The following is a 144,179-nucleotide window of genomic DNA, read 5'->3' on the forward strand; positions in this document are numbered from 1 at the left end:
CACCATTTTATCTAAATAATTGAGTAAAACACTTTCTAAATGTCAGAAGTAATCCGACGTTGTGTAGTTTGTGTGCGCCACCACATTAGTTTTTTTGCGTCAACCAAAGATCAGAAGAGGAGACAAGATGAGTTTGATCTGTTTTCAGTATGCATGTTGAAGGGTGTGTCTCATCTACGATCATTCACACTTCCAGAAGTTTACTCGAAAGATGAGTCAACCATTCCTTCCCTTCATTTTGATATAACATTTTTGCTTTGATTGACGTTCACGTGACACCCAGAATGCGTAGTATAATGTCAACAAACACGGCGCCACACATAGCTGACAAATAGCTTAGGATTAGCTCATTGCAATTGGTACAACCTTAAAGTATTTTGTATTGTCACCAGTACTTGAAAGCATGTGAATAAAACTGTAAATACATTATGCTACATACATAGATACTGTTTGCTACAGTAGAAACGACAACACAATATACCGAAAATAAGGCACTTACTTTGATAGGAACGCACACATGTGAAGTTATTATTTGTAAGGAAAACAACAATGAAGGCAATGCAAGTGCTAGCCAGAAAATGTGCCAGGAGGAAACATTTGTGCAAGGCTGTGCACATGTCTGCACACTTGATCTGTCAAAACACTGGGCAAGTGGGAGGACAGTGTGCAACACATCTCATCTGGAGGACACTTTGATCCAATAGCGGACAAGCATAAAGATGGTGGCCCCCATGTACTTACCACAAATGCCTCCATTTGCTAAGTTCGCTGTGTAATAGTGCTTTTCATTAACTTGTTTTTGTATGTATCTGCATTAGCACAGTAAATGTGATCCTTATTCTAGCTCCAAGAAAGCGGCAATTTGGAAAAACAAAAAAGTATATTGTGCTGATTCATTGGCATATTGAACCGTAGTTTAAAATCTTTGTAGGTAGTACTTAAACAATGAGGTCATATCTGAATTCCTCCATATTTATGCACCTTCGTCATTCTGATCAGAGTAGCCTTATTGTTTGATTTTGTGATTTTTTTTTTTGCGTGATTAAAAACATATAAAATTACTTACATCTAAAATCTGCTTGTCCTGCAATTCGTTTTACTTGCCCCGGACCCCTGAGCAGTGTAACGCCCTAACTCTGATGTGTCTACATGTGTCTTTCACATGCTGTGCGTGTGCATGTGAGTTTCATTCTCAGTGCCCACTGATGGGTTATGACATCTCCTCTAATGTAAATGGTGCATCCATTAACACGCCCTGATCAAAGTGCCAACCTCCAGGGTGCCTTATAACTGACACTCATACACTGATATTATATGGTCATGTATTATCAACTCGATATGGAAGCCACAACTTCTAAGGCACCCTGGTGTGGGTGTGTATGTTTTTTATCTGAAGACTTGCCTGGGAGGACTGGTGGGGTTCTTATCACAGAAAGTGTTTTTGCTAATGCGATAAGAGCAGAAAGTCTCTTGCTCCTTCTCTCTCGCTCTCTAATATTGAGCCAATAAATTTAATTAAAATTTAAATTCCCTCACCCTCCCTCTCACTCTGCTCAAGGGGCCTGAGGCCAGGGCGTCACCCAGAGGAGGATGACATAGTGCCTGAGCTGACCCGCCTAGTCTACCCCCGAGAGAGACCTGACTGGGATGAGACCATCAGCGCCATGGTGAGATGGAGACACACACACATTTACATACTACATAAACGCACACACAGAGACAAACACGTGCACACAAACCCATTACAACACGTGTGTGTGTGTGTGTGTGTATAATCAGCTCTGGAAAAAATTAAGATCACTGCAAAATTATCAGATTCTCTGGTTTTACTATTTATTGGTATGTGTTCTGGTAAGATGAAAATGTTTGTTTTAGAATCACAGATTATCCACCAAATTTCACAGTGGGGGTGAGACACTGTGGCTTGTAGGCTTCTCCAGGTCTCGCAACCACTGTGAAATTTGGTGGAGGATAGGTGATAATCTGGGGGTGCTTCAGCATGGCTGTAATCGGGTAGATTTGTCTTTGTGAAGGACGCATGAATCAAGCCACGTACAAGGTTGTCCTTGAAGAATACTTGCTTTCTTCTGCTCTGACAATGTTCCCCGACCCTGAGTGAGGATTGGTTTTTCCAGCAGGACAATGCTCCATGCCACACAGCCAGGTCAATCAAGGTGTGGATGGAGGACCACCAGATCAAGACCCTGTCACGGCCAGCCCAGTCTCCAGACCTGAACCCTATTGAAAAGCTCTGGAATGTGACCAAGAGGAAGATGGATGGTCACTAGCCATCAAACAAAGCTGAGCTGCTTGAATTTTTGTGCCAGGAGTGGCATATTCACCCAACATCAATGTGAAAGACTGGTGGAGAGCATACCAAGACACATGAAAGCTGTGAGGTCTGACAACACTGCACATTTTTGACCAGACCAAATAAATGCTCTAAATAACAATATTTTAATTTGCAATTTGGGAAAAATGTTGTCAGTAGTTTATAGAATGAAACAAAAATGTTCATTTTACCCAAACACAGACCTATAAATAGTAAAACCAGAGAAACGGATCATTTTGCTGTGTGTTTGGACACAGCTACTCATTCAAGGGTTTTTCTTTATTTTTACTATTTTCTACATTGTAGAATAGTAGTTAAGACATCACAACTATGAAATAGCACATATGGAATCATGTAGGAACCAAAAAAGTGTTAAACAAATCAAAATATATTTTAGATTCTTCAAAGTATCCACCCTTTGCCTTGATGACAACTTTGCACACTCTTGGCAGTCTCTCAACCAGCTGCATGAGACATTATTTTCCAAGAGTCTTGAAGGAGTTCCTGCATATGCTGAGCACTTGTTGGCTGCTCTTCCTTCACTCTGCGGACCAACTCATCCCAAACCATCTCAATTGGGTTGAGTTGGGGTGATTGTGGAGGCCAGGTCATCTGGTGCAGAACTCCATCACTCTCCTCCTTGGTCAAATAGCCCTTACACAGTCTGGAGGTGTGTTTGGGTTCATTTTTCTGTTGAAAAACAAATGATAGGCCCAATAGGGCAAAACAGATGGGATGGTGTTTTGCTGCAGAATGCTGGGTTAGCCATGCTGGTTAACTGCGCCTTGAATTCTAAATAAATCACTGACAGTGTCATCAGCAAAGCACCATCACACCACCACCTCCATGCTTCACAGTGGGAACCACACATGTGGAGATAATCCGTTCACCTACTCTGCGTCTCACAAAGACATGGCGGTTGGAACCAAAATTCTCAATTTTGGACTCATCAGACCAAAGAAAATGTTTGTTGTTCTAATGTCCATGCTCTTCACAGATGAAAGCAGGTTCACACTGAGCACGTGACAGACGTGACAGAGTCTGGAGACGCCGTGGAGAATGTTCTGCTGCCTGCAACATCCTCTAGCATAACCGGTTTGGCGGTGGGTCAGTCATGGTGTGGGGTGGCATTTCTTTGGGGGGCCGCACAGCCCTCCATGTGCTCGCCAGAGGTAGCCTGACTGCCATTAGGTACCGAGATGAGATCCTCAGACCCCTTGTGAGACCATATGCTGGTGCGGTTGGCCCTGGGTTCCTCCTAATGCAAGACAATGCTAGACCTCATGTGGCTGGAGTGTGTCAGCAGTTCCTGCAAGAGGAAGGCATTGATGCTATGGACTGGCCCGCCCGTTCCCCAGACATGAATCCAATTGAGCACATCTGGGACATCATGTCTCGCTCCATCCACCACCACAGACTGTCCAGGAGTTGGCGGATGCTTTAGTCCAGGTCTGGGAGGAGATCCCTCAGGAGACCATCCGCCACCTCATCAGGAGCATGCCCAGGCATTGTAGGGAGGTCATACAGGCACGTGGAGGCCACACACACTACTGAGCCTCATTTTGACTTGTTTTAAGCCTGTAGTGTGGTTTTCCACTTTAATTTTGAGTGTGACTCCAAATCCAGACCTCCATGGGTTGATAAATTTGATTTCCATTTATAATTTTCATGTGATTTTGTTGTCAGCACATTCAACTATGTAAAGAAAAAAGTATTTAATAAGAATATTTCATTCATTCAGATCTAGGATATGTTATTTTAGTGTTCCCTTTATTTTTTTGAGCAGTAATATATATATATATATGCACACAGTGCTTTTGGAAAGTATTCAGACCCCTTGTCTTTTTCCCCATTTCCTTACGTAACAGCCTTGTTCAAAAATGTATTACATCCCCCTCTCAATCTACACACAATATCCAATAATGACAAAGCAAAAAAGGGTTTTTAGAAATTTTTGCAAAGTTATATAAAAAAAAGCTGAAATATTACATTTACATAAGTATTCAGACCCTTTACTCAGTACTTTGTTGAAGCACCTTTAGCAGCGATTGGGTATGACGCTACAAGCTTGGCACACCTGTAATTGGGGAGTTTCTCCCATTCTTCTCTGCAGATCATCTTAAACTCTGTCAGGTTGGATGGGGAGCATTGCTGCACATCTATTTTCAGGTCTCTCCTGAGATGTTTGATTGGGATCAAGTCCGGGCTCTGGCTGGGCCACTCAAGGACATTCAGAGACTTGTCCCGAAGACACTCCTGCGTTGTGTTGGCTGTGTGCTTAAGGTCGTTGACCTGTTGGAAGGTGAACCTTCTCCCCAGTCTAATGTCCTGAGCGCTCTGGAGCAGGTTTTCAACAAGGATCTCTCTGTACTTTGCTCCGTTCATCTTTCCCTTGATTCTGACTAGGGATGAAACAGTTAACGTTTTCACGATAAACCACATCAAAATTCCTGACGGTTTGTATTACCGTTTCAATTTGTAATTATTAAAACCGTGTTTGATTACCGCGGTTTGAAAAACTCACGGTAAATACTGTCCAGTATCAACCAAAGTTAGCAACAGTCTGACGGAGACGCAGCATGGGTTTTGTTTTGTGTGAAAACACTTCTAAGATGACCAAATCTGAAGTGTGGTCATATTTTTGTTTTACAAGAGTGCTGAGAGAAACTTAATCAAAGATGGTCACCCTGTTTACAGAACATGCACAAAAAACGCTACGAAAGGGGACATCACTTGAGTCGTCTTCGTGACCACCACTTTATAGCGAGTGCAAGGTAAGTTAACTTTTAGCTCAATGCATGATGCGGGGACTTCGGAATGGGGGGAAATGTAATGGTTTGTCTGTCTAACTTGCTAATAGCTTGTCAATGATGTGAACTGAAGCTTGCAGTGTTACCTACTCTTGTAAAAACACTACACATTGTTCTGCTGCTGTATGCGTTGTGTGTCTGCAGACTCTATTCGCCCATTGATAGGCTGGACAATAGAACAAGTCAAATTCACCCAAGGCTGAAAAACAGCAAAATACCATTGGCTAAGCTGGAACACTAGCGCAATCCCGTAGCAAATGAATGGAATCAAACGTTCGCTGAGCCTTCCATTTCGTCTAAATGGCACAAAAAAATGTATCCCTTTTTTTACCACTACAATCTGTTAGTCGGACGAAGCTGGCGAAAAAATCCCAACTTGTGTAGAAAGTTACATCCGCACCTTGATGGTGTCAACTGTGCTTATGTCTGCGTAATGAGAAAGTACGGAAAACATGAAAACTTCTGACTATTTCTGGTCTAGTGATCAATGACAAACGAGCTTGCTGCCCAGACTTACATAATTACAAAGAGGAGATTCTCCTGATTTTTAAAATTATGCCCGACTTGAATATACACATTGTGAAATATTTTGCGAAATAGACCGGCATGCCTCTCCATAGGAAACAATGGGGTGAGCTCAGCGTTCAAAGGGCAAAAAGTATTTTGGTCCAATCATTTGATGACAACCAAAATCGCTGCCCAGACTTACATAATTATAAAGAGTAGATTATAATGATTAAAATGCCGTCCGACTTGAAAAAATCAAAACATACATATTGGAGATATTTGACGAAATAGACAGACATGCCTATATTCCCCCAAAGGAAACAATGGGACGGCCTCAGAGTTCCATGAGTCATTTTTGTTGTTTACATTTGAACTATAAACAACGTGAGCAGGTCTCATTGCCAACAATAACGAAGCAGGCATTGCAACGTAGAACAATAAGCTGGCAATAGAACTTTCAGAAGGCGAGTTGGTGCCATGGTGCTCAATAGAACTAATAGGAGCTGATAGGTTGAAAAATGCCCTAAAATAAGGCCTATTTTTTTTTTTCCGCGATTACTTCAAAACGACGGCAAGCAGCTGGGGAATATGGTCATATTTTGAAACTGGGCAGATGCAATGAACTAGTTTTTATCAGAAAAAAGTTCTTAAAAATGTAATGTATCCAGCCTACCATTGCACACGATAACATGTTATGTAGTTTAGTCACTCAACCAACATATTTTGTTCATTTAAAATCCGGCAGTCAACTTGCTTGTAAAAGTGTTCCAACCGGCGAAACACTATAGACTCCTATACATTTATGTCAATTGTTGGGCTCATTGCAATTACTATCACTGTCTTATTATGACTCATTTGTATTTATGTAAATTGTGCATGGGGTCATTGCATATAATCAAATGCAACACAGAATATAGACTGTGAGTGAGTGAATGATGATAATATTTTTTAATGTAACACCGCCAATACATTTGCTATTCCCTTGTTTACAGAGTGGGTGTGCAGCAGGCAAACCCAGTGATGCTATTGGTCCCTCATCTACAGTTGTGACAGACACTCGAGCAAGCATTTAAAAAGACAGGCTGCTTATGCACCCACATCAAAAAAAGCTCAAGACCTCATGGCAGCCCTTTCATATAACATTGCAAAGGACATAATGCCATTTCAAATTGTTGAGAGTCCTGGCTTTCTGAGGCTGATGAAGGTTGCCATGCCTCACTACAAAGTGCCATCACAAACATTATTTTCCAAGACTGAAATCCCAAACCTGTACAACCAGGTTAAAGCTTATGTTGGAAAATGTTTGGTTCAAGGTACATGGTTTGCTGCAACTACTGACCTCTGGACCAGTGAAAGCGTGGGTGGTCAACCATACATCAGCTTCACTATCCATTACCTCACCCCAGACTGGCAACTGGAATCAAACTGCCTGGAAACTGTTCTTCCCAGAAGATCACTCGGCTCACAACATCAGAGAGTTTGAGAATATGCTGGAAGAGTGGGGATCAACGAGAAAGACCTGGTCTGCATAACAGACAACGCAACCAACATGATCAAGGCGTTTGAAAAGTTCCCAGATCTGTGGCTTGGATGCTTTGGCCATAATTTGAACCTGGCCATCTCAAAGGCTCTGAAAATTCAGAGAGTTGACACAGCAGTCAAGGTCTGCCGTCATCTGGTCCAAGGCTTCTCACGGAACATGCCACAGAAGGCTCTGATCCATGATGTTGTGACCCAATGGGGATCGACACAAGATCCTTGAGAGTTTCCTTAGCCAACAGCAGCCAGTCTGTGTGACACTGGCTGGAGAAAGAGGATCATGGCATCTGATGCCGACATAAGTGTCATGGAGCAACTGTGCCAGCTCCTTGTACCTCTAAGCAAGTTTACAGATGTACTTGCCTCAGAGACACAAGTGACACTGTCAGCCATCAAGCCTGTCCTGGAACACAACACCTGTGATGTTCAGGTGGATAAGGATACAGAGCCATCCCTGACCAAGGGGATGAAAAGGGTAATGAGAGAAGACCTTATCAACAGATACACAGAGAAGGCAAAGAGTCATGCACATGGCTTGTTTCATTGACCCCTGCTTTAAAATGAGCTTTTCAGATGAGCTTGAGGCTGCAAAAGTTGACATAAAATGTTCATACTGTTTCTTCTCTAATCCTGACTAGTCTCCCAGTCTCTGCCGCTGAAAAACATCCCCACAGCATGATGCTTCCACCACCATGCTTCACCGTAGGGATGGTGCCAGGTTTCTCCCAGATGTGATGCTTGACCAAAGAGTGCAACTTGGTTTCATTAGACCCAGAGAATCTTGTTTCTCATGGTCTGAGAGTCCTTTAGGTGCCTTTTTGGCAAACTCCAAGTGGGCTGTCATGTGCCTTTTACTGAGGTGTGGCTTCCGTCTGGCCACTCTATCTTAAAGGCCTGATTGGTGGAGTGCTGCAGAGATGGTTGTCCTTCTGGAAGATTCTCCCATCTCCACAGAGGAATTCTGGCGCTCCTTCATAGTGACCATCGGGTTCTTGGTCACCTGCCTGACCAAGGCCCTTCTCCCCGATTGCTCAGTTTGGCCCGGGCGGTGTCTTGGTGGTTCCAGACTTCTTCCATTTAAGAAGGATGGAGGCTACTGTGTTCTTGGGGACCTTCAATGCTGCATACATTTTTTTGGTGTCCTTCCCCAGATCTGTGCCTTGACACAATCTTGTCTCGGAGCTCTCGGACAATTCCTTTGACCTCATGGTTTGGTTTTTGCTCTGACGTGCACTGTCAACCGTGGGATTTTAAATAGACAGGTGTGTGCCTTTCCAAATCATGTCCAATCATTGACATTTTGAAAATTAAAAGAGAGCCTCGCACTCTAGGAGCTCAGATGCAATCATTTAAATGCCAACGTTTCGACAGCCAAGCTGTCTTCATCAGGGTTTAATAATAATAAATAATAATTATACCCTGATGAAGACAGCTTGGCTGTTGAAACGTTGGTAATTAAATTATTGCATCTGAGCTCCTAGAGTGTGCGGCCTCTCTTTTATTTTCAAGTTTTCTACTCCGCTAGCCAGCACCTCGTCTTAATAGGTGTGCGTTTCTTTTTCTTTTTCTTCTAAATCATTGAAATATACCACAAGTGGACTCCAATAAAGTTGTAGAAACATCTCAAGGATGATCAATGGAAACAGGATGCACCTGAGCTCAATTTCGAGTCTCATAGCAAAGGGTCTGAATACTTATGTAAATACGTTTTTTTTAAATATATACATTTGCAAAAAATGGTAAAATACTGTTAACGCGTTGACATTATGGGGTGTTGTGTGTAGATTGAGGAGGAATAATATTGATTTAATCAATTTTAAAATAAGGCTGTAACGTAAGACAATGTGGAAAAGGTAAAGGGGTCTGAATACTTCCGATTGCACTGTATGCACATACAGTATATAGCTTCCATGACACACACACACAACGCATCAATACATCCTAGCTTAGAGCGATCCCAACAATATCAACGCTAATCAAACATTAACCTCTTAAATAACAAGGCTCCCCCTTTTTTTGGTGTATCAACTATAACAATCAGACATCAGTGAGTTCAACAATGAACAAGAACCTGAAAGACGAACAAAACCAGAAAAATGAGTTATGACAGCATAAAAGAACGTGACAATGACACTTATTCAGAAAATAATAATGTGTTATAATATTGGACCGTAGACAAGCTCTTCTTATTATTTAGTCATTTCAAAGGCTCGTTGACTCTGGAAAGTCTTATCTCAGTCTCCTTAAATTAACTGTCTTAACTGTTAGGGAAATGTCATTATATGAAACTGAAATGCTGGAACAACATCCAGTCTTGGCTCCCATTCATGAAATTATGATTTTGTCTCTCTTGTACATCATGTAAAGTAACTTTAAATGTAGTGGGGATGTATCAGCACTTAATATCATGTACATTAATTATATATGTTGGCTAAACTTAAGAAGAATTGTAATGAAGACATTGTATTGTTTAAACCAACCACTTAAATCAGATTTATTCAATATTAATCTAATTATTATTATATTAATAAATTAATGTAATCCTTGTCATATTCAAACACTCCATTTTTTTGTGTAATTATCTCAATGTATAATATACCAAAGTCTCCATTAATCATATGGTACCTAAACTCATTCAGTTATTTCAACACCATCCAAGCCCAGCTTATTTTTTCTCTCCAGCTGAGCTGCATTCAGCAGCATCAGTGGTGCTATCTGAAATGGGGCTGTCTCCATGGTAACATGACATGTCCCCCCACCACTCGCAATTTGGAACCACAAAAATTTGATACAGTGGAGAAGACACACTGGGTCCCTAATGGCGCCATATTCCCTATATAGTGCTCTACTTTTGACGAACCCTATGGGCCCTGGTCAAAAGTAGTACACTACAAAGAGAATGGGGTGAACTTTCATCTCGTTCCAGCTAATTAATATTGATCACTTTTGAAACATTAAAGGCGTGGCATGTCTGCTGTTTGTTAGATGTTTTATTATGTTATTATGAAGGGAGCAGCTTTTAAAAGGGGCCTAGATGTGTGAATAAATTACACGCAATAAATCTCTCTTGTGGGTTGGGGACATTGTCTTGATTTATTGTATTCCTTATTATTTTTCAATTTCTTTTTTTTCTTTCTCTAAATTGCTGGTAAGTGCCCATAAGTAAGCATTTCACTGTTAGTCTACAACTGTTGTTTACAAAAGCATGTGACAAATTTGATTTGATAAAAAAATGCTAAGCTAGTTAGCGTTAGCTGTTACAATGTGCCCAAATGGCAGGAGCCGACATGCGTGGCAGGCAGTGGTGTGCTGCAATTCAGAGGATGAATCGATAAATAAGTCTGCCAAGCTCTCAACGTGCCACAACGATTGACTGAGGGCACATTGTTAACAGAACATTGGTTTGGTCTTATTGCAAAAGAGAATGTGTTTTCAGTGGTTAAATGAAAGTACAATTTATAAAAAATAGACCTACATGAATAAATGTACATGCTGCAAGTTATTGACTAAGTCATTTACCAGTAGTTAGTCAATAAATATATGTGGATAATGCCTAAATGCAATACATAAGCAGAATCCTTCCCATTCATCGTCACTTAATTCGACATAGGTGACTGCATAATATCCAACAACCCAGGTGAAATTTGGCAACACCTGCACTGTATTCCTTTATTTAGCAAGTCTTGATGAGCCCTCGCCTTCTTCAAGACACAGTTGAATATTTTATAGGTACAGCTGAACCTCTGAGAATGTATTAGCTAGACTTGATAAGCCTCTCCCCTTCGGGAAGCACTGAAGAGGTTGCTACCAGGGTTTGTCTGCTCCGAGTAGTTCTTAATAGCCTGCCTTTCACTCTGTTTTTGCTTAAGCAGAATAATTTTCGATGCCAAACAGTAATAACATTGGAGTCGGCTAAAGCAGAAAGAATAGAAAGAGACTGGCACACAGGCTAAGCGATTCTACATTCCCGTTCACAGCTACTGCAGGCCTGACATGATGCTATCTGTACACCGGCCCACCTGGCTCCTGCCTCTGACCTCATTGCCAATCATGCTTATCTGCTTATCGCCTTCCCGGTTTTTGTCTGCAACCAGCTAGAAAGAGACCAAACTTTCTCTTCTCTCTCAATGGGCTTTATTGGCTTGGGAAACATATGTTTACATTGCCACAGCAAGTAAAATAGATAAACAAAAGTTAAATAAAAAATGAACAGTAAACGGTACACAAAATAATAATGTCATTATGTCTTTATACAGTGTTGTAATGATGTGCAAATAGTTCAACTATAAAAGGAAAAATAAATAAATATGGGTTGTATTTACAATGGGGTTTGTTCTTCACTGATTGCCCTTGTGGCAACAGGTCACAAATCTTGCTGCTGTGATTGCACACTGATATTTCACCCAGTAGATATGGGAGTTTATAAAAATTGGATTTGGTTTTTAATTCTTTGTGGGTCTTTGTAATCTGAGGGAAATATGTGTCTCTAATGTGGTGATACATCGGGCAGGAGGTTAGGAAGTGCAGCTCAGTTTCCACCTTGTTTTGTGGGCAGTGTGCACATAGTCTGTCTTCTCTTTAGAGCCATGTCTGCCAGCGGCAGCCTTTCTCAGTGGCAAGGCCATGTTCACTAAGTCTGTATATTGTCAAAGCTTTCCTTAATTTTTGGACTGTGTCAGTGGTCAGGTATTCTGCCACTGTATACTCTCTGTTTGGGGCCAAATAGCATTCTAGTTTGCTCCTGTTTTTTTGTTAATTCTTTCCAATGTGTCAAGTTATCTTTTTGTTTTCTCATGATTTGGTTTGGTCTAATTGTGTTGCTATCCTGGGGCTCTGTGGGGTCTGTTTGTGTTTGTGAACACAGCCCCAGGACCAGCTTGCTTAGGAGACTCTTCTCCAGATTAATCTCTCTGTAGGTGATGGCTTTGTTATGGAAGGTTTGGGAATCGCTTACTTTTAGGTGGTTGTAGAATTGAATGGCTCTTTGCTGGATTTTGTGCTCTAGGGCTAGATTTGAATTTGTATTTGTGGTCCTGGCAACTGGACCTTTTTGGAACACCATTATTTACTGTCAGGGCCCAGGTCTGACAGAATCTGTGCAGAAGATCTAGGTGCTGCTGTAGTCCCTCCTTGGTTGGGGACAGAAGCACCAGATCATCAGCCAACATTGGACATTTAACTTCAGATTCTAGTAGGTTGATGCCAGGTGCTTCAGACTGTTCTAGTGCTCTTGCCAATGTGTTGACATAGTTGAAGTCAGAAGTTTACATACACCTTAGCCAAATACATTGAAACTCAGTTTTTCACAATTCCTGACATTTAATCCCAGTAAAAATGTCTTCGGGACCTATGCTAACTCACATGTCTTAGATCAGTTAGGATCCCCACTTTATTTTAGTTGAGAGAATATTTTATTTCTTTCGTCACATTCCCAGTGGGTCAGAAGTTTACATACACTCAATTAGTATTTGTTAGGATTGCCGTTAAATTGTTTGACTTGGGTCAAGCATTTCGGGTAGCCTTCCACAAGCTTCCCACAATAAGTTGGGTGAATTTTGGCCCATTCCTCCTGACAGAGCTGGTGTAACTGAGTCAGGTTTGTAGGCTTCCTTGCTCACACACGCTTTTTCAGTTCTGCCCACAAATTTTCTATAGGATAGGTCAGGGCTTTGTGATGGCCACTCCAATACCTTGACTGTGTTGTCCTTGAGCCATTATGCCACAACTTTGGAAGTATGCTTGGGGTCATTGTCCATTTGGAAGACCCATTTGTGACCAAGCTTGAACTTCCTGACTGATGTCTTGAGATGTTGCTTCAATATATCCACATATTTTCCTCCTGATGCCATCTACAGTGCCTTGCGAAAGTATTCGGCTCCCTTGAACTTTGCGACCTTTGCCACATTTCAGGCTTCAAACATAAAGATATAAAACTGTGTTTTTTTGTGAAGAATCAACAACAAGTGGGACACAATCATGAAGTGGAACGACATTTATTGGATATTTCAAACTTTTTTAACAAATCAAAAACTGAAAAATTGGGCGTGCAAAATTATTCAGCCCCCTTAAGTTAATACTTTGTAGCGCAACCTTTTGCTGCGAATACAGCTGTAAGTCGCTTGGGGTATGTCTCTATCAGTTTTGCACATCGAGAGACTGACATTTTTTCCCATTCCTCCTTGCAAAACAGCTCGAGCTCAGTGAGGTTGGATGGAGAGCATTTGTGAACAGCATTTTTCAGTTCTTTCCACAGATTCTCGATTGGATTCAGGTCTGGACTTTGACTTGGCCATTCTAACACCTGGATATGTTTATTTTTGAACCATTCCATTGTAGATTTTGCTTTATGTTTTGGATCATTGTCTTGTTGGAAGACAAATCTCCGTCCCAGTCTCAGGTCTTTTGCAGACTCCATCAGGTTTTCTTCCAGAATGGTCCTGTATTTGGCTCCATCCATCTTCCCATCAATTCTAACCATCTTCCCTGTCCCTGCTGAAGAAAAGCAGGCCCAAACCATGATGCTGCCACCACCATGTTTGACAGTGGGGATGGTGTGTTCAGTGTGATGAGCTGTGTTGCTTTTACGCCAAACATAACGTTTTGCATTGTTGCCAAAAAGTTCAATTTTGGTTTCATCTGACCAGAGCACCTTCTTCCACATGTTTGGTGTGTCTCCCAGGTGGCTTGTGGCAAACTTTAAACAACACTTTTTATGGATATCTTTAAGAAATGGCTTTCTTCTTGCCACTCTTCCATAAAGGCCAGATTTGTGCAATATAAGACTGATTGTTGTCCTATGGACAGAGTCTCCCACCTCAGCTGTAGATCTCTGCAGTTCATCCAGAGTGATCATGGGCCTCTTGCCTGCATCTCTGATCAGTCTTCTCCTTGTATGAGCTGAAAGTTTAGAGGGACGGCCAGGTCTTGGTAGATTTGCAGTGGTCTGATACTCCTTCCATTTCAATATTATCGCTTGCACAGTGCTCCTTGGGATGTTTGAAGCTTGGGAAATCTTTTTGTATCCAAATCCGGCTTTAAACTTCTTCACAACAGTATCTCGGACCTGCCTGGTGTGTTCCTTGTTCTTCATGATGCTCTCTGCGCTTTTAACGGACCTCTGAGACTATCACAGTGCAGGTGCATTTATACTGAGACTTGATTACACACAGGTGGATTGTATTTATCATCATTAGTCATTTAGGTCAACATTGGATCATTCAGAGATCCTCACTGAACTTCTGGAGAGAGTTTGCTGCACTGAAAGTAAAGGGGCTGAATAATTTTGCACGCCCAATTTTTCAGTTTTTGATTTGTTAAAAAGGTTTGAAATATCCAATAAATGTTGTTCCACTTCATGATTGTGTCCCACTTGTTGTTGATTCTTCACAAAAAAATACAGTTTTATCTTTATGTTTGAAGCCTGAACTTTTTTATAGCGGTTTTGGAGCAGTGGCTTCTTCCTTGCTGAGCAGCCTTTCAGGTTATGTCGATATAGGACTCGTTTTACTGAGGATATAGATACTTTTGTAACTGTTTCCTCCAGCATCTTCACATGGTCCTTTGCTGTTGTTGTGGGATTGATTTGCACTTTTTGCACCAAAGTACGTTCATCTCTAGGAGACAGAACGCATCTCCTTCCTGAGCGGTATGACGTCTGCGTGGTCCCATGGTGTTTATACTTGCGTACTATTGTTTGTACAGATGAACGTGGTACCTTCAGGCATTTGGAAATTGCTCCCAAGGATGAACCGGACCTGTGGAGGTCTACACTTTTTTTCCCTGAGGACTTGGCTGATTTCTTTTGATTTTCTCATGATGTCAAGCAAAGAGGCACTGAGTTTGAAGGTAGGCCTTGAAATACATCCACAGGTACACCTCCAATTGACTAAAATGATGTCAATTAGCCTAACAGAAGCTTCTAAAGCCATGACACAATTTTCTGGAATATTCCAAGCTGTTTAAAGGCACAGTCAACTTAGTGTATGTAAATGTCTGACCTACTGGAGTTGTGATGCAGTGAATTATAAGTGAAATCATCTGTAAAAAATTGTTGAAAAATGACTTGTCATGCACAAAGTATGCCAAAACTAGAGTTTGTTAACAAGAAATTTGTGGAGTGGTTGAAAAACGGGTTTTAATGACTCCAACCTAAGTGTATGTATACTTCGATTTCAACTGTATATATGTTGAAGAGGGTGGGGCTTAAGTTACATCTCTGTCTCAGCCCACGGCCCTGTGGAAATAAATGTTTTTTGCCCATTTTAACCGCACACTATGTGTACATGGATTTTATAATGTTGTATGTTTTCCCCCCAACACCACTTTTCAAGAATTTGTATAGCAGACCCTTGTGCCAAATTGAGTCAAAAGCTTTTTTGAAATCATCAAAGCATGAGATGACTTTGCCTTTGTTTGTCACTCGTGAGGCATCATGTTTTTGCTGTTAGTTCTACTGCCAAAAAGATTGGAGAAGTGGTTAACTCTCACATTTCTGATTTGGATAGATAACTCTTGGTGTTTGTTTAGTGTGTTCCAATTTTCCCGGAAATTGTTAGATTCTATGGATTCACAATTACGTTGAGCTAATACACTTTTTTTCTGTAGTGTATTTCTTTATTGTTTTAGTGATTCACCCTTTATTTTATTTTTTTATTTAACTAGGCAAGTTACAGTGGGTTAACTGCCTTTTTCAGGGGCAGAACGACTGATTTTTACCTTATCAGTTCGGGGATTCTATCTAGCAACCTTTCGGTTACTGGCCCAGCACTCTAACCACTAGCCTACCTGAAGGTGTTGATGCAGGTTTTCTAGGTCTTTATGATTTTGTTTGGATAGATTTAAGAAAAAAAAAAATAATAATAATAATTATTAGGTTTTTGCATTCTCCATCAAACCAATTGTCATTGTTTTTCATCTTCTTGTCCGCTTGACATTTTTAGATTTGATAGGGGAGCCGAAAGGTCAAATATACTGTTTAGGCTTTCTACTGCAAGGTTAACACCTTCACTATTACAGTGAAATGTTTTGCCCAGGAAGTTGTCTTAAAGGGATTTAATGTTTTGTTGCCTAATTGTTTTTTTTGGTAGGTTTCTACACTACTATCCTTCCATCTATAGCATGTCTTAATATTGTGCAGTTCTTTTGGCTTTGATGACTCATGATTAAGTATTGCTCTGTTCAGGTAGACAGATTTTGCTGTGATCTGATAGGGGTGTCAGTGGTCTGATTGTGAACTCGCTGAGAGACTCTGGGTTGAGGTCAGTGATAAAGTTGTCTACAGTACTACTGCCAAGGGTTAAGCTGTAGGTGTACCTACCATAGGAGTCCCCTTGAAGCCTACCATTGACTATGTGCAGACCCAGTGTGCGACAGAGCTGCGACCCATTTTTGGTGGTTGTTTTGTCATAGTTGTGTCCTGGGGGGCATATTTGGGAGGGAATACTGTCACCTCCAGGTATGTGTTTGTCCCCATATGTGCTGAGAGTGTCAGGTTCCTGTCCAGTTCTGGCATTTAGGTTGCCACAGACTAATACGTCCCAGGGCCTGGAAATGGTTGATCTCCCCTTCTAGGATGGAGAAGCTGTCATTGTTAAAGTGGGGGGATACAGGTAGCACACATGAGGACATTTTTCTCTGTTGAGATAATTTCCTTCTTAATTCTATACAGATTTAAAATGTTCCTTTTTTGACTAATGTAATAGTGAGTTGGGTCTCTTCCCTGTTTCACACCTGGTAGTTTGGTGGATGGGACTACCAGCTCTCTGTAACCTAGAGAGCAACCAGTGGTCTCTATACCATGTTTCTTGTAGGATGACAATGTCTGTATTTCCAATTTCTTTTAAGTATGGGTTCCTGCTCTTTAGGTCTCTCTCTCTCTGTTAGCTTGGTGTTTCTCTTTTCCCTTGTTGACTTTAGCCACACAGGATGACTTGCTGTAATGTTGTCAAGTGCATTTTAATCTCACTTGGTCACAGATTAGACTCTGTCAGGGGTCAGACTTTACCATGTTGGGTCAAACGTAGCTAGTAGGGGCCTGGAGTGGTCTTGCCTTTGGTAGGTTTGAATCCAACCGACTGCCCTTCTAATACACTCTCCTAACTTTTCTCCCACTCTTTCACTGTCTCTATCCAATTAACATGAAAAATACAAAAATATTAAGTAGCTACTTTGACAACAGTCACTACATCCTGGAATTGTTTCTTTGAACAAATTTGTTTTGGTTTGCACTGTCCCTAGGTTTCTCTCGCATGCAGGTCAACTCATATGGAGTTGTTTGTCAGAGGTGAAGTCACAGGTCATGTATTGACGAGTGTGTCTGTTTCCTTTCCAACATGCAGGCGCGGAGTGCCGAGGTCCCCGAGCTGAGCGCCGAGCCCCTCTTGCGCTCCTGCAGCAGCACGGCCAGCATGAAGGTCAAGAACGTCAAGAAGTGAGTGGACCATCTGACCGAGTAGACTTACCCTGCTATGGGCCTTCTGATACCGCCTTAACTCCTCACATCTGCTACACATCTCTCTCTATCGATCATCCTTTTTCTCTCCATTTTGTTCTCTCTCTTTCGGCTCCCACCCTGTTCTCTCTTGCAACCTTTTTCTCTCTTCAGCTATCGCTCTACATCTCTTTCTGTCTCTTCCTCACTCTTGTTATCTGTGTCCCTCACACATGTCCCTTTCTCAGTCTCTCTCTCCCGCTCTCCTTCAATTTTGCCCTTTCTACTGGATTTGATCTATATTTGCCCTCTTTCTCCTCCCCTCTCTTGTACTCTGTTTTCTTCTTCACCACCCTCCCTCTTCCTTTACTCTCTTCATTATCTATCAGACCCCTAGGCCTAAGGCCTTCATCCTAACCACAGTCCGTCTCTGTATTTCAGACTGTCCTTCACCAAAGGCCACTTCCCCATGCTGGCTGAGTGCGCCCACTTCCACTACGAGAATGTGGACTTTGGCACAATCCAGGTAATCAGACACTTAGCAGAGCACTGTGGTGCTGCTATGTTTTCCTAAAATGTTGGACCGTCTGGTGTGCTGTGGTGGTAGATAAGGTTCCAACCTTATGATACACTATATTGATATTGCAATGAAAACGGTGGTGTTGTTTCGAGTGTATATCCCAGTCTTAGTCTTTTCTGATGACATAGTTCATGAAGACAGTGGTCATTTGACTCCACCTCTTTGTTTAATGTGGTGTATGCTAGAGGTCGACCGATTATGATTTTTCAACACCAAGACCGATTTATTGGAGGACCAAAAAAAGCATATACCGATTAATCGGCCAATTTTTATTTATATATATATATATTATATATTTGTAATAATGACAATTACAACAACACTGAATGAACCCTTTTATTGTAACTTAATATAATCTATTTAGTCTCAAATAAATAATGATACATGCTCAATTTGTTGTAAATAATGCAAAAACACAGTGTTGGAGACGAAAGTAAAAGTGCAATATGTGACATGTAAAAAAAGCTAACATTTAAGTTCCTTGCTCAGAACATATGAAAGCTGGTGGTTCAATATTCCCAGTTCTTCAATATTCCCAGTTTTGAAGTTTGAGGTTGTAGTTATTATATGAATTATGTTGCGTCGGCTATTTCTCGCTATACCATTTGTATTTCATATACCTTAGACTATTGGATGTTCTAATAGGCACATTAGTATTGCCAGCCTAATCTCAGGAATTGATAGGCTTGAAGTCATAAACAGCGCTGTGCTTCAAGCATTGCTAAGAGCTGCTGGCAAACACAGTAAAGTTTGAATGAATGCTTATGAGCCTGCTGCTGCCCACCACCGCTCAGTCAGACTGCTCTATCAAATATCAAATCATAGACTTAATTATAATATAATAATAATGTAATTTCAAACACAAAACATTTATTTCAGTGAAATATGGAACCGTTCCGTATTTTATCTAACGGGTGGCATCCATAAGTCTAAATATTGCTGTTACATTGCACAACCTTCAATGTTATGTCATAATTATGTAAAATTCGGGCAAATTAGTTTCAACGAGCCAGTCGGCCCAAACTGTTGCATATACCCTGACTCTGCCTGCAATGAACGCAAGAGAAGTGACACAATTTCCCTAGTTAATATTGCCTGCTAACATGCATTTATTTGAACTAAATATGCAGGTTTAAAAAAATATACTTCTGTGTATTAATTTTAAGAAAGGCATTGATGTTTATGGTTAGGTACATTCGTGCAACGATTGTGCTTTTGTTAAATCATCACCCGTTTGGCGAAGTAGGCTGTGGTATGATGATAAATTAACAGGCACCGCATTGATTATATGCAATGTGGGACAAGCTAGTTAACCTAGTAATATCATCAACTATGTGTAGTTAACTAGTGATTATGTGAAGCTTGATAGTTTTTTTATAAGATAAGTTTAATGCTAGCTAGATAGCAACTTACCTTGGCTCCTTGCTGCACTCGTGTAACAGGTGGTCAGCCTGCCATGCAGTTTCCTCGTGGAATGCAATGTAATCGGCCATAATAGGCGTCCAAGAATGCCGATTACCGACTGTTATGAAAAATTAGGGCCGATTTCAAGTTATCGGTCGACCTCTAGTGTATGCTGGTGGAATAGGCTATATGTGGTGAGGATGCTATTATTATTTTTAGCTATGTTGTCTCTTCTTGTCAGCACAGCTAGACCCTGTGTTAATAGTTGGCAAGTTAGCCTGTTTTTTTCTGGTGGGCTTTACTAAGCATTTCTCCTTAGAAAATCTGATATTGGTTTCTGTTGACTCTGTGCAAAAATATTCAGCATCCATTCTAAACTGAGAATAGGAGGGAAGCAACACGAGCAGCGAGTAATACAAATCTTCTAACCTAATCCAATGCCTTTATATCAAAATGTTTTCGCAAATTAAACACCAAATCTGCATGGTTAGCATGAGAGGTATTTCCACCAGTCACGTCTGCACTATTACCCAATCTATATTACATCATAAATCCGCTATACATAATGCCTAATTCCCACCTCTGCTGACTCCTACCTCTATTGAGTGCATCTCCATATGGTGAAAGGAGAGGTGTATTATCCGCCCAGTGCAGGCGGAGGCGAAACACACACAGAAGGTGCTGCAATAACACCGGGGAGCCCAGAGCTCCACTGTTGTGGTGTTGCTTGCTCGATAATGGAACACACACACTAAAATCACGATACACACACAAACAGATCATGATTCACTCACACACACAGGAATCACGATGCATACACCCACAGACGGATAATGATACACAGACAGATCTGCAAGCACTGGAAGAGGACAAGAACCATCTGAATCCTGTTATAGTGTTTCAGAAGTAGCTTGGTAACTTATCCCCTCTGATTGGTATGTGATGATGAATGTTGATGTAATACTTCTCCACGTCCAGTAGAGGTCAGCATTGTCTCACTTGTTAGCACAGGAGAGATACTCCAGGAATATACTGTAGCATCGTGGTGGGCAGAATCCTGCATTGACTCTCCACTCTCCCTCTCCACCAGGAGCTCCACCAACCAGCACAATCTCACAGTGGTAATACAAAAATAATTTTTTTGTAGAGAGAGAGAGAGAGGTTGAGAGAGAGAGGTTGAGAGAGAGAGAGGTTGAGAGAGAGAGGTTGAGAGAGAGAGAGGTTGAGAGAGAGAGGTTGAGAGAGCGAGAGAGGTTGAGAGAGCGAGAGAGGTTGAGAGAGCGAGAGAGGTTGAGAGAGCGAGAGAGGTTGAGAGAGCGAGAGAGGTTGAGAGAGCGAGAGATGTTGAGAGAGCGAGAGAGGTTGAGAGAGCGAGAGAGGTTGAGAGAGCGAGAGAGGTTGAGAGAGCGAGAGAGGTTGAGAGAGAGCGAGAGAGGTTGAGAGAGAGCGAGAGAGGTTGAGAGAGGGAGAGGTTGAGAGAGCGAGAGAGGTTGAGAGAGCGAGAGAGGTTGAGAGAGCGAGAGAGGTTGAGAGAGCGAGAGAGGTTGAGAGAGCGAGAGAGGTTGAGAGTGAGAGAGCGAGAGAGGTTGAGAGAGCAAGAGAGGTTGCTAGAGCGAGAGAGGTTGAGAGAGAGGTTGAGAGAGAGGTTGAGAGAGAGGTTGAGAGAGAGGTTGAGAGAGAGGTTGAGAGAGCGAGAGAGGTTGAGAGAGCGAGAGAGGTTGAGAGAGCGAGAGAGGTTGAGAGAGCGAGAGAGGTTGAGAGAGAGCGAGAGAGGTTGAGAGAGCGAGAGAGGTTGAGAGAGCGAGAGAGGTTGAGAGAGGTTGAGAGAGCGAGAGAGGTTGAGAGAGCGAGAGAGGTTGAGAGAGCGAGAGAGGTTGAGAGAGCGAGAGAGGTTGAGAGAGAGAGCGAGAGAGGTTGAGAGAGAGAGCGAGAGAGGTTGAGGTTGAGAGAGCGAGAGAGGTTGAGAGTGAGAGAGCGAGAGAGGTTGAGAGAGCGAGAGAGGTTGAGAGAGCGAGAGAGGTTGAGAGAGCGAGAGGGGTTGAGAGAGCGAGAGGGGTTGAGAGAGCGAGAGGGGTTGAGAGAGCGAGAGGGGTTGAGAGAGCGAGAGGGGTTGAGAGAGCGAGAGGGGTTGAGAGAGCGAGAGGGGTTGAGAGAGCGAGAGAGGTTGAGAGAGGTTGAGAGAGGTTGACAGAGAGAGAGAGAGGTTGAGAGAGAGAGAGAGGTTGAGAGAGAGAGAGAGGTTGAGAGAGGTTGAGAGAGAGAGAGAGGTTGAGAGAGGTTGAGAGAGGTTGAGAGAGGTTGAGAGAGAGAGAGAGAGGTTGAGAGAGAGAGAGAGAGGTTGAGAGGTTGAGAGAGAGAGAGAGAGAGAGAGAGAGGTTGAGAGAGAGGTTGAGAGAGAGGTTGAGAGAGAGGTTGAGAGAGAGGTTGAGAGAGAGATTGAGAGAGAGATTGAGAGAGAGGTTGAGAGGTTGAGAGGTTGAGAGAGAGAGAGAGAGAGGTTGAGAGAGAGAGGTTGAGAGAGCGAGAGAGGTTGAGAGAGCGAGAGAGGTTGAGAGAGCGAGAGAGGTTGAGAGAGCGAGAGAGGTTGAGAGTGAGAGAGCGAGAGAGGTTGAGAGAGCAAGAGAGGTTGCTAGAGCGAGAGAGGTTGAGAGAGAGAGAGAGAGAGAGGTTGAGAGAGAGGTTGAGAGAGAGGTTGAGAGAGAGGTTGAGAGAGAGGTTGAGAGAGAGGTTGAGAGAGAGGTTGAGAGAGAGGTTGAGAGAGAGAGAGAGAGAGAGGTTGAGAGAGGTTGAGAGAGAGAGGTTGAGAGAGAGAGAGGTTGAGAGAGGGAGAGGTTGAGAGAGGGAGAGGTTGAGAGAGCGAGAGAGGTTGAGAGAGCGAGAGAGGTTGAGAGAGCGAGAGAGGTTGAGAGAGCGAGAGAGGTTGAGAGTGAGAGAGCGAGAGAGGTATGAGAGGAAGAGAGGTTGCTAGAGCGAGAGAGGTTGAGAGAGGTTGAGAGAGAGGTTGAGAGAGAGGTTGAGAGAGAGGTTGAGAGAGAGGTTGAGAGAGAGGTTGAGAGAGAGAGAGAGAGAGAGAGGTTGAGAGAGAGGTTGAGAGAGAGGTTGGGAGAGAGAGGTTGGGAGAGAGGTTGAGAGAGAGGTTGAGAGAGAGGTTGAGAGAGGTTGAGAGAGAGGTTGAGAGAGAGAGAGAGAGAGAGAGGTTGAGAGAGAGAGAGAGAGGTTGGGAGAGAGAGGTTGAGAGAGAGAGAGAGGTTGAGAGAGAGAGGTTGAGAGAGAGAGGTTGAGAGAGAGAGGGAGAGGTTGAGAGAGCGAGAGAGGTTGAGAGAGCGAGAGAGGTTGAGAGAGCGAGAGGTTGAGAGAGCGAGAGCGAGAGAGGTTGAGAGTGAGAGCGAGAGAGGTTGAGAGTGAGAGCGAGAGAGGTTGAGAAAGCGAGAGAGGTTGAGAGAGCGAGAGAGGTTGAGAGAGCGAGAGGGGTTGAGAGAGCGAGAGGGGTTGAGAGAGCTGTAGGGGTTGAGAGAGCGAGAGGGGTTGACAGAGAGAGAGAGGTTGAGAGAGCGAGAGAGGTTGACAGAGAGAGGTTGACAGAGAGAGATAGAGGTTGAGAGAGAGAGGTTGAGAGAGAGAGAGGTTGAGAGAGAGAGAGAGAGAGGTTGAGAGAGAGAGAGAGAGAGGTTGAGAGAGAGAGAGAGGTTGAGAGAGAGAGAGAGAGAGGTTGAGAGAGAGAGAGAGAGAGGTTGAGAGAGAGAGAGAGAGAGGTTGAGAGAGAGAGAGAGGTTGAGAGAGAGAGGTTGAGAGAGAGAGGTTGAGAGAGAGAGAGGTTGAGAGAGAGAGAGGTTGAGAGAGAGAGAGGTTGAGAGAGAGGTTGAGAGAGGTTGACAGAGAGAGAGAGAGAGGTTGAGAGAGAGAGAGAGAGAGAGAGGTTGAGAGAGAGAGAGGTTGAGAGAGAGAGAGGTTGAGAGAGAGAGAGGTTGAGAGAGAGAGAGAGAGAGAGGTTGAGAGAGAGAGAGAGAGAGAGAGTTGAGAGAGAGAGAGTTTGAGAGAGGTTGACAGAGAGAGAGAGAGGTTGAGAGAGGTTGACAGAGAGAGAGAGAGGTTGAGAGAGAGAGAGAGGTTGAGAGAGAGAGAGGTTGAGAGAGAGAGAGGTTGAGAGAGGTTGAGAGAGAGAGAGGTTGAGAGAGAGAGAGTTTGAGAGAGAGTTTGAGAGAGAGGTTGAGAGAGAGAGAGGTTGAGAGAGGTTGACAGAGAGAGAGAGAGAGAGGTTGAGAGAGGTTGACAGAGAGAGAGAGAGAGAGGTTGAGAGAGAGAGGTTGAGATAGAGGTTGAGAGAGAGAGGTTGAGAGAGAGGTTGAGAGAGAGAGGTTGAGAGAGAGAGGTTGAGAGAGAGAGAGGTTGAGAGAGAGAGAGGTTGAGAGAGAGAGAGGTTGAGAGAGAGAGAGGTTGAGAGAGAGAGAGGTTGAGAGAGAGAGAGGTTGAGAGAGAGAGGGGTTGAGAGAGAGAGGGGTTGAGAGAGAGAGGGGTTGAGAGAGAGAGGGGTTGAGAGAGAGAGGGGTTGAGAGAGAGAGGGGTTGAGAGAGAGAGGGGTTGAGAGAGAGTGAGGTTGAGAGAGAGGGGTTGAGAGAGAGAGGGGGAGAGGTTGAGAGAGAGGTCGCTAGAGAGAGAGGAGAGAGAGAGTTCCGGAGATTCAAATTGAGCAGTAGCTGCTGAAAAAAATGAGCTCCTACAAATATTGAAATTTACATGGTTTTTAGAGTGAAGTACATCGAAAGAAAACTGCAAGACTGAATAGGAGATAAAACAAGCAACACGCAAAGAAGATAGGCTTTGAAAAAGTAACTATTTTTCATAAAATTGTAGTTATTTTAGCTAGCTGAATTGTTTACCAGTTGCTAAGCAGTTGCTAGGGACTCTCCTGGAAGAAGCTAGCTAGCTAACAAAGAATAACAAAGAATATCTAGGTAACAGAAGAAAAGAAAGACAAAATAAGGACAGAAGAAAAAGGACATCAAAGTGAAACAGTCCTCTAAAGACACAAGAGACAATAATACAAGAAGCGTTGCTATGAAAATTGTTTACCCACCAGACATCCAAACAGAGAAAGCTAAGAAAAGTTTCAAAGGTTTGTTGATGGGACAGAACCATGAATGCCCGTTTGCAGATCTTACCAGTTGCAAAACAAGAGCAAATGTCATTTTTAATACCTAAAGAGGGCACATATGGAAAAGGCTTATTTGCAGAGACCATCTGAGCACATCATGAAAGGAGCTAGAACAAAGAGATAGGTACATTGACCAGCAGCGAGTCATCATGTCTTCTGCATCTAGAGAACATGTCCACCAGCTTGGTACAACACAAGCAGAACCTGAGACCAGCATGGCCTCCACCACACAGCCTGATGACACTGCACCAGCCTACCAGTCTGCTCTAGCCCAGATCAGCCAACCAGCGTCCCAGTCTGCTCTAGCCCATGTCAACCTACCTGCTTCCCAGTCTGCTCCAGCACAGTCTGCTCCAGTCCAGGTCAGAATACCAGCCTCTCAGTCTGCTCCTGCCCAGGTCAGAATACCAGCCTCCCAGTCTGTTCCAGTCCAGGTCAGAATACCAGCCTCTCAGTCTGCTCCACCCAGACAATCACCCACAACTGCAATCCTTATTGATTCAAATGGGAAGTTCTTAGTCCAGGAAAGATTATCACTAGACACCAGGTGTATACGTTCTGGTGTCCTACAACTGACAGTGCAATACAGCTACTCAGTCAGACCAGGATTGACACCCCCGACAACATCATCCACACTGGCACTAACAACCTTCATGACAAAGTTGAAAATGTACCTGGGGCAGTGAGAAGAGTGGCAGAACGGGCGCAGGCTATGTTCCCAACAACCAGTATAGTTGTGTCCACCCTCCTACCAAGAAAATACTTCCCAGGAAAGTTGATCGACAAAATAAATCAACAGATCACTGTGGACTGTGCTTCACTGCTCAACGTCAGAACTGCTCACCACCCCACTCTGACATGTCAACACTTATACGATAATGTACATCTTGATCAGGACAGTATCAGAACCTTTGCCAAGGACCTAAAAGATGCAACACTTGGCAGGGATCCACACACCCATCACCCCAGCAACAGAGGTCTCCCGCCCCACGTTCTGAAACAACAGTACCTCCACCATCCCCAGCAGAAAAGAGCCAGACGTGGCTTCGACGGAGCACAGCTCTACTAGACCGGGCCCAACACAGCACAGATTTACCAGACCAGACCCGCCTCAGGACAGCACGACTAGACCCGTCCGTCCCATCACAACACAGCTCTACTAGACCAGGCCCATCACAACACAGCTCTACTAGACCAGGCCCATCACAACACAGCTCTACTGGACCTGGCCCATCACAACACAGCTCTGGCCACTACTCCAGGGTCGGACAGAACACTGTCCTTCAGAGAAGTACACCACATGATGCAGTCCACACCATGTATCATTCAGATCATCAGCCTACATATGCTGAGGTAACCTCTGGCAAAAGACACCTAGAACAATCAGAGATTGGAGAGGTGCGCCAACTACTGCAACTAATATGCAGACTACTGAGCTAGACAGACCCTTTAACACACACACACACACACACAGGGTTGCAGATTGCATTGTACTTATTTTTTGTGCAATCTTATTCCATTCTTATTAATTTGTTTACAACTATTCTTAATTTTATTGGCACCGGTATTATAATTGTGTGTGTGTGTGTGTGTGTGTGTACATATACAGAATTATTATTATTTTATTTTTCAATGTACAAACCAGTGAATATCACTTATTATAAATGAGATCATTAACTATCAGCTCTTGGAGTATCCAGGGCCTATACTCTTCACATTTTGGTTATAAAACAACAAATCCAGAATTGATTAAAAACATCAATAAAGGTTAAAAAAAAAATCAAGGGACAGGACATCCTAATCCTGCTGGAAACATGGTGTTGTGGAGACATAGATACTCAGTTTCCCTCAGGCTATAGAGAAAGTTTACTACCATCAATCAAACATAAAAATGTTAAACGGGGCCGAGACTCAGGTGGAATCATCATTTGGCATAAGTAGGACTTAGCACTGAATTAAATTAAAAAAGGTACCAGTCATTTGGCTAAAACTGAACAAAGGTACAATCTATTGTGACACTGATGTATACATATGTGCAGCTTATGCTCCTCCTTCAGATTCATCAGTTTTTTTGACAATCTCCATATAGAAATCATTACATTTCAGGCAGAGGGTAAAGTGCTTCTTTGTGGAGATTTCAATGCAAGAACAGGTTCTGAGCCTGACTACACTGATGCGGGAGGTAACCACCACATATTTGGACACCCCTCCTTATACGGTAGCCCTATTATAAATAATAGAAACAGTCCTGACCAAATACTGAACAAAAATGGGAAGGAGTTAGTGCATCTCTGTCGAGCCTTAGGCCTGTACATGCTTAATGGTAGAATCAGAGGGGACTCTAGGTCAGTTTACGTACTGCTCAGCTCTTGGGACAAGTGTAGTCGATTATGCCATCACTGACATTGACCCCTCCATTAGTGCATTCACTGTCAGACCACAGACACCATTGTCAGATCACAGTCAGATCAACGTGTTTCTGAATAAATTAACCGGCAATGTTAATAAAAAAAACAGCCCAATAAACTCTACAACATAAACCAATCGTACAGATGGGCTCCAAACAGTGCAGAGAGATTCATTGAAACTGTCACGCCCTGGTCTTAGTCTTTTGTGTTTTCTTTATTATTTTGGTCAGGCCAGGGTGTGACATGGGTTATTTATGTGGTGTGTTTTGTCTAGGGGTTTTTTGTAGGTTATGGGATTGTGGTGTAGTATAGTTGTCTAGGAAAGTCTATGGTTGCCTGGAGTGGTTCTCAATCAGAGGCAGGTGTTTATTGTTGTCTCTGATTGGGAACCATATTTTGGCAGCCATATTCTTTGAGTGTTTCGTGGGTGATTGTTCCTGTCTCTGTGTTTGTTTGCTCCAGATAGGACTGTTTTGGTTTTTCACGTTATGTTTAGTGTTTTTGTATTGTTCGGTATTATCTTTATTAAAGATGTATCAAGATAACCATGCTGCAGTTTGGTCCTCCTCTCCTTCACCGGAGGAAAACCTTAACAGAAACGTTGAACTCAAATGAAATTATGAACTCTATATAGTTTGTCAATAACTCACAGTACCAAAACAATAAAGATGGTGTCAATTCGGCTATACAAAACATCAACTGCATATTCCAAAAAACAGCATCGAAAGCAAATTTGAGAAAACCAAAGAAATGTAACATAAGAAACAAAAAAATGTTTCTGACAAATGGTTTGATAATGAATGTAAAACAATTAGAAAACACCTAAGACAAATGTCAAATGAAAAACATTGTCACGCCCTGACCTGAGAGAGCCTTTTTTATGTCTCTATTTTGGTTTGGTCAGGGTGTGATTTGGGTGGGCATTCTATGTTTTGTTTTCTATGTTTCCTTATTCCTATGTTTTGGCCAGGTATGGTTCTCAATCAGGGACAGCTGTCTAGCGTTGTCTCTGATTGGGAATCATACTTAGGTAGCCCTTTTTCCCTCCTTTCAGTGTGGGTAGTTGACTTTTGTTAGTGGCACTATAAGCTTCACGGTTATTTCTTCGTTTGTTGTTTTGTTGGCAACATTTTAAATAAAAGGAAAATGTACGCTTACCACGCTGCACTTTGGTCCACTTTCGACGGCCGTGACAAACAAAGCAGCAAAACAACCCAGAGCTACGATATGAATACTCTGAAACAGTATAAACAAACACTGAAACGCAAGAAATTGAATTATACCAACAAGACACTTGATGAAATTGAAAATGCAATTTACCAAAATCAGTTCTGGGATGTGGAACAATTTAAGCACAACAAAACCACAAGAATTAGCCATACAAGTTACAACTTATTTTGATAATATATACAAAAACATCCCACAAAGACTTACAACAGAACCAATTAGAAATTCAAGAAAAATTGAACATCCTTGAATCAGTCATTAAAGACAAACAAAATCCATTAGATTACCCAATAACCCAACAAGAACTAAATGAAAAGCTCAAATCTATTAAATCAAAGAAGGTTTGTGGTCTAGACAACATCAGAAATGAAATGCTGAAAAACAGCACACCTGAGTTGCAAAATGCTGTGCTTAAATTGTTCAACATGGTTTTATCTTCTGGCTGCTTCCCTGATGTCTGGAACCAGGGGCTCATCTCCCCTATCCACAAAAGTGGAGACAAATCAGACCCCAATAATTACAGGGGAATTTGAGTAAGAATTAACTTGAAAGGTTTTCTGTAGCATTTTGAATTCAAGAATTCCAACCTTTCTTCAAGAAAAAAAATGAAATAAGTAAATGTCAAATACTGACCATATATACATACACCTTATACACACTAATTAATAAACACGCCCACCAAAAAAAAGAGGGCAAAATCTTTGCTTGCTTTATTGACTTTAAGAAAGCATTTGATTCTATTTGGCACGAAGGGCTATTCTACAAAATTCTCCTAAGTGGGCTTGGTGGTAAGGTGTATGACTTAATAAATGTATGTACACAGAAAAAAATAAAAACCAAAGAACATAATTATTTTCACAATGTCGAGGTGTGAGACAAGACTGCAGTTTGAGTCCAAATCTTTTCAACATTTATATCAATGATTCAGCAGACATGTTGGACCATTGTCCAGTCCCAGGACTCACACTATTTGACACAGAGGTGAAATACCTGCTATATGCTGATGACTTGGTACTTCTATCACCAACCAAAGAAGGTCTTCAAAAGAACATTAATATTCTAGAGCAATATAGCTATAATGAACGAAAATCAGGATCCCCCCCCCCCCCCCAAAAAAAAAAAAAAAAGATGTCAGAAACACATATAAATTCACCCTGAACAACACCATAATTGAACACACTAAAAATTACACCTACCAAGGTCTGACCATATCTGCATCGGGAAACTTTAATATGGCAGTGAATGCACTCAAAGAAATAGCCTGCAGAGCATTGTATGCAATAAAAATTTAATAATTCAAAATCCACATCCCAAAATATTTGACAGTGTAATCCTACCAATAGCTCTTTACAGAAGTGAGGTTTGGGGGCCACTCAATAAACTGGACTTTAAAATGTGGGACAAACATCCAATTGAAGCCCTACATGCAGAATTCTGTTGGAAAATCCAGAGAAATACACCAACTAATGCATGTAGGGCAGAATTGGGCCGCTTCCCAGTAATAATGAAAATACAGAAAATATCATAAAATCAAGTCCAAATTCGAGTCTGCCATTTAAAGCACTTCAAACCCAAGAGCTGAGCCCAGAAACTAGCTTTCTGTCAGCTGGTGTTGGACCTAACCAACTAAGCTGACACCAGCACTGCTTCAAAATAAAGAATTCCAATAAACAAAATCATGAACCAATCAAAGGACTCATATTTACAACATTGGAAAAACGAAACAGAACACCAAAGCTGACTAAATTGCTATCTGACCCTAAAAAGAGAATATGAATTGGCTGATTATCTCTACATTGTCAGAGATACGAAGCAGAGACAGATCCTTACCAAGTACAGGCTGAGTGACCACCGATTGGCAATAGAAACCGGCAGACATAAAAAGACATGGCTATCCAAAGAGGAGCGTGTATGGGGTCACTGCATGACAGGGGAGGTAGAGACAGAGATGCACTTTCTCCTTAACTGTGATAAATATTCCTCACAAAGAGATTCATTATTCACAGAAATGACTACATTTATTCCAAATTTGAACTTATTAAACCCAGAGGCAAAACTAAAAATACTCATGGGCGAAGGAGCAATGGCTCCTCTTGCAGCCAAATATGTATTTACCTGCCATAGCCTGAGGGACCCTGAATAATAACATCTGCATAGTAAACAGTAACTTACTTATTATTACTATTATTGTTATTACTATTATTATTAGTGGTATGGGTGGTAATGGTAATGATAACAGTTTAGTGATGGTGGTGGTAGTAGTAGTGGTAATGATGATAGTTCTAGTAGTGATGTAATGGTGAAGATGACCGTTATTTTGTTATAAGATGACCGTTATTTTGTTATAAGGTAGTTATAGTTTCATTTTCCATATTTATATTTTTATATTTATTACATTACATTCTACTATTGACTTACCATTTTATTGTTGTTATTTTTGTAATTAATTTTGTATTATTATTTACTGCCATTTTATATTATTATTTGTGTATATATTTTATTTATGTATATTGTAAACATTGTTGCTTTGGCAATATTGACACAAGGTTGGTTTGATTTTCCTCAGGTTTTCGCCTGCAATATCAGTTCTGTTATACTCACAGACAATATTTTGACAGTTTTGGAAACTTTAGAGTGTTTTCTATCCCAATCTGACAATTGTATGCATATTCTAGTTTCTGGGCCTGACAAATAGGCAGTTTCAAATGGGTACGTTTTTTTGCCAAAAACGAAAAATCCTGCCCCCTACACTCATGAAGTTAAATGCAGAGTTTTATTGAATAGTTATTGAAAGTAGAAAGCGAAAATGTTTTGCAAATAATGTGATTCCACCTGACAACGGTTGTTGTAGTTCAGCCAAGAGTTTTTTGGTCATTGTCACTGTCTGTTAAAGATTCTATCGAGAGAGAGAGGTCGGGAATGGGATACACTGCTCCCAGTCCCAGCTTCCTAGATGTGAAGATCTAATAGGGTCAAACTGAACGGTAAATCGCTATTATCACCTAATCATCGGACAGTGAAGGAGGAGCTCTAATAGGAGCTCTAATAGGTTCTAATAGGTTCAAACTGAACGGTGAATCGCTATTCTCACCTAATTATCGGACAGTGGAGGAGCAAGCTTCATAGAAAGCCAGCCATTTCGGCCTCCTGAGTGGTACAGCGGTCTAAGGTTCAATCCAGGGCTGTATCACAACCAGCCGTGATCTGAAGTCCCATAGGGTGGCGCACAATTAGACCAGCGTCGTCCGGGTTAGGGGAGGGTTTGGCCGGGGGGGCTTTACTTGGCTCATCGCGCTCTAGTGACTCCTTGTGGGGGGCCGGGCGCCTGCAGGCTGACCCCCAGTCGTCAGTTGAACAGTGTTTCCTCCGACACATTGGTGCCAATGGCTTCCGAGACTTGGGTGAGTCTATGACTGGGCCGTACGCACTACCCTCAGTAGTGCCTTACGATCGGATGCAGAGCAGTTGCCATACCAAGTGTTGATGCAACCAGTTAGGAGGCTCTCGATGGAGCAGCTGTATAACTTTTTGAGGATCTGGGGACCCATGCAAAATCTTTTCAGTCTCTTGAGGGGGGGAAAGTGTGGTTGTGTCCTCTTCATGACTGTCTTGGTGTGTTTGGACCGTGATAGCTTGTTGGTGATGTGGACACCAAGGAACTTGAAACGCTCGACTCGCTCCACTACATCCCGTTGATGTTAATGAGGCCTGTTCTACCCTCCTTTTCCTATAGTCCACAATCCGCTCCTTTTTCTTGCTCCACACTGCCAGGTCTCTAACCTCCTCCCTATAGGCTGTCTCATCATTGTCTGTGATCATGCCTACCACTGTTGTGTCATCAGCAAACTTTATGATTTTGTTGGAGTAGTGCTTTGCCACGCAGTTGTGGGTGAACAGGGAGTACAGGAGGGGACTAAGCACGCACACCATAGGGGCCCCAGTGTTCAGGATCAGCGTGGCAGAGGTTGTTGCCTACCCTTACCAGCTGAGGGAGGCCCGTCAGGAAATCCAGGATCCAGTTGCAGAGGGAGGTGTTTAGTCCCAGGGTCCTTAGTTTAGTGATGAGCTTTGTGGGCACTATGGTTTTGAACATGGGAAATTAACCTAAACCACTTGTACTTGTCAGCTATAGTTTACTTTTATTTTGTATCACTCAAATATCCAACTAATAGTATCCAATATTGACATATCGTGAGGCTACCCTCCCGTATCTCCCTCAACATGATCAGTTGATGTTTACTGGTCATGAAAGCATGCAGTTACTTGTTGTAAATGCCTAAAGCTGATGATAGAGCTAAGTGTTGCATTTGTTTTGCATGGAATAATCCAAAATGTATAGTTCTGACTATGCTTTTCAAGAGGTTGACTTATATTACAACCAAATTGTTAAATCTGCAATATGTAACTTTTTTGGGCTACCTGACCAAATTCACATAGAAATGTGTGTTTTAGATCTGTCATTCTCATTGAAAGTCTACGAAGCAGTAGATGTGTTCTATGTGCGTTATTTCTATGCTTTCTGTTAAGTTTTGTTCTTGCGTCTTCGGTTTTGTACACCAGCTTCAAACAGCTGAAATTACAATATTTTTGGTTGATATGGAAAATATATTTCACAGCGGTTTAGATGGTATAATGATTCTGTACACTATACTTGCTTGTTTTGTCACGTTAACTGAAATTAGTCAACTATTTTTAGCAACCAGGAAATGGTGGAGCAATTTCTGCGTAGTGCATCTTTAACAATCACTTAAAAAGCACACAGTTGTCAATGGTTTTAGCGGAGCTGAGGGTCTCCTTGTCCCAGTACATGGTCTACAACTTGGGACGTCCACACTCCAACTGTGCCCATGCGAAACTCCCCCCTACTGTACAGTGCACTTAGCTTAGCATTGCTGCAAAGCTTAATCTAATGTAGGCTACCTAGAACTGGCACACTTACTGTGTAACCAACGGTTATGAATGAAGACCGTCATGAAAATAAAATAACCGTCAACTGTTATTTTATTGATTTATTTTTTCACAAACAGCTGACTGAAGGCGGGACAGCCGGGTGTTTGTGCAGTTGATTCCGTTTCTGCGGTAACATGGGCTAGGGTGTCCAATCAAAAACTAATATTTTGACCAATTTGTTCAATAATTTGTTGTGTAGAAAACCAATGGTGCAAATCTCATGTTTTTACACTTGTAGGATGTCCTAAATTATGGTGACTAAATCAATAGAGACCAGGGGGAGAAAAAGTACAAAATTAGGAAAATTGCACACAGCATCACGTCAGCTAGGCTGAATGTGGTGCGAGAATGATGGCTACCTGACAGGCTCACTTTCCTGTTGAGCTCATCATCTTCCTTCTCGAATACGCAGGACATAAAACAATATAGAGGAAAGATGGATATTGATTTTGAGACATGACATGTGGTATTTTCATATTTAAGTATACACTTTTCAGATAATGCTAAATTATTTTTTCAAAGATTTCTCACAAACAAGCATATCTCTGTGAAATGTCAACAGAGCACTGAGCTTTTATTTTCAAGGCCTTTACATTTAATTCAGCTCTTGTCATGCTAATTTAGCTTATTTGCAACCCGCGGAAATAATTTTGAAGGTGTCCACCACAACATGTAAAATCCTCAAGTTTTGGCAAAAAAGCTGCACCGCTCTGTTAAAATAGAGCTCAGTGATTATTATCTGATGTATTAGGTTACGATACACTCGTAACGTTTACACTTGTGGGAATTGGCCTATATGGATAGGGCTAAATTGAAATGTTTCTTACAGAAGAAATATGAAAAGCATATGCATAACCATTGTAGCAATTGAAAGGGAACAGTTTCGAGATTATGGGAAAATTATTAGACCAAAGGTCACCTGACATGAGACTGAATCCTAACATTACACTGTTGATTTTGTGAATTTTATATTTACTGTACTGTTCGCCACATTTGATGGGTACACGTCCTGCTTTTTACTTTCTGCTTTGCTCCTATGGGTACACTTGCAATGGCCGCCAGGCCATCCATTATGCCATCATTGAAAAGAACGGGGATGCCCGTTCTGTTCATTCTATTTCTATGGCAGCACATAGTTTTGCTATTCTAACGGTTATTACGGAGACCGCAGTCATTTGCAGTGTGTGAATACTGGGGAAACTAGGAAAGTACCATGCTGCAAAAGAGTCAGCATAGCACTATGCTGCTGGAGAGTTCCGTGCATAACAGGGCAGTGGCACCATATTGACGAGCTGCTCGGAGCTTCGGTGTAAATTATTTTTTAGCCCCAATGAATGCTTGCCCGCCTGCCCTGTCAATGTAGTCTACTCTTAGTGACGTCACAGCAGCAGAAACAGTCCTAGTGTTTTCAGTGCTATCTTGACATGCTGTGTGCGTGTGTATGCCAGAGGAGTCTTGTAGGAGCTATAGGAGGACATGCTCATTGTAATGACTGGAATGGAGTAAAAAGAACTGAGTCAAATGTTTTTCCATATGTTGGATGTGTTTGATTCCTTTCCATTAATTCCATTCCAGCCATTACAATGAGTCCATCCTCCTATAGTGACTTCCACCAGCCTCTGACATACGCATGTCTTTGTGTACCTGCACATCTGTGTGCCTATGTTTGTGTCATTGCGTGACACTGTGCTTGTGTGTGCAGTAACAGCGTGTACAGTGAGTAAGTCAACTGCTATGTTATTTGTTTCATAAGCAGCTTTGCAATTTTTCACACTCCACTCCCGATCCTTAATCTCTTCCACTTACTGCTGCGATCTCCATCCAGTCCATACAGGCTGGCATTTGTGCTCCTAAGTTGAAAAATGTATGCGCATATAAAGAGATGTAGGAGTACAGTTACAACAACAAAAAATGATGCCGGTAGCATAGTATTTGAAAAGTTTGGTCTAGAAACAAGCCGTTTTCCTTGTAGTAATGGTGCAACAGGACTGTCACGAATCTGTCCTCAGTCTATTCTCTATTGCATTTAAGAGACTACGGTACAGCAAAGTAATTATTACAATTATTATCTGGGTGATTTCTTTTATAGGGGGCTGGTGCTCCCAAATTACAATTCCAGGTAGCACAGCAAAATATTTTGGAGCATATTCTACCAAAATTGTAGCACTGTAGAGCCCTGAAACAGTAGCTTACCTTCCAGTTGGTCATATTGAATATATCTTTCAATGTTTCTCTCTGTTTGTTCTGAAGCACTGCAGTGTAGCCCCAAAGGTGAACAGCACTTGAAAGCCTCCTTTTCTACAGCCTGACAAAAATACCAGCATGTGAAGTTTGTTGTGTGGGAGGGACACTCCAAATACCTCATCTACCTCTGCAGTCCCCCACTTCTCTCTGGCAAACAAACAAAAAGTTGCTTATGCTTCTTCGTACCGAATCCCTGCATTATTTGAAACGCCTGCAATTCCCTTAGGTCAATGGCAGCAGTTTGTTTGTTCGTACTTGGTGCAGTGTAAGAGACTGTACAGCTGTACAAATAACTCATCCAAAGAGCTTTGACTTCTGAAACATGGCAGAAAGCTAACACAATATGATGCCCCGTTACCTTATTAATTCAGCCACTTACTTAGATTAACTGGCAAGGTAAACGTAGGGTCGCATTAATTACCTGCAAGTAGGTAAACCTGCAAAATCGGCAGTGTATCAAATACTTGTTCTCCCCACTGTATATGGGAAAATACATGTTCTAAAATTTCTAGCAGTCGATTGGTCGAAAGAACATGGTTGCAAAATCTCTTAATTTATAACAAATGTAAATGGACATTGACAGTCAAGTGTAAAGGTTGCATAATTCAAGCTTTTTTTGGGATTGATCACAGGCTGGTGTGTGTCTGTCCTCTCAACTCTGCTTATTATTTGGGATAGGGAGATTCCCACTGAGGGGTCTGCACTGTGCTGTTAATCCTCTGCCCCTCCACAGGCCAGAAGAGAAATGGAAAAAGGAAAGAAAAAGATTGAAAGACTGCACATGCTGGAGAAAAGAACTGCTCTCCTGCAAGGGCATCCCCCTCCTCCCCACCACATCTACACACCCCTCCCCTCTGTTTCTTTTGGCTCTCTCCAACCCTCTTGCTTTGTCCTGGGGACTGTACCAATGGGGGAGGGGGCGAGTGAGGAAAAGAGGAGAGTGAGAAAGCATGTGGTTGAAAGACGGACAGAGCGGATTAGCGCAGGGCAGGAAAAAGAAAGGAAAGAAAACCGCTTTTTCGTCAACTACTACTTCTGCCTGACAAATTGAGTGTAAAATATGCTCTGGGGAAGGGCTAACCAAGTAGTAAGAACAGAGGGAGAGAAGGGAACCTAGAGAACGTCACTGGGATGAGAGATGGCGAGAGAGAAAACAAAACAGATGGGATGAAAAACACACAGGTCCCGACGTGGAATCTTCCAAACCCAACAAACCACTGCTCTACAGCTGCTGCTGGTGCTACCACTGCCTTCCTCCTCTCTCTCTGAATCCCACACAGGGAGGGGTTGCACTCCACACACACGGGACAACAAACAGAGAGAGAGAGAGAGAGAGAGAGAGTGTATGTGAGCTTGCAAGGAGACGGTGCTGTATCTGTATCCTGGAGAGTGGATTTGTTCTCGGACGCGAGGGGAACAGAGGCTTGCGGGACTGGGGAACCTGCCACTTTGAGACAGACACACACACACACACACACACACACACTGTGAGACATGGATACTCCAGGCTAAAGGGGAGGAGGGACTCAGTGTGTGTATGTGTTCAGTAGGGGGGCTCTCTTTCTGCGTTCAGCCCCCGGCAGGCACCGTGAAGGGCAACAAACAAAAGGCCGTATGACCAAAGCAGTGGCAACGGGACTCTAATGCTGTGAGTACTGACTGAGAGGACCTCTCTCCCTTTTCCTCTTTATATCTTTCTTTCTCGTCTATCTCGCCTTTCTCAGTGACAGTGTGTCAGTGAAAGCTTTTTTTAGGCTAAAATATAGCAGGTGGGTTAGCTTTGAGCTTATTCTTCAGAGACTACAGAGCTAGAAGGCCGTAATAGCTGCTCACCCACATCTGCACACACACACACACACACACATTCTCTCTCTCTCTGTAGCAAGGCCACCGTGGATGGTCTTCTGTCACTGTGGTGGATTTAGTCTTAATGGACAAGTCAGTATTTCACTGCTAGACATGTACTGGCTGGGTGTTGGAATTAGTCACTTTTTTTTACGGAGCAGAACATGTTGTTTTTAACGTGTGGTTCAGCAGCAGGGATCCCAGCTGAACAATAGACTGGTTGCTGTGTCGCTCCCGGTTCACTGAACTGTCATTGAGCGCCATCGGTAATGAGGTGTGTGTGTGTGTGTGTGTGTGTGTGTGTGAGAGAGAGACACACACAGTCTGTTTGACAGTGTATGTGTGTGCAAGTGCATTTGTACATGTAGCCTACCATTTCCATTTGTGTGTGTGTGAGACAAATTGTGTTTGTATGTGTACTATGTGCATGACAGCTTGAGTTGGTATGTACCACCACCCAACACTCACCCTTTCTCTGTTCAGAAGTCCAAACTCTTAACACCTTCCAGCAGTAACAGGGAAAGTATGTTTTGCTCAACTCAAATGTCCGTCTCTTTGGGATTGCATTTGGGGTTTGTTTTCATTACCCCTGCACTGAGAAAAGCCTTGCTGTTGGTATATAGAACTAGCTGTATCATTGTCCTGAGCCCAGCCGAGCTCTCTAGCTAGTCATGCTGCAGGAGGCAGCATTATTGAACTCTGCTTGCAGAGAACGAAGAACTAGGTCATGTTCTCTCCTACTAACATGCATTTTTTTGGACGAGCCCACAGAAACTAGACGGGGATTACCGTTAGCTGTTTTCCAGCATCTCTCTTACATTAAGTCAACTTTAATGAGACCCAAAAAACTCTTCCATGTGTGTTTCTGTCTCTCTCCCTCATCCCCGAACATTGTTTGATCAGCACACTTTCTAAGCTCTTAAAGAACAAACAACTTTCTCCTCTGTAGCTCTTTGTCAAGCTTGGAGCTCACTCAAGGTTCTTTGTCTGTAGAACTAATTGAGCAAACGTACCACTTCAGTTTGGATATTTTAGACCCCAGGGTTGAGAAAAAGAGTTGGAGCGGTAACTAACGAAAGTGAAAACACAGAACACAGATGAAGAAATAGGGAGAGAGAGTTGATATGAGAAGAGTGGAAGCTAACAAAAGTGAAAACACTGAAGAAGGAGAGAGGGAGGAAGTGAAAGAGCGGAGTCGCTGCAAACAGTAGGCTGTGCCAAGCCGTCTGGAGTTACAGTGGTACTTAAACCAAGCCTGCTATTTTGCGTCCCACACGTAGCCTTGACAATTGTTTTGTACAGACAGTAAACCTGCTGGCTCCATAGATGGAGGTGAAAAGGCCCTCACAACCACCTACTGACGTATCATGTGGAACTGACAAGATGCTATTTCTGTAGTTATTTAATTCCAAAACTCAGAGGCTAATGCCAAGGACACTAATGAAGCTCTTCAAAATGTAGACCCTAGATGTGTGTGGTTGTTTTTTGCAATTTTTCAAGGATGACTCTCCATCCACGCACTGTGAAATTGACTGTTTGACAGAGCCATGTCATTTCCCCATGATTCGAGTCCCTTGTCTGAATGCTGGGTCACATTTGAGTAAGCTCCTGTTGCTAGTGTGTCTAATATAGAGGCCTTTTCCATGATGTGTCTGTTTTGAAGTGGGCTAACAGTGTGGATCGAGGTGCATATTGAACCTGGCCTCGTTTTTCGATCTTGTGACCTGTTTGAAATTATTTATGTCTGTTTGTCAAGCTTAGCCAGCCCACATCATGACCGTCACCACTTTAGTGGGTTGACCTAGTGGCTATTGGCTGTATGCAATCTATACTATCCATATCCACAGCAGTTCAGCTGCAGTAGAGGAGGCCCCTCAGCCCTCAACACTGTCAAAGTGGCATAATTGGAATTGTATCACACATATTCAAGGGTAAATTTAACCAAGTGGCAGCCCCAGATTCAAATAAAGCGCACCACTGTTTATCCTATAAATCAACAGCACAAATTTCTGCTCTGAATGGTAAAGGCAGCTTACTACTGATCGGTGTTCTGTTCTGTTGTTCTGTACCATGTTGGGTTTGGTCCTGCACCAGTCCCACTACACCTGGATTAGTGTATTAACAACTTCTATGCTAACCTGGCTGGAGCTGAGCTGTCTATTGTCTAAAGCGGCTGCTGTGTCTACCACTCCATAGCAATGGGGGAATCTGAAGGGTCTAGGTTTGTTTTGCTCATTGTTACACAAAGACCCCACCAAACCCAGTGTGTGTGTGTGTGTGTGTTTAACTGTGTAAACATGCAATACCATTATTTTTCACTCGCTCTCGGAGGTCAGTGCTTGGACGCATTGCCCAGCTCGTTTCATAATGACATGTCAATCACAGGGATGGATTGGGTGCGGATCGGGTTCTGGTGCCTGGAGGATACGGAGCAGACCTCTTCAAGCACAAAGGACAGCGGGGGCCATTCAGTTTGATTGTGTTCATGTGTGTATCTGTAATCTGTGTGTATGCAATGATGGGGTTAAACACAGACTGTTGTGCTGTGTATGTCTGTGGTCTGTACACTGTGTATGAAGGAACACACAAACCATACAATTCACTGCATAGTCTAGCAATCAATGGTGGATTGTTAAACATGGTCTCTGCAATAGCAACATTGTGTTAAATCCCCTCTGTGTGTTAACCTCTGTGTGTTACATCTTTATATGCTTGTCCTTCCTAAAGGAATTAGTAGCTTTCAATTAGGAAGAAAACAATGGCTTGTTTGGTCACTAATTGGCATTGAAGTAATGGAACTATTTTATTGTGCTTGCAGCGTAGCTAAGCAATAGATGTTGTCAGTGTTGTAAGGTGTCACATGCCAAAGCAATGGCTTGAGAAAGTGAGGCCACTGGCTTTTGTTCACTACTTAGCTTTCTCAGCTATAAATTATGCGAAAATGTCATGCAACTCTGTGGAATGTTCCATGAAATTAGAAGAAAATTCCATGCATTCGACAAAAACGTGTTAGGCCTACAATGTGAATGTATGACACTTGGCCTACAGCATAAAATTATTGCAAATAACTTATGGTAAAGTAGGCCTACTACTGTATGTATCAATAAGTTTGTCAGGTCCAGTGCGCAAATAAAATAAAATGTGTTATTTGTCACATGATTCATAAACCGGTGTAGACTAACGGTGAAATGCTTTTCCAACAATGCAGATTTAAAGATAAAAATATGATTTATGATTTTCAATACCGTAAAAAAAATTATGTATGCTGCGCCACTAAGTTAAGAATATCTAAGAAATATCAAATATATATATCCAGCTCAGGGCTCCAGCTATGCATTTGGTTTGCTAACTTGCTAGTGGCTAGATGTCAAGATCAAGCTTCTTGGTTACAGCAGAGACATTCAATCCCCTCCTGTTGACTAAATTGTTTTGTGCTTGATATTACATTTTTAAAAGTATTATATATTTATGTTTACATAGAGTCCCTTGTGTGTACTTCCAGGAATATTGTATACCCCAGTATGTTACAGAAATGGTACGAAAATCTGCATAACGCCTAACCCTAAGGCCATATACAGGGAGCACCAGTACTGAGTTGATATGCAGGGGTAAGAGGTAATTGAGGTAGCCATGTACAGTGCATTCGGAAAGTATTCAGACCCCTTCCCTTTCTACACATTTTGTTTGGTTACAGCCTTATTCTAAAATGTATAAAATATTTTTTTCCCCCTCATCAATCTACACACACTACCATTCAGACCCTTTGCTATGAGACTTGAAATTGAGCTCAGGTGCATTCTGTTTCTATTGGACATGATTTGGAAGGGCACACACCTGTCTATATAAGGTCCCACAGTTGACAGGTCATGTCAGAGTAAAAACCAAGCCAGGAATTGTCCCCAGAGCTCGGAGACAGGATTGTGTCAAGACACAGATCTCGGGCAGGGTACCCAAAAATGTCTGCAGCATTGAAGGTCCCCAAGAACACAGTAGCCTCCATCATTCTTTAATGAAGTAGTTTGGAACCAACGAGACTCTTCCTAGAGCTGGCCACCCGTCCAAACTGAACAATCGGGGAGAAGGGCCTTGGTCAGGGAGGTGACCAAGAACCCGATGGTCACTCTGACAGAGCTCTAGCGTTCCTCTGTGAAGATGGGAGAACATTCCAGAAGGACTACCATCTCTGCAGCACTCTACCAATCAGGCCTTTGTGGTAGAGTGGCCAGACGGAAGCCACTCCTCAGTAAAAGGCGCATGATAGCCAGCTTGGAGTTTTCCAAAAGGCACCTATAGAACTCTCAGGACATGAGAATCAAGATTCTCTGGTCTGATGGCTTCGGGACAAGTCTCTGCATGTCCTTGAGTGGCCCAGCCAGACCCTGGACTTGAACCTGATTTGAAAATCTCTGGAGAGACCTGAATATAGCTGTGCAGCGATGCTCCCCATCCAACCAGAGCTTGAGAGGATCTGCCAAGAAGAATGGGAGAAACTCCCCCAAATACATGGTGTGCCAAGCTTGTAGCGTCATACCCAAGAATACTCAAGGCTGTAATCTCTGCCAAAGGTGCTTCAACAAAGTACTAAGTAAAGGGTCTGAATACTTATGTAAATTTGTTGTTTCTCTTTTGTTTTTATAAATATGCAAACCTTTCTAAACACCTGTTTTTGCTTTCATTATGTGTGTAGATGGATGAGGGAAAAAAACATTTAATACATTTTAGAATAAGAATGTAACATAACAAAATGTGGAAGAATGCATGTGCACACAGTATGCATGTGTGCACATGTTATGTGTGTGTGTGGCCGTATGTAGTGTCTGTGCGTGTAAGTGTTTTGGAGTGTCGTGTCTTTACTATCATTCAATTGAAGACTTAGTTTTTATCAAAGATTTCAGTATTAATATTACGCGATTAAACTGAATAATCATGTAACTGTAATTAACTATGAAGTCGGGACACCAAGGAAAGTATTCAGATTACAAAGTTATAATTTCCCAATATAACCCTTCAGGTATTTTCATATCTGATCAATAGTCTTCTGATTAATAATTTATTCCCTTTTTGAGTTTTCCTTCATTAAACAGTCCAAAATCACATTGTGAAATTGTATAAACAGTATCATACTCACTCATTCATCTTATACAACAATTAGATGTAAACCTCATATCTGGGGCTATTATACAAACAGCGTTATGGTCATGTGGCCACACAGTCTCCCATGAGCTTCCCAAGTTGTGACAAACGGACCAGTTCGTAGCTGGATTCTTCACCGATCTTTTACACTTTCTCCAGAACATGAAATTTGTTTGTACCTCAAGTTCTGTAAGGTGGAAGGATTTCCTTTGTCTCCATGAAAAACTACTCTCTATAACTGTGTGTCCATGAGGTCTTCTCAGGAATTTACGACCTTTGACCACAGCAGCCTATTTGAAGGAGGAAAGGGGGGAGGCAGGGAGAGGGGGATGAGGTTCCTATACTCAGAGGCCAACGTCATGACAGGAGTGTCTGTGTAAGTATGTGTGAGTGTGTGGGTAGAGTCCAGTGTCTATGCATAGATTCAGTGCAAGAGCATTAGTGCAAAAAAGGGTCAATGCAGGTAGTCCGGGGAGTTATTTGATTAGCTATTTAGCAGTCTTATGGCTTTGGGATGGAAGCTTTTCAGGATCCTGTTGGTTCCAGACTTGAGGCACTGGTACTGCTTGCTGTGCGATAGCAGAGAAAACAGCCTATTGCGTGGGTGGTTGAGGTCTTTGACCATTTTTTGGGCTTTCTGTTGAGACCGTCTGGTATAGAGGTGAGGGATGGCAGGGAACTCGGCCCCAGTGATGTACTAAGCCGTACTCACCACCCGCTGTAGCGCCTTGCGGTCGGATGCCTTGCAGTTGTTGTACCAAGCGGTGACGCAGACAATCAAGATGCTCTCAATAGTGCAGCTGTAGAACTTTTGAGGGCCAAATATTTTCAGCCTTCTGACGGGGAAGAGCTAATGTCATGCCCTCTTCACAATTTTATGGGTGTGTGTGTGGATCATGTTAAATTTCTTAGCGATATGGACACAGAGGAACTTGAAGCTCTCGACCCGCTACACTACAGCCCCATCGATGTGGATGGGGGACGTGCTCGCCCCTCCGTTTCCTGTAGTCCATGATCAACTGCTTAGTCTTGCTTACGATGAGGGAGAGGTTGTTGTCCTGGCACCACACTGCCACGTCTCTGATCTCCTCCCTATAGGCTGCCTCATCGTCATCAGTGATCAGTCCTACCACCGTCGTGTCATCGGCAAACTTGATGGTGTTGGAGTTGTGCGCAGCCACGCAGTTGTGGGTGAACAGGAGGGGACTAATCACACACCCCTGTGGGTCCCCCGTATTGATGGTAAGTGTGGCGGCTGTGTTGTTGCCTACCCTCACCGCCTGGGGGCAGCCTGTCAGGTAGTCCAGTTGCAGAGGGAAGTGTTTAGTCCAATGGTCCGCAGATTGGTGATTAGCTTGGAGGGGACGGTTGTGTTGAATGCTGAGCTGTGGTCAATGAACAGCATTCTTACATACAGTTCAAGTCGGAAGGTTACATACACCTTTGACAAATACATTTAAACTCAATTTTTCACAATTCCTGACATTTAATCCTAGTATAAATTCCCTGTCTTAGGTCAGTTAGGATCACCACTTTATTTTAAGAATGTAAAATGTTAGGATAATAATAGAGTGATTTATTTCAGCCTTTATTTCTTTCATCACATTCCTAGTGGGTCAGAAGTTAGTATTTGGTAGCATTGCCTTTAAATTGTTTAACTTGGGTCAAACGTTTCGAGTAGCCTTCCACAAGCTTCCCACAATAAGTTGGGTGAATTTTGGCCCATTCCTTCTGACAGAGCTAGTGTACCTGAGTCAGGTTTGTAGGCCTCCTTGCTCGCACACGCTTTACCAGTTCTGCCCACAAATGTTCTATAGGATTGAGGTCAGGGCTTTGTGATGGCCACTCCAATACCTTGACTTTATTGTCCTTAAGCCATTTTGCCACAACTTTGTAAGTATGCTTGGGGTCATTGTCAATTTGGAAGACCCATTTGCGACCAAGCTTGAACTTCCTGACTGATGTCTTGAGATGTTGCTTCAATATATCCACATATTTTCCTACCTCATGATGCCATCTATTTTGTGAAGTGCACCAGACCCTCCTGCAGCAAAGCACTCCCACAACATGATGGTGCCACCCCCGTGGTGCCATCCCCGCTTCACGTTGGGATGGTGCTCTTCGGCTTGGTAGCCTCCCCTTTTTTCCTCAAAACATAACGATGGTCATTATGGCCATACAGTTCTATTTTTTGTTTCATCAGACCAGAGGACACTTCTCCAAAAAGTATGATCTTTGTCCCCATGTGCAGTTTCAAACCGTAGTCTGACTTTTTTTATGGGTTATGTCGATATCGGACTCGTTTTACAGTGGATATAGATACTTTTGTACCTGTTTCATCCAGCATCTTCACAAGGTCCTTTGCTGTTCTGGGATTGTTTTGCACTTTTCGCATCAAAGTACGCTCATCTCTAGGAGACAGAACGTGTCTCCTTCCTGAGCGGTATGACGGCTGCGGGGTCCCATGGTGTTTATACTTGCGTGCTATTGTTTGTACAGATGAACATGGCACCTTCAGGCATTTCGAAATTGCTCCCAAGGATGAACCAGACTTTTGGAGGTCTACAATTTTTTTTCTGAGGTCTTGGCTGATTTCTTTTGATTTTCCCATGATGTCAAGCAAAGAGGCACTGAGACCTTGAAAGACCTTGAAATACATCCACAGGTACACCTCCAATTGACTCAAATGACGTCAATTAGCCTATCAGAAGCTTCTAAAGCCATCATTTTCTGGAGTTTTCCAAGCTGTTTAAAGGCACAGTCAACTTAGTGTATGTAAACTTCTGACCCACTGGAATTGTGATACAGTGAATTATAAGTTAAATAATCTGTCAGTAAACAACAACAAAAAATTACTTGTCATGCACAAAGTAGATGTCCTAACCAACTTGCCAAAACTATAGTTTGTTAACAAGAAATTTGTGGAGTGGTTGAAAAACGAGTTTTAAAGACTCCAACCTAAGTGTTTGTAAACTTCCGACTTCAACTGTAGGTTTTCCTTTTGTCCAGGTGGGTAAAGGGCAGTGTGGAGTACAATCGAGATTGATTCATCTGTTTGGGCGCTATGCGAATTGGAGTGGGTCCATGGTGTCTGGAATGATGGTGTTGATGTGAGAATGACCGGCTTTTCGAAGCATTTCATGGCTGTAGATGTGAGTGCTATTGGGCGATAGTAATTTAGGCAGGTTACCTTGTGTTCTTGGGATACGGGGACAATGGTGGTCTGCATGAAACGAGTTGGTATTACCAGTGTTTTCCATTAGCGCTGGCTAATCAGCCGGTTATGGGCTCATTTTCAGCTGGTTACGTTTTCCACTTCATATTAAATAGTATACTTTTCATTTAAGTTTCAATTTGATAGTCCATCGAGCCCTCTCCCTCTAGAATGAACTATATGCATCTTCTAGGGATCTATTGAGAGGATAGGCGCCTGTCAGTCACAAAGTGAGGGATGACAGGGAAATGCAGCAGAGAAGAAGAGGCCAAGTGAGAGGTTTCACTCTGTACAAAATTAACCCAGTGCTTTTTTGTGGGATTATTTTGGACCTAGCTTGTCACCTTCCTTCTGCCTTTAAGACGACTCCCATTGTTAGGGCGGTGACAAGCATCTCATCATTATATACAGATCTCTGGTTGCAGTAGAATTTCTTTACACGGAGGGAATTTGCACATCCCATGTAATGTAAGTGGTAATGATGAGTCGAAATCCACAACCTAATTTTTGTTTTCTGACACTTTTATTTTCCGTGTTTCACATAGCCAGCCACACGGAATCGTGGCGCATAGAAGGCTATTTACTGCATGTTGATAACTTAACAGCAAGTGTTGACTAGTTTATAAATGGTGTTGAACTGACTGAATTAAGTTCATATCCTATATCCCTTTGCCATTAATAAATTATATGGCATTGTATCGCATCGGGACAAGTAAACCAAAGGATTTCCTAGGTTTCCTTTCCTAAGATGTAAGGGCTTGCCAAACAGTGACACTAAAGTGAGTGACTCTCGTCAGTCAGTGTAGCCTTCTGAATATGTGAGAGAGCCGTTCATTTGGCTTCCTAATTTGCATAGGCTACTGGTATGTCGCTGCTTTTTTTGCGGTTATCTGCAAATAAATTATGAGAACATTCGGTGAAGATGGTGGAGCATCATTGCAGTAACAATAGGTAGCTGAGAGCCTCATTCTGGTCCAAATATGATAATTAATTTGTTTTACAAACTCTACTTTCGCTGCAAAACCACAGCTAAACAACAGCTAGAGTAACTACACCCAAAAATCTAAATTTCTCAGATTTTTCACAAACCTTAAAAAGGGTCTCGTTGTGGCATTGTTGTGGGCTTAGAACATCCAATGTAATGTTTCTATTTAAAAAGTGTGATTTTGAGAGAGAACTTTAAAGAACTGGGGCAAACGGAAACCTGGAAAAACCAAACCTTTAATTTATTTTTCAAGATAATTGTAACGAGTTTCGTCTTCATACGAAGGAGAGTCGGACCAAAATGCAGCGTGTGGTTTACGATCCATGTTTATTAATAATACGAAACACGAATCTCCAATACAATACTACAAAACAAAACGTAACGAAAACCTAAACAGCCTATCTGGTGAAAAAACACATAGACAGGAACAATCACCCACAACCACACAGTGAAACCCAGGCTACCTAAATATGGTTCCCAATCAGAGACAATGACGAACACCTGCCTCTGATTGAGAACCATATCAGGCCGAACATAGAACTAGACAAACTAGACATGTAACATAGAATGCCCACTCAGATCACACCCTGACCAACCACAACATAGAAATATACAAAGTAAACTATGGTCAGGGTGTGACAGTACCCCCCCCCCCAAGGTGCGGACTCCGGCCGCAAAACCTGAACCTATAGGGGAGGGTCTGGGTGGGCATCTGTCCGCGGTGGCGGCTCTGGCGCTGGACGTGGACCCCACTCTATGACAGTTTTAATCCCCCTCCTAAACGTCCCTAAATAGGTTACCCACCACAATGATAACATGGGACAGAGGGACAGCTCGGGACAGAGGTAACTCGGGACAGATAGGTAGCTCAGCACTGAGAGGAAGCTCAGCACTGAGAAGAAGCTCAGCACTGAGAGGAAGCCCAGGCAGGTAGTAGAAACTACCAGAACCTGGCTGGCTGGCGGTTTCAGCAGATCCTGGTCGACTAGCAGATCTGGAAGAATCTGGTCGACTGGCGGATCTGGGAGAATCTGGTCGACTGGCGGATCTGGGAGAATCTGGTCGACTGGCGGATCTGGGAGAATCTGGTCGACTGGCGGATCTGGGAGAATCTGGTCGACTGGCGGATCTGGGAGAATCTGGTCGACTGGCGGATCTGGGAGAATCTGGTCGACTGGCGGATCTGGGAGAATCTGGTCGACTGGCAGATCTGGGAGAATCTGGACGACTGGCAGATCTGAGAGAGTCTGGACGACTGGCAGATCTGGAAGAGTCTGGACGACTGCCAGATCTGGAAGAGTCTGGTCGACTGGCAGATCTGGAAGAGTCTGGTTGACTGGCAGATCTGGAAGAGTCTGGTCGACTGGCAGATCTGGAAGAGTCTGGACGACTGGCAGATCTGGAAGAGTCTGGTCGACTGGCAGATCTGGAAGAGTCTGGACGACTGGCAGATCTGGAAGAGTCTGGACGACTGGCAGATCTGGAAGAGTCTGGACGACTGGCAGATCTGGAAGAGTCTGGACGACTGGCAGATCTGGAAGAGTCTGGTCGACTGGCAGCTCTGTCTGCTCCATGCTGACTGGCTGCTCCATGCTGACTGGCAGCTCTGGCTGCTCCATGCTGACTGGCTGCTCCATGCTGACTGGCAGCTCTGGCTGCTCCATGCTGACTGGCTGCTCTGGCTGCTCCATGCTGACTGGCTGCTCTGGCTGCTCCATGCTGACTGGCTGCTCCATGCTGACTGGCTGCTCCATGCTGACTGGCGGCCCTGGCTGCTCCATGCTGACTGGCGGCCCTGGCTGCTCCATGCTGACTGGCGGCCCTGGCTGCTCCATGCTGACTGGCGGCCCTGGCTGCTCCATGCTAACTGGCAGCTCTGGCGGCTCCTTGCAGACTGGCAGCTCTGGCGGCTCCTTGCAGACTGGCAGCTTTGGCGGCATCCTGCAGACAGGCAGCTCTGGCGGCTCCTTGCAGACTGGCAGCTCCATGCAGACTGGCAGCTCTATGCAGACTGGCAGCTCCATGCAGACTGGCAGCTCCTTGCAGACTGGCAGCTCCTTGCTAACTGGCAGCTCTAAGCTAACTGGCAGCTCTATGCTAACTGGCAGCTCTATGCTAACTGGCAGTTCTGAACAGGCGGAAGACTCCGGCAGCGCTGTAGAGGCGGAAAGCTCTGACAACGCTAAACAGGCGGGAGACTCCGACAGCGCTGGAGAGGAGGAGGGCTCCGACAGCGCTGGACAGGCGAGGCGCACTGTAGGCCTGATGCGTGGTACTGGCACTGGTGGTACTGGGCCAAGGACACGCACAGGAAGCCTGGTGCGGGGAGCTGCTACCGGAGGGCTGGGGTGTGGAGGTGGTACTGGAAAAACCGGACCGTGCAGGCGCACTGGAGCTCTTGAGCACCGAGCCTGCCCAACCTTACCTGGTTGAATGCTCACGGTCGCCCTGCCAGTGCGGCGAGGTGGAATAGCCCGCACTGGGCTATGCAGGCGAACCGGAGACACCGAGCGCAAGGCTGGTGCCATGTAAGCCGGCCCAAGGAGACGCACTGGGGACCAGCTGCGTAGAGCCGGCTTCATGGCATTAGGCTCGACGCTCAATCTAGCCCGGCAGACACACGGAGCTGGAATATACCGCACCGGGCTATGCACCCGCACTGGAGACACCGTGCGCACCACTGCATAACACGGTGCCTGTCCGGTCTCTCTAGCCCCCCGGTAAGCACAGGGAGTCTGCTCAGGTCTCCTACCTGGCATAGCCATACTCCCTGTTAGCCCCCCCCCAAGAAATTTTTGGGGCTGCCTCTCAGGCTTCCATCCGCTACGTCGTGCTGCCTCCTCGTATCTGCGCCTCTCAGCTTTCGCCGCCTCCAGTTCTTCTTTGGGGCGGCGATATTCTCCTGGCTGAGCCCAGGGTCCTCTTCCTTCTAATTCGTCCTCCCATGTCCATACCTCCTCTTTGGGCTGCTCCTGTTGTTTCTTCTCCCGCTGCACCTTAGTGCGGCTACACTCCCCTGGTTTAGCCCAGGGTCCTCTCCCGTCGAGGATTTCCTCCCATGTCCAGAAATCCTTATTGCGCTTCTCCTCGCGCTGCTCCTGCCTGTTGACACGCTGCTTGGTCCGTTGGTGGTGGGTGATTCTGTAACGAGTTTCGTCTTCATACGAAGGAGAGTCGGACCAAAATGCAGCGTGTGGTTTACGATCCATGTTTATTAATAATACGAAACACGAATCTCCAATACAATACTACAAAACAAAACGTAACGAAAACCTAAACAGCCTATCTGGTGAAAAAACACATAGACAGGAACAATCACCCACAACCACACAGTGAAACCCAGGCTACCTAAATATGGTTCCCAATCAGAGACAATGACGAACACCTGCCTCTGATTGAGAACCATATCAGGCCGAACATAGAACTAGACAAACTAGACATGTAACATAGAATGCCCACTCAGATCACACCCTGACCAACCACAACATAGAAATATACAAAGTAAACTATGGTCAGGGTGTGACAATAATGTGGGCTATTTACGTCATTTTTTTCTTCATTTTTTATCAAATACATAATTTGAAGAACAAACATTGTGGCAATTAATATTTTGCAGTTAAACTGTAAGTAAGACTTTAATCTCAAGAGACGACGGGTTAAAATGTAAACTATCTTGAGATGGCAGTCTTATTTACAGTGTTTAAATTGGTTTGTTCTCTTTCTTAGAAAATAGTCATAGTCATATAGGCCTAGACCTAGACAATATCCAAAACAACAGTACACTGAATTCATACATTTTCAGTTATTTAAATTGCCTTTTTATACAATACCATTTTGCACTAATTCTTTTGACTCATCACATATGCTGCTGCTACTACTTATTGTCTACCCTGTTGGGACTTTTCCCCTGCCTGTATGTGCATGTCTGCCTCAGTTGCCTCGTGCCCCTGCACATCGACTCAGCGCTGGTGCCCTGTCTATATAGTCAAGTTATAGTTACTCATTGTGTTGTCCTCGTTATTTGTTATTTTTTTATCTGCAATGTTGGGAGGGGCCGTAAGTAATTTCACTTAGTCTACACCTATTGTTTATGAAGCATGTGACAAATAACATGATTTTATTTGAATATCAGAACAATATGTCATGACTTTCCTGTGAGGATCCAAATAGATCAGATCAGATTTGCAATGAATAACTTCAACCAGACCCCATCTCACCTGCAAAGGGGGGAGAGTTGAACTTGTGAGGGTTAACACATCCTGTCGTAAATCAAGAGGAAAAGATTCAAGTCTCCCTCGCCAATGTTCACCAGAGGAATGTCCTTTGTTTCAAGAGACTTTTCCCACTGAAACACTAACATGTTCAAAAGCGAATACTGGAACAATACAATAATATTATAATATATAACATAGAACGTTGATAATGGTCAGAGGCGAACTATAGAACGAATGTAATTTTGTTTATTTTGTGATGCCATTAAAAATGTTATAAAGGAAATACTGTAATGTGGAAAGGATCCCCACTACATGTGTGAAGTGTCCATCCTATGCATTGTGCATGTAATATGAAAAATGATGGGGGATGAGGGATGGGATTTTAGGAGCCATAAGAGATAATTGTTTTACATAAAATTTGCAGAGTGATAAGTCACGCCCCTGAGTGAGGTCAGACCGTGTCAGCCTAACGGAACCGCCCTTTCGATGAAACTGTATAAATTGATGGGTTAAGAATTAACATATCAGACCAGAAAAGCATGAAGCTGCAGCTGCATGCTTAAAGTGGTTTGAACTCTGAATCTCAACATGAGGCAGAGACGTTAAACTCACCTCCTGGACAATCACTGGTATGGCTGATTAGCTGTCCTAAGTAAAGTATCTTAGAAAGCGAATTTAGGTGGGACCATTCTACTACTCTGCTCAAACCATCGTATTACGCTACAATCATCACTCTACTAGGTACCATCAACCTGGCTGGCTAGCCTATCTTCGAATAAGCATCTTCAGGAGGGAATGGGTGGAAAATAAACTCTGTTGTTCTGTTCAGGACTACACGACAAGTCACCAAATACCGGACAACAGTATGAGACTTGAGTGGCGGTTTGTGTGCCACAGGGTGGCGGTTCATGTGCAAAGTATATGATTACTGTAAGTGAGAGTAGTTTCTAAATGTACCGAAGTATTATGTCTGTCCCTCTCTGCCCCCCTCTCCATCTCTTTTGTAACAAGCAGCCATGTTTTGCCATTCCGCTAGCGATCTGTTTTTAACGTATTAAGTGTGTATGTTTATCCTGTGTTAACATTTAATTAACTAGTAAATAACTGATTAAACCAATTTGTGTAGTACTGAATCATAAGTAAGGCTCGGGTTTTTGTAGATGCAAGGAGGTTACGACTGTTCAGAATGAAGATATGATACGAGGTTATGATTAATAAGTTGACTGTTTATAGGCGTGATAGGTAAAGACCTTTTTAGAGTTTAATTCGGGAGATGTTAACTCTTTAAAGAACCGCTCCCTTGGTGCCCCACATCCTAATGAGTTAATTGTTACATGATTAATTGAATTGGGTAACAATTAAACATAGTTGATTAGATAAATAACAGTCTTCAGATTAATGTTAAAGTCAAGTCACAAATATTTTCTAATCTGGGAGGTAATCTTGATAAAGTATTCAATAATTTCGCTGTGTATTTCAAATGGAATCAAGGCATTAAATAAAGGTTAAATATAAAAAATACATTTGAATGTACCGGTGGCCATCAAAATAGAGCTCCTTTGGAGCTCAGACGCACCTGGCTGGCTACTTTTTCTATTTGGCTGGCTGCTCTATATACTGGTATTCCGTCTGGCCCCGCAGCCTTGCGAATGTTAATCAGTTTAAAGGACTTACTCACATCGGGCTTAGTCATCCGGAACAGCTAATGCTCTCATGGATGTTTCAGTGTTGCGAGCATAGAAGGCATTTAGGTTGTCTGGTAGGTTTGTGTCGCATGGCATCTCGTAGCCGGGTTTCCCTTTGTAATCCGTGATAGTTTGCCAGCCCTGCCACATCTGTCGAGCATCAGAGCCTGCATAGTAGGATTCTCAGTCCTGTGTTGACGCTTTGCCTGTTTGATGGCTCGTCAGAGGTTGTAGCGGGATTTCTTATAAGCGTCCAAATTGGTGTCCCACTCCTTGAAAGCGGAAGCTCTATCCTTTAGCTTAATGCGGATGTAGCCTGTAATCCATTACTTCTGCTTGGGGTATATACATACATTCACTGTGGGGACAACGTCGTTGATGCACTTATTGAAGCCGGTGACTGATGTGGTAAACTCGATGTTATCCGATGAATCCCGGAACATATTCCAGTCTGTGCTAGAGAAATAATCTTGTAGCTTAGTATCCGCTTCATCCTACCACTTCCATATTGAGCTTGGAAGCAGGAGGATAGAGTTTTGGTCAGATTTGCCAAAGGGAGGGTGAGGGAGAGCCTTGTATGCGTTCCTGTGTGTGGAGAAAAGGTGATCTAGAGTTTTGTCACCCCTAGTTGCACAGGTGACATTCTGGTAAAAATGAGGTAAAACAGATTTCAGTTTCCCTGCATTAAAATCACCATGCGTGAGAAACACTACCTCTGAATGTGCATTTTCTTGTTTGCTCATGGACTTATACAGCTCATTGAGTAGGGTCTTAGTGCCAGCATCGGTTTGTGGTGTTAAATAGATAACTCTCTTGACAAATAGTATGACATGCAGCATATGAGGTATTCTAATTTGGGCAAGCAAAAACTTGAGACTTCCTTAACATTAGAGGTCGTACACCAGCTGTTGTTAAAGAGACACACCCCTCCGCCCTTCATCTTACTCGAGTCTGCCGTCCGGTCTTGACAATATGTTCACAGCCAGATCAGGGTCGTATTCACTAGGAACCAAACAGAAGCGAACGGACCAAAATGGGGAGGGACTATCTGAACTTGTCCAATAAGAAATGCTTGTTTTCGGCTGCAAAAAGTTTTGCTACAGTGTGCGCTAGCACATACCTCTGCAGTTCAGACATCATTTGCCACTAACTTCATGAATAGGGTGCATAAATCATCACACACCTTTTCAAAACGTTTTAACCCTTCTACTCAAAAATAAGTGATATTAGATATCTGCAACCTGTTAAACGTTACGATCTTGTAGCTAGAAAGTAGCAACTAATGTTAACTGTTCAACCCACTAACTTCATGACAGCTTGCTAATGGTGCAGGGTGCATTGTCTAGTATGCACCTGTAATAAGAAGTTATGCACACTGTATATGTAATCACTATGTTGATAGGTTAATTTCAGTCAATAATTTGGAATAAATAGGTCCAAGTAGCCTATCCAGCCAGTGCATTTGTGGCACTTCATGTATGTCAGTTGCGGACGGCTGGCTTGGGACAACCTCTTTCAGGTATTACGTTCATCTTCTCTGTGTCCTACAGCAGGAGAAGTCGAGAGAAGCGCGAGAAGGGACAAAAAGGATTGGGGTTAAAATGTACAGGGCTCGTATTTCCAAAGCGTAGGAGTGCTGATCTAGGATATGTTCCCACCTGTTCGTATAATCATATTCATTATGATCTAAAATGGACTCCTACTTTCAGAAGCTTTGTGAATAGGAGCACTGGGCTGTGTTTAATTGTCAGGGGCTGTGAAGGATGGTGTTCTAGCTTGAAAGAAGGGGGGTTAGAGAAAGGTTAAAGGATTATTTAAACAGAATTTTCTGTCATTTGTCCACATCTACGCCCTTCTGCCATTTGACCCAAAACACCAAGAGCTACCATATGCGTCTCATACTTTCTCATTCCCTCTTTCCCTTTCTCTCTGTATTCCAGTTGTCCCTCGCGGATGAACAGAGTGAAGTGACACGGAATGGCTTTGAGTTCAAGGAGCTGCAGTATTTGATCAAGATCTACTGCCAGGTATGACCGAGTAATCATCTGGGTGCTGTGCTATGCTGCGGTGTCCTCAATCAGTGCTTTCTCATATAGAGTACCAGTCAAAAGTTTGGACACACCTACTCATTTTTATTTGTTTTTAGTTGTACTATTTTCTACATTGTAGAATTATACTGAAGACATCAAAACTATGAAATAACATATATGGAATCATGTAGTAACCCAAAAAGTGTTAAACAAATGAACATATATTTTACACTGTTCAGAGGACACTGTGAATCAGGCCTTCCTGGTCGAATTGCTGCAAAGAAACCACGACTTAAGGACACCAATAATAAGAAGATACTTGCTTGTGCCATGAAACACGAGCAATGGACATTAGACCGGTGGAAGTCTGTCCTTTGGTCTGATGAGTCCAAATTTGAGACTTTTGGTTCCAACAGTCGTGTCTTTCTGAGATGCAGAGTAGGTGAACAGATGATCTCCCCATGTGTGGTTCCCACTGAAGCATGGAGGAGCAGGTGTGGGGGTGCTTTGCTGGTGACACTGTCAAGGATTTATTTAGAATTCAAGGCACGCTTAACCAGCATGGCTACCATCATTTGTTTTTCAACAAGACAATGACCCAACACACCTCCAGGCTGTGTAAGGGCTATTTGACCAAGAAGGAGACTGGTGGAGTGCTGCATCAGATGACCTGGGCTCCACATTCACCAGACCTCAATCCAATTGAGATTGTTTGGGATGAGTTGGACTGCTGAGTGAAGGAATTGCAGCAAACAAGTGCTCAGCATATGTGGGAACTCCTTCAAGACTGTTGGAAAAGCATTCCAGGTGAAGCTGGTTGAGAAGAATGCCAGAGTGTGCAAAGCTGTCATTAAGGCAAGGGTTGCTACTTTTGATTGAACACTTTTTTGGTTACTACATGATTTCATATGTGTTATTTCATAGTTTTGATGTCTTCACTATTATTCTACAATGTAGAAAATAGTACAAATAAAGAAAAACCCTTGAATGTCTAGGTGTGTCCAAACGTTTGGTACACACACACATACTCTATCTCACATTTACATACACACGCACTCTCACTTGCATGCACACTCTCACAAATACACACAGTCACATGGAAAGCCTCTGTCTTTGGAATCTTGTCACACACCAAATGAATGTCCAATGTGTTAGCTAGTAGGTGATTGGCTCATTTTCAGTCATTTCTGAAAACCCATTTGGTCATGATTAAAATTGTGGGAACAGTGAAGCTGAAACAACCAAACAACTAAATAGAAGGGTCTCGTGGGAAAGGAGAGTGACACTGAAATCACACCAATTGGCCTCATCCATGATGCTCATGAGGTGTTGAGTAGCAACAAAACACACAACTTGGAGAAGATATCTGGCATACCATCCGTGCCTCCAAATCTTTTCCTCAACTTGGCAGTTACGCTACCCTCTCATCAGAGACCTAGCGAGGCAAGTCATGTGTGCCCGGTGCTGACCGAGGGCATGTACCAAATGGAAACCTATTCCCTATATAGTGCACTGCTTTTCACCTGGGCCCATAGGGCTCTGGTCAAAAGTAGTGCACTATATAGGGAATAGGGTGCCATTTGGGACATTGCCTGAGGCTTACATCACAACTGTATTTGCCTGTCACTTTTTGATTCAGCACCCTCTTCTTCAGATTATAAAAAGCCTTGCTTTGTCATGTGCCAGCCGGCCTCTGATGTATTTACCCCAAAGATGTATCATCAGTTAAATTAACGTATGGAGTTATCGACTTGTCGTGTTGTACTCCAGAAATAGCTTCGGCAAATTGATCACTTCATCAATGGATTCCAAAATTAGCTATCCAGGGCAGGCCAGCACAGTTTAAGCGGGTGAGCTAGATATGGTGGACGATTTAGGAGCTGTTCCATTCTGTCGAGCATGATGCCTGTTGGATTTACTCGCAATACCAATAAAACATGCAAAGTTATTACCCCGCTGCATTTACATGCTCTTAGGTTGGAGTCATTAAATCTCATTTTTCAACCACTCCACAAATTTCTTGTTAACAAACTATAGTTTTGGCCAGTTGGTTAGGACATCTACTTTGTGCATGGCACAAGTAATTTTTCCAAAAATGGTTTACTGACAGATTATTTCACTGTATCACAATTCCAGTGGGTCAGAAGTTTACATACACTAAGTTGACTGTGCCTTTAAACAACTCGAAAAATTCCAGAAAATAATGTCATGGCTTGAGAAGCTTCTGATAGGCTAACTGACATCATTTGAGTCAATTGGAGGTGTACCTGTGGATGTATTTCAAACTCAGTGCCTCTTTGCTTGACATCATGGGAAAATCAAAAGAAATCAGCCAAGACCTTAGAAAAACAATTGCAGACCTCCACAAGTCTGGTTGATCCTTGGGAGCAATTTCCAGACGCCTGAGACGTGTTCTGTCTCCTAGAGATTAGTGTACTTTGGTGCAAAAAGTGCAAATCAATCCCAGAACAACAACAAAGGACCTTGTGAAGATTCTGGAGAAAACGGGTACAAAAGTATCTATAGTGGGGCAAAAAAGTATTTAGTCAGCCACCAATTGTGCAAGTTCTCCCACTTAAAAAGATGAGAGAGGCCTGTAATTTTCATCATAGGTACACTTCAACTATGACAGACAAAATGAGAAAAAAAATCCAGAAAATCACATTGTAGGATTTTTAATGAATTTATTTGCAAATTATGGTGGAAAATAAGTATTTGGTCACCTACAAACAAGCAAGATTTCTGGCTCATATCCCCTGTGTTTTGAAACGTCCTCTCTCTCTCTTTACTTTCCCACTCTTGCTATTTTTGCTCCGCAGAGCCGAAGCTGGATTGTGAAGCGCAGCTATGAGGATTTCCGTGTCCTGGACAAGCACCTGCACCTTTGCATCTATGACCGCCGCTTCTCGCAGCTGCCTGAGCTGCCTCGATTCGACAGTCTGAGGGATCGTGAGGAGGTAAGATACCCGGTCTTTCTCAGTACAGCCAATGTGCCCCACCCCACCCAACACCCCTATATCCCCATTCAAATGGTCTCCCCCAGTCTCCCACTTTGAATACCGCCTCAAAGCTCACGACTTTAAGGACTATGTTATCTTTCCCCTTCAAGATTATGGTGTTCAGACAGAAGCAAGAGACAAAGGACGGGTGACTTGAGAACAGTTTTGCGTCCATGTCCGTCCTAGAGTGAAATACCTGCACAATGTCAATGCTGTATTTGCTTGTTTTACAAACTCGTGTTCGTTGCAGGCTGATTCATGGGCTATTTAGTGTCCATTTGTGCCGAGGTTTTTTTTTCACTTTTTTTTCTTTCTGTCTAATGGCCTGGTGTTTAGAGGAAGCAGCTGTATAGTCTGTTTTATGTTTTTAGAAAAACTCTCCATCCTGCTGGGCTGCGATAGGAACTCTCACTCGCTCTCTCTGTTTACAGTTGTTTTCCCAGAGAAAGCCCTCTTGAACTGTGGCACATTTTCACAGCTAAATTGATGGGCTTTGAAGTATGGAGTGGCTGTTAATGCTTACCCATATGATCATCCAGTCCTTCAGTAAATGGAAAAAGGCCCTGGTACTCATGCTCTCTGCCCCTAAAAAGAGACTCCCACAAAGGTAGGCTGACTAGGCTTCACAGTCACCACTTTGCTCCTGCGTCCCAAATGACACCCTATTCCCTACATAGTGCACTACTTTTGACCAGATTTGGGCCCTGCTCAAAATTAGTGCACAACATGTTTATAGGGCATAGGGTGCCATTTGAGACACAACCTCTCTCTCCAGCTGTCCAAAGTGTAATGTGAAACACTGGGCTGCGCGTTGACTAATCTCAGGAGGTCAGATTACTACGCCCACAGTGAAAGCACAGGTCCTTCTGTAGTGGGATGTTCAGTGCTAAAAACTACTGGTAAAACAGGTTATTAGGGTTTTCACAAAAAAAGGCTGTGGAAATACCTCAGTCGTGATTGGAGGAACGAGATGTCGGACCTTTCAGTTTAATCCGTGTCCGTGGCTGCTGGGACAAGTAATAGCAGAGAGTTGGCGTACAGTAATTTCAGACAGCAGTCATTTGATTGTAGCCTTCAGGCATTTAATACACATAGGTCCTTATAGGATTAATTGGGGTAGGGGAAAATTGGCTTGAATTAAAATGTCACTAACCGTATTGTCGAGAGGCTGTTTTGCTGACCCCTCTTTGAAGCGCATATTTTGGTACCTAGCTACTGCAGGTATTTGGATAGTGTTAGCCTAGCTAGTATGCTAACCAACATATGGCTTGCGCATTCCAATACTTGATTGTCACTGTTTTGTAGGCCAGTACTTGGGGAGCTAGATTGCCTGTTTGAAATGAGCTGACATTACCTTATACAATATCTTCCATGACTCGTTAAGTCTAAACGAATTTAGAGAAAATCTGTACAAATTTGGTAAGAATATTCAGCGAAATCAGGAAACTCACTGCTAATCAACCAATCAGTCTCCCTATTGATTCAGTTAGCCAGCCATCCTGTGCTTGGCTTTACTGTTGTGGTACCACATGTTATCTAGTCTTTGTCTTTCTGGAGAGTCTTAGCCCTCTTGGTCTATGTTTTCTTGGTCATGTTGACAAGAAGGAGAGGGGCTGAAGAGAGGGCCTGGTGGAGTCCCAAATGGTACCCTATTTCCAACATGGTGCACTACTTCTGACCAGAGCCCTATGAGCCCTGGTCAAAAGTAGTGCCTTATATAGGGACTAGGGTGCCATTTGGGGCACATACCCTGTCTGGCACTCAGAGGGGAAGGCTCACTTTTGGATTAGTGCGCTGAATAGGACAAGTCTTGTGGGAAGCGCCAGGGTATTCATCACCCAACAGTAACCAACAAATGGAGCCCCAATAAGGAAAGCATCCAGGTCATCAAAGAAAAGCTTTCCTTTCCTTATCCTTTATAGCCTTTAAGCCCAAAGCAGACCTGGCCATGCAAGGCCCTCCTCTGCTGCTCTGTACAGAAAGCCTTCTATACCAGATGCTTACTTACCTTCCAAATCAAGTGCTTAGTATTGTAGCACTGTTGCTACTGTTTTCATAACTTGAATGTCAGGGCTTTATTTTCAGCAGATTTTGTTCTTTTTCTTTTTTCAGTCAGCGGCCTGCTTTGTCATTGAGTCTAAATATGGCGTCAGTTTCAACGTACTCTCCCTCCCTGTGACGAATGAGGGTTGACTAGAGACTAATTTGATTTAACCAGAGATCCTTGTCAGCTTCGTCTTTATTGAACTCCCTCAAGGTGACATATGTCCTTCATTTAAATATTTGGACAGATCTGATAGCTCATTAGCCATTGTTTTGTCTGGTTGTGCCACAGTGAAGTCTCTAATGAAAAACATTTTTTAAACCTCTGACATGCTTTGTCACTGTACACGTCTTGCCATCTTTCACATATAGAATTGCCTTTTTTTCACCATTTCCTCGTGGCCAGATTTGTCCTGGCTGTGGGTAAAGTTGGGGCTGATCTGGTTATAAATGTTTACACATCTTGTGGAAAGAAAACAAACGCTCCGAGGCTATGGTCCTTTTAAAACCAGGGCTAAGCTGTCTGTGTCATGTACATGTGTAGTCAGCTTGCACCCCATTAGGCCCCTTCCTCTGGGCTATAACACTCGGCCTCTGTGTATGTGTGTTGGTGGACCCTGTTCTGATTGGGTACGCACAGTGCCAGCTCATGTACTGGAATCAATGTGGCAGGCAGCGGGCTGGACCCTCCCGGAGAGGGTCAGGAAAGGGTTTGGCTCCACGTCTGGCCTGGCCCCATGCCCACCACCTCAATGGTCTGCTCTGCTCTTTTTGTCTCTGACTCACTCTGCACTTCTCTGCTCTTCTCTCCTCTTCTCTCCTCTAACCTATTCTCTTCATCTCCAACCTCTCTTCTCCTCCCCTAACCTTTCCTCTTTTCTCCTATCCTTTAACGTATCCCTTCTCTAATCTCACCTACTCCTCTCCTCTCTTCTCTTTGGAGCTCAGCTCTCTAACCTCTCCTCTCCTTCTGCTCTAACCTTTCTCCTCTCCCCTTCTCTAACCTCTCCCTCTTCCCCGCTCCTCTCCCCTTCTCTAACCTCTCCCTCTTCCCCGCTCCTCTCCCCTTCTCTAACCTCTCCCTCTTCCCCGCTCCTCTCCCCTTCTCTAACCTCTCCCTCTTCCCCGCTCCTCTCCCCTTCTCTAACCTCTCCATCTTCCCCTCTCCTCTCCTCTCCCCTTCTCTAACCTCTCCATCTTCCCCTCTCCTCTCCAAACGGCCTCCAGTGGAGCGTTTGATTTCCTCTGGTAGGCACTCACCACTCAGTCTTTCTTTTTGTTCTCGCTTTCTCTCATCTATAGTGCATTACTCAAGAAGTTGCCAATGAAAAACTAGAAACAACCGTCCTTTCAATATCATTAGGATTGGCTACATTATGAGCTCAGTCAAACATGTCTTTCTGGCCTATGCTCAAGTCAGACACACACCAGGGCTCCAGACTGCGATAATTTAGTTGTATTTTGTGACCCTTTTACTTGGCTGTTGCAAGTCGTGTTTAATTGGTCGCTTCGGTGTGAGCTACACATTCTACATGGTCACTTCACTCCAAATGTCCTATTTTTTTAGGAGGATCTAACCATGATTTGGTCAAACAATAAAGTGCATTTTCTTCGTGATCATGGCTCTAGTGTGGCCATTTTGATCGCATGTGCTCCTAAATATTTAGCTGTGCAAAATGTTTTTTTTGCCCAGATAATAATTGTTGTAAAGATTATGCTTTGCTGTATCGCTATTTCTGAGTATCCTAGAGAAAAAAGTGAGCGCTGATCCGTGACTGTGGTGGTTACACCATTACTACAGAGAGAACTGGTTATCTCTAGCCCAAACTGTTCAAAAGTAGTGCTACATTTCTTCCCTTCTATTGTGCATTGGCTCTGCAGCTGGTTGCATCTTCATTGGCGGGCTGTATTTTACGTTCATTAACCATGTCATGAGCCGTTCTTAAACTACTTGTGGGCCATTAACACCTTGTTAAGTCATGTTACCTCATTAGCTAGCAAGTTAACAACCTTGTAACTTTGCCAGTATATCCTTTCTAGCGCAGGCGTTTCGCTAGCGGAACCCCTCGAACACCTCGACTCGCTGAAAAGGCAGCGAGTGAAATTCAAAAATATTTTTTCGAAATATGTAACTTTCACACATTAACAAGTCCAATACAGCAAATAAAAGATCAACTTCTTGTTATTAATCTACCCATCGTGTCCGAATTAAAAAACAACAACATATGATTATGTTAGATCACTGCCAAGTCAAAAAAACACAGCCATTTTTCCAGCCAAAGATAGGAGTCACAAAAAGCTGAAATATAGATAAAATGAATCACTAACCTTTAATGATCTTCATCAGATGACACACATAGGACATCATGTTACAAAATACATGTATGTTTTGTTCGATAATGTGCATATTTATATCCAAAAATCTCAGTTTACATTGGCGCGTTACGTGCAGTAATGACTTGATTCCAAAACATCCGGCAATTTTGCAGAAATATTCATAATAAGCATTGATAAAAGATACAAGTGTTATTCACAAAATGAAAGATAGACTTCTCCTTAATGCAACCGCTGTGTCAGATTTTTTTTTAAACTTTACGGATAAAGCATAATCTGAGAACGGCGCTCAGAGCCCAATCCAGCCAGAGAAATATCCGCCATTTTGGAGTCAACAGAAGTTAGAAATAACACTATAAATATAACTTTACCTTTGATGATCTTCATCAGAAGGCACTCCCAGGAATCCCAGTTCGACAATAAATGACTGATTTGTTCCATAAAGTCCATCATTTATATCCAAATAGCCACTTGTTAGCGTGTCCAGCCCAGTAATCCATCTTCATGAGGCGTGAGCACTTCGTCCAGACAAAAACTCTAAAAGTTCCGTTACAGGTCGTAGAAACAAGTCAAACGATGTATGGAATCAATCTTTAGGATGTTTTTAACACAAAACATCAATAATGTTCCAACCAGAGAATTCCTATGTCTGAAGAAAAGCACTGGAACGAGAGCTAACTCTGTCGGGAGCGTGCGTCACGAGCCTGAGACACTGCCAGACCACTGACTCAAACAGGTCTCATGAGCCCCTCCTTTATAGTAGAATCCTCATTCAAGTTTCTAAAGACGGTTGACATCTAGTGGAAGCCGTAGGAAGTGCAACTTGAATCCATAGACACTGTGTATTCGGTAGGCCAAGCTTTGAAAAACTACAAGCCTCAGATGTCCCACTTCCGGGTTGGATTTTTCTCAGGTTTTTGCCTGCCATATGAGTTCTGTTATACTCACAGACATAATTCAAACAGTTTTAGAAACTCCAGAGTGTTTTCTATCCAATACTAATAATACTATGCATATATTAGCATCTGGGGCAGTGTAGGAGGCAGTTCACTCTGGGCACGCTATTCATCCAAAAGTGAAAATGCTGTGTTAATCAAAAGTGTTAATCTGCAAAATTGTAATTATTCGCCTCATGCCTTTTGCACACAATGTATATATCTCTTTTTTTTCTTTTTTTTCTACTGTGTTATTGACTTGTTAATTGTTTACTCCATTGTTAATTGTTTACTTAATTGTAACTCTGTGTTGTCTGTTCACACTGCTATGCTTTATCTTGGCCAGGTCGCAGTTGTAAATGAGAACTTGTTCTAAACTAGCCTACCTGGTGAAATAAATAAAAATAAATGACCGATTTGCATGTTGTCACTCAGAACGTCACTGACATTCTTAAAGAGGCAGTGTACAATTTTCAATGCAATGCATCTCAATAGGAAACAGTGCTTTTTACACCATGTAGAAACCTAATATTGCTTTGTAATTTCAATGACAGCTATTTGTATCAACATTTTAGCTTTTATAATAAATGCATGCATTTACAGGGTTACATATTAGTTGACAGAGCACAACATTTGCTTCAAAAGTAGTAGGTTGTAATTCATGTAGGTTGTATCTCAATCAATTTAAAAAATCTTATTTTCTGGTGCTCCTCCATTTTATGTGGTGCTCCTAACTTTTTTAAGTTGAGCGCACCAGTGCTACCAACACATTTTTTTATTCATTCAGAGCCTTAATTATGATTCCTGTAATTAAAGTCTCTGCCCTGCCCCGTGACTGTTTCGCTGTGGCCTGCTTCTATGATGAGCGAGACTCACTCCCTCTCCCCCTGCATTCCAGGAGAAAATAAAGTATTCTGATTGTAGGCTATAACATTTCAAAATCCAATTGCGGGAAAAACACAGCTGTTGTCACTGTTGAAGAGAGGAGGTTCTAAGCTTTCTGTAGACATACATGTTCTCTCTCTAGCAACTATTTTACAACCATGATATTTGTTATGGCTTTTAAATACAGAGCGTGTGAAATGCACATCAGCCATTGCGAGAGCACAGGCTACAACTGCAACGTTTTTTTGAGACATTACATTTACTGTTAGATTAATACTTGGCTACCAGCAATGCTGTGGTAGCCATGCTGGTTAAGTGTGCCTTGAATTTAAAAAAAAATCTCTTAGTGTCACCAGCAAAGCACCATCACACCTTCTCCTCCATGCTTCATGGTGGGAACCACACATGCAGAGATCATCCGTTCATCTACTCTGCACGGCGGTTGGAACCAAAAATACAAAATTTGGACTCATCAGACCAAAGGACAGATTTCCACCTGTCTGTCCATTGCTTGTGTTTCTTGGCCCAAGCAAGTATCTTCTTCTTATTGGTGTCCTATAGTAGTGGTTTCTTTGAACATGAAGGCCTGATTTACGCATTATCCTCGGAACAGTTGATGTTGACATGTGTCTGTTACTATAATTCATTTGGGCTGCAATTTCTGAGGCTGGTAACTCTAATGAACTTATCCTCTGCAGCAGAGGTAACTCTGGATCTTTCTTTCCTGTGGTGGTCCTCATGAGAGCCCGTTTCATCATAGCGCTTGATGGTTTTTGCGACTGTACTGTTTTAAAGTAATGTTGGACTGTCATTTCTCTTTGCTTATTTGAGCTGTTCTTGCCATAATATGGACTTGGTCTTTTACCAAATAGGGCTATCTTCTGTATACCAACCCTACCTTGGCACAACACAACTGATTGGCTCAAACACATTAAGAAGGAAAGAAATTCCACAAATTAACTTTTAACAAGGCACACCTGTTAATTGAAATGCATTCCAGGTGACTTCCTCATGAATCTGGTTGAGAGAATGCCAAGATTGTGCAAAGCTGTCATAAAGGCAAAGAAAGGGTGGCTACTTTGAAGAATATAAAATATATTTTCTTGTGTTTAACACTTTTGGTTACTACATGGTTCCACATGTGTTATTCCATGGTTTTGATGCCTTCACTATTATTCTGCAATGTAGAAAACAGCCCAAATAAAGAATAACTCTTGAATGAGTAGGTGTGTCCAAACTTTTGACTGGTACTGTACACTACCTTTTTAGTAGCTGTAGGTCATTCAACACTGTGTGGAACTAGTATTTTATGTAAGTATTTTACCCATTGTCTGTTCCTGGTTTCCTCTCTCACAGGCAGTTTCCCAGATGCTGATGGCTTACCTCTCCCGCTTCTCAGCGATCGCTGACAACAAGATCAACTGTGGGCCCGCCCTCACGTGGATGGAGGTGAGCTTCTGTCTGGGTTTATGTCTCTGTGTCTCATGCTGTCTGTCTGTCTGTCTTGTCTGTGTCTGTTTGTCTATCAATCTCCCACACACACTAGACCAGAGCTCTCCAAACATGTTCCTGGAGAGCTACTGTCCTCTAGGTTTACACTTCAACCCTAAATTATTAATTAGCAACTGATTCTAATAATTAGCTTGTTGATAAGCTGAATCAGGTCAGTTAAAACTGGGTTTGGAGTGTGAACCTACAGGAGGGTAGCTCTCCAGGAACACGGTTGGAGAGCCATGCTCTACACAAATACACCACACATAACACATACTGTAGTTTCCCATTTTCTTACATGCACACATGCTTACTGCTCCTCTCTTTCCTTATTCACTCACACGTAATTAAGTGATAATGCCCGAGAAGCCGGTGTTTGGGTTAATTGGCATGAGTGTTAGGCCTGAGACGGGGTACCAACGTATTCAAATAATGATTTATATATTTTCATTAAAAACGTTATTTTGTTGGATTTATTCATACTATTTCATCCTTCCACAAGATATAGGTCTGACACAAATCTAGGGTTGCTATCCAAGCCGTCTACCCAAGTTCTGTATCTATGGACACTACCCAGTCATTTGTTCTAAATGTTATATTTCCATACTGGCGGGCAACATTCTTCTCCCTTGCTTACTAGCTAGCCAATTATGGCTAACTTACAGTTACGTCAAACATTTTAGTCAGAATAACAACAAAGTAGCTGCAATTTTGCATTTGTTAAAGCTGTTTTCTAGTGACATTTATTTGGATACATCCTTAACAATGAGCTAATGATGCGCTATTTCAGGACAATGTTGTTCAGAGGCGCTAGCCAATGACACAGCTAACACAATTACTTCAAACTGAAGCTGGAAAGACTGCAAACTACAGTAGCTGCACTTCGTTTCATTTGACCTGTTTTCTATTGACATTTCTTTGTATATATATATATATATCCATAAAAATTATGCTGATTCTTCATGATCTTTGACTGGCTGAGAAAATCTCCCTCCGTCTGTTTTATCCTGACTCCTGACATCTACACGTTCACTACTATGAGACAGCTGGAGATCGAATTTCAATACTGAAACAATGTTGCAAATGTCAGAGACAGAAAGCAAGGTTTATACAAATCTCCGCATTTGAAAACCAATTGCTAGTCTAAAAGAAATGGGATATATTGTCTAGATTCTTTTTACAGTGGAGATCAAGTTTATAACTTGCCTGGCTGGGCTGATGAGACAGTGGATTGCGCAGTGAGATGGAACAGAGTAAATAGGCATTTAAACGTCATAGCTTTAGCTGGTGGTAACGTGTGGAATAGACACTGGCTGGAATGCAGTTTTAACCAATCAGCGTCCAGGATTAGCCCCACCCGTTGTATAATAGAACAGTAACTCACCAACCCAGTGTAATGTCTGCAGTGACAGACAGTAAATATGACACTAACTTGATTGTGTGTGTGTGTTCCAGGTTGATAACAAGGGCAACCACTTACTGGTCCACGAGGAGTCCTCCATCAATGTACCCGCCATTGCCGCCGCCCATGTCATCAAACGCTACATCGCGCAGGCCGCCGACGAGCTCTCCTTCGAGGTGACTGCCAAGTACAGGGAGAGCTGAACCGCATTTAAACACGTGCACATACAAATGCGTGTACACACACTCACATGGACATATGTACAGATACAAATGGGAATGTCATGGATAAATGGCTGTGCTTGGATGCAGTGATAAATAATCATACGTATTTTATGAGCACGTTGTTCTTTGCTGTATGACAGGTAATCTGCATCATATTTACTATTCTACAGATGCCCCAATACATTGTTGTTCCTAGGGAGTTGTTTCTCCATTACTCTTTTCACACACTACTTTTCACACATCTGATTGAACATGCAATTCTTCTGTACAAATACTCTCTGATGCAGTTAGTGGTTCCCAAACGTTTCTTAGCAAATAATACCCACCACCTCTATATGTAGGATGATGTTTCCCCTCAGATGTATTCACAGCATGACTAGTGAGTCCCTTCTTTAGCAATGACTAATCCAGCTATCCCTCTCTTCTCCTCTCTTCCCCTTTCTCTCTCCCTCCAATCTCTCTCCCTCCCCTGACAGGTTGGGGACATTGTGTCAGTGATTGACATGCCCCCCAAAGAGGACACCACATGGTGGAGGGGCAAGCACGGCTTTCAGGTTTGTGACCCAGAAGCACATACACACACAGACAAACAATTACTGTGTTGCAGTTTAGAACCTGGGGTGTTTATAAGTTGCGCACAGATGGCTTGGCATCCACTCATCTTCTGTCTACTGAGCTACTGTAGACTCCACAAGGCCAGGATATTTATTGTGCTTTGGTGTCTATCAATTTCTCTTTTCAGTCACATTTGGTTTGGCCTTTTAGCTAATTCTACTATATTTATCCATATACAAAAGACCAAATCAGCTCATTGTTCATTTGGGTTAAACATTTCTCTATGGACTATCTCATCAGTTAAAGACAGACATACTCATTGTATCATACAAAATGGGTACACAGAGTGGTTGTTCTCGATCGTGATGTGATTATATTAGCCTAGCTACGTTTTCCAGTATTCCATTTAAAGTGATCAATAGTCTTTCTTTGAGCACAATAAAGCCTGATATTGTGTTGTCTGTTGATCTAATCCAGCTGAACTTCCTGTGCCCTTAGCATTGACCCTTAGCAGTGTTCTGGTCATAGCTGACCCATAACATTGCCGCTTGCTGCCCCGGGGGAAAAATACTGATACAGGCCAGCTGGGAGGGCAGCCATGTTGGATGGGCCTTCACAACATGTTGTTATTAAACGCTGCAGAAGGACAATTAGGAACTTGGGAAGCTGTTAGGCTAAAGACTATTGGAGGCGGTTGTTGCCTGTTGCTTTGTTGTACTGTAGGGGTGCATATGCTGAGTTTTAAAGAGAGGGAACATTATTTGTGTGTGATTTTGGAATATCAAGTAGATGAAGATTCCTTGGTTTTGTCAAAGGTATTATCTGTCTATTTTTTCATTATTATGAATCATGGCACTCATTCCTACCAAGAATCATGGTCTGGTGCATACCATGATGTTTGGTCTTCAACAATGATGTCATAACTAGGTTATTACACACAATGTTGGTCCTTGAAACCAATCTGGATTTTGGGGAAATGCATGTCATTGTATGTCAATGCTCCACTAGATGGTGGAGCATTGATTGGATTGTGTATCTGCTCGCACAAAGCAAATGTCAATGTCCTCCCTGCTATCTCCACCGGAGGGCAGTCAGTCACCCTACAGGCAGTCTGAGTCAGTCTGTGGCTTAAGGTCAGGTATTCAGCTCACGTCTTTCTGTATGACACAACACATCAGCCTGCCTGCAGAGCCTCAAGGAGAGAGAGAGAGGGGGGAGATATATATATGTATGTATGTATGTATGTATATATATATATATATAGAGAGAGGGGGGGGGGGGGGGGGAAGGAGTAAGAAAGCTGGAGGGTCCAAAGAGAAAGAGGGAGAGAGAAAATCCAACCATGGAAAGGGTGAGCTTCTTTCGTTGAGTGCTCAGCATGCGTCACATCTTTATATAGCATAGTACTGTTTGTAAGTTGCAAGACAGCTGGACCTTGGATCCCTATGATAGTCACATTCAACCCTCTTATCAGTCACATTTACTACAAGATGGAAGCCATTTATTTTGCAAAGCGTGTAGGTTACATACTCCTAAGCAAATAGACGCTTCTTTAAAAGTGTCTTAGTGTAGTCTGGTCTCTGATTTGTTAGGTATCGCACACGTTAAGATTTGTAAATCAGAGATGGGACTAGATGATTAGTCAATAATGACAGAAGGGTTTTTGTCAAATTGCTCTGCTGGGAATGGCTTTGGTTTGGCAGTTTCCCACGTCTTCATTAAAGCACGCAAAAATATTTATATCATGTCTTCCTCCAAACTCATTAAGTGAAGCCTAGAGATTTATATTATTCTATTATACAGCCTAGAGATTTATATTATTCTATTATACAGCCTAGAGATTTATATTATTCTATTATACAGCCTAGAGATTTATATTATTCTATTATACAGCCTAGAGATTTATATTATTCTATTATACAGCCTAGAGATTTATATTATTCTATTATACAGCCTAGAGATTTATATTATTCTATTATACAGCCTAGAGATTTATATTATTCTATTATACAGCCTAGAGATTTATATTATTCTATTATACAGCCTAGAGATTTATATTATTCTATTATACAGCCTAGAGATTTATATTATTCTATTATACAGCCTAGAGATTTATATTATTCTATTATACAGCCTAGAGATTTATATTATTCTATTATACAGCATAGAGATTTATATTATTCTATTATACAGCCTAGAGATTTATATTATTCTATTATACAGCCTAGAGATTTATATTATTCTATTATACAGCCTAGAGATTTATATTATTCTATTATACAGCCTAGAGATTTCTTAACACTCACAAAGACTTGAGGAAGACAGTTTAGCCTGGAGCAGGGATGGGCGTTAGAAATAATTTTACTATTCTAATAATATCATGCATTTTTCCAGATATTCGAAATACATGGTTTATTTTTTCATTTTTGTAATTTTTTTACATATGTTTTTAACCTGAGCATTACAGGGGACGGTATGTGTGAGCTCTGCTGCTGCATGGGAGGGGAAGGTATGTGTGAGATGGAAACGGACGAGATAGAGTAGCTAGCTCGTCAGACTTGATACACTAGCTAACTTGTAGCAGCCACAGTGTTATTTATCATCCCATTTGACTGTGCCCTTCTTGACTGGAATAAGTTGGAGTAGACTAGAAAAGTAAGCTAGCTACCCTGGCTAATTGAGTCTACATTTTGCTGCGATTTTGGTTGCTTGTTGTAGCCCACTCCTTCTCATTTCGCTAATGTTTAATTTCGTAATTTTTATTCCATCTTGCATTGTATTAGTGATCCGTCATTTCACTTGCTACACATGGATTCTGACTGTGGTGCCGCTTTCCTTGGCCGACAAAACAAGCTACGTGTATATGAAGCCTATTTCATGAGGCGCACATCATATAAACTACATTCAAAAGTGTGTTGTTTGATTACATTGTAGCGACCCGCACAGACAGCTGTGTGTTATGTGTTAGGCTATTAGTGAGTTGTGTTGTATTTACCAGTGTTTGCGGAGTCCGACATGGCAATCAACCTGCTATCTGCCAATCACGGGAATGCCTGGAATGTTCTGATGCCGGGCATTCTGGTGGTTGGCGGAGTGGCGTGGAGGGGGGTTGGGCAGGGGGATGAAGCATTGGAAGTTAAGACCAGGTTTAGCCATTGTTCTCTCTCTTACCTCTGGCCTTCACAAGAGAAGGTCACGGTTGGTTTGTGGGGTATCCTTCATTTATTTGGCGTGGGCTACGGCCAAACAGTAGCCTGTATAAAGTTGGGTTAGTAAACCGTCAATTCGTAACCTCAAGCCTCAGTCTGGGCAATTGTTCCTTTATGATCTAGTCAGGTCATTACAACATTAAGAATTGTATCTAACTGTCACATGGATATTTACATGTAATTTAGAAAAAATATTTTCTTTGCTAAAATAGGCATCTTTAAAAAACTAAAAATGTATACTCACAAAAGTTATAAAATACTTTGTTTGCATATTCAAATAAACCTGTCCATCCCTAGCCTGGAGGCATCTATGTCTATTTGCACTGGGAGGATCAGTTGTTTTAAATCAGAAATTATTTGTTTTACTCATGTTCATTTGAAAAATAATATAAAGACATATATGTTTTATTGTCGCACACAGGATGGGTGCAGTGAAATGTGTTGTTTTAAAGGGTCAGCCATAGTAGTATGGCACCCCTTGAGCAAATTAGGGTTTAAGTGCCTTTCTTTTTTTCACCTTGTTGGCTCAAGTAATCGAGCCAGCAACCTTTCGGTTATTGGCCCAATGCCCTAACCGCTAGGCTACCTGACGCACTAACATCTGTGTCCGACAAGGATATTTTGCTTTCCGGTTGACTGTAGAGATTTTAAACTATCACAGTCTGCTCTTGACTTCTGTCCAGTGTCCAATTATAGACTATAGAAGGAATTATAGATTATAGATTATAGAAGGAAATGATCTTCTGATATAAAATATTTGGGATACACACACAGCATGTAAACACAGTCTCACACACACATTGCCCTACACACACTCACCCTCCGGCCTTTACCTCCGCTTCAGCTGGCACAGACCATTCCTAAAAGCCATAGCTTGGGCAGCTAATTAGGCACATGATCTTGACTGAACACCGCAACGAGCACAGCACATTTCCAAGTGGCATTCTGGGTCTCACACCAACCTTTTAGTATGTGTTTATACCAACTGCCTATGGACTCCCTAATCCAGAGAGAGGTCTCCAACAAAGGCCAGATGCACAGTAGAGACATATTGATATAAGTGGCTGAAGCCTGTTTGTCAGTCTTTAGTGGTACTGCTCTCACTCATTCATTCATTCATTTTCACACACACTCATCCTCTCTGCTCACTCTTGTGCTCTCTCTCTCTCTCTGTGTGTGTGTGTGTAAAAAGTGTTTTTTGTCCTCTCTCCCCAGGTTGGCTTCTTTCCCAGTGAGTGTGTGGAGCTGATAAACGACAAGGTGCCGCAGTCCGTCACCAACTCGGTGCCAAAACCAGGTACTGTATTTCCTCTCGGTGCCAAAACCAGGTACAGTGAGGCGTCCGTGACTCTCCTAGCGTTCGCTCCCACTGGGTGCCCTGTTGGTTTTGGTGGATAAAGTATATAATAGTTCTTATCAAAAATGTGTTGTTGTGATTTTGACATCATTAACTATAAACTACTAACTAGATATATCTGATATTTATGACAGCAGGAAGCAGTTGGTTATGGAAAATGCATATCAACGTTAGAGTATGATAATGTCTGGTGAGATTGGGGGGGGGGATTCCCAACTGTGATCCCGTCTGTAAGTGTGAGGTGTGATGATGATGTGGATGTGTGGTGTGTCATGGTGACTGAGCTGCAGCAGGTGCTAGTGCCACTCTGTGGAGGAGTAAGGGTGATGCTCTACATAAGTGTCGGTCTGTCTCAGGCGGCTAGGCCAGCTGAGGCTAAAGCACAGAGCAATGTGAGGGAACACCTATCATGTCATTGCAGAGACCACTGAATGAGTGAAGTCACAACCAACCCAAACATTTCTCATGTTAACTGGCCTTTTTAAATGCATTTCAGGGCTGACTCCACAATACAATAGGGTGAATCCAAAAGGAACGTTTAGTGACGGTATAGACCTAGGGATTGATTGAAGAGACTTGCGTATTCAACACAACACTAGACTGCAAAATAAAAACATAAGACCTAGATCATAATATTGATCTCTTTAGCTGAATGTGATGATCTTATATTGGTATGAAGTGTCCAGTGAGAATTCCCACTACTCAACGTTTCACAACTTGAAAAATGAAATCCATAGTTATCGTGCTCTTGAATAACCACCTAAACTTGCGTCTCATGTCTCTATTTGCACAATGTCAATGTTAATCCAATGCAAACACGTATCACTGATCTATAGGTAGCCAGTGCAAACAGATAAGCCACCTAGCGCACTCATATGAGTGTCCAAAAACAAACACGGCCATTCAACACGTGAGTGTACCATAAAGCCCTATCACAATCAGAAAGTACAGCCACGACATTCTGATAGGCGTAATAGAAACTCTATCATGCATGGACTTTGACCCCCTCTTACATGGGTAATACTTTTAGATGGATTGTGAAAAGTGCAGCTTATGTCATGTTTTGGAATGACCAGGCTGCCAAGCCCTTTCCATGGCATCCCATCCTATTCATATCTTATATCCTGAGATGACATCCCATTCCCTATAATGCTCTACTTTTGGCCAGAGCTCATGAGCTCTGACCAAAAGTAGAGCACTATGTAGGGAATGAGGTACCATTTTGGACTCAGCCCCATGTACTCTCTCGATCAGCCACAGACACCTTAAGCCTATCTAAATCAGTCTTGAAAAATTCCCTTCCAATTCAAGGGGTGAATCACCCAATGACTCAGTGTCAGAACCAACCCTTTGGAATTGAGGTGGGAGGCCTGGTAGGAGCAGAACCATGCAAGGCCTGCTGGGAACAATATCAAGGCAAAGGATACAGGGAAGTGGTGACAAAAAAACAACACACCCCATAGGATCCCCATAGGATCCGTAATGAGGAATAGCATCATCACCATAACTATGCTGTCTCAGATGTTGTTAGGGGTTATGGCCCAATGTTATCTGGTGCACAACATTTAAAGCCAATGTTTCTAAGCATATTAGATTGTGTGTTATGCAAATAAAATAATGCATCATGCTGTATCTGTCATACTGTCCTGAATGCACACAAAGAAAGTCAACTCTGTGGAAATGGCTCCTATTTGCTTGCCCACCCATTTTAGATCTCCATTCATTGGGTTTCCATATTGGTCACACACCTGAAATTTGCATGTCGTTTTTTGCACGGCTTCACTCTGCTCAATGCATGTTTAAGCTTGTTGTTTATTTCACCTTTGCCCCCCACCCTACTTCAGCATTCCCCTGCTCTGGTCTACAGCCTGCCTCCTGGAGTCTCTTTCCACCCTGTGCGTGCTGGTATACACCCCCTCTCCCTATCCCTCTCACAAACACAGGCCCCGTTCAAGTGCATTCTTCTTTCTTTCCTTGAAGTAGTCAATGATTAGAAATTACTGGACAGGTGAAAGCCATGTGCTGGAGCCCTTGGGTTCACCTATCTAATCATGCTTAATCACAGATTAGAGGAGGGAGGAAGAAAGGATGCACTTAAGGGCCACACACTTTTCTTACCCACACTGCTTTTCCTCCTTCCACACCTGGTTGTCAAATTCAATAGTCATTGCAACACTTAATGATACTTTGTACTGGCTGACACCAATTTTTACAGTGAAAATAATTTTATTTGCTGACAAAGTTTTGTAGTATTCACTGCCCAATGATGTACTATGAAAGGTTTATTCATTTCCTGTATATTAATTGAACTTTAACCAATGCACACATAATGCGTAATGTCCTTTTGTGCCTCCTCCACCAAGTGTCAGATGCCAAGCTATCTGACTGAGAGACAGTCTCGAAACAGAAAAAAAAGCTGTTGTTCCTGCCATGTTCCTCCTCTAACAGGACGATCTCTCCCTCTCCGTTCCTACCCACCTCTCCTGCCTATCCATCCGTTCGTGTGAATGGCATACAGATTTGGAGATGGAGAGTGTAAAGCAGGACAGTGCATGGGTGACCGACCCGTTAAAATTCTACAGCCTGAGCTCAGGTTGACACGTGTGTCCATCCCTACGTGTGCCTTAACCACCACAGAGCTAACCCACTACTAACGCACACGACACGCCGCTGAGGCACTCTGTCTTTCTCTGTCTGTTCACCAAGTCTCTAAAATACCACTACACTAGGACCAGAGTCCGCAGTTCATTCTTAGTTCATTCTTAGTTCTTGGTGCACTCTATGATGTAACACAAGTGCTTTGGTCAAGTTTAGAAAAATACTTATCTTTGATGCGTGGAAACTCACTTGAACAGCTAAATCCACTTACTCTCTAACCTGAGCACTGTTGTCGGAGTGTAACGTACCCTCCTTTATCAGATTCACTTGCACTAGACTTAATTAGTTGATTTCTAGACTATTTCCAATGAATGTGTTGCTGTGTTATTTACCTTTTATTATTTAGGTTTATCAGGGTTCCTTTTGAGGAGTTGATCCTGCTGCTTTTTTTCTTCAGACCTCTTCAGTGTTCCCCCTATCTGGTTACCAGCCAGCTGTAGTTGATTTAACTTGAAAGACTTTCGGGTGTGGCTGTGGCTGGGGTCTAGACTGGCTTGATTTATTCAAGTCCTCCCTTTAAGACGGGTGCTATAAAAGGATCCTTTGGAGCGTTAAGCTTTGTCCTGCAACATTAAGGAGCCAAGTCTTCTCCATGGTCACTGAAATGGCTACATTCTTAACAGGAACCCTGACATGTTCAAACATACACTCACCAGCTCCCCTGCATAGAAAATGGTTCCTGTCTATTTAGCTGGCGAACTGGGTTGAGATTTCTACCTCTGAAATTTCAGAGAGTGAGCAGATTGAAGGAGATCCTTTGCAGTTGGATACACCACTGTATTGAGTTGCATTTGAAAAAAAAAGCTCAGAATAGTTTTTAGCCTTTTTAACTCAAGTTTAAAAGGACATCTGCAAACTGTCTGACTTGGATGAAGGGTTACACTGAAGTCTGAGAGACGCACGTCATCCACACACTTAAACACTGAAGTCTGAGAGACACACGTCATCCACACACTTATACACTGAAGTCTGAGAGACGCACGTCATCCAGACACTTAAACACTGAAGTCTGAGAGACGCACGTCATCCACACACTTAAACACTGAAGTCTGAGAGACACACGTCATCCACACACTTATACACTGAAGTCTGAGAGACGCACGTCATCCAGACACTTAAACACTGAAGTCTGAGAGACGCACGTCATCCACACACTTAAACACTGAAGTCCGAGAGACGCACGTCATCCACACACTTAAACACTGAAGTCTAAGCAACAGTGTGATCAGCTCTGCTGTTTTCTCCAGCCTGACTGCCCTAGTATGGCAGGTGTTTGTCCAGATGTTCTGACCCCACTACTCTTTGAATCTGCTACTTCCTCCCTGGGCTGGAGCTGGCTTCCTGTCTGGGGACCAGTCGAGTGACTTGGGCAGCTGTGAGGAGCGCAAGCGAGCCAAGACAAGAGCTGGATGTGTCTATGAGAGAAGCAAAGTGAGAGATAGAATGGAGAATGTGTGAAGGAGACAGTAATATTTGTCATGCTTTTCCCAATGGGGCTTTGGTCAATTTCCCAACACATATGCTCTGGGCCGTGAAAGTATGTGAGGCACAAAGACCTTGTGTAGTTTGGGCCTGTGGGGAATGATTGTGGGAGATTGTCTCAGAAACTTCAGCCCTCATTCTCTTGGATGCAGAATGAGGGTGCTCACGCACCTACTATGTTTTTGGTGTACACACAACTTGTGCATAGTACGCCAATGTGAAAACAAAGGGAATGTTTTTTAGGCTACTTTGAGGGTGTTAACCTGTTATGGCAAGGCGATTCCCCCCCATTCAGCTGAAAAGGTGGCGCAGGGAATTAAAAAATATTCTTAAGAAATATTTAACTTTCACACATTAACAAGTCCAATACAGCAAATGAAAGATAAACATCTTGTTCATCTACCCATCATGTCCGATTTTTAAAATGTTTTACAACGAAAACACAACATGTTAGACCACCACCAAATCCAAAAAAAAACACAGCCATTTTTCCCAGCCAAAGATAGTCACAAAAGCAGGATTAGAGATAAAATGAATCACTAACCTTTTGAAAATCTTCATCAGATGACACTCATATGACATGTTACACAATACATTTATGTTTTGTTCGATAATATGCATATTTATATCCACAAATCTCGGTTTACATTGACGCTATGTTCAGAAATGCCTCCAAAATATCCGGAGGAATTATAGAAAGCTACGCCAGATAACAGAAATACTCATCATAAACTTTGACTAAAGATACATGTTCTACATATAATTAAAGATACACTGGTTCTTAATGCAACCGCTGTGTCAGATTTTTTTTAAACGTTACAAAAATAGCCTACCATGCAATAATCTGAGACAGCGCTCAGACGTAAATATATTTCTCCGCCATGTTGGAGTCAACAGAAATACAAAATAACATCATAAATATTACCTTACCTTTCATGATCTTTCATCAGAATGCAGTGCAAGGAGTCCTAGTTCCACAATAAATCGTTGTTTTGTTCCATAATGTCCAATACTAGTGTCCAATTAGCTGCATTTGCTAGCACTTTCAGCTCACGTGCCCAAAAGCTGACGCTGGTCCAGGAGAACTCGGACGAAACTTCAAAAATATATATTCCAGGTCGAATAAACTGGTCACACTAAGTAGAGAATCAATCTTCAGGATGTTATTTTCATATATATCCAATAACGTTCCAACCGGAGCATACGTTTTCATCTGCAGCCAAATGGAACGATGGTGACACCCACAGACAAATGCGCCACAGGAAAATGGCATTCTGTCGGGACAGTGACTATTTCCCCTCCCATTCGGTCAAAGTTCACACCAGAAGCTCCATTCCACGTTCTACTGAATGAGGACATCTAGTGGAAGGCGTAGAAAGTGCTGCCAGATCCATATCTTATTTGGAACTGGATAGGTGATGACTTGAAATTAGACGTATTCAGAATTTCACTTCCTGTTTGAAAGATTGCCTGCCCTATGAGTTCTGTTATACTCAGACATAATTCTATCCAATAGTAATAATAATATGCATATATTAGCAATCTAGGACAGAGTAGGATGCAGTTCACTATGGGCACGCAATTCATCCAAAGTGAAAATACTGCCCCCTATCCCCATTAACCTAAAATTACACAAGGACTAGGTTCCAGTTTAACAACGTTTACTATACCGTATTTCCACAGTACATGGTTGCCATTGCACTCAGGCCAGGTCCATCAGCGGTGAGACTACCGCGCAGGCGTACTAATAACAGAGTGATAGTACCGTAATAACAGAAACATAGGGATACTTTAAACATGAACTTAACTCTTAGAACCACCCATCCCGGATCCGGTATATTTGTCATCAGCAACGCTGAATAGCATAGCGCAATAGTCAAATAATATTACTAGAAAATATTCATATTCATGAAATCACAAGTGAAATATAGCGAAACACAGCTTAGCCATTTGTTAATCACCCTGTCGTCTCAGATTTTGAAATTATGCTTTACAGCGAAAGCAATACAAGCGTTTGTGTAAGTTTATCGATAGCATAACAAAACAATAAGTACACCTATTATCAGGTAACTTGGTCACGAAAATCAGAAAAGCAATCAAATTCATCCTTTACCTTTGATGATCTTCGGATGTTTTCACTCACGAGACTCCCAGTTAGACAACAAATGTTCCTTTTGTTCCATAAAGATATTTTTATATCCAAATACCTCCGTTAGTTTGGTGCGTTACGCCCAGGAATCCACCGGAAAGAGCGGCCACGACAACGCAGACAAAAATTCCAAATTATATCCATAATGTACACAGAAACATGTCAAACGTTTTTTATAATCAATCCTCAAGGTGTTTTTCAAATATCTATTCGATAATATATCAACCGGGACAGTTGGCTTTTCACTAGGCCCGGGAGTAATAATGGCCGCCTCTCTCTTTTGTGCACAAATCACTCTGAGAGCCCCCACCTATCCACTTACGCAATGTGGTCGTTCACGCTCATTCTTCAAAATAAAAGCCTGAAACTATGTCTAAAGGCTGTTGACACCTTAGGGAAGCCATAGAAAAAGGAATCTGGTTGATATCCCTTTCAATGGGCAATAGGGATGCATAGGAACACAGGGTTTCAAAATAAATCCAATCAGGAAGTGACTCTTTTCTCAGGCTTTCGCTTGCAATATCAGTTCTGTTATACTCACAGACAATATTTTTACAGTTTTAAAAACTTTAGAGTGTTTTCTATCCTAAGCTGTCAATTATATGCATATAATATGATGACTGGAGTATAGGCGAGTGGCTATGTCGAAGGAGAGTGGGTGTATAGAAAGCAACTCACCTAATTGGGAAGATTTGTGGTGTTGTATCGACATGCCTGCCAACCTGCTTCCTACCTGCTTCCTTAATGGGCAGCTGTATCAGGACATGTCGCCGGCAGTAGGTACCGTGTCAACTTTTTTCCTTCCCATGGATTCATAGCAGCCTATACAAGAAATAATGAAAATTAATAACCATCTAGATGTCACTTTTATACATGGATACAGTCTACTACTCAATGGGGAGGGCATGAACGGCAACTACACTGGCACTACTGTCTGTCTGGCAGGTCCGGCAACTGCATGGGAAGTAGCTACTAGTAGCGAGGTCAGTACAGGTGCATCAAAGCTTGGACCAGGAGACTTAAAAATAGCTTCTATCTCAAGGCTATCAGACTGTTACACAGCCATCACTAACACAGAGAAGCTGCTGCCTACATACAGACTTGAAATCATTGGCCACTATCAAATGGATCACTAGTCACTTTAGTAATGCCACTTTAATACTAATGTTTACATATCTTGCATCAAATCAAATCAAATTTTATTTGTCACATACACATGGTTAGCAGATGTTAATGCGAGTGTAGCGAAATGCTTGTGCTTCTAGTTCCGACAACGCAGTAATAACCAACGAGTAATCTAGCTAACAATTCCAAAACTACTACCTTATACACACAAGTGTAAAGGGATAAAGAATATGTACATAAAGATATATGAATGAGTGATGGTACAGAGCGGCATAGGCAAGATGCAGTAGATGGTATCGAGTACAGTGTATACGTATATGTAAACAAAGTGGCATAGTTTAAAGTGGCTAGTGATACATGTATTACATAAAGATGCAGTAGATGTATGTAAACGTATACATATATGAATAATGTAGGGTATGTAAACATTATATTAAGTAGCAATGTTTAAAGTGGCTAGTGATATATTTTACATCAATTCCCATCAATTCCCATTATTAAAGTGGCTGGAGTTGAGTCAGTGTCTAGGCAGCAGCCACTCAATGTTAGTGGTGGCTGTTCAACAGTCTGATGGCCTTGAGATAGAAGCTGTTTTTCAGTCTCTCGGTCCCAGCTTTGATGCACCTGTACTGACCTCGCCTTCTGGATGATAGCGGGGTGAACAGGCAGTGGCTCGGGTGGTTGTTGTCCTTGATGATCTTTATGGCCTTCCTGTGACATCGGGTGGTGTAGGTGTCCTGGAGGGCAGGTAGTTTGCCCCCGGTGATGCGTTGTGCAGACCTCACTACCCTCTGGAGAGCCTTACGGTTGTGAGCTGAGCAGTTGCCGTACCAGGCGGTGATACAGCCCGACAGGATGCTCTCGATTGTGCATCTGTAGAAGTTTGTGAGTGCTTTAGGTGACAAGCCAAATTTCTTCATCCTCCTGAGGTTGTATAGGCGCTGCTGCGCCTTCTTCACGATGCTGTCTGTGTGGGTGGACCAATTCAGTTTGTCTGTGATGTGTACGCCGAGGAACTTAAAACTTACTACCCTCTCCACTACTGTCCCATCGATGTGGATAGGGGGGTGTTCCCTCTGCTGTTTCCTGAAGTCCACAATCATCTCCTTAGTTTTGTTGACGTTGAGTGTGAGGTTATTTTCCTGACACCACACTCCGAGGGCCCTCACCTCCTCCCTGTAGGCTGTCTCGTTGCATTACTCGTCCCATATGTATATACTATACTTTATACCATCTATTGCATCTTGCCTATGCTGCTTGGTCATTGCTCATCCATATATTTATATGTACATATTCTTATTCCATCCCTTTACTTTTATATATTGCGGAAAGATTGTTGCTTCCATCAATGTAATTGTCTGCATCATTTCAAATCCCCCATATATTTTTGGGGTAAATATCCATATACATACGTACGTACGTGTGTGTGTTTACATACACCTTAGCCAAGTACATTTAAACTCAGTTTTTCACAATTCCTGACATTTAATCCTAGTAAAAATTCCTTCTTAGGTCAGTTAGGATCACCACTTTATTTTAAGAATGTGAAATGTCAGAATAATAGTAGAGAGAATTATTTATTTCAGCTTTTATTTCTTTCATCACATTCCCAGTGTGTCAGAAGTTTTCATACACTCAATTAGTATTTGGAAGCATTGCCTTTAAATTGTCTAACTTGGGTCAAACATTTCGGGTAGCCTTCCACAAGCTTCCCACAATAAGTTGGGTGAATTTTGGCCCATTCCTCCTGACAGAGCTGGTGTAACTGAGTCAGGTTTGTAGGCTTCCTTGCTCGCACACGCTTTTTCAGTTCTGCCCACAAATTTTCTATAGGATTGAGGTCAGGGATTTGTGATGGCCACTCCAATACCTTGACTTTGTTGTCGTTAAGCCGTTTCTCCACAACTTTGGAAGTATGCTTGGGGTCATTGTCCATTTGGAAAACCCATTTGCGACCAAGCTTTAACTTCCTGACTGATGTCTTGCGATGTTGCTTCAATATGTCCACATAATTTTCCTACCTCATGATGCCATCTATTTTGTGAAGTGCACCAGACCCTCCTGCAGCAAAGCACCCCCACAACATGATGCTGCCAACCGTGCTTCATGTTGAGATGGTGTTCTTTGGCTTGCAAGTTTACCCCTTTTTCCTCCAAACATAACCACCAAACAGTTATATTTTTATATTTCTGTTTCATCAGACCAGAGGACATTTCTCCAAAAAGTACAATCTTTGTCTCCATGTGCAGTTGCAAACCGTAGTCTGGCTTTTTTATGGCGGTTTTGGACCAGTGGCTTCTTCCTTGCTGAGCGGCCTTTCAGGTTATGTCGATATAGACTCGTTTTACTGTGGATATAGATACTTTTGTACCTGTTTCTTCCAGCATCTTCACAAGGTCCTTTGCTGTTGTTCTGGGATTGATTTGCACTTTTCGCACCAAAGTGCATTCATCTCTAGGAGACTGTATGATGTCTGCGTGGTCCCATGGAGTTTATACGTGCGTACTATTGTTTGTACAGATGAACGTGGTACCTCTAGGCATTTGGAAATTGCTCCCAAGGATGAACCAGACTTGTGGAGGTCTACAATTTTTCTTCTGAGGTCTTGGCTGATTTCTTTTGATTTTCCCATGTCAAACAAAGAGGCACTGAGTTTGAAGGTAGGCCTTGAAATACATCCACAGGTACACCTCCATTTTACTCAAATGATGTCAATTAGCAGAAGCTTCTAAAGCCATGACAATTTTCTGGAATTTTCCGAGCTGTTTAAAGGCACAGTCAACTTAGTGTATGTAAACTTCTGACCCATTGGAATTGTGATACAGTGAATTATAAGTGAAATAATCTGTCTGTATACAATTGTTGGTAACATTACTTCATGTCCTAACCGACTTGCCAAAACTGTAGTTTGTTTGCAAGAAATTTGTGGAGTGGTTGAAAAATGAGTTTTAATGATTCCAACCTAAGTGTATGTAAACTTCCGACTTCAACTGTATATACATACATACACATACATGCATGAATATACATACTTTTTTTGGAATATACCTTTATTATTCCCCTTCCATCCCTTTACTTGGATGTATATGTATTAGGTAGTTGTTGTGGAATTGTTAAATTACTTGTTGATATTGCTGCATTGTCTGAACTAAACTCAACTGCGTTTATTTTCAGAAAACTTAACTTGTTGAATCTTATGTTCATACAAATATTTACAACTGAGACATAACCTGAACAAGTTCCACAGTCATGTGAATAACAGAAATGGAATAATGTGTCCCTGCACAAAGATGGGGTCAAAGTCAAAAGTAACAGTCAGTATCTGGTGTGGTCACCAGCTGCATTAAGCACTGCAGTGCATCTCCTCCTCATGGACTGCACCAGATTTGCCAGTTCTTGCTGTGAGATGTTACCCCACTCTTCCACCAAAGCACCTGTAAATTCCCAGACATTTCTGGGGTGAATGGCCTTAGCCCTCACCCTCCTATCTAACAGGTCCCAGACATTCTCAATGGGATTGAGATCCAGGCTCTTCGCTGGCCATGGCAGAACACTGACATTCCTGTCTTGCAGGAAATCACACACAGAACGAGAAGTATGGCTGGTGGCATTGTCATGCTGGAGGGTCATGTCAGGATGAGCCTGCAGGAAGGGTACCACATGAGGGAGGAGGATGTCTTCCCTGTAATGCACAGCGTTGAGATTGCCTGCAATGACAACAAGCTCAGTCTGATGATGCTGTGACACATCGCCCCAGACCATGACGGAACCTCTACCTCCAAATCGATCCTGCTCCAGAGTACAGGCCTCAGTGTAACGCTCATTCCGTCGTCGATAAACGTGAATCCGACGATCACCCCTGGTGAGACAAAACCGCAACTCATCAGTGGAGGGCATTTTTTGCCAGTCCTGTCTGGTCCAACGATGGTGGGTTTGTGCCCATAGGCAACGTTGTTGCCGGAGATGTCTGGTGAGGACCTCCCTTACAACAGGCCTACAAGCCCTCTGTCCAGCCTTTCTCAGCCTATTGCGGACATTCTGAGCCCTGATGGAGGGATTGTGCGTTTCTGGTGTAACTCGGGCAGTTGTTGTTGTTATCCTGTACCTGTCCCGCAGGTGTGATTTTCGGATGTACCCGATCCTGTGCAGGTGTTGTTACACGTGGTCTGCCACTGCGAGGACGATCAGTTGTCCGTTCTCTCTCCCTGTAGCGCTGTCTTAGGCGTCTCACAGTACGGACATTGCAATCTATTGCCCTGGACACATCTGCAGTCCTCATGCCTCCTTGCAGCATGCCCAAGGCACATTCACACAGATGAGCAGGGACCCTGGGCATCTTTCTTTTGGTGTTTTTCAGAGTCAGTAGAAAGGCCTCCTTAGTGTCCTAAGTTTTCGTAACTGTGACCTTAATTGCCTACCGTCTGTAAGCTTGACTTAACGACTGTTCCACAGGTGCATGTTCATGAATTGTTTATGGTGAATTGAACAAGCAGTGTTTAACGAATTATCTTTGAAAAGGGGAAATTTCTTTTTTTGCTGAGTTTAGATGCACAAGCATTTCGCTACACTCGCAATAACATCTGCTAACCATGTATATGTGACCAATACAATTTTATTTGATTTATCAGGGTGACAGTCACAGTAAGCACATCATAAGTACTTTTAATAAAAAATAAACAATCATCAGTTTTATAACTGAAAATGTACAATTATTTGTCTTTTCCACAAGCCCAAATCGTTCCTTTCGGCACACCCACTCCTTTCCACATGCCTTCTACTCTCCTTTCTACACGCCCACTTGCCCATACTCCGTTCGCAGCAACCCTCTTCTCAGTTTAATGGTCTAGTTGGGTTGTAAACTGACACGGGAGGGGGCTGGTTTAACTGAAAGGAAAGAATGCTGTGACGAAAGTTTGCTTGCGGGGCGATTGAACTCATAGTAGACTCGCTGAGGAGTGAGAAGCACACTTATCCTAATCCTATTTTTTGACTGCTATTCACTGTCCATGGGTAGCCCTACATTTTGTGATTGTCAAGTGAAGTTTTGTCGGCGGTGTCTTTTGAAATAATTAGTCGTATTAACCAAATTATAAGGAGTCACAGTACGAGCATCTGTAAGGAAATGCCTACAGTTTACCTTGGATCCCCTATTTAAAGTCCTGTCATAAAGGGAGAATCCCACTGAAACGCAGGTAAGAATGTATTACTGTAGAATGTATTACTGTATGGGATTTAATTTCTAGCCTAGTATAGTGTGTATTTCAATTGTATCTGGGGGGTTCACTGCTTTCTCACCTAAATTCTGAAATTATGTTGTCAATCGATGAAAGTTCAAGCCGTTTTGTTGATCTTCTCTGAAATCATTTTTATTAGATTTACGTGATGTGGGCAGTCATGTCATTAAGTCTAGTAGCACAGTTGTTGAAACTCAAATCAGCCCTAACATTCCTTTGACAATTGCTCTAAAATGATTAATTAAACTCAGTGGGAGGGAAATAGACAACTATGTCTCAGGTTGAAACTGCTCATGCTTTCAATGACTGTCATTTGTGAGGGTCTGTTAATATTCAACAGCAGTTAGGTTTAAGTGTCCTATAGGCAGACCTATTTATGTTAAGACTCCTTCGGAATTTCCTTATGTTCACAAGAACAGTGTTGCGTTTTCTTTACACCCTTGATATCTCCTGTGAGTCGTGGCAATTACATCATATAATGACATGCATTAAATTGATTCATAGCTTTGAGATACCACATTGATCCTTTAGAGGTCTATTGGGCTTTGTAGTTTGCATGTCATCAACCTTATCTTACAAAGGCTGAGATGGATGTCTTATAAAGCAGTTTCATGTGGACTCCCTGAAAATAAGACGTCAGAATGAACTCACTCTGGTCCCCCAAGACAAATATTTCTCTATTTGTTAGTTGTCTTAAAGGACCATTTGCATAGTTGTCCTGTGAGACCACACACTTTTGGCTGATGTCATCCCTCTCTCAGCCAGAACTCTCTGTTACTCCAATGGGGTATTCAGCTTGGAACAATCAGCCATTCTGGCCTGGCTGTGACATGCTCCAGCGCTCTAATACCCAAACAGAGATCACTGTCTCCCAGGACCACATTTAATGGGCAGATGCAATTATACTGTTTGCTTTGGACACAACATTGCTCCCACTGGCAATTAAAGCTTTTTTGGGGGCTAACTGGATAGGTCCATATTATACTGTTACTGTTGTCATATCTCAATGGTGTCATTTCTAAATATTCTATAGCAGTTTTCCCCATGGAATACCATAGGACCTGCCTTGGTGAAGAATGTAAACATTGGCTCATGGCAGAACAATGCTCCCCCCTCTATAAAAGTGCTTGATGCGGTTGTAAACGGGGGGATGGGGGGTAATTGAGCAGGTAAATGGAGCGGTCAAGCCTGTTGAACATGAGCAGGTTGCAAAAAGGCTCTGCTAAATAGAGCATGAAGTTGACATAATAGTTGGATTCCTCGACATCCCTCTCCAGTAGTATTGTTGGACCGATGTTGCAAGTAGATAAGATATCAATCGACAGACTTGATATCCGTTGTACTGTACTTGGAAATGCATGGTTTAGTGTCATGGCATCAGTATAACCTGTCATTGTTATCTTGGCAACAATCTCAATACAGTACAGCAAAAGGTAGATGCATAACGTTATCAAATCAGTTCAGAGATGTATTCATTATTCAGATGCTTATATTTCCTACTGATATCCTGATCCAAATGTTTCGCTGGATAATCTTGGGAATGAGCCATAAATGTAGGGGAAGGGGAAGCAAAAATGTTGTCAAGAAAGCTGCTTTATTACAAATACACTACCGTTCAAAAGTTTGGGCTCCCTTAGAAAAATCCTTGTTTTTGAAAGAAAAACACCTTTTTTGTCCATTTAAAATAACAGCAAATTGATCAGAAATACAGTGTAGACATTGTTAATGTTGTAAATTACAATTGAAGCTGGAAACTAAAATATCTACATAGGCGTACAGAGGCCCATTATCAACAACCATCACTCCTGTGTTCCAATGGCACGTTGTGTTAGCTAATCCAAGTTTATCATTTTAAAAGGCTAATCCTTTTGCAATTATGTTAGCACAGCTGAAAACTGGTGTTCTGATTAAAGAAGCAATACAACTGGCCTTCTTTAGTCTAGTTGAGTATCTGGAGCATCATCATTTGTGGGTCTGATTACAGGCTCAAAATGGCTAGAAACAAATAACTTTCTTCTGAAACTTGTCAGTCTATTCTTGTTTTGAGAAATGATCCATGCTGACTGAGAGGATAGCTATGCAGTGCAATGTGGAATGTTATTGTTAGCTTCCTCTACAGTGGCACTTAACTGTGAAAGTTGTAAAGATAAAGAACAGACAGTAGCTGCTTTGTGTTGACTCTGACCGGAGTGTTCATGTCAAATCAAATCAAATCAAATCAAATTGTATTTGTCACATACACATGGTTAGCAGATGTTAATGCGAGTGTAGCGAAATGCTTGTGCTTCTAGTTCCGACAATGCAGTAATAACCAACAAGTAATCTAACTAACAATTCCAAAACTACTGTCTTGTACACAGTGTGAGGGGATAAAGAATATGTACATAAGGATATATGAATGAGTGATGGTACAGAGCAGTATAGGCAGATACAGTAGATTGTATCGAGTACAGTATATACATATGAGATGAGTATGTAAACAAAGTGGCATAGTTAAAGTGGCTAGTGATACATGTATTACATAAGGATACAGTCGATGATATAGAGTACAGTATATACGTATGCCTATGAGATGAATAATGTAGGGTAAGTAACATTATATAAGGTAGCATTGTTTAAAGTGGCTAGTGATATATTTACATCATTTCCCATCAATTCCCATTATTAAAGTGGCTGGAGTTGAGTCAGTGTCAGTGTGTTGGCAGCAGCCACTCAATGTTAGTGGTGGCTGTTTAACAGTCTGATAGCCTTGAGATAGAAGCTGTTTTTCAGTCTCTCGGTCCCAGCTTTGATGCACCTGTACTGACCTCGCCTTCTGGATGATAGCGGGGTGAACAGGCAGTGGCTCGGGTGGTTGATGTCCTTGATGATCTTTATGGCCTTCCTGTGACATCGGGTGGTGTAGGTGTCCTGGAGGGCAGGTAGTTTGCCCCCGGTGATGCGTTGTGCAGACCTCACTACCCTCTGGAGAGCCTTACGGTTGAGGGCGGAGCAGTTGCCGTACCAGGCGGTGATACAGCCCGCCAGGATGCTCTCGATTGTGCATCTGTAGAAGTTTGTGAGTGCTTTTGGTGACAAGCCGAATTTCTTCAGCCTCCTGAGGTTGAAGAGGCGCTGCTGCGCCTTCTTCACAATGCTGTCTGTGTGAGTGGACCAATTCAGTTTGTCTGTGATGTGTATGCCGAGGAACTTAAAACTTGCTACCCTCTCCACTACTGTTCCATCGATGTGGATAGGGGGGTGTTCCCTCTGCTGTTTCCTGAAGTCCACAATCATCTCCTTAGTTTTGTTGACGTTGAGTGTGAGGTTATTTTCCTGACACCACACTCCGAGGGCCCTCACCTCCTCCCTGTAGGCCGTCTCGTCGTTGTTGGTAATCAAGCCTACCACTGTTGTGTCGTCCGCAAACTTGATGATTGAGTTGGAGGCGTGCGTGGCCACGCAGTCGTGGGTGAACAGGGAGTACAGGAGAGGGCTCAGAACGCACCCTTGTGGGGCCCCAGTGTTGAGGATCAGCGGGGAGGAGATGTTGTTGCCTACCCTCACCACCTGGGGGCGGCCCGTCAGGAAGTCCAGTACCCAGTTGCACAGGGCGGGGTCGAGACCCAGGGTCTCGAGCTTGATGACGAGCTTGGAGGGTACTATGGTGTTGAATGCCGAGCTGTAGTCCACGCGAGCACCCGCGTGTCTGCTTACCTCCGTCTGCATTATGTTGGCATAATTTCATACTGCTCCTTACACCACCTTAAAAGTCCTAATTAATGATGTTTGCCTTTCAAAATGTCGTAAAAGTATTTTCTAACTGTATGAGCATTGTGAAATATCATTACGGTCAACCACACCAGTTTTGTCACAATAATAATAATAATAATAATAATAATAATTCTCCCCAAACTATCAAAATTCCACATAAATTTCCCCCTCTGGCATCCAAGAGTTCCACATGCAAATCTCAGGGTGAGGCTGCTGGCTCTTATTTGACTTGCTGTGGACCGCGGAGACTTCCACCGTGTCCAACCACCCGAGGAGCAGCTCTCTGCCCCGCTGACTATGACTCAGCCATTTTATAGGTTTTCAAATGCATACCATGATATAAGAAGGTTCCAGCAACCGCTGGGAAAGTTTTACATCATCCTGATCCACTAACCCAAATGCTGGTCTTCAGCTTGCTCACTACAGTACCTTCAGGAATTATTCACACCCCTTTACTGTTTCCAAAGATTAAAATTGATTTCATTGTCATTTTTTTTTGTCAACGATCTATACAAAATACTATAACATTATAGTGGAAGAAACATTTGTAAAAATATAAATATATATGAAAAATAAAACACTAATATATCTTGATTAGATAAGTATTCAACCCACTGAGTCAATACATGTTAGAATCACCTTTGGTGAGTCTTTCTGGGTACGTCTCTAAGAACTTTGCACGTCTGGATTGTACAATATTAGCACTTATTATTTTTTACATTATTTTTTCCCTAGATTTTCAAGCCGATTTAGCAAAAAAAATGTAACTAGGCCACTCAGGAACATTCAATATCGTCTTGATAAGCAACTCCAGTGTATATTTGGCCTTGTGTTTTAGGTTACTGTCCTGCTGAAAGGTGAATTTGTCTCCCAGTGTCTGTTGGAAAGCAGACAACCAGATTTTCCTCTAGGATTTTGCCTGTGCTTTGCTCTATTCTGTTTATTTTTATCATAAACTCCCTAGTCCTTGCTGATGACGAGCATACCCAGTACATAATGCAGCCGCCACCATGCTTGAAAATATGAATGGTACTCAGTGATAAAAAAAAGGAATTTTTTTTTTTTACTTCACCTTTATTTAACCAGGTAGGCTAGTTGAGAACAAGTTCTCATTTGCAACTGCGACCTGGCCAATATAAAGCATAGCAATTCGACACATACAACAACACAGTTACACATGGAATAAACAAAACATAATCAATAATACAGTAGAACATGCTTTGTAAGTAGGAAAACCTGCAAAATCGGAAGTGTATCAAATACTTGTTCTCCCCACTGTAGGAAGCCAATTCCAGATTTAATTTTTGATTGGAGATGCTTAATGTGAGTCTGGAAGGAGAGTTTACAGTCTAACCAGACACCTAGGTATTTGTAGTTGTCCACATATTGTAAGTCAGAACCGTCCAGAGTAGTGATGCTGGATGGGCGAGCAGGTGCGGGCAGTAATCTGTTGAATAGCATGCATTTAGTTTTACTTATGTTTAAGATCAGTTGGAGGCCAAGGAAGGAGAGTTGTATGGCATTGAAGCTCGTCTGGAGGTTAATTAACACAGTGTCCAAAGAGGGGCCAGAAGTATACAGAATGGTGTCGTCTGCAGTAGAGGTGTACCAGAGAATCACCAGCAGCAAGAGCAACATCATTCATGTATACAGAGAAGAGAGTCGCCCGAGAATTGAACCCTGTGGCACCCCCATAGAGACTCCCAGATGTCCAGACAACAGGCCCTCCGATTTGACATACTGAACTCTATCAGAGAAGTAGTTGGTAAACCAGGCGAGGCAATCATTTGAGAAACCAAGGCTGTCGAGTCTGCCAATAAGAATGTGGTGATTGACAGAGTCGAAAGCCTTGGCCAGGTCGATGAATACGGCTGCATAGTAATGTCTCTCATCGATGTCAGTTATGATGTCGTATAGGACCTTGAGCGTGGCTGAGGTGCACCCATGACCAGCTCTGAAACCAGATTGCATAGCGGAGAAGGTACGGTGGGATTCGAAATGGTCGGTAATCTGTTTGCTAACTTGACTTTCGAAGACCTTAGAAAGACAGGGTAGAATAGATATAGGTCTGTTGCAGTTTGGGTCTAGAGTGTCACCCCCTTTGAAGAAGGGGATGACCGCGGAAGCTTTCCAATCTTTGGGAATCTCAGATGATACAAAAGAGATTTTAGAAAGCGAGGGTCCGTATTGTCTAGCCCGGCTGATTTGTAGGGGTCCAGATTTTGCAGCTCTTTCAGAACATCAGCTATCTGGATTTGGGTAAATGAGAAATGGTGGGGGCTTTGGCGGGTTGCTGTGGAGGGTGCCGGGCAGTTGACCGGGGTAGGGGTAGCCAGGTGGAAAGCATGGCCAGCCATAGAGAAATGCTAATTGAAATTCTCAATTATAATGGACTTATCGGTGGTGACAGTGTTTCCTAGCCTCAGAGCAGTGGGCAGCTGGAAGGAGGTGCTCTTATTCTCCATGGACTTTAGTGTCCCAGAACTTTTTTGAGTTTGTACTACAGGATGCAAATTTCTGTTTGAAAAAGCTAGCCTTAGCTTTCCTGACTGCCTGTGTATATTTGTTCCTAACTTCCCTGAAAAGTTGCATATCACGGGGGCTATTCAATGCTAATGAAGAACGCCACAGGATGTTTTTGTGCTGGTCAAGGGCAGACAGGTCTGGAATGAACCAAGGACTATATCTATTCCTAGTTCTAAATTTTTTGAATGGGGCATGCTTATTTAAGATGGTGAGGAAGGCACTTTTAAAGAATAGCCACTGACGGGATGAGGTCAATGTCATTCCAGGTTACCCCGGCCAGGTCAATTAGAAAGGCCTGCTCGCAGAAGTGTTTTAGGGAGTGTTTGACAGTGATGAGGGGTGGTCGTTTGGTCGCAGATCATTACGGATGCAGGCAATGAGGCAGTGATTGCTGAGATCTTGATTGAAAACAGCAGAGGTGTATTTGGAGGGCGAGTTAGTTAGGATGACATCTATGAAGATGCCTGTGTTTACGGATTTGGAGTTGTACCTGGTAGGTTCATTGATAATTTGTGTGACATTGAGGGCATCAAGCTTAGATTGTAGGATGGCCGGGGTGTTAAGCATGTCCCAGTTTAGGTCACCTAGTAGCACGAGCTCAGAAGATAGATGGGGGTAATCAATTCACATATGGTATCGAGGGCACAGCTGGGGGCTGAGGGAGGTCTATAGCAAGCGGCAACAGTGACTTGTTTCTGGAAAGGTGAATTTTTAGAAGTAGACACTCAAATTGTTTGGGTACAGACTTGGATAGTAATACAGAACTCTGCAGACTATCTTTGCAGTAGATTGCAACACCGCCCCCTTTGGCAGTTCTATCTTGGGGGATAATGTTATAGTTAGCGGTGGAGATTTCAGGGTTTTTGGTGGTTTTCCTGAGCCAGGATTCAGACATGGCTAAGACATCCGGGTTGGCAGAGTGTGCTAAAGCATTTAGTAAAACAAACTTAGGGAGTAGGCTTCTAATGTTAACATGCATGAAACCAAGGCATAAGTCAACAAATGAGAGCACCTGGGGAGTGGGAGAGGAGCTAGGCACTGCAGGACCTGGATTAACCTCTACATCACCAGAGGAACAGAGGAGAAGTAGGATAAGGGAATGGCTAAATGCTATACGAACTGGCCGTCTAGCACGTTCAGAACAGAGAGTAAATTGGGCAGGTTTCTGGGCACGATAGCATAGATTCAAGGCATAGTGTACAGACAAAGGTATGGTAGGATGTGAGTACATTGGAGGTAAACCTAGGCATTGAGTAATGATGAGAGAGATATAGTCTCTAGAGATGTTTAAACCAGGTGATGTCATCACATATGTAGGAGGTGGAACAACATGGTTGGTTAAGGCATATTGAGCAGGGCTAGAGGCTCTACAGTGAAATAAGACAGTAATCACTAACCAGGACAGTAATGAACGAGGCATATTGATATTAGAGAGAGGCATGCGTAGCCAAGTGAACATATGGGTCCAGTGAATGGTTGGGCTGACTGGGAACACGTCGATTCAGACAGTTAGCAGGCCGATGTTAACGCGCTAACAGTTAGTAGGCCGGTGCTAAACAAGTTAGCAGTTAGCAGACCGGGGCTGGCAAGCTAACAGTTAGCAGACTGGGTTAGCAAGCAAGCAGTTAGCAGGGGTTCACAGTTAGCAGACCGGGGCAGGCAAGCTAGCAGTTAGTAGACCGGGGCTAGCAAGTTAGCCTTTGGGAGACGTTGCGATGGGGGGTAAGTCTGTTTTTGCCTCTTCGTGCGGTGACGTCGATAGACCAGTCGTGGAGTTAGTAGGGTTCCAAGTAGCTCTAGGTAGCTAGCAGGTTAGCAGACTGGGCCTTCAGCAGGCATCACGCCTGAGGTGCCTGTTGGAATCCTCGGGAAGATTGTCAGTATTCCAGTCGTAGAGGATTGGCGGGGTTCCGTGCCCCGTACTGGCAGTAGAAGGGGTCCGGATATTGTAGCCCAGGAGTGGGCTTCATTGGTAGCACAGGAGCCCTGTCCGGCCTAGCTACAGGCTAATTGGTGCTTCCTCTGGGATGGAAATGCTAGCCAGGAGTGGTCACCAGGATTGCGGTTAGCTAGTTGCAAAGATCCAGATGAAAATGTTCGGAGTTTGCTGTAGGAATCTCGGGATATGGAGAGAAATAGGTCCGTTATGCTCTGGTTTAAGTCACGTTGTTCGAACTGGCGAGAGCTTTCCGAGCTAAAGGTTAGCTGATGACCGCTAGCAATTGTTTGCTAACTGATAGCTGGTAGGTTGTTAGCTGGCTAGCTTCAGTTGAGGAATTCCAGATCCGAGGTAAATATAAATACATTTAGAAGTTAAGGTTTAGGAAAATATTTTTAAAAGATATGCAAAGAAAAATATATACACAAGGGACACGACAGGACAAAAGCCAAAGACGTCTGACTGCTACGCCATCTTGGAAAGTGATGTGTTTGTTGAATTTGCCCCAAATATAATGCTTTGTATTCAGAACATAAAGTTAATTATTTTGCCACATTTTTTGCAGTTTTACTATAGTGGCTTATTGCAAACAGGATGCATGTTTTGGAATATTTTTATTATTTTCAGACTTCCTCTTTCACTCAGTCAATTAGGTTAGTATTGTGGAGCAATTACAATGTTGTTGATCCTTCCTCAGTTTTCTCCTATCACGGCCATTAAACTCTAACTGTTTTAAAATCACCATTGGCCTCATGGTGAAATCCCTGAGCTCTTTCCTTCCTCTCCGGCAACTGAGTTATCAATGACGCCTGTATCTTTGTGGTGACTGGGTGTATTAATACAACATCCGAAGTGTAATTAATAAATTCTCCATGCACAAAGGATTATTCAATGTCTGCTTTGTTTGTTTGTTTTTTACCCATCTACCAATAGGTGCCCTTTACAAGGCATTGGAAAACCTCCCTGGTCTTTGTGGTTGAGTCTGTGTTTGAAATTCACGGCTGGAATTAGGGACCTTACTGATAATTGTATGTGTGGGGTACAGGAGGTTGTCATTAAAAAATCATGTTAAACACTATTTTTAACTCCTGAACTTATTTAGTCTTGCCATATCAAAGAGGAATACTTATTGACTTAAGATATTTCAGCTTTACGTGTTTTATTTATTTGAAGAAAAAAACTCTATGGGTGATATTACCTTCCGAAGGCACTGCATAAAATCAGAGTTGCAGCAGTGCTTTACGAAACCCTGTGAGATAGTTTACCATATGTTTTCCATCTTGGAGGCTTTCGCCAAAGATAGCTTAAACAATGACCTCGTCATTGTCCCACAATCAGTTTGATTTTCCGAAGAGCGTCTCTGGAATTGCCCCTTCACTGTCAGCAGAGTTGACATTGAGCAGAGAAGTCTTCAGACAACTCTGGAAAGTCTTTCTTGCCTTGCAGGCTTACGCTCCCATCAGCTTCTGTTGATGTGGGTTCCTAAATAACAGTGACAGCTGGTGTAAGCTGATACAATTGCTCTGTCAGCCCTACATGATATGCAAAGCCCTTTTGATGCCTCAACGGTTGGTAACAAAGCTGCCTCAGCAGTTTGGTGGGATTCAGCACCAAGGAATTTTTATCTTTCTCATAGGGGAAATTCTGGCTCCAATCAGCTGAGAATTTAGCAATGCAGAAAGTATGGTTCATGATTTAGAAGCGGTGTGCTTCTCATACTCAATATAAACACAAATGAAAGTACTTTCGGTATTTATCTGTGGTGAAGAGAGTGGACTCACTCAGAAAAGTTGTCCCTGGAATAGGGTTACTTATTTTGTTTGTAGTCTGTAGAGCAGGGCTGCCAAATTCCGGTCCTGGAGGTCTGAAACACTTCTGGTTTTAATCTTCCCCCTCTAAACAGGGACTGATTCAGACCTGGGACACCAGGGGAGTGCAATTAACTACCAGGTAGAAACAAAAAAACTAAATGTTTTGGCCCTCCAGGACTGGAATTAGGCAGCCTTGCTGTAGAGGGAAAGTTGATTCCCCAACGTGTCGGATGATACAGCCGGCTTATTTCTGCTCCGTTGGAGAATGTGTCTCCACTTTTTCAGGGGAAATTTGACTCTGGGATCTACAATTTGCAGTGGAGGATTTGTGAACAAAAGTTTGCAGGCATGCCAACTCCATTGTTCTCTCTGAAAGCTGAGGTTTTTTTCTCACAATTTTCCAAATGGAGAAAACAACTGGGCCCATACTTTGAAAGGCTTAGACCTTTTTCTAGACCCATTGTCTTTAATGAGGGGTTTTGGTTTGTCTTTCATATTGAGGCGGTGATTCTGGTGGAGGATGTTTTCAGTTGCCCTCGAATTTAAATTGAGGAATGAAGCTGAATACAGTCTCAAGAAATCTTCCCATGGTGTAATAAATGGCTGGCATTAGAAGAATAAAAAAATTAAAAAATGTATTGGTTGGGACTGGCTTATTCACACACACCTCTGGTCTGTTAAATGTTTCCATTAAACCTTGGATCATAAATGCAGCATAACCTTGGATTAAAAATAATCAATAATATAATGAAAGCAAGGTCTTGCAGCTCACCTTACTGGTATGTTTGCATCACTTTGCCAGCTCACCATTTTAAATGCGTTATTTCACGTTACATGGACGGTCAACACCAGCTGAACATGTGAGTGTGTGTTAAACATATTGTATGTGTGTGTCTCTCTTTCCTGGCAGTGTCTAAGAAGCACGGGAAGCTGATCACGTTCCTGCGCACCTTCATGAAGTCCAGGCCCACCAAGCAGAAGCTGAAGCAGCGGGGCATCCTCCGGGAGAGGGTGTTTGGCTGTGACCTTGGGGAGCACCTCCTCAACTCGGGCCACGATGGTGAGACACTCCCTTTCTTTCTCTCTCACAAACACACAGGTACATTCAATCTCTGACACATAAATGCAGAAGTTCTTCAGCTTTGACCTCAACTGTGGTATTGAAGGCTTGAAACGCACACATGCAAACACTAAAATACTGAGAGGTGTTCTCAGGATTAGCGGTCACCTTTCTTTGTGCATGATGGTCACTCACACTATGGTACAAGGGTCCGACTAGTCGCCACCTAACAGTGGCTGTATAGCAGGGCTTGGCTCAACTCTGGTAGAGGCTAGAGCAGGGTTGGGCTGTTGTTGACTCGCCCTACAGCTTTACGGTCCGTGCATGCAGAATGAACCCGACCACCCTCTGCGCCCTATGAGGGTTGCTACGGCGACCGTGGCAACTTAGAGGGAGTAAAGGTCAGGTCAGCAGTGTGGTTACAGGGAGATTTTTTTCCTCTCCACTGATCTGGAGCCAGAGGGATCTGGCAACACATGCTTTGTTTGCCCCCAAATCCATCCTGAGCTGTCTGTTCTGTCTGCCTGCACTACTACCACCCAAACAACCTCCTCTCCCACCATTCCCCTCCCTCTTCTACTCTGTTCAAATGGGCTCCCACCACAGTGTTGTAAAACTGCATTACAGTGACACATTTTGTGCACAAATTTGTTTACATCCCTGTTAGTGAGTATTTCTCCTTTGCCTTGATAATCCATCCACCTGGCAGGTGTGGCATATCAAGAAGGTAATTAAACAGCATGACCATCACTCAAGTGCACCTTGTGCTGGGGACAATAACAGGCCACTCTAAAAAGTGCAGTTTTGTCACAAGTTTTAAGGGAGCATGTAATTGGCATGCTGACTGCAGGAATGTTGATATATCATGACGAGATCCTGAGGCCCATTGTCGTGCCATTCATCCGCCGCCATCACCTTATGATCCAGCATGATAATGCACGGCCCCATGTAGGGCTGGGCGATATATCACATACATTTGATTAATTCTAATGTTTTTTTTTACACAATATTCCAAATCCCTGTATATCAAGGTTTTGTTATTTTTTGTTTTTATAAGCATTTGTCTGCTTATTCTCGTGTTGTATTTTTGGTCTTGTCTCTTTCGCTCCTCTGTGCTGTGTTGTGCGCCTTCCCATTTACCCGCCATCTGTATATACTGAAGAGCTGCAGGTTTCCGCCTTAACAGTGGGAGTCATCCCAAAGGGGGGAGGTCAAGCATCAAGTTTTGGTCCAAAATAAGCACATAGAAACGCATTGGCCTTATTTTGGACAGATTTTTGCAAGAGTGAAATGACCTCTCCCTGCCTCACGCCAACAAAGTTCAGAGATCACATCTTCCTCACTGACAAGAAGTTTCAACTAACTATTTGCATTTGAGGTTTGTTCCAACAGAATGGGTCCTATGGACACCAAAACACATTGAGACATTTATTTTATTGTAATAGAGAAGTTAACTTTTCTGGCTATACCCTATTTCATGTCTCAACTCCTCCAAGTAGAGTTTCTCTCTCTCTCTCTTGCCCTGTCTCTCGCCCTGTGTCTCTCTCTGCCCTTGCAGCAGGCCATGACTTGTTATCTGATGATCTTATCCAGATAGCCACCGAGTCTACTGCTCTCTCTGCTCTGTGCTGACCACTGGCCAGAGGAAGTAACAAAGGTGAAACAGCAGGTGTTTTTTTCACAAACAGCCAGTGGTGGTAGGATATTGATTTGCTATGCTGCAGTGATGGAGAAAGGAAATAAGGACCCTTTTTGGGCCTTGGTCTCGGACACTCAACAGAAGTTTGTGTTTTTCTTTATCAGAGAACGTCAAATATTCTCTCAGTCCAAAACCCCTCGTAGCTGGTGTTCCCTTGAGGAAGAATATATGCACGCTCTTTAGAAAGGAAACGTCTATACATTATTAAAGGGTGCACATTTATTGCAGTGTTCCGGTGCACATCTATTGATTGTAGTAGAGATGCCCTTTAAAGGTGTCTTTCTCTCCCTCTCTCTCTCTCTCTCACTCTCACTCTCTGACATTGTGGTGTTTGTTTGCTGCTACAGTTCCCCAGGTACTCAAGAGCTGCACAGAGTTCATTGAGAAGCATGGCGTGGTGGACGGCATGTACCGCCTCTCTGGAATCGCCTCCAACATCCAGAAACTACGGTTAGACACACACACACACACACACAGTCAAACACACACAAATTTGGCAGCACTATCCGTTAAACATGGGTCTGCCTCATAGGGCATTCATAGAAGTGATCTCAAGTGTACACCCGCCATCAACTTCTGAGAATTTGTTTATCCCTCGGTATTGAGAGAAAACAAAGCGTTTTAACACCATGGACCTTGACTACCAGGTGCCATTGTACTCAATCAATATCAGTTCATGTTCAATGAATACAACTCTCGTCACATGAAGTAAGGGGTGGAACCCAACTCCCAAAGATAATCCACGTATGCCATACATCACATAAAAAATTCCATCAAAGATTACTGGCACTGTAAACAAAAAATCCCATTATCTTTTCCTTCGCATGCGATATGTGGATTTTCCTCTGTGTAGGCACAGTGGGCATCCCTCGACAACAATGTGTGTGGGTGCGTGCGTGTGGAAGTCCCTCGTGAACCTATTGACTGACCATAACTTGTAGAAAAAGATGAGCCCAAACTGTTCTTTTCCCATCACATTTTTGTGCTGTTCGTTTTGTCCTCTGAAACAGTCCAAGTAACTGACATTTTCACTTCGCCAACCGAGAACCCCGATGTCAGCTCACCCTGTAACTATAACATTTTGGACAGGGAAGAGGATGGAATGTTTGGCGCCTCGAAGCCAACCCTGAAATATATATATTTTTTGTATTTATGGGGCTTTCTTGTCTTTTTTCCCCCCTCTAATAAGTATAACCCTTACCCGGCAATAAGTATTTACATGGTTTAGCTCAGGATTGAGATTTAAGAACCACCTCAAAATCAACATTTCCATTTGTTAAAGATGCACTATATAGAAATAGCTCCGCCATTTCCTGGTTTCCACAAAAACTGTTGCGATAAATAGGAAATGTGCCCATCTGGTCTTGGCACGTGCCAACAGCTCACAGATGCGGGTAGGCTAGTCTATATGAGGTTATAATGGAAAAAGAGTGAGAATATTTGTCAAATGCAGTCAAGCATCGATTATCATGTCACCAGAATATTTGTTGAAAAGGAACAACAAGCTCATTACTGTGCACTTTCACCACGCTGAAGTTCATCATAACTCATTCCATCTGTAGCCTAGTAAACTGCATGGTTTCCCGAGTCGTAGTGGGAGGACCACACACCATAATCATTGTGTTTACTTCGATACTGTGGTTATTATATAGATATTTACACATAAATGAGTTTCCACTTCCATTTCTCACATTATTTATTTTACTGACATAAAAAGATCTATGTCATGACTTCACATGCCTAAAACTGTGGATAAAAACTTGGTTTATGTATGTCTCTCTCAATTCTCTTTCCCTCTCTCTCTCTCTTTCTCTCCCTCCCTCCACTAGGCATGAGTTTGACTCAGAGCAGATCCCCGACCTGACTAAAGACGTGTACATCCAGGACATCCACTGTGTAGGCTCCCTGTGCAAGCTCTACTTTCGTGAGCTGCCCAACCCCCTGCTCACCTATCAGCTCTACGAGAAATTCTCTGTAAGCACCTTCTCTTGGCACAGTGTAGGCACCCTCCCTGAGTGTCCTTCTCCACCCAAAATAAACAAATCCCGCTTTCCCACACTAACATGTTGCTAGATGGTATTTATTAGGTTTCGCACAGTCCAGAGCTGGAGTCGAATTTCCATGTCCAAAATGAACTGAACGAAAATGTAAACGCAACAATTCCTAAGTTACAGTTCATATAGGGAAATTAGTCAATTCAAATAATTCATTACGCCCTAATCTATGGATTTCACATGACTGGGAATACAGATATGCATTGTGTACAGATCCTTGCGACATGGGGCAGTGCATTATCATGCTGACACAAGATGATGGCTGCGGATGAATGCCACGACAACGGGCCTCATGATCTCGTCACGGTATCTTTGTGCATTTAAATTGCCATCGATAAAATGCAATTGTGTTTGTTGTCCGTAGCTTATGCCTGCCCATACCATAACTCCACTGCCACCATGGGGCACTTTGTTCACAACGTTGACATCAGCAAACCGCTTGCCCACACTACACCATACACATGGTCTGCGGATGTGAGGCCAGTTGGACGTACCTCGAAATTCTCTAAACTGGCATTGTGGTAGGCTTATGGTAGTGAAATTAACATTAAATTATCTGGTGGACCTTCCTGCAGTCAGCATGCCAATTGCACGCTCCTTCAACACTTGAGACATCTGAGGCCTCCCGAGTGGCAAAGCGCTCTAAGGCACTCCCTCGCAGTGCTCGAGGCATCACTACAGACCCGGGTTCGTTCCCGGTTAGGCCGGGGGGGCTTTACTTTGCACATCGCACTCTAGCGACTCCTTGTGGCTGACCAGGTGCCTGCAGGCTGACCTCGGTCGTCAGTTGACGGTGTTTCCTCTGACACATTGGAGCGGCTGGTGTTAAGAAGCGCGGTTTGGCGGGTCAAGTTTTGGAGAATGCATGTCTCGACCTTCGCCTCCTGAGTCCGTTAGGGAGTTGCAGTGATGAGACCAGATTTGGGAGAAAATGGGGGTAAAATACAAAAAAACTTGTATTTCTGTGGCATTGTGTTGTGACAACTGCACATTTTAGAGTGGCCTTTTATTGTCTCCAGCACAAGGTGCACCTGTGTACCAATCATGCTGTTTAATTAGCATCTTGATATGCCACACCTGTCAGGTGGATGGATGGTCTTGACGAAGGAGAAATGCTCACTAACAGGGATGTAAACACATTTTTGAGAAATAAGCTTTTTGTGCATATGGGACATTTCTGTGATATTTTATTTCAGCTCATGAAACATGGGACCAACACTTTACATGTTGAGTTTATATTTCAAATCAAATAAAATTACATTTTATTTGCCACATACACATGGTTAGCAGATGTTAATGCGAGTGTAGTGAAATGCTTGTGCTTCTAGTTCCGACAATGCAGTAATAACCAACAAGTAATCTAACTAACAATTCCAAAACTACTGTCTTATACACACAAGTGTAAGGGGATAAAGAATATGTACATAAAGATATATGAATGAGTGATGGTACAGAGCGGCATAGGCAAGATACAGTAGATGGTATCGAGTACAGTATATACATATGAGATGAGTATGTAAACAAAGTGGCATAGTTAAAGTGGCTAGTGAAACATGTATTACATAAAGATGCAGTAGATGATATAGAGTACAGTATATACATATGAGATGAATAATGTAGGGTATGTAAACATTATATTAGGTAGCATTGTTTAAAGTGGCTAGTGATTTATTTTACATCATTTCCCATCAATTCCCATTATTAAAGTGGCTGGAGTTGAGTCAGTGTGTTGGCAGCAGCCACTCAATGTTAGTGGTGGCTGTTTAACAGTCTGATGGCCTTGAGATAGAAGCTGTTTTTCAGTCTCTCGGTCCCAGCTTTGATGCACCTGTACTGACCTCGCCTTCTGGATAATAGCGGGGTGAACAGGCAGTGGCTCGGGTGGTTGTTGTCCTTGATGATCTTTATGGCCTTCCTGTAACATCGGGTGGTGTAGGTGTCCTGGAGGGCAGGTAGTTTGCCCCCGGTGATGCGTTGTGCAGACCTCACTACCCTCTGGAGAGCCTTGCGGTTGTGGGCGGAGCAGTTGCCGTACCAGGCGGTGATACAGCCCGCCAGGATGCTCTCGATTGTGCATCTGTAGAAGTTTGTGAGTGCTTTTGGTGACAAGCCAAATTTCTTCAGCCTCCTGAAGTTGAAGAGGCGCTGCTGCGCCTTCTTCACGATGCTGTCTGTGTGGGTGGACCAATTCAGTTTGTCTGTGATGTGTATGCCGAGGAACTTAAAACTTGCTACCCTCTCCACTACTGTTCCATCGATGTGGATAGGGGGGTGTTCCCTCTGCTGTTTCCTGAAGTCCACAATCATCTCCTTAGTTTTGTTGACGTTGAGTGTGAGGTTATTTTCCTGACACCACACTCCGAGGGCCCTCACCTCCTCCCTGTAGGCCGTCTTGTCGTTGTTGGTAATCAAGCCTACCACTGTTGTGTCGTCCGCAAACTTGATGATTGAGTTGGAGGCGTGCGTGGCCACGCAGTCGTGGGTGAACAGGGAGTACAGGAGAGGGCTCAGAACGCACCCTTGTGGGGCCCCAGTGTTGAGGATCAGCGGGATGGAGATGTTGTTGCCTACCCTTACCACCTGGGGGCGGCCCGTCAGGAAGTCCAGTACCCAGTTGCACAGGGCGGGGTCGAGACCCAGGGTCTCGAGCTTGATGACGAGCTTGGAGGGTACTATGGTGTTAAATGCCGAGCTGTAGTCGATGAACAGCATTCTCACATAGGTTTTCCTCTTGTCCAGATGGGTTAGGGCAGTGTGCAGTGTGGTTGAGATTGCATCGTCTGTGGACCTATTTGGGCGGTAAGCAAATTGGAGTGGCTCTAGGGTGTCAGGTAGGGTGGAGGTGATATGGTCCTTGACTAGTCTCTCAAAGCACTTCATGATGACGGTAGTCGTTTAGCTCAGTTACCTTAGCTTTCTTGGGAACAGGAACAATGGTGGCCCTCTTGAAGCATGTGGGAACAGCAGACTGGGATAGGGATTGATTGAATATGTCCGTAAACACACCAGCCAGCTGGTCTGCGCATGCTCTGAGGGCGCAGCTGGGGATGCCGTCTGGGCCAGCAGCCTTGCGACGGTTAACACGTTTAAATGTTTTACTCACCTCGGCTGCAGTGAAGGAGAGGCCGCATGTTTTGGTTGCAGGCCGTGTCAGTGGCACTGTATTGTCCTCAAAGCGGGCAAAAAAGTGATTTAGTCTGCCTGGGAGCAAGACATCCTGGTCCGTGACAGGGCTGGTTTTCTTTTTGTAATCCGTGATCGACTGTAGACCCTGCCACATATTTTTGTTCAGTGTACATTTTTCTATCTCTGCAATATGTATGTTCAAGACTCTTTCCAGGTTCAAGTGTCACTCATCTAAGGGGTAATAAGTTCTGTATTTATGAGGATGGGCCAATCTAATACATTCCCCCCCTAATCAAAATATCAAGGTAGTCATGGCCCCTCAGTGATCTCATTCTCAATTCACCAAACACTACACTTTTGGAAGAACCCCACTCTAAAACCTAAGCACATGGCATCCACTTTAAACTAGTATTACAAATAATACAAACCACACTCTCTCTGACTTGAAATCAAAACCCTCACCAAACCAAATAGTCTGGGTGTAAATGTTTGCTGGTTGCTATGGAAGAGCGGGGAAGGAAAGGGTGGAGGAGGGAGTGCTGACAGCGTTATGCCCCTTTGGCTCAGCCAAGCTTTGTGCAAGTGCCTCCTCTCTGCACCACCCCTGGCCGACTAACTTGGTGGAGGTGTCAAGCAGTAAGCACTTCTGAACCCAGAGGCTCTGACCCGTACCACTCTACTCCCTCCATCCTCCCCTCAGTCTTCCTCATTCCTCTCCGCTCCACAGGATGCCGTCTCCGCAGCTACAGATGAGGAGCGGCTCATCAAAATACATGATGTCATCCAGCAGCTGCCGCCGCCGCATTACAGGTTAGAGCAGAGCCAGGCTGCCCCCTGCAGGAACTCACAGGATACAACACACACAGTACTGTCTCCGTAACAGGATGTCAATATATATTTTTTGCATCAGAAGGGTGTCATAATATACAATATGTGTGTTATAAAAACATAGTGGATGGTTATTATATTACACTCATACAGCTCTAGAATGGTATGATTATACAATTAGGTCAAAAGTTCATAGAAGTAGTCATAGAACACCTCACCTGGTTCAGATATACACTGCCTGCTTTTATAACAATAGCACAGTACTACTGAAGCTAATGAGGCTCTATGAAGTAGAACTGGTGTAAATGAATTGTGTTCTTCATCCTCCATCCTGTTCCCAGGACTTTGGAGTTCCTCATGAGGCACCTGTCCCATCTGGCCACCTTCAGTTACGTTACCAACATGCACAGCAAGAACCTGGCCATCGTCTGGGCCCCCAACCTACTGAGGTCAGACAACTTTGTTACTGTCTTGTTAAAAGTCATGTTATTGTTCATATCTCAGTATTATTGATAGAGCAACTTCATGTACTCAATCTAAGTCAGGTATTACCAAACTGGGGTATGCAATGCCGGCTTGGGAACGCCAAATAAAAATGTGATTCACATTTCAAATGTTTTTTTTTTAATCAACGGTACATTAAATCTTTTCCAACGGGCTATACAGTTCGGTGAGGTTTTTTTCTCGCCTGAGTAGCCTCGTTTCACTGCAAAAAAAATAAATTAAACCAAGTGTTCAGCGAAGTAATAACACAATGTCAAATACAGGTAGCCTAGTCAAGTAATTAACATCCAATCACGTTAACTGTAACTCTCTCGCGGAAACCTTCACTCTTGCGCAGACATGACAAAAAAACATGACAATTTGAAATATACGCCACAGGAGTTTTTTGAGTGAGAAAAGGACAACTTTCGAGTAGTAAAACATGTATTAAAGCAACAGATACCATTAATAAGAAGGGTATAGAAGCGACTTATATGGTGAGCTACCGAGTGGCTAGGACAGGCAAGCCCCATACTGTTGTGGAGCACTTAATTATTCTTGCTGCCGCGGAGGCTAGGACAATGCTGGGCTAGGACAATGCTGGGCTAGGACAATGCTGGGCTAGGACAATGCTGGGCTAGGACAATGCTGGGGGAAAAGGCCCAAAAAAACGATACAAACAACACTGTTTCATGACGCATCAGTGACATACATGGCAGGAGCTGTTTTGAAACAATTACTGCTTCCCATACAAGCCAGTGAATTATATACATGACATCTAGATGAGTCCACAGACGTGGCGGGCCTGGCACAGCTCCTGGTGTATGTCCGTTATGTTTATGGGGGGTTAATTAAGGAAGACATCCTCTTCTGCAAACCACTGGAAACCAGGACAACATGAGAGGATATTTTTAAAGTACTGGACAGCTTTGTGACATCAATTGGACTATGGTGGTCAAGATGTGTTGGTATCTGCGCTGATGGTGCGCAAAAGCCATGAGAGGGCGACATAGAAGTTGTAACGCGCGTGCAAGCAGTTTCTCCCGACGCCACTTGCATACACTGCAGCATCCACCGAGAGGCTCTTGCTACCAAGGGAATGCTTGAAAGACGTTTTGGACACTACAGTGAAAATGGTTAACTTTGTTCAAGCAAGGCCCCTGAACTCTTGTGTATTTTCTGCATTATGCAATGATGTAACGCTTTTACAACATACAGAAGTGTGCTGGTTATCAAAGGGCAAAGTATGGACACTTTTTTTTAATTGAGAGATGAGCTTAGATTTCTTTACTGACCATAATTTTCACTTTTCTGACCGCTTGCATGATGACAAGTTTCTCACACGACTGGCCCTTCTGGATGATGTTTTTTCTTGCCTGAATGATCTGAATCTAGGATTACAGTGACTCTCTGCAACTATATTCAATGTGCTGGACAAAATTGAGGCTGTGTCGTCATTAACAAGGACAACACACAGGTCTTTCCATCATTGTATTATTCTTTGTGTGCAAATAATCTGAAGCTTACGGACAATGTCAAATGTGATATAACGAAGCACCTGAGTGAGCTGGGTGCACAATTATGCAGGTACTTTCCTGAAACGGACGACACAAACTGGATTCGTTATCCCTTTCATGCCCTGCCTCCAGTCCACTTACCGATATCTGAACAAGAGCGCCTCATCGAAATTGCAACAAGCGGTTCTGTGACAATTGAATTTAATCAGAATCCACTGCTAGATTTCTGGATAGGGCTGCACTCAGTTTCTTGCCTTGGCAAATCATGCTGTTTAGACACTGATGCCCTTTGCAACCACGTACCTATGTGAGAGTGAATTCTCGGCCCTCACTAGCATGAAAACTAAATACAGGCACAGACTGTGTGTGGAAAATTATTTAACACTGAGACTCTCTGCAATGTTGGGTTGTATTGGAGAGTTATGTGCATCCTTTCAAGCATACCCTTCACATTGACCTGTGGTGAGTTATTCACAATTTTTGATAAACAAATACGGTTTTATATGTAAGATGGCTAAATAATAATATTATTTGTGCCCTGGCCCTATAAGAGATTTTTGTCACTTCCCATGAGCTGGGTTGTGATGATAACTCACACTCATGTTTATGTTTAATACATGTATTGTTTGGTGTGTGTGTGGCAGGCTTACAATGATGGCAAAAAAAAATGACATTTCAGAGTGCGCTGACCCTGGTGCTACGCAGCTGGATGTTGAATGTTTGAATGGGTGCGGGACTATAAAAACTTTGAACCACTGCTCTAAGTTTCTATAGTTGCTACTATTTTCTTGTACCAACAATGCCTGTTATGACTGAATTTAAGCCACAAAAACACATCCCTTCTGCCTTTTTGTTGAAGCATGAGTCTTTGTTGAAAACCATTTGAATTTGGTTGACTTTCCCCATGGCTGATCCCCTGTGTTGTTTCCCTACCGGTCTCCCCAGGTCCAAGCAGATAGAGTCAGCCTGCTTCAGCGGCACGGCAGCCTTCATGGAGGTCCGCATCCAGTCGGTGGTGGTGGAGTTCATACTGAACCACGTAGACGTCCTCTTCAACCCCAAGCTCAGCTCGCTCATACGGGAGGGAGCAGGTATGCATGTCAACCTGTTGGGAGGTTATCTATACTCATCTATGTGCTATGGTGCTAAATGAATCTGGAGGATTCTTATATGCCAGTGACGATTCTTTGTCATAATTTGTCATGCACAAGAAAATTGTGTGCATACAGACTCTACCTGACCCAAGTCTTCCCTGGCCCAAAGTTTCCTTTCATTCAGAAAAAGTAGCTTACTCAGAACAATCACATTTATTCAAGTCATTTGTCTCTTCCACAACATAGTGTACATGATGATAATTTCTCCTCTAGGACACAACTCGTTGTCGCGGCCCAAGTCCCTGCTGGTGTCATCCCCCTCTACCAAGCTGCTGACCCTGGAGGAGGCCCAGGCCCGGACCCAGGCCCAGATCAACTCCCCCGTCACAGCCGACAGCAAGTACATTGAGGTGGGGGAGGGCCCTGCAGCCCTGCAGGGCAAGTTCCACACCATCATCGAGTTCCCTACTGAGAGGTATGAACGTCCTGAGGCCCTGGTATCTTTCTAACAGACAATGTTTGTCTATGAGGTATAAAGCATGGAAATGGAGGAAGCATAAATGACACGCTACTTAAATGGGAATGTCGTACCATCAAACCATGAACGCATAGTTATATTGTTTCATAAATATGAGTCGTGTTCTTTAGGCACAGATTACAAAAGGACATAGGACTACTTGTTGTCCCAAATCACTTTTTACGTTTCTCCATTCACCCGCTACAGAAAGAGGCCCCCAATCAAGTCCAAGAAGTCTCCGGTGGGCAGCTGGCGCTCCTTCTTCAACCTGGGCAAGTCCTCGTCCATGTCCAAGCGCAAGCTGCACCGCAACCCCAGCGAACCTAACGAACTCCAGGCCATGGCAGGTTAGATTCCCTTTCCTTTTTCCATCCAAACTCTACCCATCACTCTCTCTGACCCTTCTCACAAATAGACTAAAGTAGGATATATATTTGATTGTCCTAATGTATGTAAACTAATGTCAGTGTGGTGTGTTTCAGGAGGCAGAGGGGACACTGGGACGCTCCGATCGGCCAAAAGCGAGGAGTCACTCACCTCACACAACGTTGAAGGTAATGTTCCATGGGGCTCCTCTCGGCTGACTGAGCCTATTCTTGAGTGGCAGTCTGTGCTATGGTCCAAGTAGTAATGTAGTAGTAGATCATTTTCTCTAATAAAAAATGTGACTTGTCTTTGAATTGATGATTTCCCCGACCCCCATAGGAGAGTCGAAGGTGTACCGTCCGCGGCGGCCCCGCTCCAGCAGCGATGCCCTCTCGGCCTCCTTCAATGGGGACCTGCTGGACAGCCACACCTGGCAGCACTGCAACTTCTACGACAACCTGACCCAGGACCACAGTGGGGGCCCCACCCACGACAGAGGGGACAGCAACGGGGACGAGGGGCCCATCTGCGTGCCCGCCCTCATTTCGCCTCCGTGTTTGGCCAACGAAGATGTGGACCTTAGCCTCCCCGACATCGGCATGGCCTCGTTGGACTTTGACCCCATGTCGTTCCAGTGCAGCCTGCATGATGGCTCTTTCTCCTTCCCCCTCGGGCTGAGTGATGTAGCCATGGGCGCGGCGGGTGAGAGCACCAGTCTAAAGAGGAGCCAAGGCAGCATTGACAATGGCTCGGTGCCTGTCTCACCCTCCTTCCCGGGTACGTTCACCTTCCCCTTCCTGTCACCCGACCTCAGCCCGGCCACGAGAAAGAAAGCTGAGAGCAAGAAGCTGACCTGCTCCGTGTCTTTCCCAGACAAACCATTACAGGTTGTTTCCCCTATAAAGTTTAAGGCGACCATTCTAGCCATTTCAGAGCCATTTGCCATGGCGTTTCCCAGTAGGCTTACAGAAAACTACGTTGTTCCCCAGCCCCCCCCCCCCTCCTCGGGACAGCCCGGGGATTCTCCTCCATTAATGGGCTCAGTGCTGCTGAGGACAGGGGAGCCGTCGCTGAGTGACGCCTTCCAGATGGAGCTGCACTGTAAACTCTCCACCTTCGACAATGACATCAACACTGAGAGCCAAGTTTCAACAGAAGAGAGCACTGCCCAGCAACCTTCAGCAACCAGTAGCCAGGAACAGCCAGGTCAGTGATACATACAGCCGCTACATTGAATTTGTATTCACTTTGTTTATTTTTTATGTTAAAGGTATAGTTCACCCAAATTACAAAATTATATATTAGTTTCCTTACCCTGTAAGCAGTCAATGGACAAGGAGGTCATGTCTAAAGACTGCTTACAGGGTACGGAAACCAATATGTAATTTAGGTGAACTGTCCCTTTAAATATATGATTGTCATGTTTCTTTTTAGATTATAAGGCCTATGTTTGATAATGGTTTGATCGATGATGCCTGTTTTGTTTCTAGGCTTAGTTTCCATACCTTGCATGGATTTCAGCTCAGAGAAAGTTTTCCACATTATTTTGCCCCGAGTGCCATGCTTAACTCTTCCCCCTCTCTCCTATTCTTGAAGACCAAGCCTGCTTTTTTTCTTTCCCTCTAGCATACTTTCTCTTCTCTCTTTCCTCACACTGCAGTTCCCTTCTGTTTTTTTCCCCCCTCTCAGGAGCCGTAGCTAGCCTGGACTCTCCAAAGGGTACCCCTAGCCCTCTCAGCTCCCCCTCCGTGTCCCCTCTTCCTCCCTTGCCCCCTCAGAAGAACTCTGCCCACATGCTGGCCCTGGCAGAGTCCGCCCAACAGTATTCCATCCTGACCCAGAGGTCCTCCCAGACCCAGTCCCCCATCAGGCCCAAGGTGCCCTCACACTCCCTTGACTGGACCCCTCCCACAGCCCCACTCCCCCAGACTTCCCTCAAGAAGGGACCCAGAACAGGAGCAGCCCAGAACCCAACCCTAAGCACCACCACCCCAAACATCGCCCCTTCTTCCTCTCTCCCTCCCACCACCCCTACTGACAAACAGCCAAGCCAGTCAGCCAGCCATCAGTCAATCAGTACGTCCGCCAGTGCTAAGTCCCCCTCCACTCCTCCCAGAGCCAGACAGGATATAGATTTCACCCCACCAGCATCCCCCCACCACCCGTGTATCACCACTCCCTCCAGACCTCCTGCCCATGTGTCCCCCACTCGGAGGAGTCCAGAGAGGCAGCTGCCTGCCATAGGCCAGGTAGCGGTCAGCAGCACTGGATCCTCCACCACCACTCCCAGCAGCAAGGAGATGGGTGTCCTGCCACAGCCTGCTCCTGAGGTAAATTGCCTAAAATGTGTCTTATTTGCAGCATATCTTTGAAATAGTAATTATATAGCCAACTGGAATTGTTTTTGGTTAATTTTCAGGTCCATGTAAATGATAGCGTCTGGTCGCCAACTCTTCCGAAACCTTTGGAGCAGCCAGTGGCAGTTCTGCAGCCTCAGCCTCCGCCTAAATCACAGCCTCATATACAGTCCCATCCTCACCCACAGGCCCAGTCACAGCCCCATCCCCAGCCTAACACCAGAGTGGTCCCCACCCCAGCCGAGCAAGTGGAGAGACCATGGGAGGCCATAAAGCCAGTAGAGCCCCGCATGGAGCCTGCGACCCGCCATCATGCCCATGGGCCAACACCGCCAACGCCTCCCGTCCGCTCCATCGAGAGCAAACTGGCAACCGCTGTGCTCAGCCACACAGAGGCTGGCAACCCTGCCATCTTCCACAACATCCTGGCAGAGGCCTCCACTCCTGAAGAGGCCCTCACCCATCCTCCCGCGCTAAAGTCTTCCACCCACCAGTCAGCCTACCTCTACCACACCAAGGGAGAAGCTGCCTTACTGGAGCCTCCTAAGGAGGCCTACTACCACCAACGGGCCATTCCCGTGGGGAAACCTTCATACCACTACCGGCCAGACAGTGTTCCGTCACACCTCTCCTACGTGTCCAAGTCGGAGCCTCAGATACCTTACAGTACCCGCACGGACCACCGCTACAACACCCATGCTCACTCCAGGTCCTACCACCAGTCTATGAAGCACCGCGGGCCCCCCAGGAGGGGCGAGTACATCTCCCCCAGCCCGGGCTATGGTCCCATGGAGGGAGCCCCAGTCTACCCCGCCATCCGCAGGGTGCACTCGCTACACGTGCCCTCAACCATTCGTTCAGTGCCCATCCAGCGGACCGAGGTTCCTCCGGACGACGAGCTCTTGTACTACCAGCGGCCCTTCTACCAGTGCAAGGCCTATCAGCAGCAGCCGCAACAGTTCTCTCAGGCCGACTACCACGTCACCCAGCTCCAGCCTTACTTTGAGAATGGCCGGGTGCAGTACCGTTACTGCCCCTATTCGCCTGGCGCCAACCGGCTGGACGCCCCTTACTACGATGTGGACCCCTATGGGACCATCCGGCTGCGGCACTTACACTCGTTCAGCAGCCGGGACCTGGGGCCCACCCTCAGCCGGTCGGGGGGCAAGGCGGGTGGCTACCACTACCTGTCCCGCCCCGTCCTTCCACCTGGAAAGGAGCAAAGCTTGTTCAGCAGAGATGTGCCCCCGGGCCACGGCTCCAAGGGAGCCGCCTTCTACTTTGCTTGGGACCCCGAGGAGTCGGAAAGGCTCCGGATGCATTCCATCCGCAGGGAGAGCCGGGCAAGGCAGAAGGTCAGGGGTCCTGTCATGTCTCAGTATGACAACTTAGGCCTGTTCATGCCTGGCGACCTGGGGGGGTACGAAACCCTACACCTGCGCAGTAAGTCAGACCCCAGCAAATCCGTGCTGATGTCTGCCGAGAGTAAAGATGGGTGTTACGGCGTACCGCCAGGCTCCCAGCACGCTCCCCGACACTTGGTGTCAGACCCTGACGTCCTCATGTACATGGAGACAGAGAACCACTGTCAGGGTACCGCCACTGGGGACAAACAAAGCAGCTCCAGGACCTGCCAGGCCTCCCACTCGCACCAAGTCCAACACCCACCCCGCAACCAGTCCCATCAGCAGGACCCCAGTCGACACGACCCAGGGGACGGAGCTCGGAGCTTCCAACCTCGCTACCAACTGTCCGATCCAGACCGGCATCCGAACAGGGCCAAAACACCCGTTGGTTACCAGGACAAAGATGACCAGCAACAACAGTCGGCCCCCGTCAAAGCGCAGGCCCCTAACAAGCCTGAGCGGTCGCAATGCGTCCGAGAGCAGCAGCAGCACTACAGCCAAGCTGCCATGCCCAAGTCAGACAGAGAATACTCATACCAGCCCCACGGGGGGCTGCAGAGACACAGCACCATGACGGTGCAGTCCCACTACGACAACATGGATGACTACCACCCAGCAGCATTACCTCAGCCACAGGCCCCCATGCAAAACCCCTGTGGGGGCTCTTTCCCCAACAACCCTGGCTTCACGGCCAGCCACAGCAACAGAGCGTACTCCACTGCCTTGGGCCAGGGTGCCTTCATCCCAGCTGAACTGGCCCTGCAGAGGCCCGAGACAGAAATACATGCAGAATGAAGAAGAGACTTGAGAAAAATGTGTCAAACAAACTTTTGCCCGGGTTTTAGGAAGCAAATAAGTGACTCAACTCGAGATTCAAAGTTCCACAGCCTCTGCAGGACAGTGGACTGTTGTTGGACCGTTTCACATTATTTTTCTTCCCTGTATTTTTTATGAATTGTAAAAATCTAATTATAAGATACTTTTTACAGAATGTACTGAATTAACCATAATTTCTTCAATTGTTCTAAGAAGCCACGTGGTCATGACTCATTGAAATGGTGGCAGATCATATAAATGTTTATGATATTATAAACAAAAGGTATGTGAAACCAGAATTGCAAAAAAATGTAAATGTGTAAAAATAGTTTTTTTTTGTTTGATTTCCAGAATAACAGGTTTGCATTTTAGAAATGCATGTACTCTTCAATCACTTACAGAACAGTTCTATGTACCACTGTATCCATTGTACTTTCTGGATGTTACAGTACAAGTTGTTGTGGGAGAAAATCTGTTTAAATCATCGAGCCCTCCCTCCTGTCTCTGTGTACACATGGCGGTGCAATATGTTTCAGTCTTCAAACATCTCTGAATTGGGGTCGGGCCCAAGAGTACTAGAACTACACAGGGTACTTTCACCTAGTACAGTAGAGTTATGTTCATATTTTATTTGCTCTGTGACTGTGCCATTCTTAGATTTTATGTATTTTTGCTATAAAGCAGAGTGAAATTAAATATAATGGAATTTTTTGGTACAGAGGCTTGTTCTTCATTGTAAGAGGGACAAAACATTTTGGCAGTCTTTTTGATCGTGAAAGCATTCCTGCTCATGTATGGGCTAACGACTGGTTATGAGAATGACAATGTTACCTTGGGAGCTGTAAAATAATAATTATTTTACAATGTGTTTTGTTTTGTAGTCTTGTTTTTTTTCTGCCAATTGCAAAGAACTTCAATGGACTAACTTAATAAAGTTATGAAAAATGTATTATTTCGAAGAAACTGATATTTTTACAACACTTCACACAAATTGAAATGCTTGCTCAGCTCGAGCAAGTGAATTCACTACAGTACATTTTGAAATAATGTATATACTCATTTTCAGAGTATTTGAAAAATATTGTTTTATATGTTCCCAGAGTCGAAAACCATAGTCATTTTAAAGCATAAATGTTTGGGATCATTTTGAAGAAAAAAAGTGGGATAACCTTTCCGGAATCAACTGTCTGCTTTCAGTGCAATTTGTCAACAGACAGTCAAATTGACAGAGGATTCAGATTAATCTCATTCAATTTCAAATGCAGTTCTTAAACCAGGTTTCCATCTAACTTTTTTATGTAAGTAAAGTACGTTGGATAAAAAAATGGAACAACAGGCTTGATGGAAACATCAAATTTGTTGGTAAACTTTCCAAATGTCGACAAAACAAAGTACACTAGACAAGGTGGGTTGTTTTTGTATTAGTAAAATTAATTATGCGAGAAGTGGAAGTGCCTTTTTATGCACAAATATTTATAGAATGACCATTAGAAGTACATTTGGAGTCACGCAATGATATGGTGGGTGTGGGCCTCCCACTACAACTCGGGAAAGCATGCAGTTTATTAGGCTAGAAATAAATGATGAACTTCACATGGTGGTGAAAGTCCAGTGATGAGTTTGTTTCTTTCCAATCATGTAGTTGACTATACCCGCACTGTATCTGCTGCAGTGTTGCCAACTCCTCAGTAAGGAAAGTAGCTATTGGCTGTCCTAAAAGTCGCTAAATTACGTCATCACCTAATTTGCATAATTGGCCATGTGCATTTAATTGTAATGGACACTGTAGGAGAGAGGAATAACGTCGAGGGAGAGATAAAAAGTGAGTAAAAAACACCCTAAATATGTTTAGAACTACAAATGAACTTCTGTTGATTCTTGTTTTTTTTTATGTCACAATTCCAACCCTCTTTTATCCAGGCATGGGACTTTCAAAAGTGACCCAAAAGAGACACGGAGTTACTTATGTTTTATTTAATTTTTTTGTTTTCTAGCTTAGTTTTCTTAATTTTGTTTGGTTTTTAATCTTATGGTCCACTAAGGAGCCTACAACAAGTCACAGTAAAACATGAATATTTTTAACCATAACATTATTTTTTTTTGTATACAATCTACATTAACCATCTAAATGGACCAAAAAGAGACAATAGAAAAAACTGTCAATGGCAATGTGAGAAAATTATGGTAATTAGTCTGGCCCTAATTCAGGTTAATTGTTTTTTTTTTCAGACCCCCCCTCCAACACACACAGGCTGTGTTGGCTCACAGAAAGAGTGGGTCATTGTCATTTTAGTCAAGGCTCTAGCTATGGCAGGTTCAGCAACTGAGGGAGCTGACTCAAATGAGTAAGGATGTGATATGCAAATAAGGTGCAAAACATTATCAGGCAGCTGGTGCTCATAGCAAGCCTCACCAGACAGCTTCAGTCCATATCGAATGTACAGGATGGAGTTAAGGGTCTGCAAGGACATCCGATTTCTAAGTTTGCTTTTTACCACACTCATCTGGCTGAATACTCTCGATTTCAGCATTCGAGTGTGGCAAGGACAACACAAACACAGCAGCCATGGCAAGTTCTTGAAACAGGTTGATATCAGCTGCATCCCTGAACTTCCAAATCTCACTCCAGAAGCCCAGTGTGTTTTTTGTCTCATTCCATTTACTAAGATGGATGGCACGCCATTGCTGGACAATCTTGTCTATCTCTGCAGGGGAGTAGCCAAGGAGCTTGGTTATTTTTTCTATTTCTCCAGGGCTCTTATTGTGCTTTAGAGTTTCCTCCACATTGAAAACTGACATGTACTGCAATGCTTCGATGTTGTCCAGCAGTCTCACTCTCAACTCATTAGTGAGGGAGATGGTAAAGGCTACACATCACTTTCGGACATTGTTTTCATGCTCAGGCGCAAGGTGGAGCTCAGCTGCCTTTGACTCAAAAAGGTAACCAAGGTACGGTTTGGGACTGAGGTATCCATCTATTGGCCCTTTGAGTACATCAACATTTGCCAGTGGATTCAGCACCCTGCTGCTCACAGACTTGATCAGGCTAACCAAGCTGTCAAGTAGCTTAAGAGGATCTACTTGCTCTCCCTCAAAAGCCTTGATGGCTAACTGTACCTCACCCAGCACTGACTTCAAAAAAGTCAGATCCAATATGTTTTGAGGATCACTGTACATGGAGTATAAAACCTCAGCCATGTGGCAGTGTTCACTGGACTTGGTGACTGCGAAATGCAGCCTAAGCTCCTCCCACTGGTCCAAAATGCATGAACCACCGGGTTCAATGGAGAGCCAACGTGCGGCACACACCTTGGTTATCTGTAAAGGTTTCTCCCCAAAGTTGGTCTCATATATGGCCTTGTAGGCCCCCCTGTGCTTTGGAGACACTGAACCAGTTATAAGTCTCTCGTACCAAGTATTCCACACTACGGGGGATGGTGTCATTGGAAACACGACTTACAGCAAGCTGCAGAGAGTGGCACACACAGCGAATAAGAACCAGATATTTGAGGCCATACTTCTCTTTCAGCACTTTATGGACCCCATTGTTAATCCCCATAACAGAGGCATTGTCGGTCCCTATCCACAGGAGTTTCTCTTTTTTAAGACAACACTTCGAGGAAAGCCACAACAGCACGGGCTATACATTTGGCATCTCCTCCCTCCAACTCAACAAGCCCCAGAAATGTTGATACAATTGTCTGCTTGGTGTCACTAAAGTACCTTATCACAACCCCCAGGTACTTAGAAACACTTACATCCGTGGACTCATCGAAGAGGAGGCTGAAACGCTGGTCACCCACATCTGCGACCAACTTTTTCAGAAAGTATGATGCTAGAACACCATTTCATAATTTCTGTGCACTTTGTCCTGTGCATTTTGAAGTGGGTAGCAGCAGTGTAGTCTGAGAAAGCAGCTCTACATGCTTCTCCAATGTGATCACATGCCAGCATGGAACAACAGTGTTCAGCGATAGCCAATGAATGCCATGGTGACCTCAGCCTTTTGTGCAGAGTAAAACATTTTAAACCATAAATGGCAGCTTGTTTTGGGTGGAACTGTTATAATGCTTTGCATTTTGACTATGTTTTTGAGTTGTCATGTGTTTTTTTACATCACTAAGTTTGGTGTAGAAATAAGCCTTATAATACAGGCAGTATGTCCGTGTATCATCTCCAATAAACGGCTTCCACCAGCCTTTGAATTCAGGGTTTGATTCCCACGCCTTTCTGTATTTTTAAGTGTACAATTTAGACTGAGACATGATGAGCTAGCCAGCTAGATGTTTAGCTTTTGTCACAGAGGCACACACACAGTGGACAAGGTGAGTAAGTGACAGAGGCTGTGTGAGTCAAATGCAGTGATTTATTTTAGACAAAGAACATTTTACATTTACATCAGCCAGCGGGGTGGGGCCCACGGCAGCACCCGCTGAGAAGAGTAAGAATGATAAGTGCTTTCACGTCAGTCTCTAATGACACCAGAAAAAGTCGCTAGATTTGTCCCTAGTCGATTTTTTTGAAAATGTGTCCCTAGAGGGGTCCGAATACTCGCTAAATATAGAGACAAAGTCGCTAAATTGGCAACACTGGCGAGCTGTTGGATAGAGCACACCTGCCAAGACCAGAGTTGGTACATTCGCTAGATAATGCACACAAAGTGTGACAAAACCATTGTTAAATGCAATTCAAACCCATTTAAATAGTATTTTCTGTCTGTTTGATGGAAAAACATCTCTGGTGATATTTTTGAATATTCGCATTAAAATCTGTCTCCGATTGGATGGAAACCTAGATATATTTGCATTTTGAAACCTTTGACCATATCTCCATTTGATCAATTTTCCCTCAACTGCACGAGTGTAGTAGCCCAGCGACTGCCGCGCAGCTCCCCCGGGACTGCTGAGCATTTATTATTATTTTTTACCTTTATTTAACTAGGCAAGTTCGTTAAGAACAAATTCTTATTTTACAATGACAATGCGCCGTCCTATGGGAAATATCAACCCACGGAGAGAAGCACGAGATTGAATTTCACCCAACTTTCTAGAGCAGTGGTCACGTCGATCTCCAAAGCATTCCTAGTCAATTGCCAAACATTTACGTAAAAAGAAAAACGTTAAGCCTTGTGTTTATTTACAAATGTGTATTATTCGTCTCGGGCTGTTGGCACACCCGATTCAACTGCCCTGCACGCCGGGTAGGCGAACTGTTACCATGTTGAACCATTTCATGTGTGTGAAGGTGCAAACTCTGCCTTTCTGGCGGGTCCAGATAGCAGTATAAAACTACCGCTGGCCAATCGGGTGGCTCAGATTACGGTGTCTGCAGTAACGTAGAAGGCGTTTAAAAAAAGCTACAGCAAAATTGATACTGTGAGATTTCAAAACGTTTAAACTCAAGACTAGAGACTGTCAACGAATACAGTAAAGAGCTGCTGTTTTTATGAGTGAGTTCATGTTTAAGTTCTTACTCAGCACTGTCAACACTTTGTATTCAACACTTTTATGAACCATAAAATGCGTGTTCTTCCTATTTCCACTCAGCGTTAAAACAAGCACTGCAGCAATAATGAATGATTAGGAAAGTGTATCTATCTATAGGATTGCTTTATTATTAGCGGCTTGGGTGTTTTAATATCGAATAATATTTAACTTTTCTCATAGGGGTAACAACATGAATTTGTGCATGAGGCAGAAATAATGCGATGTGACTCGAGTTTCACCATCAGCTGGAAGACGGTGTCCCTTTTTGGTCAGTGGAGGAAAGGGAGAGCAGAGGGATGTTGAGAGGCGGACCTGAAATCTGCTGCTCTCTCCCTCAGTTAAAATTGGCCATCAGATGCGAGCACCATCAGCCCAGCAAAATATTTAAATATATGCTCACTCAGCTGTGCCTCACAAGTAATACAACAACAGATATATTACCAGTGTGATTATAGCCTACCTCGTTTAAAAAAATATATATATATAATATAAAAAAGTGTCCCGAACAACAATGCATTGGCAAGGCAATTCAAGCGTAACTAATATGCAGTGACAATGTATTGGGCCTATAGCTTACTGCACAAACCTCATTGCTACAGTACTGTTTTTAATTGGTTAATGTTGCATAGGCTTACGTTTAAGTCATGCAACAAAATATCCGTAGATCTCGGATGCATTTTGACTCAAAGTGATCTTGACTCAAAGGTTGGTGACCACTGTTCTAGAGTTTTCCCTGTTAACACTTTTAACGTTTCCCTTTACTGTGGCAATTGTGATCGAATCAACGCAATATTAGCCACTTTCAATACAGCATACCGAAACAAAAGAACTATGCAATATATTTTGTTGTAGGCAGAACGCATCTGAGTAGGATTCTATTGCATTGACACGCACTACTCAGCCTGTACTCTACACAGACCGGTGCGGCATAAACAATCAGAGCTGCAGTAGATCTATATGCAAATAGACAATTACCATACATCTGTACCATTTACTTTGAATTGGATTGTGTTTACAGCATGAGCGGTCGTGAGTAGATGCGCTTGTTTTTAGATCAAAGCGAGAGCTGCATGTAGTCACGTGTGCGCATTTTGTTCATATCCTTTGCTAGTTAGTGAGTTATTAGCCCAGTCAAATATATTTTGTCGTCAGCAATAGGGGAGTGATTGCTTCCTACAAGAGTGTTAAAGGGGCAGTGTTCTATTTTGAGACCAGCTTGAATAACCTAAGTAGCCAATAGGCAGAGGGTAGCATAATTTGTCTGATTCTCTGTAATAATAATAATGCATTTTTATTTTGGTTTCTTGCATCAAACAACACATAATTTTCAGTCACCACCTTGTCTAAAGGACAAGTGGATGAAGTTAAATAAAGGTTAAATAAATAAAAAAATAAGCAGGTTGTCAAGCCCTGCATGTTTTTTTCTTTCAAAAGTCTCATGGAATATAAGCCTACATTGAACACCACACATTTGCTGCTACTGTAGGCTTAATGATAAAACAGCTATTTCCATGTTAAAATGTTATGGGATGCATTTTCTCTGTTTTTGATGGTACGGTAGGCCACTCTGGTAGGCCTACATTATGATCAAATAACCATAGTAGCCTACATGGCTACAGTTAAAACTAACTTAAAGGGGGTACAGCCTCAGTGTTAACAGTAAACGCTTGCTGAAAGTTCACTGAATTTTCTGTCAAGTTTGCCGCTCAGCAGACCGGAAAATTATTGTGCCTGAATAAATTTGAAAGAACATTGCCTTTGACCATATGTTGCAACCCCCATTGGCTTGTGACGGTACTGTTCTCTTTTGCCTTATGTATGGCCCCTACATGTTCAAATTGATACAAACTGAATATTCCCATCTCTCTTTTGTTATGGGGCACAGTAAATGGCTAAAGAATGTGTTTGAATGTGAAAACATCTGTGACAGTAAATGGAGTATTATATTGTTGAATATAGCAAAAATTAATTGTTCAGGAAATAACTCAGCATGTGTATATGTTGTCAGTAGGGTGCCAGGTAACCTAGTTGTTAGAGTGTTGGGCCAGTAACCGAAAGGTTGCTGAATTGAATCCCCGAGTTGACAAGGTAAAAAGCTGTCGTTCTGCCCCTGAGCAAGGCAGTTAACCCACTGTTCCCCGGGTGCCGAAGACGTGGATGTCGATTAAGGCAGCCCCCCGCACCTCTGATTCAGAGGGGTTGGGTTAAATGCGGAACACACATTTCAGCTGTACAACTGACAAGATAAACCCCTTTCCCAATATCGCAGTGTAGAACGTTCAATGCTTCTTTTGATGGAGATCATGTATTCCTGTGAGCCTTTGTCACATAACAATAAGCTCCCTGGTATGTCTTGACTGTAGACCTAATGATAAACACTTACATGCTGTGTTGGCATACAGATTTCTGTGAACCTACCGGTAATTGCATTTTCCCTGTTTGATGCCAGAGGCAAGGAGCCAATTACAAAGGTATGCCTATGTATTTGCAACCTGTATTTGTCACAATTTTAATATGCATTGCCTTTGACTGGGGGGTGGATGTATAAAATTATATTTTCTGTTTATTTTGCATCATTATACTCCATTTACAATACATTTATTTATGTCGGGTCAAGAAGAAAATCTAAAAATAGTCCAGGGATGCCGCACTCCAGGTTTGATTATTGAACTGAAAGAAATTATGGGTTTAAGGGGGTCGTTCGACATGAATGACAAAATACTACATAAATAATTAAATTTTGACAATTGTAAGAATACAGAAAACAGACAACTGTTCAACCACGGGTACATTGGAAAAGGCACAGCATCCATTTACGGCAGAGGTAGGCAACTCCGAGGGCCTGATTGGGGTCACTTTTTCTCCATCCCTAGCAAACACAGCTGATGAATCAAATTGCATTATAAACTGAAGATCATGATTAGGTGATTATTGGAGTCAGTTGTGTTAGCTGGGGGAAAACTGTGACACCAATCAGGCCCTCGAGGTCTGGAATTGCTCAACCTTGATTTAAGGAGTAGCTAAGTCCCTGTGTTGGTTGTATTCTTGTGCAGGTTCTGAAGGGCTAAATTTGACCACTTAATTTCTTGTTCTTTCACCGACTCTGTTGATCCTCCATTATCTTGCTCAGCTTCAGGCAGTTCACTCTGCAGGAAGGAGTGAACGCTCGTGTGGTTAAAGCCTTAACCACACGAGCGCAAACTAGTAGTATTGTCCAGGCTTATACAGTAGTATGAGTATCAGACATTCCTAAAAGGCTCTTTATTCATGAACTGATTTCTGAAAGCAGGTAAGAAAAGACTCATGCCAGGGTAGCCTAGTGGTTAGTGTTGGACTAGTAACCGGAAGGTTGCAAGTTCAAATCCCCGAGCCGACAAGGTACAATCTGTTGTTCTGCCCCCGAACAGGCAGTTAACCCACTGTTCCTAGGCCGTCATTGAAAATAAGAATTTGTTCTTAACTGACTTGCCTAGTTAAATAAAGGTAAATAATGACATTTGCTCTATTGGGTACCGACAGGGCGAGAAGACACCGGTAATATGCATCTGTTAGGCCATTTGTGGATTAAATGTAAGGTCACTGGTGCTTGAGGGCTAGTCTGAATAATGCCTCCATTTGTAGCCAAGCAGGGCTCGAACCTCCAGCGGCACAACGTTGTCAAACACTAGTTCAATTCTTAGCTACCTACGCTAGTACCCTGTAAGGAAGATATCCACACAGGGAACTGTAGCTACATATTTAGCAATGCAGAGCTGATGTAAAGGTAAGGTACAAATCTTTAAAAATGAACTAAACTAGCTATTTATACACGTAACTGCCAAAATAAAGAAAACACTTGAGTAAATGAGGGCTACAAAGTATACTGAAAGCAGGTCCTTCCACACAGGTGTGGTTCCTGAGTTAATCAAGCAATTAAAACATCCCATATAAAAATGCTCAGTTGCCAATTATTTTGGCTACCATGGCTAGACAAGCTCAGTGGCTTGACTTTTGAAAGAGGGGTATCAAAGGAGCATAGGGGGTTTATTAAAGGGAGTGTGTCACCATAAGTGTATTCATTACGCCGATTCTGTTGCAAAACGTTTAGTCTTTTGCAAAAAAACATATACTCCAAATGGAAAACATTTTTCAAATGAAAACGATAGTTTCTATTGGTCAAATTCCCTTCCGTTTGGTTCTGAACAGTAAACGGTCTCCATTGCAAGACCTTATGAATACACCCCAGATCTCAAACCAATTTAACACTTATGGGAGATTCTGGAGTGGTGCCTGAGACAGCGGTTTCCACCATCAACAAAACACAATGATTGAAATTCTCATGGAAGAATGGTGTTGCATCCCTCCAATAGAGTTCCAGACACTTGTAGAATATATGCCAAAGCGCATTGAAGCTTCTCTGGCGGCTCGTGGTGGACCAATGCCCTAATAATGTAAGACACTGTTGGTGTTTCCTTTTATTTTGGCAGTTACCAGTTGTCCATGAAACATTAGCTACAGTGCCCCTAGTATAAGCTTTAGGTAGGAAGTCCAAAATATACTTTTGGGGTTTATAGTAGCCTAGGCAGGCAAGTCTTTATAATTGGCCATCAGTGATTTGGATTGAGGAACAAATCATAAAAACTGGTGTATGACTTGTATAGCTATGCTAGCTATTCATGAATCATTGAGTGAGCCAGATGCAGAAGCTACATATGTAACGCGTTAGCTAACTAAACCTCACCAGATACGTAACTGTTGAAAGACTTTCCTTACCAATGAGATAGTGACATCTTCATAAGTTAGACAGTCTTCCCTCCAAGCATAATCTGTTATGCCAAGAACCCTGCCATCTCTCTGAACTTCACTATCCATCTCTGAATGTTATCGCTAATGTAGCTAATAGACTAGTGTGACGATTGCATAATTAAGTATCCTTATTTGTTGTGTTGCAGATAACCTGTCAAACAGAGTTCTGTGTGGCATGCCCAAAGTCTCAACAAAATGTTTAGCTAGCTAAAGTAAAATATCTATGGAAAATATAATACTGAGTGGAGCTGCTTCTATGGTAAACTCAGCAAAAAAAAGAAACGTCTCTTTTTCAGGACCCTGTCTTTCAAAGATCATTCGTAAAAATCCAAATAACTTCACAGATCTACATTGTAAAGGGTTTAAACACGGTTTCCCATGCTTGTTCAATGAACCATAAACAATTAATGAACATGCACCTGTGGAACGGTCATTAAGACACTAACAGCTTACAGACGGTAGGCAATTAAGGTCACAGTTATGAAAACTTAGGAAACTAAAGAGGCTTTTCTACTGACTCCAAAGAACACCAAAAGAAAAATGCACAGGGTCCCTGCTCATCTGCGTGAACGTGCCTTAGGCATGCTGCAAGGAGGCATGAGGACTGCAGATGTGGCCAGGGCAATAAATTGCAATGGCCATACTGTGAGATGCCTAAGGCAGCGCTACAGGGAGACAGGACGGACAGCTGATCGTCCTCTCAGTGGCAGACCACATGTAACAACACCTGCACAGGATCGGTACATCCAAACATCACACCTGCGGGACAGGTACAGGATGGCAACAACAACTGCCCGAGTTACACCAGGAACGCACAATCCCTCCATCAGTGCTCAGACTGTCTGCAATAGGCTGAGAGAGGCTGGACTGAGGGCTTATAGGCATATTGTAAGGCAGGTCCTCACCAGACATCATCGGCAACAACGTCGCCTATGGGCACAAACCCACCTCCGCTGGACCAGACAGGACTGGCAAAAAGTGCTCTTCACTGACAAGTTGCGGTTTTGTCTCACCAAGGGTGATGGTCGGATTCGTGTTTATCGCCGAAGGAATGACCATTACACCCAGGCCTGTACTATGGCGTGGGATCGATTTGGAGGTGGAGGTGTCTGTCATGGTCTGGGGTGGTGTGTCACAGCATCATCGGACTGAGCTTGTTGTCATTGCAGACAATTTCAACGCTGTGCGTTACAGGGAAAACATCCTCCTCCCTCATGTGGTACCCTTTCTGCATCCTGACATGACCCTCCAGCATGACAATGCCACCAGCCATACTGCCCCCAATCATATCCTGCCACTTCCCTCATGAGGTTCCTCTCAAACACTTATTGGTTTATTGCTACCCCCTCTCTGCTCACCTCTCTTAACCACCACATCAGCCTTCTCATTACCCTCCACACCCACATGGGCGGGAACCCAGCAAAAGTTTACCACCACTCCCATCCTCTCCAATCCCATTAGCAGCACCATCTCCACAAACAAGTCTCACCTTTCCAACCTCCCCATCTTCACACTACTCAACACTGCAGCCGAATTAGAGCAGATCAACACAGTGGTTTCACCTCTTCCACCCATCACAAACCTATAATCATGGCTATCTACTTGGTCGCATAAACTGACACATAATTAGTTAACAGCTTACTTACTCTAACATTGAATTATAGGATATACACCCCTGCCCCCCACTCTACCACTGACTGGATCCTTTGAACCATCTGTATATATCCTTACAATCAAATAAGACCGATTCTCTATATATCTCTCCACACACCGTCTCATGTCCTCACCCATTCTCTCCAACCCTCAATCATATCCACATTTACACTTGGGTTGTCCACACATACAACCTCTGCTTACCCACTCCTCACTCCCAGCATTCCCCAGTTTCCGTGACCACAGGATGTCCTTCTGAACTCCCTTTCAACCTCGCCCAGTAAGCTAATTCAAGTTTAGTGGCAGTTCCTCACTATCCACCTTCAATGCCTTAACAGGTGTCATCCTGAATATCCTGCCACTTCCCTCATGAGGTTCCTCTCAAACACTTATTGGTTTATTGCTGCCACCCACTGTACGGGGTGTTGATGACAACAAAACAAAATAATCAATTTCAGGGTGTGGGGAACCCGACATCATACAAAATACACAATTTTTTTATTTAAATGCCCCAAAAATGCTCATCCGCACTCACAACGATGCCTATTTTCTCAGATTTCCTCGGTTTGCGCTGTGCAGTTGACAACCAATGCAACAAAGTTCACCTTAACATGCAACATGTCAGGATCCCTCTGTTGACATGGAATATTTTCTGGTGTCTACTCCTTCTACCATTATTTCAACTTCACTCCTTTCTTCCACTCTTCTCACTGCTCCGGATAGGAGACATACTGGACAGATCTTATTCTTGATACCTCTGTTTCCTTCACCCTAAAAGGACACTTCAGAAATTCAGTTGCATGTTCACCACCACAATTGCAGCATTTACCACCACAATTGCAGCTGGCACACGATACCCCTCCCGTCTACATATACTTGAAACATGACCATATATTTTGCATTTCTCACACTGCATGGGTTGGGGAACGAAGGCTCTCACAGGATAACTTCATCAAAAACCTATAGAATGGATGGAGTGGGCTTCCTCACTCCATCCACAATGGATCCACAAACGATGGTTTAACTGCGGTTGGCGTCCAATAAATGTTGCATTACCGCCACCAACTAGCCTGGAGTATAATTTTTTTATACTTTGCTTGGAAAAAGGGAAATAAATCAACAAATAGACTACCATCATCTAAACCTACACTCATTAAAAACCCACCACCCTACTCCACTGTTTAAACCTATCTAGTCCTACCTCAGGCCAACATCCTGAAAGGACAGAACACCACCTCTCAACACACCCTCTAACTCCTCTGACGTTAAATATCGTACACCCAAGTACTTCTCTGCAGCTGCCACCACAACTACAGTACCAGTCAAAAGCTTGGACACCTACTCATTCAAGGGTTTATTTATTTGTACTAATTTCTTCATTGTGGAATAATAGTGAAGACATCAAAACTGTGAAATAACACATATGGAATCATGTAGTAACAGTGTTAAACAAATCAAAATATACAGAAGGCCGTCATTGTACTTAAGAATTTGTTCTTTAACTGACTTGCCTAGTTAAATAAAGGTTAGATAAATGACAGCTTTACACACTCTTGGCATTCTCTCAACCAGCTTTATTGTCGTGACTAGGGGGTATTCTAGTTTATAATTTCTATGTTGTGTTCTAGTTTATATTTTCTATGTTGGTGTTTTTGTATGATTCCCAATTAGAGGCAGCTGGTAATCGTTGTCTCTATTTGGGGATCATATTTAAGTAGATATTTTCCCACCTGTGTTTGTGGGATATTGTTTTGTGTTTGTGCACCAATGTAGTCACGTTTAGTTGTTAGTTTATTCATGTATTTTGTTTAAGTTTCTCTTTGAATTAAATATGTGGAACTCAACATCCGCTGCGCCTTGATCCCGTTCTTACGACAGCCGTGACAGAATATCCCACCAAAAGAGGACCAAGCAGCGTATCCACGAGGTAAAGGAGATTTGGACGGGAAGTGATGGGCGGATGCGAGACCCTTCCTTGGCGGCAGACGGAAGGTAATAATGGAGGACAGCGATGACGCCAGGGTTCGCGTCCACAGAAAGCCCAAGGACAACCCCAGGATTTTTTTTTTGGGGGGGGGGGGGCGCAAGGGGTGGCCGGCTGAGCCGCGGGAAGAGCCAGAGCACATGGAGCAGGCGATAGAGAAGTGGTCAGTCGACCCAAGGATAATGCCAGAGCCCGAATGGGAGTCGATGGAACAGTGTGAGGAAGGATACCGGAGAATGGAGTTGGCTAGGAGTATGCGGCAGCTCAAGCTGAAGAGCGGGTCATCAGTCCGGTGCCATATGTGACAGCTCCACGCACCAGATCTCCAGTGCGCCTCCTCAGCCCGGTATGTCCTGTGCTGGTTCCTCGCACTCGCCATGAGGAGCATGTCGTCAGTCCGCTGCCAAAGAAACCACAAGATTATTGGGGGGTGGCACATAGAGCTGGCGGTCGAGCAGTGGAGAGTGCCAGAGCCTCTATGGGAGTCGGAGGAGGAATTCAATGAAAGATTCCGGAGAGAGGTGGTAGCGATGAGAATGCTGCAGCACACTCGTCCTGAAGTGCGTGTCCCCAGTCCGGTACGTCCTGTGCCAGCTCCCCGCACTCTCTCTGAAGAGCCAGAGACTGTCAGGGAGGCGATGGAAAAGTTGGGAGAGAGAGAGAGAGGAGAGAAATGTTGTGCAAGTGTGTTCTGATCAACATTCGACCAGAGGATCCAGTTAGCAGTCTGGTGAAACCTGTACCGGCTCCACACATCTGGACTCCAGTGCGCCTCCCCAGTCCGGTACCTCCTGTGCCTTCTCCCAGCACTCGCCCGGAAGTGCGTGTCAACAGTCCGGTGCCACCTGTACCGGCTCCACGCACTAGGCCTCCAGTGCGAATTCACAGTCCAGAGCTTCCAGCGACGGTTCCCGGTCCGGGGCTTCCGGCGACCGTCCACGGTCCGGGGCTTCCGGCGACCGTCCCCGGTCCGGGGCTTCCGGCGACCTTCCCCGGTCCGGGGCTTCTGGCGACGGTCCCCGGTCCGGAGCTTCCAGAAAAGGCGTCCAGTCCAGCTCCAGGGCAGGAGCCTTCCTCTGCGCCGGTGGCCAGTCCAAGCACGGTGTCCAGTCCAGCTCCAAGGCCGGAGCCTTCCTCTGCGCCGGTGCACAGTGTCCAGTCCAGCTCCAGGGCAGGAGCCTTCCTCAGCACCGGTATCCAGTCCGGGCACGTTGACCAGCCCAGCTCCAAGGCAGGAGCCTTCCTCTGCGCCGTTGCACAGTGTCCAGTCCAGCTCCAGGGCAGGAGCCTTCCTCTGCGCCGTGCCCAGTCCAGGCACGGCGTCCAGTTCCGCTCCAGGGCAGGAGCCTGCCTCTGAGCCGTTGCCCAGTCCAGGCACGGCGTCCAGTTCCGCTCCAGGGCAGGAGCATGCACACCTGTTAATTGAAATGAATTCCAGGTGCACCTCATGAATCTGGTTGAGAGAATGCCAAGAGTGAACAAAGCTGTCATCAAGGGAAAGGGTGGCTACTTTGAAGAATCTCATATAAAATATATTTTAATTTGACACTTTTGATTACTACATGATTCCATATGTTATTTCATAGTTTTGATGTCTTCACTATTAATCTGCAATGTAGAAAATAATAAAGAAAGAAAAACCCTGGAATGAGTAGGTGCTCCGTGGGATGGTGTGTCCAAACCTTTCACTGCGGCTATATGTGTTCTGTGACTTACTTTCCCTCCTTGCAGTACAGTTGATAACATGGCTTTTTAGCATTAATAGTATATCTTACTGAAGCAAATATCACTTGTTGGTTTATTCCTCTGTACTGGAACATCTACTACTCACACAAATCTTATCAGGATCCCTCCCGCTTGACCAATCCTTCTCTACTTTCTTCACTGCCTCAGCATACGACACATTCAGCACTACTCTAACCCTGGAAACCTCAACCTGCCTCTCTGGCACCAGACATTTCTGATCCCCAGCCCCATGGGCACCCCTACAATTAACACACAATACTTATTTCCCCAATGCTACGCATTCCTTTGTCTCATGCCCTTCTGCACACTTCTCACACCTAGGAACCTCCCTCCTACACACGGCTGCCACATGCCTTTAAACTTGACATCTGTAACAACTTAATTTATTTGGCACAAAAAAATGTAATATCTTGACATCACTTTGTCGGGCAAAGACTCAATATCAAAACTCTAAAGAACAGACAATGACTTCGGTTTCACCACTCACGCCACCCTGTCTGCATTGCACCAAACAGCGAGCATCACAAACAGAGAATCGTTCACTACAGTTGGTCCATATTTACCGCTACCCCAGTAATCAGTCCTTTCAATAGCGCCCTTTTCTTGAGAGCAAAACCAGTCACATCTCTTGTCCCCATTCATTTTGCTTGAAGTGCCTAAGTGCCTGCTACCTCTGACCAGCAGAAACAAACAATTATCACAAGACCACTTCTGATTACCTTCTCTGATTCCACAGCACCCTACACTGTTTTCACCCAACCTGAAACCACAAATGGATCAGCCAAAAAAATAGGTGTCCACTTCCTCCAAAAATGTCACTCCTACTGCAAGACTCATCTTTATCCTGACCATCGGCGCAAGCCTTGAGCTCAGAGAACTTCACACCTGCCACCACCGATAATCCGCCCTCATTCACTTCCATTTCTCCTCCAGACCTCAATTCGGTGTATGGCTCACTCTGCTTACACATTCTTCTTCGACAAACCATCTTGCTTTTTTCTAGACATTTTTTTTTTATGGATTCAAGCTCCCCCTCTTCCTCCCTCTCTCTGCGACCTCCTCTGCCTCTTGTTCCCCTCCATATTCCAAGTATATGTCTCCTTATGATAATATTGCACTTCTAACATACACTGCTCAAAAAAATAAAGGGAACACTTAAACAACACAATGTAACTCCAAGTCAATCACACTTCTGTGAAATCAAACTGTCCACTTAGGAAGCAACACTGATTGACAATAAATTTCACATGCTGTTGTGCAAATGGAATAGACAACAGGTGGAAATTATAGGCAATTAGCAAGACACCCCCAATAAAGGAGTGGTTCTGCAGGTGGTGACCACAGATCACTTCTCAGTTCCTATGCTTCCTGGCTGATGTTTTGGTCACTTTTGAATGCTGGCGGTGCTTTCACTCTAGTGGTAGCATGAGACGGAGTCTACATCCCACACAAGTGGCTCAGGTAGTATAGCTCATCCAGGATGGCACATCAATGCGAGCTGTGGCAAGAAGGTTTGCTGTGTCTGTCAGCGTAGTGTCCAGAGCATGGAGGCGCTACCAGGAGACAGGCCAGTACATCAGGAGACGTGGAGGAGGCCGTAGGAGGGCAACAACCCAGCAGTAGGACCGCTACCTCCGCCTTTGTGCAAGGAGTAGCAGGAGGAGCACTGCCAGAGCTCTGCAAAATGACCTCCAGCAGGCCACAAATGTGCATGTGTCTGCTCAAACGGTCAGAAACAGACTCCATGAGGGTGGTATGAGGGCCCGACGTCCACAGGTGGGGGGTTGTGCTTTACAGCCCAACACCGTGCAGGATGTTTGGCATTTGCCAGAGAACACCAAGATTGGAAAATTCGCCCCTGGCGCCCTGTGCTCTTCACAGATGAAAGCAGGTTCACACTGAGCACATGTGACAGACGTGACAGAGTCTGGAGACACCGTGGAGAACGTTCTGCTGCCTGCAACATCCTCCAGCATGACCGGTTTGGCGGTGGGTCAGTCATGGTGTGGGGTGGCATTTCTTTGGGGGGCCGCACAGTCTTCCATGTGCTCACCAGAGGTAGCCTGACTGCCATTAGGTACCGAGATGAGATCCTCAGACCCCTTGTGAGACCATATGCTGGTGCGGTTGGCCCTGGGTTCCTCCTAATGCAAGACAATGCTAGACCTCATGTGGCTGGAGTGTGTCAGCAGTTCCTGCAAGAGGAAGGCATTGATGCTATGGACTGGCCCGCCTGTTCCCCAGACCTGAATCCAATTGAGCACATCTGGGACATAATGTCTCGCTCAATCCACCAACGTTGCCACGTTGCACCACAGACTGTCCAGGAGTTGGCGGATGCTTTAGTCCAGGTCTGGGAGGAGATCCCTCAGGAGACCATCCGCCACCTCATCAGGAGCATGCCCAGGCGTTGTAGGGAGGTCATACAGGCACGTGGAGGCCACACACACTACTGAGCCTCATCTTGACTTGTTTTAAGGACATTACATCAAAGTTGGATCAGCCTGTAGTGTGGTTTTCCACTTTAATTTTGAGTGTGACTCCAAATCCAGACCTCCATGGGTTGATACATTTGATTTCCATTGATAATTTGTGTGTGATTTTGTTGTCAGCACATTCAACTATGTAAAGAAAAAAGTATTTAATAAGAATATTTAATTCATTCAGATCTAGAATGTGTTATTTTAGTGTTCCCTTTTATTTTTTTGAGCAGTGTACATGTCGTTCTTACCCTCTCAAGGAACTCTATTTTCCCGAGCTGTCTCCGACTCCAACAAAACCACTCAATCCTTCGTCAGTGATTGGTCTTGGGATTAGGTTGGCAGATCGCATCCAATTTAAACCTACTGTATTAAAATATGAGGCCAGTCATGGGTGACCTACATGACATTTTATTCATTATTCCGGTTTCTAAAAGGAAAAACAAATTCCACCACCAACTAACCCAACACCTACAGAGCCTTCGGAAAGTATTCAGACCCCTTGACCTTTTCCACATTGTTACTTTACAGCCTTATTTTAAAATGCATTAAATTAAAACAAATCCTCAGCAATCTACGCACAATACCCCATAATGACAGTGAAAAAAACAGGTTTTTAGAAATGTTTTAAAATTTAATAAATAAATTTTAAAAAAACAGATACTTTATTTACATAAGTTTTCAGACCCTTCAGACTCAAAATTGAGCTCAGGTGCATCCTCTTTCCATTGATCGTCCTTGATGTGTCTACAACTTGGAGTCCACCTGTTGGTAAATGTAATTGATTGGACATGATTTGGAAAGGCACACACCTGTCTATATAAGGTCCCACCGTTGACAGTGCATGTCCGAGCAAAAACCAAGCCATGGGCCTCCCGAGTGGCGTAGCGATCTCAGGAACTGCATCGGAGTGCTATAGGTGTCACTACAGATCCGGGTTTGACAGCCGGCCGCGACTGGGAGACCCATGAGGCGGCGCACAATTGACCCAGCATCGTCTGGGTTAGGGGAGGGTTTGGCCGGCCGGGATGTCCTTGTCCCGTCGCGCTATAGCTACTCCTGTGGTGAGCCGGACAATGTTTCCTCTGACACATTGGTGTGGCTGGCTTCCGGGTTAAGCAAGCAATGTCAAGAAGCAGCTCTAATCGCTGCCAAAGGTATTGGCTCAGGAGTGTGAATACTTATGTAAATGAGATTTCAGATTTATTTTATATTTTTTTCCAATACATTTGCAAAAAAATCCCAATATTTTCGCTTTGTCGTTATGGTGTATTGTGTATAGATTGAGGAAAAACACATTTAATTGATTTTGAATTCAGGCTGTAACACAACAAAATGTGCAATAAGTCAAGGGGTATGAATACTTTCTGAAGGCACTGTACACATTACTTCCACTACCTTGTACTGGTACTCCTTGTGTATAGTGTCATTCTATTGTGTTACTATTTCCTTAATTTGTGCAAATTTTAGTCTACACCTGTTGCATTCTGCGCATTTGACAAATACAATTTGATTGAGACAATTGATTCTACAATGCCTTCAGAATGTATTCACACCCCTTGACTTTTTTTCACATTTTGTTGTGTTACAGCCTGATTTTTAAATGGATTAAATTGAGATTTTGGACCACTAATCTGGACACAATGTCCAAGTGGAATTAATACATTTACAAAAAATGTGAAGCTTTAATGTCTTGACTCAAGTATTTCATCCCTTTGTTATGTCAAGCCTAAAGTTTTTTTTATGGGCTCACTTTGTGCAATAATAGTGGTTAACATGATTTTTGAATGATTATCCCATCTCTGTACCCCACACATATAATTATCTTAGTTGAGTTGTGAATTTCAAGAACAGATTCAACCATAAACACCAGGGAGGTTTTACAATGGCTCTCAAAGAAGAGCACCTATTGGCAGATGACAACTGGGATTTTACCATGGTAGGGATTTCAGCATGAGGCCAATTGTGATTTTATAACAAAGTTTAATGGCTGTAGTAGAAAAGTGAGGATGACATTGTAACAACATTGTAGTTACTCCACAATACTAACCTAAATAACAGAGTGAAAAAAAGGAAGTATGCACAGATTAAAAATATTCTAAAACATGCATCTTGTTTGCAATAAGGCACTAAAGTAAAACTGCAAAATATTTGGCAGAGAAATTAACTTTTTATCCTGAATACAAAGCAATATGTTTGGGGCAAATCCAACACGTCACTGAGTACCACTCGTCATATTTTCAAGCAGGGTTGTGGCTGCATCATGTTATGGGTATGCTTATCGGCAAGGACTAGGCAGTTTTTTTTTAATAATAAGAAACAGAATGGAGCTCAACATAGGTCCATTCCTCGAGGAAAATCTGGTTGTGTCTGCTTTCCAACAGACACTGTGACGTTCACCCCTCAGCAGTACAATAACCCAAAACACTACGACAAATATACACTGAAGTTGCTTACCAAGACAACATTGAATGTTCCTGAGTAATCTAGTTACAGTTTTGACTTAAATCGGCTTGAAAATCTATGGGAAGACTCAAATGGCTGTCTAGCAATGGTCAACCACCAACTTGAGAGCTTGAAGAGTTTAAAAAAGAATAATGGGCAAAGCTCTTAGACTTACCCAAAAAGACTCACAGCTGTAATCTCTGCCAAAGGTGACTAACATGTACTGAATCAGGGGGTTGAATACTTATCTAATCAAGATATTACTGTTTTATTTTTCATTCATCTTAAAATATAATTTTTCTTCCACTTTGACATTACAGTATTTTGTCTAGATAAAAATAATTTAAATCCATGTTAATCCCAATGTTGTATATCAAATATATGGGCCTCTGACCTCTCTCTGCACCTGGCATCCACTATTTCCCCCTCACACACACAATTACAACGCTTGGCCTTCACATTGTTCCAAGAGTCACCATTCCACACAAGGCACATATTTCCTTTCCACTGAGCAGCAACATGTCCCATTATTTGGCATTTAAATCCATGCAATGGGGATGAAACAAATTCTGACATTGAAACTAAGAAATCCAATCTATACATTTCAAGGCAAAACCTTTTCAAACCTCAGTAGCACTGATACAGTAAGCTTTAATTTATTTGACCCTCTTTCCTACTGATCAACCTTTTGGCCTCAATCACTATGCCTCCTTTCACATTTTCTTTCATCTCATCTATGGACATCTATGGGACCCAAGAAATGACTCCCATTAATTTAGCATAAGCTCCAGGGACATGGCACTTTTTCCCATTGAGAATTTCCAATTGAAGAATTTTCCCCTGCTGAGCATGGCTAGCATAGAATATTAGCAGTCTACCGTTTCCTATTAACAGTCTAGTTTTACTTCGCCTGTCATTTGTTCATGAGATAGGGCAGCATCTGTGGTAACATAAAACACCTTCACAATTTTCCACTCAGACACATCATTACTCTTTCCTACCTACAAAGATTTTTTACAACTAACATTTAATTCAAGACAGACCACAGCCTGTAGTTTCCAATGGGAGCAAATTATTCAGTTGTTAGAACAAGCAAGGAGGTGGGCAGAGCCAAGCACTAGCTAGCAAGTTCCTATTGGCGCGTTCTAGCAAGTATTTGCATATTCCCGTTAGGGAACGCCTACTCTGAAGTGCGCGTGTGCAATAACCCTCTTCACACGGTCATAACTCGCCCGTTTGGGTCAGGTTACCATGGATCACAGTCCTACAGAGACATCTCTCACTGCTGCAGAGGCGCTGCACTTCCCAGGAGGCGCTGCACTTCCCAGGAGTCACGTGTATCCCCTTTCACAGGCGGAGACTGCGGCTATGGAAACATATGTCTCCGAATCCCTGTGTCAGGGGTACATTCGGTCCTCCACTTCACCCGCCTCCTCGAGTTTCTTTTTTGTGAAGTAGAAGGGAGGTCTGCACCCGTGTATTAACTATGATGTCTGAACCAGAACACTCTGAGGTATAGTTACCCGCTACCGCTCATAGCCACAGCGAGTCAATGCACAGGGCACGCTTCTTCACCAAACTGATCTCAGGAGCACTTACAACCTGGTGTGTATGTTTTATGTATTATTTTGGTCAGGTCAGGGTGTGACGAGGGTTGGTATGTGATTTTTTCCTGTCTAGGGTTTTTGTATATCTATGGGTTTTTTGTATGTCTAGGTAATGTGAATTGTGAAGAAGTAGGGAGGTCTATTGTGGCCCGAATTGGTTCCCAATCAGAGGCAGCTGTTTATCGTTGTCTCTGATTGGGGATCCTATTTAGGTTGCCATTTTCCATTTTGGTTTGGTGGGTTATTGTCTATGTGTAGTTGCCTGTCAGCACTTGTGTTATATAGCGGCACGTTCATTTTTGTTTCTTTGTTAGTTTAGTTTAGTGTTGAGTGTTTTTCCTTCATTAAAAGAAGAATGTATGCTTATCACGCTGCGCCTTGGTCTCATCAATACGACGAACGTGACAGAATAACCCACCAAACCAGGACCAAGCAGCGTGAAAAGGAGGTGCAGCGTTTAACGGGGAAATGGACCTGGGAGGAGATATTAGATGGAGCAGGACCCTGGATGCAGCCGGGGGAGTATCCCCGTCCTAAGGAAGAGATAGAGGCAGCGAAAGCGGAACGGCGATACTACCAGGAGAAATACCGGAGAATAGAGGAACGGCGACGATATGAAGGTACACGGCTAGCACAGAAGCCCGAGAGGCAGCCCCAATAAAAAAAATTGGGGGGCACACAAGGAGATTGCATGAGTCAGGTAGGAGACCTGAGCCAACTCCTCGTGCTTACTGTGGGGAGCGTGTTACTGGGCAGGCACCGTGTTATGAGGTAGAGCGCACTGTGTCTCCAGTGCTCTATTCTAGGCCTGTGCGCTCTATTCCAGCTCCTCACATTGGCCGGGCTAGCCAGGAAGGAGGGTGCCGGCTCAGCGCTCCTGGTCTCCAGTATTCCTCTTTGGAGGCGTACTGTGTCTCCGGTGAGTCTGCACAGCCCAGTGCGTCCTGTGCCAGCGCCTTTGCAGGGCGAAAATAAACATCCAGCCAGGACGGGTTGTGTCAGCTCTACACTCCAGACCTCCAGTGCGCCTCCACAGTCCAGTACATCCTGTTCCTCCTCCCCACACTCGCCCTGAGGTGCGTGTCACCAGCCCGGTACCACCAGTACCGGCAACACGCATCAGGCCTCCAGTGCGCCTCCTGGGTCCAGTACGCCCTGTTCCTCCTCCCCGCACTCGCCCTGAGGTGCGTGTCACCAGCCCAGTACCACCAGTGCCGGCACCACGCACCAGGCCTACAGTGCGCCTCGGCAGTCCAGTACGCCCTGTTCCTGCTCCTCGCACTCGCCCTGAGATGCGTGTCCCCAACCCGGTACCACCAGTGCCGGCACCACGCACCAGGCCTACAGTGCGCCTCGGCAGTCCAGAGCGTCCAGCGACAGGACCCAGTCCGGAGTGTCCGGCGACAGGACCCAGTCCGGAGTGTCCGGCGACAGGACCCAGTCTGGAGTGTCCGGCGACAGGACCCAGTCCGGAGTGTCCGGCGACAGGACCCAGTCCAGAGGGTCCGGCGACAGTACCCAGTCCAGAGGGTCCGGCGACAGTACCCAGTCCAGGAGGGAGACAAGTGGAAGACTGCTTTCAGTACCACCTCAGGGTACTATGAGTACCTCGTCATGCCGTGCAGGTTGATGAATGCGCCATCAGTCTTCCAAGCCTTTGTAGACGAGATCCAAAACCAAAATGGAGTCTGTTTGATTGAGTGTGTGGACAGGTGTCTTTTATACAAGTAATGAGTGGTGAACAGGAGGAATTCTTAAAGAAAAACATACAGGTCTGTGAGAGCTGGAATTCTTACTGGTTGGTAGGTGATCAAATACTTATGTCATGCAATAAAATGCAAATGAATTCCTTAAAAGTCATACAATGTGATTTTCTGGATTTTTTTTCCTTTTTTTTCCTCTCACAGTTGAAGTGTATCTATGATAAAAATTACAGACCTCTACATGCTTTTTAAGTAGGAAACACTGCCAATTTTGCAGGTTTTCTAATACTTGTTATCCCCACTGAATGTATGTATGTATATATATATATATATATATATATATATCAACAGTACATTACCTAACAAATGTATTATATCTGATATTGTCAGAAAGATGATCAAGACTGCACTGTACAATTTAGTAGCTTTTGCAGTGAAATAATACCATGCTATTGTTGAGGTGAGTGCACAGTTATGAACTTGAAAATGTATTAATAAACCAATTAGGCACATTTGGGCAGTCTTGAAACAACATTTTGAACAGAAATACAATGTTTCAGTGGATCAGTCTGAAACTTTGCACATACACTGATGCCAGCTAGTGGCCAAGATCTAAATTGCACCTAGATTCCTAAATCATATTGGTCTTTCTCTTGGATTTCAAAGATGATGGTGGTGGGGGGGTTACCAGACCTAATATTATATTCTCCTACATTCATTTCACATTTCCACAAATGTCAATGTTTCCTCTTCACCTGGTATCATGAAAATGCATATACTTGCTTCAGGTCCTGCACCACTGCTTTCCATAGCATTGTCTCTTTTTCCTATTCCCTTCCACTACAGACCATTCAGGTCCAGCTGTTACTTCTCCATATCCTCCATTGCTGCATCGTAACTCGCCGACATCACCAAAGCAGCCCTGCAAAAAATCCTGCGAGTCAGTATTTTGATGTCCTATTCTGGAGGGAGGGGGATTAGAGCATGGAATTAGAGTAATTTAATATGATCTCTGGATTAGAACTACATTCAAATCATTGAACGGTTGTCGCAATTGAATTAAATACAAGAAATGCAGCAAATTTGGCAGTGTTTGTGTTTCAGCAAGTTCCTTCAGTGTATTTATATATGTAAAATGGTCAATGAGATGGTCGGTACAGGTGGCTGAATTGTCGGTACAGGTGGCTGATTAGCCCAGGTAGAAGAGCAAAAAAGTCTCTCTTTGACAATTTGTATTTTAGGAAGATACTATTTGCACATCCAGGCTTATTCTAAACCCTGTTTCTTGCTAAGCATGTAGTGCGCCAGAAGAGCTTGTTGGATTTTTGATGGTGGTTGGAAGGGTTCGCTTGTTTGAAATGCAAAAGCTTCTCTGTAGCTACTGACAAAGAACATCAAGATAAAGCAGCTGCTTTACAAGTGGAATGCACTGTTGAGCGATGCATCCCGAGGGGTTTGTGCTGATTGTACGGAGATTGTGACAGCTGGTTAAATGGCATCCCTTGAGAGGGCAAGAATGAGATGTATGTCAGGGGAAGTGCAATATTATAAGGAGGCATATACTTGGAATATGGAGGGGTAAAAGAGGCAGAGGGTGAGCTTGAGTTGGTTAAACATTTTGGAAAAAAGGGAGATTTGGTAAAGAAGAATGGTAGGAAGTGTACACTGGATTGAAGACAGGAGGAGAAATGGAAGTAAATGAGGGCAAAGTATCTGCGGTGGTAGGTGTGACTTTCTCGGAGCCTGTGGCTTGCACTGAGGCTCAAGATAAAGATGAGTCTGACAGGAGGAGTGCCATTTTTGGAAAATGTGGACCCTTGCCTTTTTGGCTGATCCATTTGTGGTTTCAGGGTGGGTGAAAACAGAGTCGGGTGCTGTGGAATCGGAGAAGGTAATCAGAAGTGGTCTTCTGATAATTGGGGAAGATTGCTGGTGTTTGTGATGCTTGTCGCGACAGACAGGGTGGTGTGAGTGGCGAAACCAAGTCATTGTGTGTTCTTTTGAGTCTTTGCCTGACAGTGATGTTAGGATATCCCATACAAGCTTTTTAAAACATTTATTTTACCCTGTTTTCTCCCCAATTTCCTGGTGTTAAATTGGTAGTTAGTCTTGTCTCATCGCTGCAACTCCCGTACAGACTCGGGAGAGGCAAAGGACGAGAGACGTGCATCCTCTGAAACGCAACCCAACAAAGCCGCACTGCTTCTTGACACAATGCCCACTTAACCTGGAAGCCAGCTGCACCAATGTGTCAGAGGAAACACCATGCACCTGGCCAGCCATAGGAGTCGCTAGTGCGCGATAGGACAAAGACATCCTTGCTGGCTAAACCTTCCCCTAACCCAGATTAAGCTTGGCCAATTGTGCGCCGCATCATGGGCCTCCCAGTCGCGACAGAGTCTGGACTCGAACCCAGAATCTCTAGTGGACCACTGCGCCACTCAAGAGGCCATAGAAACTTTTTTACAGGTGTCAAGCTTATGGGCATGTGGCAGCAGTGTGTAGGTGGGAGGTTCCTAGGTGTGAAAAATGTGCAGAAGGTCATGAGACAAAGAAATGTGTTGCATTGGGGAAATAAGCGTTGTGTTAATTGTAGGGGTGTCCATGGAACTGGGGATCAGAAATGTCCGGTGTGAGAGAGGCAAGTTGAGGTTTCCAGGGTTGCAGTAGTGCAGAAGTTGACGTATGCTGAGGCAGTGAAGAAAGTACAGGAAGTTGGGTTAATAGGGATAGGCGTCCCGCTAATGGGACACCAGCAGACAACATCCAGTGAAATTGGAGGGCACACAATTCAAATAAATAATCTTAATATTAAACATTCATGAACATACAAGTATCTCATATAATTTAAAAGCTTAAATTCTTGTTAATCTAACGCCGTTATCCGATTTACAAGAGGCTTTACGGCGAAAGCATACCATGCGATTGTCTGAGGACGGCGCCCCACATCAACATATCAGATCAGCTTACTGCTGTTATGGATTGTGAAGGAGTAAGTTAATTTGGGCATTAGGTTGATACTGTTGGGTGCATTACATGTTTTCCCCCTCCTATGTGAGCTTGCCTGTTTTTTTTACTGCTTAAGGATCTGACCCTTTTTTTCAATTTTCCCTTAAAAGGACGTGCCCAAATCTAACTGCCTGAAGCTCAAGACCTGAAGCAAGGATATGAATATTCTTTATAAAATTTGAAAGCAAACACTGAAGTTTGTGAAAATGTGAAATGAATGTAGGAGAATAACACATTTACTCTGGTAAAAGATGATGCAAAAAACAAACATGCGTTTACATAAAAAAAAAATCATCCACTTTGAAATGCAAGAGAGGCCATAATGTAATATTGCAGTTCAGTCACAATTCATATTTTGGCCACTAGATGGCAGATTGATCCAGTGAAGCATTGCAATACTGGCCTGCCAGTGGCACATTTTGCTGGGCAACTTGCTATTTTTACATTATTTCTGACTTCTACACAATTTTTTATCCACCCTGAGGTTTTCGATTGAGATCTCTTTCACTCAAGGATAAACACATTTTATATCTATTATAATTTGATTTTAAACAACAGGGGTGTACTCATTCCTCCAAACAGTTGCAAAATGCAAGGAAAGGTAGCATATCTATTGGACAGGTTCAGATAGGTGGGTGTGGTGCATTACTATGGTGACATGTTTAGAGCGTTAGACTTTGTTTGCTGAACATGTCCAATAGATATGCTACTTTTCCGCAAAACAGAACATCTTGCCACCGTTTGGAGGAGTGATTAAACACCTGTCAATGGTGTTTCATTTGCACAATGCTGAGGGTTCCTCAGTAAAAATGCCCCTAACTTCTCCAACAGGTTCAATAAGTGGTGTACACCAATTGGCTTGCTGTGGAATTTCATTTACAGCTCACCCTTGTCTTGTGTTTATGGTTTTGGAAGAAAAAGATTTCCTGGTACAATGACTAACTTATGTATATTGGTCAAAATGCATGCTTCATCAAGTGGGGATGAGGGAATACAATTATTTGAATTGTATAATCCATTGAATATGGATCATCCTTGACATGTATTGGGGGGGTTAAAACATCACTCATTCAAAGCCTTTACTGTTCTGTGTTCAATAACTGACAGCAAAATATGTCTGGTGCAGTTGAACTGGAGACCATGTTTTAAGTCTGCAAATGAAGTGCTTCTACACCTGCATTGCTTGCTGTTTGGTGTTTTAGGCTGGCTTTCTGTACAGCACTTTGAGATATCAGCTGATGAAGAAGGGCTTTATAAATACATTTGATTTGAAGTGCCACTGACTGGCTTTAACTACTGAACGGTTTCGCTTTGTATTCAATTTTACCTAGTTGGGAATGATTGGAACTACACGGTCAATGACTCTGATTACTTACATTTACTTGCCTGCCTTTCCACCTGGGGGAAACCGTTCAGGCAGGTCGTTCACTGGCAGTCTCTCCACCTTGTGCCCGTTCATTCTCCTTCACAATCCCATAAAGGAAACAGTCAGACTCACTTTAGACTTGTCATCCCCTATATTTATACATATGGGATGTAAATAGGGAAACGATTGGAAGCCCAATCTGGGAGAAGGCCAGTCAAACAGTCGAGGACCCCAGGAGCGAATATTTTTATTACCAAATTATGCCGATCCCATGTAATAAAAGGTCAATGGACACATACAAATTTGACTTTGACCAAATCTCCAATTAAAATAGTATGTTCATGATATGGAGTTGCTGTAATGTGAATTCCATTTATTTTGTTGTCCTTCAGGTCCATATCACTGGCTATGGGTTCTTCATAGGATCCCAGTAGAGACCTTGCTGTGAGTATAACTGACATTTTTGTTATTGACGAATGTCCTGTGTTAAAATTAGGCCTAACTTTTGTGTTCTCTTGGCCCTGAGTTTACCTGAAGACATGGACACCAGCTGTCACGCCCTGACCATAGAGAGCCTGTTATTCTCTATGTTGGTTTGGTCGGGGTGTGACTAGCGTGGGTCATCTAGGTAATTTGTATATCTATGTTGGCCTGATATGGTTCCCAATCAGAGGCAGCTGTGTATCGTTGACTCTGATTGGGGATCATATTTAGGTAGCCATTGTGTTTGTGGGATCTTGGCTACAGTTAGTTGCCTTTGTGTACACCAGTAGTGGCACGGTTTGCTTTGATGAGTTTAGATTTATAAAAAATATGCTGAACTCTACGCACGCTGCGCCTTGGTCTAATCATTACGACGATCGTGACACCAGCAGGAGTGAAGACCTTCTCTGTGAGCATGGTTTAACATCCTTCAGGTCTTTCATTACATTGGGGGTTGTTAGTTGATCATTTATATGAGCTTCATATCTCAAGGTAGTTATATTGTTAAGGTTTTCTTCCGGTGAAGGAGAGGAGGACCAAAATGCAGCGTGGTTATTTCGATTCATGGTTCTTTAATAAAGAAACTACACATGAACAAACTAACAAAACAAGAAACGTGAAAACCTAAACAGCCTTATCTGGTGGAAACTAACACAGAGGAAGGAACAATCACCCATGAAACACTCAAAGAATATGGCTGCCTAAATATGGTTCCCAATCAGAGACAACGATAAACACCTGCCTCTGATTGAGAACCACTCCAGGCAGCCATAGACTATTCTAGATAACCCCACTATACCACAATCCCAATACCTACAAAAACCCCAAGACAAAACACACCACATAATAAACCCATGTCACACCCTGGCCTGACCAAAATAATAAAGAAAACACAAAATACTAAGACCAGGGCGTGACATATATTTCAGAATTGTAAGCATTAACAAATTCTCATTTTAGTAGTGAAGCCATTATGAAAACATTTCTCATGTCATTTTGGTAGAATATACTTTTCTAATATGGCCAACATCTCAATGGCTAATAGATACTTTAGGGTGTGGCTTCTACATGATAGCGTCAGAAGGGACATGGCTGCAAACACAGGTCGCATGTGTAAAAGGCAAGTGCGCTAACACATCGCACTAATAGGGTTAACCCACTTGGTGGGAATTGTAACGCTGCTCATTAGCAATTAAAAACAGTTTGGCTTTGTCAGGTGTAACATTTTTGCATTTTCTCCTTCCGTTGTAGCATTGTGAATAACAAGACTGTTTGAAGCCCTAAAGGTACTACTTTGTCTTCTGGTTTTCACATCCAACTTCAGTCTCTGCATACCGGTGGATTATTGCAGAGAGGTTACCTCTGACATTTGTTGGTCAATTTCTTCAACAGAGGATCATGTCTACATAATAATAATCAAACATACATCAGTAATGGAAAGGAAACAGACTCTTTGTTAAGTATTAAAATTCTCCTTTAGTAATACAATTGTAGGCAGAAGTTGATACAGAGTACAGTGTATGATAGCTCTCCCCAAGTTCTGCAAAATGTCTAAGACATCCTGTAACTCATAGCCTCTCCTGGTGTGAGTTTCCATGGCAACAACATTTTAATAAATATAACTTCCCCCTGACAGCAGCAATCATCTTGTCAGCAATTAAAAGCTCAGAAGTGAGTTTGACCATCACAAGCATAGGGTCATAACAAGGTGAACGAGTCCAAGCATCTTCTGACAGGTGGCTGTTTTCATCAGGCCTGTGGCAGCCTTGTATTCTTAGAACCTCAGATAGCCAGGTGGGGCCCAGACAGGAGGAGTATGAATGAACGTAGGCAGTTTCCGCCTTCTGATAGTGTCTGAAGGGCACAACACTCAACAGCTGTTAATACACAGAGGTCTCCTAGAAGAGGAGACCTTACAATGTATTAACCCTTTAAAATGTATGAGACCTTGGTTTAACCCCTTCATATTCCTCAGATGAACGTGGCAACTACTGTATATAAAGAAAGATATACTGCCATCGAGGGATGTCAGAGGAACCTCTGCAATAATCCATTGGTATGTAGAGACTGTCCCTTGGGAGCCACACGGAGCATGTCTCCAGAACATGTCCAGGCTGCAGCAGGCATGGAACGCCAACTTATGGTGAATGCATTGTTATCCAAAAAAGGGTAGCGTACCCATATATATTTTTTTTATCCAGTGATCTGTCATACAAGGCTCCAAGAATCTACATTGGATGTATTCTACCCTAATCCATAGGCCCATCCCCCATGGCCAGCTCTGCGACAATCTGAAGCAAGACAGTCTGTGTGACATCCTGAAGCAAGGTCACTGGCGCAACCCTTTGGAAAGATCGTTCCATCATCCAGCCTGTTCAGTCTGCCCTGTAGTCAGGTGAGAATTGCAAATTGTGTTGGTTGGCAAATATCTTCTAATTCAGTGTCAAACTCGTTATTCCACAGAGGGTTTTCACTCCTCCCTTGTACCTGATTGACGCATTAAGGTTTTTGAGCATTTAAAAAAATATACATATTTTTTACAAACTGCTTGTTTGGTGTTAGTGGGTGCACCCTAAATGTTTGAATATTCAGTTTTGTGGCTCAGTTGGTAGAGCATGGCGCTTGCAACTCCAGGGTTGTGTTTGATTCCCATGGGGGACCAGTAAGGAGAAAGTACAAAAATGTATGCACCTACTACTGTAAGTCAAATCAAATCAAATTTTATTTGTCACATACACATGGTTAGCAGATGTTAATGCGAGTGTAGCGAAATGCTTGTGCTTCTAGTTCCGACAATGCAGTAATAACCAACGAGTAATCTAGCTAACAATTCCACAACTACTACCTTATACACACAAGTGTAAAGGGATAAAGAATATGTACATAAAGATATATGAATGAGTGATGGTACAGAGCGGCATAGGCAAGATGCAGTAGAAGTCTGCATAATGTAAATGTTTAACTGTAATTGTTGTATTGAACTTGGCTGTTTGATTTATGAATTGTCCAACTGACAGCAGAATAAAATCTTGAATGTAGCTTATGCCATATTTCTTGCACTACTAAATCTGAATACTTATCAAAATATGAACTTCAGTGCAACAATGCACATTTTACTGTAAATGCACCCAGATTGAGCATATTTTGTTTCTCTTGCATGTAATATGTGGTCTTTAGATGTGTGGACTATTTTACGCATGTAATATGTGGTCTTTAGATGTGTGGACTATTTTACGCATGTAATATGTTATGTGAAACGTCTGTTTTTGATATTTTGGCAACAACGATGATTTTGAAAATAATTATGTTT

At 43.4% G+C, this 144,179-nt stretch overlaps 2 protein-coding genes across 2 annotated transcripts; one reads left to right on the forward strand and one right to left on the reverse strand.

The window, feature by feature from the left end:
• Positions 1–7,468: 7,468 nt before the first annotated feature.
• LOC139419193 (rho GTPase-activating protein 32-like) lies at positions 7,469–113,071 on the forward strand. Its single transcript, XM_071169186.1, has 21 exons — positions 7,469–7,663; positions 17,526–17,617; positions 18,059–18,143; positions 54,599–54,685; positions 57,508–57,645; positions 65,241–65,333; positions 66,831–66,953; positions 67,478–67,555; positions 71,981–72,062; positions 95,710–95,859; positions 97,906–98,008; positions 99,388–99,532; positions 103,439–103,548; positions 103,908–104,015; positions 106,512–106,657; positions 106,934–107,135; positions 107,385–107,524; positions 107,660–107,731; positions 107,883–108,749; positions 109,233–109,873; positions 109,963–113,071. Exons 1-21 carry the CDS (start codon positions 7,469–7,471, stop codon positions 112,099–112,101), a joined length of 5,796 nt encoding a protein of 1,931 aa, XP_071025287.1. The 3' UTR covers positions 112,102–113,071.
• A 7,557-nt stretch (positions 113,072–120,628) lies between these two features.
• On the reverse strand, positions 120,629–122,459 carry LOC139419476 (anaphase-promoting complex subunit 13-like). The gene is made up of 2 exons (XM_071169424.1): positions 122,361–122,459; positions 120,629–120,754 (listed from the first exon to the last, which is right to left on the reverse strand). The coding sequence occupies exons 1-2, from the start codon at positions 122,457–122,459 to the stop codon at positions 120,629–120,631; spliced, it is 225 nt and encodes a 74-aa protein (XP_071025525.1).
• Between the last annotated feature and the right edge of the window lie 21,720 nt (positions 122,460–144,179).

The sequence above is a fragment of the Oncorhynchus clarkii genome, chromosome 10 (assembly GCF_045791955.1).
Source record: "Oncorhynchus clarkii lewisi isolate Uvic-CL-2024 chromosome 10, UVic_Ocla_1.0, whole genome shotgun sequence".
NCBI classification, from domain to species: domain Eukaryota; kingdom Metazoa; phylum Chordata; class Actinopteri; order Salmoniformes; family Salmonidae; genus Oncorhynchus; species Oncorhynchus clarkii.

What these genes read in the sequence shown, in the direction of transcription:
- LOC139419193 (XM_071169186.1), top strand. Translation starts at nt 7,469, where the DNA reads ATGGCATCTGATGCCGACATAAGTGTCATGGAGCAACTGTGCCAGCTC. An exon ending in CGAACTCCAGGCCATGGCAG is followed by an intron (nt 107,525 to 107,659) that starts GTTAGATTCCCT and finishes GGTGTGTTTCAG; the next exon opens with GAGGCAGAGGGGACACTGGG. An exon ending in CAGTAGCCAGGAACAGCCAG is followed by an intron (nt 108,750 to 109,232) that starts GTCAGTGATACA and finishes CCCCCCTCTCAG; the next exon opens with GAGCCGTAGCTAGCCTGGAC.
- LOC139419476 (XM_071169424.1), bottom strand. Translation starts at nt 122,459, where the DNA reads ATGGATAGTGAAGTTCAGAGAGATGGCAGGGTTCTTGGCATAACAGAT. An exon ending in AAGATGTCACTATCTCATTG is followed by an intron (nt 120,755 to 122,360) that starts GTAAGGAAAGTC and finishes TCCTTCCTGCAG; the next exon opens with AGTGAACTGCCTGAAGCTGA.